The following is a 121,896-nucleotide window of genomic DNA, read 5'->3' as shown; positions in this document are numbered from 1 at the left end:
TCTTCCCTCCAAGCCTGTAGCCCTGTCCTTTGGGCCCAAGGCCCTTCCTACCGATCCCAGTGCCCTTACACTACACTACACATTCCAGGGCCCTTTATCACATGTTCTGCAGTGGGTCCCCATCCTGCCGTCTTGGGGACTCCCATTGTGGCGAAACACCAGTGTTCCACCACTGATGTCAGAATTTTTTTATTTTTGCTATTTTCATTTTTTTACATTTTTTACCATTTGTTTTATTGTAATTTTTTTTTTTTTACAATTTTGTTTTACATTTTTTTTTTTAAGTTAGTTAGGTGCCCCAGGCTTTGGTGAAATATCAGCAGTCTAAACAGACCTCTGATGTTTCACCTTTGAGACAGAGAAAGGAGATTGTGGATGCATCCTTTAATCCCCATCTCTGCAGCCTCAGCTGCACAGAATGAATGGACAGGAATAGCTCTGTACAGAGTTTCCCATCCATTCACAAACTGAAGCATAGTAAACACAATTTACTATGCTTCTGTTATGAATGGACATAGGAGTGATCGGTGCCGATCACTCACTGTGTCCATTCAGAAAAAAGAAGGAGCTGGTAAATTACATATTTACCAATCCATTCCCTGCTCTCCATCCTGATACATCCCCCACAGCAGCCGGTGGGAGAGGGGAGGGGGGAAGCCAGCAGGGCTTGGGGGGGACCAGGGGAGCAAACAGGGGCCCTGGGGCAGCATGATAGGAGGGGCAGCATATAGAGGAACCAATGCTCCCTATCTTCCTCTTGCAGCTGCTAAATGCCTGCGGGAGGGGGAGAAGAAGCAGGCTTTCAGCGGCTGCAGGAGGAAGATAATGGGCATCAGTTCCTCTGTATGCTGTCTCTGCTGCTCCTCCTATCCCGGTGTACAGGGAAGCAATTTCAACCCCTGTGATCCCTGTAGTTACATCCCTGCAAAAAGTAATGTTAGGTGATGAAGTTCCTCTCTAACTATTTTGTTATAAAGGCTTGTTGAGAGCTTAATATACAGAGCAGCCAGAGCAGGGTTCTTTATGCTGTGGATGATTGACATCCCATCGTACAAGTGCCTCAATAATTCCATGTGCAAAGCCACTGTGCAGATCTCTTTAGCTGTCTGTATGGGTAGAATTGTGCAGGAGGGCATTTTTCCCCCTGAACACCAATGTAAATGGCCTTTTTCCCACTGAACACTAATGTAAGGGGCATTTTTCCCACTGAGCACCAATATAAGGAGCATTCTTGCCACTGACTACCAATGTAAGGGGCATTCTTCCCACTGACCATCAATGTAAGGGGCATATTTCTTACAGACCACCAATGTAAGGGTCATTATTCCCACTGAGCACCAATGTAAGGCAAATCCTTGTAGAGGCATTCTTCCCAATTTATTTTAGCTGGGGTTCTCTGAGACCTCAAAATGTTTTCTAGGGTTCTAGGGTTTCTCTGGGGTAAAAAAATTTGAGAAATACTGATCTAGAGTGACTCACCACTGCCACTCTGTAAAAGTAACCAATAAAGGTTTTTTTTTCACTTTCTTGTGTCTTCTTTTCCAAGTCAGATTTCATTATTTGGTCAAAAGTAAAGATTTCACGTGAGGCTTTTGGCAGAAGCATTTTTATCAGACATTAGAAGATATTCAATGCATGCAAAGTAATAAATATAATATTTATTTAGATATATATATATATATATATATATATATATATATATATATATATATATATATACATATATATATATATATATATATATATATATATATATATATATATATATTATACTGTATATATAATAACATGATATTTTGCCACTTTTATAAATATTTTAGGGCTTGTGAAACAAACCAAAGAACACTAATAAGTGATCATTTTAGATTAAGCATAATCACAATAAGGGCCGGTTCACACTGCGGCGCGAGGCGAGGCGACACGGCTCGCCTCGCCTCGCTCCCGCAAGTCGTCCCCATTGAGTACAATGGAACCGTTCTGAGAGGAGCGACTCGAGTCGCTCCGACTCAGAAAAAAGGTTCCTGTACTACTTCGGGGCGACTTCGGGGGCGACTTGCATTGACTTCTATGCAGAAGTCCTCTGCAAGTCGCCGCTGACCCCCCCTGCAAGTCGCGGCGAGGAAGTCGGAGACGCCTCGCCGCGGCTCGCAGTGTGAACCGGCCCTAAGTGTTTAAAGATATTTTGTGTGCTGTACTTTGCTTGTGCAGCAGTTATTATGGTTTCAGGTTACTTTGGCTTATAATGTCCTGTGTTTGCCATAGTGTGGCTGTAACAAATGACGACTGTACGCATACATTCGGTATGCTGAGCTGCTTTGTTTAGGAGTTACTGGTAACCGTCCTACCACTCCCACAAACAAAAGGTACAGCAAGTTAATCAATGGATGTCGTGTGCTGATTTTCTAAGCAGAGGATGTTTTTTATTCGGGAGGGTACTGCAAGTGGCTATGGATGTAATAGTTGCCACACTCACATCAGTACAGTGGACACCAGAGGACACCTCTATAGTCAAAGCTGCTTCCACATCCTGCGGCACCTGTGGAAGATGTTTTACCTTAAAACATAAAGTGAAATCAGAAGGGCATTACTGGAAACGATCTCAAAAATCCACTTATCTAGCACAGTCTTCCATGAAAGATACCTTTAATTGCTTATTAAATGGAGACATCTTAGCAGAGTTAGTAAAGAAAATAAACAAAAATACCAGAAGACCACGGAAGGGTAAAAATGGATCATGGAGTTCTAAAAAGGTGGATCAAGCAGATATTCTAGAATGGATTGGAGGATTGTTATGGAGTGGACTGATTGGATTTTATGAAAGGCCAACAAAGGAGTTCATAAACCTCTCAAGGAAACGGTATCATCAGCTAACCTCAAACGGGCAGCTCCAGGATATGTTCATTATGTTTGATACAGCAACAAACAAAACGATCCCAACTTTTTTTCAGGAAATGAACAAATTACAGAAAAAACTAGTTTTAAATTTTAGGACAATGTTTGAGCCGGGTCAGACTCTTTGCATTGAAAAATATAAAGTAGATTTCGGTACATTAAATCATCCTAGAGACTTGCGGGTGGCCTTGTTGGTGGACAAAGAAACAGGTTTTATCTGTAATTTTTTTATATACTCCATCTTTCAATTATTAAGTGAATCGGAATATATCCCATTGATATACATTATCCGCAAACTCCTCAACCCCTTCTATAACCAAAATTATACAGTGGAGATTGACAGTTCGGCTCATATAGATGAAACCATCATTGGGGAGTGTAAAAAGCTTGGGATACGACTAGAGACTTTTCCTTGGTTTTGGGAAAGCTCTCAATTAGCATATAGAGATCATGGTGCTGAAAACAATATCTATTTTTCTGACTGGGAAGGCTATTCAGTGTTTCCACTTAATGGAAAAGATCATCCTTCATTCCTGTTCTTGGTGTACTTTTGGCTTCTGGTTCACATTTCTGCCATTAATGCTTTCACTCTATACTCACTTAAAAATATAGAGTCCAATGAAGATTTAATACTTGAGGATTTTGTAGAACTTCTTTCTAAAGAGATGATTGGAGTTTTTGTTCGTCCAGGTTCTTCTGAGTGTGGTGAGGATCAAAAACCAATCTATAGTAGAGGCAACCAGCTGTAAGTAATTTTAAAGTATCTGTAAACCCAATCATATAATCTTCACTATGTCAATGTAATTTTAAAATGTGCTTTCAATCTTTTTATGCAGCTCCTTTCAGTGGTGCGACGAAAGGAGCCAGCACTTGGTTACAGATCCTTCATCAGCAATTTATTCACAATTGGCTAAAATCTGGTCATGACAAAACACTGATGTGTTTTGCAGTGTTGATTTCGTAGATGAAATAATTTCATAGACTAAAATACGACTTAAGCCCCATACACACTATCAGATTTTCTGCTGATTTTTGTCTTTAGATTTACCAAAACCATATAATATGAGGTCAAACCTTAGGAGTTTCAATCTGTATGCAATCAGGCAGGCCCTTGCACTACATGGTTTTGGTAAATCTGAAGACAAAAATCAGCAGAAAATCTGATAGTGTGTATGAGGCTTAAAACTAAAAAAATTCAGATGAATAAAATACCACTAAGCCCTTGTACACACGGTTGGAAATTCCGACGGAAAATGTCCGATCGGATCGTGTTGTCGGATAATCCGACCGTGTGTGGGCTCCATCAGACTTTTTCTGTCGGAATGTCCGACCAATAAAGTTTGAGAGCTGGATATATAATTTTCCGACAACATGATCCAATTGGACTTTGTCCAGTCGTTGTAGAGAATTCTGATCGGACAAAGTGCCACGCATGCTCAGATCAAATTACGAGACCAAAGATATTGGCTACTAGCCTGAACGTAGTCCCGTCGTACGCAACGAACGTCACCACATTCCGAACGATCGGATTTTCTGACAACTTTGTCCGACCGTGTGTATGCAACACCAGTTTCGGACAAAAGCCGTCGGAAAAAATCTGATGGATTTTGTGGTCGGAATTTCCGACCGTGTGTACAAGGGCTTAAACTAAAAATGGCATTTTTGTCGAAGAACTTAATATTTAATGTTGGTAATATATGCAGGTAATATGTGCAATAACATTACAACCAATAGAGTTTACAGTTTTTCTGAGCTTTTTATATTTTAAAGTTGGACTTCTGTTTGTCAAAAAGAAATATTTTTGTTTGTTTATGAAGCTTGGTTTTATTTAGACATTATATATATCATGACAGCTAAATCTGTGTCTGTAGTGCATGTTCAAACCTTAATACCATAATAACAAGGAGTATATACCGAGTTTGCAAATTCTAGAGAAATGCTTAAATAATGCATTACAATTTAACCGCTTCAGCCCCGAAAGATTTTACCCCCTTCCTAACCAGAGAACTTTTAAATTCGGTACTGCATTGATTTAAATGACAATTGCGCGATCATGCGACGTTGCACCCAAACAAAATTGACGTCCTTTTTTTCCCACAAATAGAGCTTTCCTTTGGTGGTATTTGATCACCTCTGCGGTTTTATTTTTTTGCGCTATATTGACAACAAAAGAGCGACAGACACTTTTAGGGACCATTGTCATCTATACAGTGATCAGTGATATAAAAATGCACTGATTACTGTGTAAATGACACTGGCAAGGAAGGGGTTAACACTAGGGGGTGATGAAGGGGTTAAGTGTGTCCTAGGGAGTGATTCTAACTGTGGGGGGGATGGGCTTCCACTCACATTACAGCGAACACTGCTCCCGACGACAGTGAGCAGTGATCTCTGTCATGTGACAAGGCAGAATGGGGAAATGCCTTGTTTACATAGGCACTTCCCTGTTCTGCGGCTCCGTGACATCGAGTCTGCAAGTTCTGCGGACATGAATGCACTGTACGTGGCGGGCTCGAGTGCGCCCGCTAGCCCCGCCAATTTAAGGGGCTGTATTAAGGGGACACCCATTTGCCCACCGCTGCCATTGTGCCAACGTATATCGGCATGCAGCGGTCGGCAAGTGGTTAACTAAACCCATTCGATTTTAGTCGACTATAATGTACTGGAGATTTTATTTGACTAAAATACGACTAAAACTTAAACAATTCAGATGACTAAAGTTCAACTAAAACTAAAATGGCATTTTATTCAATGGCCTATGACTAAAACTAAATTGACATTCAACATCAAAATGAACACTGGTACTGGAGCTTTGTCAACCGACAGCAGCCCAAAAACCTCCTTTTGATGGTCAGGGATACCACTGTCACAGGCCACATCCAAAATTGGCACAAAAATAACACTAGACACACCACTGCAACATAGTAACAAACACACTCCCCCACTCCAACGCAGTGGCATGATTTCTTCCCAATTTAAGCCCTTCTCACTGTTAGCACAATTTGGCTACACCCACCATATGCTATGGCTTGCTAAGCGCACCAATATTGGCCATAGCCCCCCCCCCCCGCTCCCCCCCCCATCTCCCCCCCCCATCTCGCAGCCCTGCTAAGGGGTGCAATTTAGGCAAATGAGCTGCCAAGGGGTATCCAAGAGAAAAAAGGTTGGGTTCCACTGTCTTAGTGAATACAGCTGTATATTACATTTCATATCGTCAGTCTGATTTGCAGTAATCTGTAATTCTGTACATTCTTTTCTAGACACAAAAATGGCAAGGCATCCAGTGGATCCACCAATCATTCCCAACCCAAGTCACTGAAAGAAAAAGGAGTGACGGGACTGAGTAATCTGGGGAATACGTGCTATATGAATGCAGTTATACAATGTCTCAACTCTACCTCCCAACTAGTTGAATACTTATTTTCTTGGCAGTTTGAAAACGTAATTGCTAGGTAAAAGGTTTTTGTTTTTTGACTTTTCTAAGTATTCTAGCTGTCCGTAGCTGATGTGGAAAGATTTACTACAGTTCAAAATGTACAATTTCTGTGATTATTCTGAGTGGCATTTACCTATATAGATAGTGTAAGAGAGATATGAAGCCTGTTATTTCCGTTCACCTTATGAAAACAATGTTTGCCTGGTTGTTATGTTGGCCTTCTGGCTTCAATTTTCCTTGTTGGATCCTGCAAAACAGTAATATTACTCATCCCTCCACCCATGTCTCTTATCTTTGCTGCTTATATAGAGCTACAATGGCCAAAGAGTCTTTAGCATCCTACATGATTTCAGGTGTGTTGGATGCCTGTGCTCCACACTGCACAATGCCTGCTAAACAAAATTTAGGAGGCCTGTTCAAGACACCTAGGCTAAGGGGCTGAAGGATGTTGGATGTTATCAAGGCCGGAAGTTCCTCAGAGACCAAGGGCAGGAAGGCACATTTATACTAATCTTTATTGAGCACAGAGGGAATAATCAGTTGTACAACACAATATCCACTTTTATGGGGAATCTAGATTTGAGCTTTAGAGAGACCCATAGGTAAAGATGCAGAAAAAAATAATGTTTTAAACAATTTTTTACGTTTTTTTTCTTTCCATAAATTGTTTTCTGTTCACATGCAATGGGTCTTTGTACTTGCCAGCAAATTTGACTACCACAGAAAGAGTAATTCCTAACACAGATCCCTGCCTTCTAGCTTGTAATAGCCCTCTCCTCTTCTGAAGGTTTCTAACTGATCTTTGTGCTGGTCCAGCTCATCTGCCCCTCTCCTTAATTCCATATACAACTTTTTATGTTTCAGTCAGGGGAGAAGTGAAGAGGAATACTATAGGGCCAGGGTCAGCAGCCGATGGGTAAATCTCAAACATAGCTTTGCCAATCCTTCACTCCAGCCTCCACTGCTCTCATCTTAACAGCTGAGCGGAGAGTGGGAGGCAGCACAGTAGCTTTTCCAGTTGTCCAGCAGGTGATTGGTTTCTAGGATGCCGGGCGGTCCTAGCAACCAATCACTAACTTCCTAATATGAGTAGTTAACTCAGTTACCCACTCTTTCCTCTGTCCAGTACTGTGCTGCCTCTCACTCTCTGCTCTGCTAAACAGAGGTTGTAAGATAGGAGAATGCTACTTACACTCTGCTATGTTAGGAGGATGATGTGAACTGGCAAAGGGCACTACTTGTGGGAGACAGAGGACACTACTGGGGAGGGGGCGGAGGACACTGTTATGGGGGCCTGAGAGGCAAATGGGGGGTGGTCAGAGGAAGCTGCTACAGGGGCCAGAGAACACTGATTTTTTTGGGGGGGGGGACATAGGGCACTACTGTGTGGGGTGGAGTAGATGTCACTGCTATGGGAAGGGGCATAGAACATTACAGTGGAGGGGGGTAATGTGAAGGGGGCAGAGGACACTGCTATGGTGCAGGAGGCAGAGGACACTACTAGGGGGGGCAAAAGATACTACTGTGAGGTGGCAGAGTACATTGCTGTGAGGGGGGGTGGGGTGTGATGTGAAAAGGGGCAGAGGATACTACTGTGACACACCATGTGTTCTTCATGCTGTCTTTCTATTGGGGACTTGATAGTTTTTTGTTTTTTTACAAATTTATAAAATGGCACCCCGGGATCTTTGATTTTCTCCATGTTGTCTGGGTAGATCTCAATCTCTAAAAAGTTGGCTACCCATGCTATAGGATGTCACTTAAGTGACAGTGCAGAGTCAACTGACACCACACCCAGCAGCAGTCTCAGGGCATTTGGATGTCCACACAATAGAGGCTTTTAAATGCACATACGAAGGTGCAGTCTGTACTCCCCACAGCAGGTGATACTCATCTGAAGCGGCAATGCAGAAGGGGAAGGAAGTTGTGAGGCACTTGGTTCCTTTATGATTTCCTACATTTACAGGAACACCACTGTTCGATTGGACATTGGCACCCCATGTGACTTCAGGGCCATCTTGGGTCAAGAAGAGTCTATTTAAGTCTTTGGCTCCCAGATTTGGCATTGTTTATGGAAGTGGCTAGCATAGAGACAGGATCACCGTCTGGCAGGGACAGTGCTTAGAGGTAAGGAAAGGTACCAGAGGAGTAGGGATAGTGCATGGACTACATCTACCACTCTCCTACCCTTTGGGTGTAGACCAGCCAGGCCACATTCCGCTCTTCGTTGCAGATGCTGTCGACATCTTCAAGTCTTCAAACCAATGTCACAGTTCATAAGTGGCTCCGGACAGGTGTGACAAGCCTGAATAAGCTGTGTTGAACCTTTCTACAATATTACTTTGCCGCCTGACTTGAACTCTGTGTGTTTTCTGCCTGCCACACCTTCGCCACACCACACCTGCACCTTACTCTCATGTAAATGACATGCATAAAATGCAATAAATACACATATATTGTATAGTCTTATGAGAAAATTATTGTTGAAATATATGGGGGTTGACTTATTAAAACTGGACAGTGAAAAATCTGTAGCAGCTCTGCATAGAAACCTATCAGCTAGCAGATGTTTTTTTGTCGAAGCTTAATTGAAAAAGCTGAAGTTAGAAGCTGATTGGCTACCATGCACACCAGATTTTGCACTCTCCAGTTTTAGTAAATCAACCTCATGGGTCTGATGATTCTCTTTAGGTGGTCCACTAAACATAAAAATGTTACTAAACATCTGCTTATATGTTTATATAATTTTTTGCAGGAATAAAAAGATATTTGTGAATGCCTTTGCTAAGCTTGTGGCAGACCTATGGTTTGGTGAATCCCAGTCTGTGATACCAGAAGACTTTTGGGATACAATGTGCAAAATTCACCCACCTTTTGGGATGAAAAGTCAACAGGATGCACAGGAACTGCTCATATATACTTTAAATGGATTACATGAGGATCTAACAAATGTAAGAACATTTACTGAGCATTACTAAAAGTGGTTGTTAACCCACTATATGATGATCATGCCATCATCCCTGTTATATAACGCTATGTGCCCCTGTGCCTGTGCTGTATTAAAAAATAAAGATTATACGATATATCAGAGTGACTCCTCAGCTCTCTCCGGCTGACAGCTATAGTGGGCAGGGCCGAGAACTGCTGCTGACGTCAGCCGGGGAGGAGGGAAGGAGAGAGATCTGAGGAGTTACATAAGCACCAGAAGCTGCTCTGATATAGGTATAATCTGGAAAAACAGAAAAAAGAGCTGCGCCAATACCAATAATTATAATGTCCTTTAGCTGAGAAAAATAGTCCATATAAACCAATCTTCCAATGACATCTCATTGACTTCACACAATATGAAAGTGCCCAACCACCGTAACTCAAGTCTGCTTACCAGATGGCAAGCATAAAGGGCGTTTGGCTGTAAGCCAGCCACGGCTTTTGACTTGCACAGTTGACCCCTGGAACTCGCAGACACCGGACCAGTATCAGGAAGGACCACTTAGGTATCTCACAAGATGCCGAGCCATAGTAAGATGACGTATCAAATGGCGCTCAAATGAGAAAAAGTCTGACCATAGAGTGATAACGTTCAAACATTTAATAAAAGGTATAAGTAATGCACTTACATGTAAAAAGAGAAAGTGCCCATAAAAAACAGATGCCAGCTGGCAAACACAGGAGCCCGTCCTCCTCTCAAACAGCGTGGTGACGTCACTGCGTGCCCTCCTAGACACGTTTCGTCATAGGTGGCATTTTCAATGGAGCAACGCAATGAGACACCACCATATACAGAACCAGACCTCCTTCTGAGACACAAGCATCAAGCTGAAAGCGCCATTTTGACTCTGGCCATGGAATACCTATTACTTAATACAGGCAGTGCGGATGGATCGCCCAGCCATGTTAAAAGATATAAATTACCGGATTACTGAATTATACTAACGGGGGCAGCAAAAAAGACCCCAGAACAAAAATAATTATAAGTAGAAAGCCAGTTCATTTGTAAATCTGAAACACTTTGCACTATGTCAATTTTAGGAAAACATATAAATACATATCAAACGCCAAACACGCCATATAGTCATTAGTGGCAGATTGACGTATTGCAGACCCAACCACATAGCTGAACTATCATAGGGTTCCAAACCCAATAGGTGGCCAGCATACTATTCACCATAAAGTAAACCAAAAAAATATATATAATATATGTGTACTAGGAGACATAGAAAAATTTACATCTCTCTCTTTACATCCCATTAATAATTATTATGTAAATTTCATACCTACACAAAAATTATGGAAGTGAATCATTTTTAGATTGTAAGCTCTAGCGAGCAGGGCCCTCTGATTCCTCTTGTACCAAATTGTAATGTAACTGTAATGTCTGCCCTCATGTTGTAAAGCGCTGCGCAAACTGTTGGCGCTATATAAAACCTGTATAATAATAATAATAATAATGTATGAATAAATTCAAAAATCATGCAAAAAATAGAAGTGTAGGAGGAAGGAAAGACAGAAAAAAATAAATTTCTCTCATAGCCTCCCCTACTAAATGGCATATAGCCATAAATTATAAATTACACGTGAAAACCCAGTGACATAAAAATATTGTGAACTCCTAAAATTAATACACCAAAATTGCAGACCATAATGGTCAACTCATCCAGTATGGATAAGTATAATCCTCACTAAATTAAACAAATGGTGATCAGTTAAAAAATCTCTGTAACTAAAATGTGCTATGGTAGTATTCTTGCTAGCATCACCGGAGTCCTGGCTTTTGATACCTGAATCCCGGTTTTGCAAGTGAAGTGATGAAGTAGAAGGTTTTTTAAAGCATCTAACAGCTGGATGTGTCCCACCACTGTACGAACACACATGTTTGTTCCTGCAGTTTGAAATTAACCTACAATGGCCCTCTTTGTAGGCAAAGCAAAAACCTTTGCAAAATGAATTTTGAATAATGCTGGGTTTTTGTGGTAACATCAGGTTCAACCACAACCCCACATCGTTAACTCCCAATGTAAAGAAGACTGACAGCTTTTGTCAAAAATTTTCATCATATGTGTACCAAGCAGTACCACCAAAATGACGAAACGCCTCTGTTACTATATCCAGATGCTGGAATAAGCCTGATCATTTTTCAGGAAAGCATTCACCTAAAACTGCAGCATAAATACAGAAGGCTTGAAGCCAATTCTGAAACGTTTTTGGTGTGGCCCTCCTCCTATCTTCCTCATTTCTTTCTTCCCCTTTTTTATCAGTTTTAACCAGAAATTCTTTAGATGCCTGCAACAAAGACAGCAGATCCACAAAACTGCCCTTTCAAACTTTTTCTTTTATTGTTGTGAGGGCTAAGTTAAAGCCTAGGGGGGATAACTCACATGGGAGAGACTCCTTAAGGCATGTTTCAGCCACAAAAGTGTCAGGGGCAATAGTGTTTGCAATAGACAAGGGAATAGTTAACGGAATTGAAGAAGAGCTGACAGGCAAATATAATGTTTTACAGTCAGGTAAATTAATGCCAGATGAAGGGTTAATTTGCCCTTGCCAAATTGACATTTAACATTTGTTGATTTATAACCCTATATATAAAGGAACCTGTACAATTCTGGGAATCAAATTTTTAAAAGCATTATCACAAGCAGCAGAGAATTGTGTCCCTGAACCTCTGTTCATATCAAAATTAACACCAATAGCAGACTGTGCCCCTAAAACTTTATCATGAAATAGCTCAGGACTGAGCATTTTTAACACCATCTAAAATATTAGAAAGAGCATTAACCACTAAACTTAATTCATTAATATTGGTCATAGACCAATTCTCACCAGTATTCATACCAGCAGAATGCCCACTAGAGGCTTCTGATAGAGCCTACGGGGTGGCAGCCTGAGCCAATAGCAACCTGCAAGAGAGGCAGGAAGGGGGAAAGAGATACCCAGCCCTTTGTGTCATCCCATGGGGGTCCTGCTGAAGGCTAGAGACCCTGTCATTCTGCAGAATGCTGACAGCTTTTCTACAGAAGCTGTAGCTGCTTTCTAAAGAAAACCAACTGAAAGACTTTGCACATCATTTGGGCTTAAGTGTGGAAGGCATGGATGGGTGTGTGTGAAATATTTATCTAGGTCAATTCCCCAACCACTAAGAACCTACCCATAGGGTAGGTATGCATTTACTGACTGCTTATGTTGGGCTGGTTCTAGCTGGCAAAATCATGTTATGCAAAGCTTACCAGTTCAATTGAGGCTTGTAGGAAAGCACAAAGAAAGAAAGGAATGGGGGTATAGCATATTGTCAAAAATGATATACCTTGTCAGCTTGCCTTTAAGCAGTCTCAACCAAAATTCCTTGCTATCAAGCATTGTAGGCTACTGTCATCTTACACCTGGGACCTCTGCTGGACCTCAACAATGTATATCTGTGCAACCTCATGCTCAATGATGTGCCTGCTTTGGAACTAACACTGGTCCTGGGACTAACACTGATCCATGGGTTCAGATTTTTGTTGCCTCCAGAGCTTGATGTAGTGCAAGTGTAGTGGTGACTTCCTACGGTGCCATTTGGAAAAAACTGGGTCCTCTTGCCTTCCCTGTGGCTACCTGCCAAGTGTCTAGACTAAACAGCATGGCAACGATGGAAAAGATCAGGCTCTAGTCTCTAAGGTCTTTTGTATTGCTGAATTCAAATACAGGAAAGAGGTTTTAGGGTTTTCACGATTCCCAAAAACACAGCTACAAGGACAGATATACCAATGTTAATAGATCCTGTGAGGGCAACATCTAAAAGTTAATGGTGATAGATTGAGAACAGTCAGGTAAATCTGTGACCTTTTGACAGCATTCAGTGTTTCCATACATTCTAATGCCCTGTACACACAAGTGGAAATACCTCCAGCAAAAGTCCGATGAGAGCTTTTGGTCCGAAAATGCGACTGTGTGCATGCTCCATCGGACTTTTGCTGGCGGAATTCCAGCCAGCAAAAGATTGAGAGCATGGTCTCTATTTTTCGGTCGGAAAAGGTTTTCCGATCAAAAATTACGATCATCTGTACCAATTCCGACACGCAAAATTCCTACACATGCTCGAAAACAATTTGACGCATGCTCGGAAGCATTGAACTTAATTTTCTCGGCTCGTCGGTGTTGTACATCAGCGAGTTCTTGACGGTTGAGAGTTCAGCAAACTTTTGTGTGACCATGTGTATGCAAGCCAAGCTTGAGCGGAATTCCGTCGTAAAAACCATCCAAGATTTTTCTGACGGAAATTCCGCTCGTGTGTACGCGGCAAAAGATCTGACATCAGTCTTCACACATTACTCCTTCCCAGGAAAAAGATTTGGTAAGGTACTCCCAGACATTTATCATCTCTCCAAGCTAAACCTAGCTGCTCAAGGGTTGGCAGGATCTGATAAATATTCATGAATCAGTAGTTAATCCTTCCCACACTGATTATTGGAACCTCCTTCCAGCAACAGATTGAAGCAGTCAACCCAACAAGCTAAGGGAAAACCTATAGAACCAGAATACATCAGCTTAGGCTAGAGACAGCCTAGTTGTAACACATTATAAATTTAAAAAGATAAGAGATAGTGACATGTTTAAAGAGATCCTGCCAGACTATCTTTAAGTCACATGCACTCTGAATGTTGGAAATAATTAAAGCTGTCATAAATGTTGATATAGCCACTCTAAAAAAAAATTTCTATAAAGGCAATAATCTAAAGTCACCTCTCTTTTTCAGACTACCAACAACAAATCTTCTAACATGGTGAAAGGTATCATTATTAGGCATACCATAAGGAATGCTTCCAATACTCCAATCACGCGCTTGTTCCAAGGGGTTCTTAGCCAGACAACAATTTGTATGGAGTGTGGAAGAAGAAGTTATAAGGAGGATGTTTTTACTGTACTGTCGCTTCCCATACCTTCTGGAAATGGAGCATCTTTGATGGTAATATAAAATATCTACTGTTACATGGCTCAAAATCATTGCAAAAAGCCCACTTATTTTCTGAAAGTATAAGGCTGTTAGTTACCTATTACTAGCCTACAGTATGTTTGATTAAATACCATTACCTGACGTACAGTTGAGGGGTAAAGTACATCCTATGCAAAAATTTAGTCTTAGTGAATTAGTTTGTCTCTAAATAAGATAACAAGCTTAGGACAGTCCTCAAGACAGTCCTCCTGATCTAATGTCGAGATATCAATCATCCATTGCTCCCACAATCTGTCAATTTTGGGCAAGTCAACAAAAAGAAGAGCCATATTGTTATGCTTGATTTGGATATGAATGCATACACAAAAGGGATATTGTTCTCATAAAGCTAAAAAATTACTATTGTCTGCCCAAATCATAAATATATAGTATATACAGCAACAATATACTGCAAATTCATAAAAAGCAAGTAAATAAATATAATTTCATTAATAAAAGTACAAATGTATGGTGCTTCAAATAACAGAACTAATGTCCCCATTAGAATATTTCCCCTTTAGTGCTGTCCTTTGATGGTAATAGTAAACAGGACAAATAGAAAGGGCAAATCTACCTTATGAGGGCAGATGTAGTAATAACACCTAACAGGTGTTCTTATTCAGTTACATTCTATACAAAACTAAAACAAAGTTTTGCCTTTAGTTATACTTTGAAGTGTGTTCTTCTTTACAGCAGTGCCTACAGAGCTTCTTCCAACAAGCCATGTTGACCAGCACAGATAAGGTATTCTGCTGGTACTGTAAAACCAAACAGGATGCTACAGTTGAAGTGAAGATAAGCAAACCACCAAAGATTTTAATTCTACATTTAAAGAGGTATTTTCTAAATTGGGCAGGCTACATAAATTCCATATTAACTTTTTATGCTATGGATTTGAGTTACTGTTTCCGCCTTTTCTTCAAGCCAAACCCGAACACTTTAGCAGCCTGGGATCCCTTTGGGTGCCCCAGGGAGAATAGTATTGCAGTGCACATAGCAAGCTGCAGCAAACAGTGGGTGTGGCCTAATTGCTCTTGCTGGCCCTACCCCCCAGTGATACCAAACCTGCTCCCGGTTGGCAACAAATTTGTGTGTGACTATCTTGGTTACTTGGGGAGCCACAGCCCACTCTGAATAATGTGTCCGGGTTTCACTCTGCCTGAAACCCGGACACATGAATCAAAACCTGGACTGTGGCAACCCTAATTGGAGTGGGTGTGGAATAGGCTAGGCATACATGCACAGATTGTTTTGCAAAGATTGCTGCTGGCTATTGTATTCAAGCATTTGTAAAAACCCCCCAGCTGCTTGAATACCTGAATAGGGACTGCATCTGATAGGATGAAGTCACTGTCAGTCCGACAAGTTTCCACTCGGCTCCTTCAAATCTTCCGGAAACCGAGTTGGTAATATTTTCCGCCCGCTCATGCCCTTGTCCCTGACTTTTATTAATAACTTTTAATAATACAACTATCAGTCCCTCCTTACTCATGCCAGGGTACTAGGTGTAATCTTAGGTTCTGACCTGTCTTTTAACCCTAGATCCATTCAAAGCTTGTCAAGTTCACCTCCTTAACATCTATAAACATTGCCACTTTTTAACTAATAAAACCACCAAGCTACTCATTCACTCACAACTTCCATAGGCCTACCTCTCCATAGGCTATACCCTCTTCAGTCTATCACAAATGCTGCTGCCAAACTCATCTACCTTACCAAACCCTCAGCGTCTGCCACCTCTCTCTGCCATTCCCTCCACACTGGCTTCCGATTACCCAGTGAATTCAATTCAAAGTACTAATAGCAACATACAAAGCCATTCACAACTCAGCTACATCACCAGTCTTGTCTCCAAATATCACCCAAACCACACTCTCTGCTCCTCCCAGGACCTCCTGCTGTCTAGCTCTCTGGTTTTCTCCCCCCATACTCATTTCCAGGACTTTTGTAGAGTCTCTCCCATCTTTTGGAACTCTCTACTTCAATTTGTCTGGCTATCTCCTCTCTGGCCACCTTTAGGCGCTCCCTGATAGTGATAACTCATATGTTTAGGGAAGCCTATCACGTCTCCAACTAAAAACTGAACTTTTAACTCTTCCGGCTCATCCCCTATAGTTATTACATTGTGTACCACTTGCCCCATACTATTAGATTGTAAGCTTTTATGAGCAGGGCTTTCTTGTACTTTACTGTATTGTAACTGTACTGTCTGCCCTCATGTTGTAAAGTGCTGAGCAAACTCTTGACGCTATATGAATCCTGTATAGTAATAATAATAATAATAATAATAAATGTGATGTGTCATCAGCTGCATTCCTGGGGAGGGAGGGCAGGGATGGTTTGAAACAGGTAATGTCACTTGGAGGGTGCCACCAGCAACATGCAGAGGGGCAATGGTGTGTTAGGTGCCGGAACCTTGTGCACACTGAAAAACGCCAGAACTTTCATGCAGTGTAATCTCAACCCAACAGTAAAAGTATAGTCCTGGCCAACAGGGAGAATGGCAACAGTTTGGGAAAGTACCATGTGCAATCATGCAATAATCTGTTTTGCATTCATCTAACAGCTCAGTATCTATTTTTCAGGTTTGAACATCAAGGTCGTGTAAGAAGGAAGCTGAAAACCAATGTAACTTTTCCTTTGACCAATTTAGACACATCTCCATTCGTAACATCGTATAACGTTAAACCCCCAGACTACCACCTATATTCTGTTGTGGTAAGTACAAGTGTTAAAGTTAATTAGTAAGCGTACTGTATACCAAGAGGGCAGAAAAATAGAAACTTGCTTTTAGGCAAGAACTTCCATAAGAGTTTTGTTATAGTTGACCTTACAGATCAGTTTGCCACTTCACTGCCCAAGGTAGAATATGGGATGTTACATTCTATAAATGTATTAGATACCTATTGTGATGGTTGACTCAGATTTTATACTGGTTATTATTCAACCCAAAAAATAACCTGTATTTTTCTGGTTGTTTTCCATGCAGTCCCAACATTTCTTAGATCACTTAAAAGTGTTTACAGATTTATTTTGGATAAAGGTGTAGTGTATTCACCAGGTACATACCATACAACCAAGAATGCATTGTACATTCTGATACTGGTCATAATATATCAGTCAAGTTGTGACTCTGTCTGTACATTTTCATTTGTAAACTGACAATTTTCTATTATGGCACAGGCCACTTGATATCTCCCATGATGTAGTACCAGGGGCATCACCTCCAAATTGCAGCAGATTTTATCATTTCCCCTCATTGTATTTCAGTATTTGCATCTTCAAGATTTTTGCCTTTGGAAAGCCCTAGGTTTGCAGATTTCGTTTACATGGGAGCTGCTGTCAGCACTTGCTCCTGAGGCACATTGCTGAGAGTAGGCATGCCAGGGAAGGTTGCCCTGGAAGTATAAAGGACACCCTAAGTACTAAAATTACGTTTTTTTGTTTTTTTTGTTTACCTTGTAGACCCAAAAGTCTTTAACTGGTTAATATACCAAGATGTGACAGCCATACAGTCTAGATAAGGGTAGAATTATTAACATTCAGAAAAAAATTACATTCCATCATTCCACTAAAGCAAGCACTAGTTGATGCAGGGAGAATCCAATTGCCTTCGGAGAACAGGAAATATTTTATTCCCCTGCTGAATCATGCTTTTTTGGGGTTTTTCCTTCCTCTGGACCAACTATGGGTGTAGGGTTCTGCATATGAGGCTATCTATTTTTTTCTCTGTTGGCTGAACTAAATGGATGTATGTGTATTTTTTTCAAACTGCTAACTATTTAACTATATGTAACTATGGTGCATTGACAAAATATACCTACTGCCAATGTGTAGAAGAAACCAGAAAATTCTGTATTTGCATTATCCCTAGCTTGCCCTATTCACCTTCCTGACTGTTGTCATTAGAGGACACCAATAGTGTACATGGATACGGTTAGTTAAATTTCCATTAGTTGCGGCATTCCTGCAGTGGGAATTATTTGACCTAAGAGGACCACACACATGTTGCAATTAGTGTAGTCCCTAAGTAATAATTTAACATCCCTCTATGTTCCACTGGCATCTCTTCTGTCCCTGTACACCTACATGACCCATGATTTCACATGGTTGTATCTCTTGAATCTGTAGAATTTAAATCCCCACAATACTCCTACCCTGATCTCAATTTTGGTTCTGAAGCACAAAATCCCTCATACCCCATTGTGAAATCCTTGGTTCCTGTAGCACTGCTGGAACCAGTATACCCAACATGCATGTTGGGTATACTGGTCTTCTGTCTTCTGTATGTACAAGTCCTAAGATACTTCCGTGACATTATTTACAGTCTCAGTACTTCTAGTACAAGTTTAGGCAAGGTCTAGTGGTCTCTCAAATTTGAAGAAGTGCAACTCTTGTTCCATATATTGATGGCGATACCACACACCACGCTAAATAGACCAAAAGTCACACACTGAAATCTCAGTATTTATAAAAAAAGATCTAGCAAAGTTTCAGTACTGCAGACATCTCTGCTGTCTTTGTAGAACTACAAGTCCCTGCATGCTGTACTGACTTTGTCATTATCTATGTAAAACTATAGGCCTCAGTATTCTTCCTACCACTTGTACATGTTATCTATCGGTAGAACTGCAAATCTAGCATTCTCACTTCCTGAACTAGGTACAGTCCCAACCTATACCTTGGATTGTCACCCACAAAATTCACAACAATCATCAAGAAATCTGTATCTTATTGCTAACAGATTTATTTGGTTCAGCAACACACATACATTTCATTTTCCATTTTAAACAAAGAAGTCAATCTTAATGTGGTTATTAACTGTGTTGATGTAAATAAATTATATTTTACTATTCAGATTATGGCTAAAGGATTGTAAAAACCCACAGAGATGCTCAGATTGTTATGAAGACAATCCCATAAATACACACATAATGCATCTACCATAGATGTTGATAGACACTGACATCCATCTAAGTAATATCATGAAGGGTATCTTACTAAAAAAAGGATACATTCTACATACCCCAGATACCCAGAACAAGTACACAAGACTAAAAACAAAACAAATCAGTACCTATCTAGTTATACCGATATACCAAAATGGCATAATAAATGGAAGAAATAATCTCTGCTGTAACAACTTTGTTTTCATAGAACCATTCTGGAGAGCTTGAGTCCGGCCATTACACTGCATACTGCAAGCATCCTGGGACTAAAGAGTGGAATGCCTTTGATGATGCCAAGCACTTTAGGATTACAGAAGACAAAGTGCAAAGTCCATTAGCCTACATCTTGTTTTACACTACCCAAGCATTTAACATGCCAAATAAGACATCGTCCTCTACATTCTGATGCTGGACTTTTATTCACACCATTTGGAACTGTACCGAATTTGAAGTCTTTCTCTTTGACTGACGAAATTGAAGGGAAATTTGTGAAGAAAAGCCAATGTAACTATGTAAAGACTGTCATACCTAAAGTTCAGCTTTAAAGGAGAAATATGGCCAAACCTCTAGCCTCTCTAAACATAGTTTGGCACTCATGTGACCCAGATTCAGCCGACAGTGGGCTTTAGCTCACAGAGCGGCTCCAGGCTCTGCAGGGATACAGACAATAATGTCAGGATCTGCTCAGATGCCTGACCGGCTGCTAGCTCAGCCTCTCATCTTACTGCTTAGAGCCTGAGCCAGCTGTTCCCACCCACTCCACAGGCTGGCATTCCAGTGAACGCCGGGGGGGGGGGGCAGAGCATAGAGTGATCACAGTCACCGCTCTCTGCTCAGAGCGGACCTGATAAATAAGCATTCAGTTGTCTTTAATTGCTCAGTTCTCAGCGTAGCGCGTTGGATTTTGCTTTTGTCTTAGACTATATTAGCACAGCTCCCAACTGTCCCTGATTTGGAGGGACTGTCCCTGATTTGGAGAAATGACCCTCTGTCCCTCCTTCCACCTCATTTGTCCCTCATTTTGGTCTGACCTTTATATTTGTATATAAAATGCACTTTTTATCTTTCAAAAAAGTGTTTCCCAAGGCTAAACCTTTCATCCAATTTCTAAATTGCTGCATTTGTACGTTTTAAAAGCCAATATAAAGGGAAAGTAGTGGTAAAAAAAAAAGTCCTTGTGGATTTAATTAACTTTTTTTGTTTAATTCTCCTTTAAGGGGTGTGGCAGGGGACCTGTCCTATGCCTACATACATTTGTTAGAAGGTGTCCCTCATTTCTATCTCAAAATATTGGGAGGTATGTATTAGTCATTACAAAGAGGTGGAGAACAGTATTTAAAGGCAAAGTCCTGTTCTACAAAAGACAGTATTTTGGAAACAATGATACAAAAAAAAAATGAACTATTTACAGAAGCACGCTTAATTTGAGGAACAACCCCCTAGGATGAGGAGTGATCTGATGTTGATCTGGTAGGGTTCTATCCATGCAAGCGATATAAAGCTTGTATATCCACCCAAAGTATAGGTGGAAGAAAAATTAAAGGCTTCAGTTCTAATAACACGAATAGGGAGTGTAGAATTAAAAATTTCCCTTTGTGTAACACCATGCATTTCACATATCTCTTGGAGTGCTCATGTGTCCATCAATGGCCATGGGCTGGATGACCTGCAAGTTAAGTATAAAAATAGGAGAACAGATCCAGAATATAAGAAAAAGGTGCAAATATCAAAGTGTCTTGAAACACTTTTTATATATCATAATAGATATCCTGGACAATTGAAGGTCTGCAGGACTGACACGATTAAGGGACACTGGAGGGGTGTGAACAAGAAAAGGGATATATCCCAGAACTAGACTAGATAGATTTATGAGTTAGACTGCGTGCAACCAAAAGGTTTAAATGTGGAGATAGATCTAAACTGTTTTTTTTTCTAATTTTTGAGGTTAGTTGTATTAGACTGTTTTATAATTTTTAGAATATTTTTAATTTATTGTTAGCATTCAGTTTTGCTTAAGGTACACTGTACATTACTTGAATTTTTGAAGGATGTATGGTTTTAATGAACATGAGATTGACCCTATTCGTTTAGATAGGATTTAGTAATAGCTTTTGACCACTAGATGGGGAGGGTATATTTATATATTTCCAGATCGCTATCAGTTTTTTTTATAAGCTGTTATTGTTTTATGTATGTAGCGCTAGCCCCGCAGGAGCTGCTTAAGTTTGTTGTGTACTCTACCTCTCAACCCCAATAACAGTCTCTGCCCCTCTTTGCACACCTGGTAATAGTGTAAGGTGTCAGAAACCATGAAACAGACTGAGACAGACGTACAATCAAATCACACTTGTTTATTAATAGAAATAAAAAGATAAATAGAAAAAAGCGTAGTCAAGCATAGCCAGAGCCCTGTAGCCAGATCGGGTAGTCAGCCAGTCCAAAGTTCATTAACCAGATCAGTTAATCAGCCAGGCCAGAAGTCAGGGATCCAAGGAGAGCAACTGCAAGCAGGATAAGAAGCCAGGTGGGATGTCAGCAAGCCAGTCTTGAAACAAATAGCAGGAGATGGTTCCCTGTGATGTGACCAACGCAAAGGCAAATGAAAAAGTGAGCAGTAAGGCTTTAAATAGGCAGGTCAGATGAGCATCATTGGGAACAGCTGGTAACTGTGGAAAGAGAAGAGAGCTGGCAATTAGCCGACAGCTGAGCGGCCAGCCAAGAGGAGGAAGGGCTAAGCCAGCCCTGACATAAGGGCAATGACCAATAAGAAACACACACGTTAGAAACACAGAAATGATCTTTACTGCAATATTTCTGTGGAAAAGTAACAGACAGTAACAGTATATATATATCCAAGTAATCAACTGAAGAGCAATAACTGAGATTAAGAGCAATATAGCTCAATGCTATATTCAGACTGCTTTCAGGGGATTCCAAACCTGAAAATAACCCCAAGAGCAGAGGCACACTTAAATGGCAAATAAATCACAATATGACACTTTATATCAGATTGGTTACCTCTACTTAAATGTGGCTCTATGAGTCCAGGTAGGAAGAGAGCATAAGACTGACCCTCTTTATGTCAGATCTCTCTCTTCTGTCTCCTGACACCACAGGCCCAACTACAAACACTGTATTCAAATCAATATTTAATTTGATTAGCTTCCCAGATAAACTGTCCCACACACCCACTGCATATACAGAGCCCTGAGTATGTGTGCGCGAGTCTACATGGCACTAGTAGCTTCAGGCCCTTTGGAGAAAGATGTGGCTTTGTATCTTCAGCTAGCCACTCTCGTTGGTGCACTTAAACTCCTGAATAGCAGGGCCAAACAACACAACTGGCCCAGATGATCAAGTAAAGAATGCACAATCTTCCTCAAGAAGGTGAAAGGACAATGGTGTCTGTATACAATGTAGTGTCTGCGGCGCTACAGGTGTCAGCAAGGTGACTAAGAGCAATGATGTCTGCATGCAGTGTCCATACAACGCTATCTGTCTGCAGTGTCCTGCAAATAGGAAAAAGCCCTCTCACCCAGTCCTGCGGTCAAGGCCCAAAAAAATGTCCTAGAACAGGCAGACTCTTCTAGTGACCAGACTGGTCACCTCACCCCGGAACGCTTCACACCATGGATATGCACCTGAGATCCCCCTCTTTCAGGCTGTATGTCCTGACTGGCTGTGGATGCCTGAAATCACGCAGTGGCCTGACCTGAGAGGCAGACCCTCTCTCTAGGTCTAATCTCTTCCTCTGCCTCGTGTAGTCTGAGAAATCAGCAAGATGGAGTCTCTACTTTTCTCTAGAGCATGCTGGCTCTTGTAGTTCCATACCGGTTAATCTGAATGTGAAACGTGAGTCCTGGAACTACAAATCCCTGTATGCTTTGCTTACTAGTGTTAATCACTAGGCTGACAAGATGTGATGACACAGAGCCTTAGCTGTCACTAGAGGGAAACACTTCAACAATGTTGCAGAGTGCCTTCTGATACTGCAGGTAAGATAGCCAACTTCCTGCTACATGTATTTATTATATTTGTAAGCATTGGCACCATTAGGGGTACGTTATATTATATGAAAAAAGAAAATGGGACTTTAGAAGTGCTGAAACCTCCTCCTAGAGTACATTTTTATATAGAAAACTATTTTATATTATACTTAAAGCATTTGTTAACCCAAAAAATATACAGTGCATTGCTTGTACTGTGTCATCTGGCCCCCTGTAACACCTGAAAAACGTGGCTGATCCTGACAGTTTCTGCCCTCCCCTATGTAAACTGACCATGGTGCATCATGGCTGCTAAGCCCGGACACCGTGGTCAGTTTATGTGCCATCGTCATCCGCAGCCTGCTGTCCTGTGTCCTCCTTTCTCCCCTCTCTGCCTGACAGCTAGTACCAGGACCGTCCCCCCTCCTGCTGTTATTATAACATATATTTGTTGCTACCATCCTACCATATTACAGAGAGGATGGTAAAAATAGCACCAAGTGGGTTAACAACCACTTTAATATTTTCCCATGTAATTTGCTGCTATAAATGGATTGAAGTAAGGGCAGAAGTTGAATAGTATATTTAATATGGGTTCCCCGGTAACTTGAGGAAGTTGAATGACGAAATGTGTCGAGCAAAACTGACGTCATATACAGGCGCACCTGTAGGCGCTGTATCTTTGATTCTAAGGAGGGTTTGTGCGCTGGTTGTGTTTTTGTGAGTACATGTTAAATAAAGTGCTTTCTGATTTTAAATACTTACTACACTGTGGAGATCTCTATGTTTTAAATGGTTGGCTTTAACGGAAGATTAAAAACATAACTAGTGAACTGGTGGAGAGCAGTGGACGGTGGCTCCTGTTTAGCCTGGTAAAGAGGGGGGATAACCTGGATGTCCTGCTGATCCTTGGGATCATATAAGAAACTGGTGAGCCTTTCATTCATTTAAAGTGGTTCTAAAGCATAGGAAATATATTGTATACGTTTATATAATCAATTGGTTTCTGAAATAATTATCCAGAAATTCAATTCATGAGCAAATCCCAAATGTAGGACGTTTTCAGCATTTGCTATTCAATAAAATATTTATTTTCTATATTCATTTTACTCGATGGAATTTTTTAATACTGTTTGCATAGTAAAAACAGAACAGGAGTTCTCATAAGTTGGGACCTATTTAAAATGCCTCTATTTTCTCCCCTACTCAATGGACATCTCAGAAAACATCACAGTTATTCATGGTTGTAATTGTTATCAAGAAAAAAACTACTACTGGGTTTTACCAAAGGAAAGATATCCTAAACATGCAGTTGTTCCAATGGACGCTATAAAAAAGCATGATCCAAGTTTCTCCTATAGGAAAATTGAATAAATTCTGGATCAACTCTCTATGCATTTATGAATTAACTTATTGTAACTTTGCTGTTGTTCAGTATATATGGTGATCCTAATGACAACCAGGGATTCCTTCACTTTAGAGGGATTTCTTCTCACTTCCTGTTTTGGCTTTGAGAGATGAAGTGAAGAGAAATCTCTCCAATGGGACACAGATGGCAAAAAAAAAAAAAAAAAAAACTGTCAAAGGGTATAACCCTTCATTTTCCAAATGAAAAGAAAAAACACTTTTAGTAATACTTTAAATATTTCCTTTAAAAACAGAAGTTCAGGGAAGCAACACTGAGAGAACAGGAGCCAACAGCAATGAAAATTGTAAATCACAAACAGAAAATTTCCCAGCACACTTACCAGCTAGCCTGCAAGAAAACCAAATTGGCCCTGGCTAATGATTCACTTTAAAAAACAGAGGGGGTTTAGTTGCAAACATTTGCAATTATATGTGGAAGCTGCAGTGTCTCGTGAAAGACTCATCTGTATACTGCGGTCCTAACTCTATATTTAGGAGGTTGGAGCATATACAGTTGTGTTGATAAGTTTAGATACCCTGGCAGAATTTATGATTTCTTGGCCATTTTTCAGAGAATATGAATGATAACACAAAAACCTTTCTTTCACTCATGGTTAGTGTTTGGCTGAAGTCATTTATTATCAATCAGCTGTGTTTACTCTTTTTAAATCATAATGGCAACAGAAACTACCCAAATGACCCTGATCAAAAGTTTACATACCCTGGTGATTTTGGCCTGATAACATGCACTAGACATGTGCAGAGTAAAATATTTTGTTTCGGAATTTCGTTTTCGTCCGAAAAATTTATTTATGTAGTTACTCCCGAAATTCGTTTTTATTTATTTCGTTTTTCGTTCAAAAATTGCATTCGTCCGAAAATCCACATGAATTACGGTCGAATCTGTCTTTGAAGGCTTATGGTGTCTGTCGAATGTATAAAGAAGAATCGACGGAGCTGGTATATAGCATACTTCGTGTGAACTTTAGAACCCTATTAAAGTCTATGGGACTCCAACGTTCAAAATCTAAAGTGCTAATTTTAAAGGCTAATATGCAAGTTACTGTCCTAAAAAGTGTTTGGGGACCCGGGTCGTGCCCCAGGGGACATGTATCAATGCAAAAAAAAGTTTTAAAAACGGCCGTTTTTTCGGGAGCAGTGATTTTAATAATGATTAAAGTGAAAACAATAAAAGTGTAATATTCCTTTAAATTTCATAGCTGGGGGGTGTGTATAGTATGCCTGTGAAGGGGCGCATGTTTCTGGTGCTTAGAACTGTCCCTGCACAAAGTGTAATTTATGCAGGAAAAAAAGTCCTTTAACCACTTGGGTACCGCGCTATTGCCGAATGACGGCATTAGCGCGGACCTAGATTTCCAGGACTACGTCTATTGACGTCGTCCTGGTTACGAGCGGCCTGCGCGCCCCCTGAGGGGCGCGCGCGGCGCGCTCTGTGATCGGCGAGTCCGTGAGACTCGCCTGATCACCGATCCGTGTAAGGGGTCGATCCCGACCCCTTATCACGTGATCAGCTGTCAGCCAATGACAGCTGATCATGTGATAGAACGGAGCCGGTAATCGGCTATTATTCCTCCTCGCGCTGACAGCGCGAGGAGAAAAAAAAAAAGCCGATCACCGGCGGCCGTGATCGGGACATCAGTCCCGATCACGGCCAGCAATGAAAGGCACCACATGCCACCTGCCAGTGCCCACCTGCCTCCCGCAGTGCCATCCTGAAATATAACAAAGTAAAAGTAAGTGCCCCCCGTCTGTGCCCATAATGCCCACAGTGCCACCCCACAGTGCCACCCACAGTGCCACCCCACAGTGCCACCCCACAGTGCCACCCACAGTGCCACCCACAGTGCCACCCAATCTGCCTCAAAGGTGCTGCACCCCAGTGCGCCCATCAGTGCCCAGCAGTGCCGCCCATCAGTGCCCAGCAGTGCCGCCCATCAGTGCCCAGCAGTGCCACCTATCAGAGCCACCTATCAGTGCCACCTATCAGTGCCCATCAGTCCCATCTATCTGTGGTACCTATCAGTGCCCATCCGTGCCACCCATCCGTGCCACTTATCAGTGCCACCCATCCGTGCCATCTTATCTGTGCCCATCTTTGCCCATCAGTGCCGCCTTATCTGTGCCCATCGGTGCCGCCTTATCTGTGCCTATTAGTGCCGCCTTAACTATGCCTATCAGTGCCCACAAGTGCAGCCTATCAGTGCCCACCAATGCAGCCTATCAGTGCCCACCAATGCAGCCCATCAGTGCCCACCAATGCAGCCTATCAGTGCCGCCTTATCAGCGCACTTCAATGAAGGAGAAAAATGACCCATTTGCAAAATTTTATAACAAACTATTAAAACATGATTTTTTTTTTTTTTTTTTTTGCATCTTTTTTTGTTTGTTTAGCAAAAAATAAAACTCCGAGCTGTAACTAAATACCACCAAAAGAAAGCTCTATTTGTGGGAAAAAAATGATAGAAATTTCATTTGGGTACAGTGTTGTATGCCCGCGCAATTGTCATTCAAAGTGCATCAGCGCTGAAAGCTGAAAATTGGTCTGGGACTGAGGGGGGTTTAAGTGCCCAGTAAGCAAGTGGTTAAAATCACTCGCAGCTATTATGAATTGTTGGCTCCGTAATACAGAGAACACTCATTGAAAGTCATTGATAAAATAAATAAATAAATAAACAAATTCAATTACCAGGCCCTTCAGGTCTGGTGTGGATATTAAGGGGAACCCCGCATCAAATTTAAAAAAAAATTGACGTGGGGTTCCCCCTAAAAATCCATACCAGACCCTTTATCCGAGCACTTGTAATTAGTGTGTGTGTATAAACACTGTATCCACGCCTAGGCCGACAAGGCCCAGGCCTAGGGCAGCACTTTGCGGGGGGGGGGGGGGCAGCACGGAAAGAGTCCCCACCAGCTTGTGCTACACTGTTATGCGCGTACACACGATCGGAATTCTCGTTGGAAAAAGCTCTGATGGTTTTCCCGATGGAATTCGGCTCAAGCTGTCTTGCCTGCACACGGTCACATCAAATTCCGATCATTTATAATGCGGTGACATACAGCACGTACGACACGACTAGAAAAAGGAAGTTCAATAGTCAGTAGCCAATAGCTTCTGTCTCGTAGTTGAATCTGAGCATGCGTTATTTTTGGCGTGTCAGAATTGCATACACACGATCGGAATTACCGATAGAAAGTTTTTCCTTGGGGAAAATTGAGAACATGCTATACATTTTTGGCTGGCGGAAATTCGGACAGCTAAATTCCGATGGAACATACACACGGTCGCATTTTCCGATGAAAAGCTCTCATCGGTCTTTTTCTGGCCTGGATTCCGATCGTGTGTACGCGCCATTAGTGTAGCGCCAGTCTTATGGGGCAGACTGGGCTGAGAGGCAAATTAGTCTAGCACCACCATAAAGCGGCTGCACTGCTTCCAGTATGTGGGCAGCCAGCATTCCGCAACTGTGTGGGGGGAGGGGGGGCACTTCTAATTTTGACTGTCCTATCATCCTGGACCCCAAACCTTCCTCACTGTGCTATATGTCTTCTGGTGCACCATTGGCATGGTTATATCTTCTTAGTCTTCTCCATAAAATTATCAGAAATTTGTGCTTACCCACTTGTCGGTCGCCATATAGCAGAATGATGCCGGCAAAGTGGTTGTGTTATCCTGATCGGACGTCATATGACGTGATCAGGATAACAGAGCCAGCGTGTTCCGCCTGACACATCTCAACTCCGAAAGTGGTTTGAAGCTTCTGACAGAGGCTGCTTACCACGTGATCAGCTGATCATCGCGTGAACCAAGAAGTGCCGGTAAATGGCTTTCTTCGGTTCACGCTGACAGGGAGAGCCGATCGCCGGCTATCCCTGTCAGTGGGGGGTCTATGCTGATAATGAGCACATTGGTTATCAGCACAGCCCCCATCAAAAGGTGTCCATCAGCTGCCAATAAGTGACCAACACCTGCCAGCCTTTCGCCATAATAAACAGATGTCAGTGGCAATCAGTGCCCACAACAGTGCCCAAAAAAGTGCCAATCAGTGCCCCATCAGTAATTTCATGTCAGTGCCCCATTAAAGAGCCAATCAATGCCACTCAGTAATGCCTGTCAGTAGCTCCTCATCAGTGCTACCTATCCTGTCTCATTGCAGAGATTTCCCTTCACTTCCTGCCCCATAGCCAAACAGGAAGTGAGCGGAAATCTATGGCAAATTAAGGGAATCCATTGCCGCCCCCCCCCCCCCCCCCGGCACTGAGTTTCTGGACTCCTGACAGACCCTTGCATCTTTCATTCAGTGTTGCACTGAAGTTTCTGGATTCTGAGTCATGGGGAAAAGAAAAAAATTGTCAAAGAATTTAAGAATTTGCGGGAAAAGATAGTATAAAACAGGAAAGGGATATAAAAGAGGGAGAATGTACTGGGGTACAAACTGACCTGGGGGGGGGGGGCGGAGGATAATACTGGGAAACAGACTGATTTAAGTAGATGTACTATAGAGTATACTGAATAAAATAAAAAAAATTGTTGCTGTGTGCCGCTAAAGTGTTTGGGTTTGGCTTAATGAAAAGGTAACCCAAAGGAAGAACCGCAATGTCCTAAGTGTGAACTTAGGTTATGTGCTTCCCCTACAGGGGAATTTGAACAACTACAAAATTGTGTTGCAATATCAGGAAGTATATTAATACATAATACCTAAAAAAATGTGAAAAAAAAAATATATAATATAGTGTGAAATTTATGATATATATCACCAACAAAAATACATAACCAATCTATTATAAATGGTGTGAAATAATACCATCTATACCCTTAATTCAATAAGTGCAAGACAATGACATATCTGTATATACAATGTATGTACAATGTATGTAAAATAACACCATCTGCTCCCTTAACTCAATAAGTGCAAAAGAGTGGCATATTCGTATATACAACAACATAAAAAAGGTGAAATGGCACAAAAAATTAACAAAACAGAAAATTAGATAATAAAGTGTTCAATTATTGAATTATTGAAAAAAAGTCCATAAAAACTCTAAAATCACCACGTGTCTAATGTGATATTAAATTCTTAGTCTCCTGTTCGACATCTCAGCATGTATTATAGTGCACCACCACCGGAAGTGAGGATTAGCTCCTTACCAGATGTTCTTAAACAGTACGCTCTGAAAAGTCAAACCAGGCCATATACATCCCTCAAACGTCCATAGGCTCCGCCCATAAGCTAAATCGTAAAACAATCAGGCTCCAATATTTGGCAATGACTGGTCCACCATAAAAGGGAGGAGAAAAATGCTCCAAATAGTGTAAAAACGTTTTATTGAGAATAATAAAAAGAAATAAGAAATGCACTTACAAAGGTACAGCCCAATTAGGCGTATCACAGTAGGCAGCGCCGGCCAGACGCAATTCTCTACATCAATAACCTTTCACCAGCTGGTCTATTCGGAGGCAATGAATAGCGTGTCACACCGCCCGACGCGTTTCGTGAAATGTCACGTCATCTCGGGGCTCGGGTGACACGCCATTTTGCCTCATTTATATACTGTCCTGTGGCCCAAGCCTCCTCCTTCATGGGCGGCTGCGACATCACTGGCAATCCCAGGGCGGAAGTGACGCAAGAGCATCACAACGCGCCAGCCAATCATTATACCACAAAATCTGCTCAGCCTATCACCGTTGGCTCACCGCTAAACACCAGCGGGAGCCAAGCCTCGCTTCCGATGACGTATCGGAAGCCTTATCTTCGCATTCGTGAGGGCGGAAATGACACTCAAAACAGTGTCTCCGCCTTTGCTAGCAGCGTGATCATGTCAGGGCAGCCGACCAATCCCTGGTGGCTACCCGACGTAGACACGTACAAGGTGATAGATGCGGGCAGAGCGAGGACCAAGCCTCACTTTCGATCCTCACTCCGCACGCAACACACACAGAGCGGAAACAAAAAGAAAAAAAGGAAGGAAATTCGCTCTTCAAGTTTAACCCCGGCCATCCGCCGTCCCCATCCCAATGGGTGCAATTCTGTTCAAAAACAGAAGGATGATATTCGATCCACACGAAAACAATAAATATCAGAGGGCATACTTAACGCACCATTAAGGAAGAGGCTAATGAAAAGGTGGCAACCCTAGGTGGAACGGGAGATTCGCATCATGGATGTGCAGCGCACAAATCTGCAGCAACTGCGTAATTCTATCATGTCAGTATGGACCAAAATCTTGGACGAATGTTTCCAACACCTTGTTGAATCTATATCACAAAGAATTAAGGCAGTTCTGAAAACAAAAGGGGGTCCAACTCGGTAATAGCAAGGTGTACCTAATAAAGTGGCTGGTACGTGTATGTGGAAGCCGCAGTGCTTCATGAGGCCTCCTTTGATCTGAAAGCTGTCATTTGTTTTCTACAAGTTATTCCAAAAGTGACCTTGGTTAAGTTGTCTGGAATTGTGCTCTTAGGTCATGTCACAGTGACAATGTTTTCTTTCTGTCTGCAATGACAGTGGTTTGGGTCAGAGTGCAAAAAGGATATGACTTACATCTAAAGGTTATTTGTTATCTCAGCATGTGGCTGACAATAGAAATTGAGCTTTGGCACCCCTGCCCCGCTGCCGGTCTGTTTGTGACCTGTTGTGGAAATGGGCGAGGGGTGGGCGGCGCCACAGCTCAATTTCTAATGTAGCCACTCGGCCAGCTCCGCTTCTATCTTGATTACCTTGGCCTGTTACTAATAATCTACGGTAATGGCAGTGGAAGCTCCACTGCAGGAACACCGGATGTAAGGAGGGGCTCCGCTGGGGACACCAGATGTAAGAAGGGGCTCCGCTGGGGACACCTGATGTATGGAGGAGCTCCTCTGGGGACACCAGATGTATGGAGGAGCTCTGCTGATGACACCAGATGTAAGGTGGAGCTCCGCTGGGGATACCAGATGTAAGGAGGGGCTCCGCTGGGGACACCTGATGTATGAAGGGGCTCTGCTGGGGACACCTGATGTATGGAGGGGCCCGCTGGGGAAATCTGATGTAAGGAGGGGCTCCGCTGGGGACACCTGATGTATGGAGGGGCTCCGCTGGGGACACCTGATGTATAAAGAGGCTCCGCTGGGGACACCTGATGTAAGGAGGGGCTCCACTGGGGACACCTGATGTAAAGTGGGGCTCCGCTGGGGACATTGGATGTATGGAGGAGCTCCGCTGGGGACACCTGATGTAAGGACGGGCTCCGCTGGGGACACCTGATGTAAGGAGGGGCTCCGCTGGGGAAACCTGATGTATGAAGGGGCTCCGCTGGGGACACCTGATGTAAGGAGGGGCTCCACTGGGGATACCTGATGTATGGAGGAGCTCTGCTGGGGGCACTTGATGTAAAGAGGGGCTCCGCTGGGGACATTGGATGTATGGAGGAGCTCCGCTGGGGACACCTGATGTAAGGAGGGGCTCCGCTGGGGACACCTGATGTAAGGAGGGGCTCCGAGGGAACACTTGATGTAAGGAGGGGCTCCGCTGGGGACACCTGATGTAAGGAGGAGCTCTGTTGGGGACACCTGATGTAAGGATAGACTCTACTGGGGGCACCTGATGTAAGGACAAATTCTGCTGGGGGCACCTGATGTAAGGACAGACTCTGTTGGGGGTAACTGATGTAAGGACAGACTCAGCTGGGGGCACCTGATGTAAGGACGGACTCTGCTGCGGGCACCTGATGTAAGGACGGACTCTGCTGGGGCACCTGATGTAAGGACAGACTCTGCTGGGGGCACCTGATGTAAGGACGGACTCTGCTGGGGGCATATGGTGGCAGGCGACACGTTCAGGGTTGAATGATTTCATTCTATATTACAATCTAATAATAGAAATAATACACTTCAATTATCCCTGACACCATAACAACCATGGTCCTGGGATGATTGAAGCGATAACACCAGGTATTTGGAGTATCTTTATGTAGCACCGGCTCGTGAAGAGTACGCGCCCTGTTTTTTGGCATTTAATCTTCCTGGAACCGCAGTTTGGTTTTGGGTTTAATTACTCTAAATTGTGGCCTCAGTACCAGTCTGGCTGGATTGCACTGTGTTCTGCTTGACCATAGGTGGCGCTGTCATCTCTGGCAGGTTCTAGAACGCAGTCCAGTTGGGTGCATTAAGTGTCAGTTCTCTCTCGGAACCAGCCCAGTGGGTGTGTCACTCTTGCTGTGCATTCTGGGAGAGGGTACTTAAGGTGCTGACATCACGTACTTCGGGATTCTGGTCCAGAAGTGCTTTCTGAATGTTTGGTCCTGGTCCTCCTGACCAGCCCCTAGGGCTCTCATGGCCTAGGGTGCGGATCCACCCAACTCCAAGTCTCTGGGCTTGCTGGCCCGAGGCAAAGTAACTGAAAGAAGGATTCAAAGGTGGTTCGGTGCCGTCTTGGTTTGTGGAGAGGCCCAGCAACTGTAGAAGCATCCAGGGGAGGACTCTTCGGGAGAACGCCATGCAAAGGCTGGCTTCTCAGCAGGAGCCTGGAGGCTAAGTTGAAAGACCCCAAGCGAATCTGGTCTCGTATGGTATCGCCGGACCGGCTGTAAGATATTGGTACCGTACGAGAGTTCGCTGAGTTGTCTACATCTTTCAGTTTTATTCAAGTGTTCTACAACAAGTCTGTGGCGGAGACTTTGTTTGATTTAAACACCCTGTTTGCTGCTAGGCCTGGTGAGAGAAGGACTATCAGATAAGGGTGAGGATCCAGCTGTGAATGGCTATTCTCTGGATTTCCTAATGTGAGAGACTCCTTTGTCCATATGATTTAGTTCAAGAGTACCTGGACTTTCTTACCTAAACCCTCTAACCCTCCTTTGAAAAACTGTGTTTGTTTATTCTTTTATACAAATAAAAATCCCTTAAGCGGATCTGGCGTCAATCTCTGCAGTTCTTGGGCCATCTACCTCGGGAAACCCCTAGACATACACGAGGTCAAGAAGGTAACGGTAAGCCCAATTAAATCAGTTGCTCCTTCAGGGGTCAGTGCTACATTTATTTGCTGATTTGTTAAACTCTGGAATACACATTTCTATTGTGGTGTAGGATTTGGGCCTGCTGTCCCTCCATCCCTCTTTCCTTCCTTTTCTCTCCTTCCCTCCTTCTTTCTCTCTCTCTCTCTCCCTCTTTTCCCCTTTCTTTCTCTATCTCTCATTCACCTCAGACTCTACCCACACCCCATTTGAACCACGCCCACTATTTCACGTAAACCATGCGCCTTTTTCTTTTTTTTGCTATGCCACACCTACAAACGCATGCCCCCCCTAATTATAATAAAACTCCACCTACAGCCAAAAAAGTGTCCCTATACATTTTTTTACAATGTTGGCAACTATGATATTCATAGCTCCCAACTGTCCCTTGTTTCGAGGGACTGTCCCTGATTTGGCACAGTCCCTCTTTCCTCCTCATTTGTCCCTCATTTTGGTCTGATCTATATAGTTTTATATAAAATTTACTATTTATCCTTCAAAAAGTGTTTCCCAGTGCTAAACCTTTCATCCAATTCATAAATTCCAGCATCTGTACATTTCAAAAACCAGTAAAAGCCAGTTTAAGTAAAAAAAAGTAGTGGTAAAAAAAAACGTGTGGGTGGTTTCATTTTTTTGTGTATAATTCTCCTTTAAGGGGGCGTGGCAGGGGGTGTGCCCTATACTTACATAGGTGTCCCTCGCTTCTACCCCAAGAAGGGTATGCATATAAAGAGGAGGGCCAGTTAAAAAAAAAAAAAAGTCAGCAGCTGCAAACACTGCAGCTGCTGACTTAATAAACACACTTACCTGTCCAGGGCGCCCGCGATGTCGGCCGCCCGAGGCCGACCCGTACCTCGGCTCTCGGGGCCGCCATTCCCTCTAAGGGAAACAGGCAGCGGAGCCTTACGGCTTCACTGCCCGTTTCCTACTGCGCATGCGCGAGTCCCGCAGCTACTGCGCATGCGCGAGTCCCGCAGCGCTTTCTGAATGGGACGCGCTGTGTTCTGGAACACACAGTTCCCAGAACACAGCGCGACCCATTACCCAGAAGACGCCGCGACGAAGACAGAAGACAGAAGATCTCCGCGGAGGAGGAAGAGGAAGATTAGGATAAAGTGCCTAGCAAGCAGGCATTTCTGGTAAGTAAAAAAAAAATTTTTTTTTCATTTTATTTTTTTTTGATTTTTTTGTCATTTTTAACATTTTTTGGTTTTCAGGGTGGCCCTCCACTTAAGCTTGAATACGTTAAAAATTAACTTTTTTTTTTTTTTTGGCCACATGTTATTCTTGCCGCTCTTGCAGATGTGCCAAAGCGCTCTGCCTGGAGGATAAACTCTTCAACTGGCATGCCAGCATGCACGTGAAATCTGCAGATGTGCCAAAGCGCTCTGCCTGGAGGACAAGCTCTTGAACTGGCATACCAGCATGCACGTGAAATCTGCAGATGTGCCAGGCATAGAGTGTTGCTGAAACTCCAAAGCCCAAAGCTGTGCATGCGTAAAATAAGTATGGGGGAAGGGATCAAACATTCTTTTTGCAGCACAAAAACTCTGTTATATATAAAAAGAAATACTATAATACTTCAATGTGAGAGAGGAAAGGAGGGAGTATACAGAGGAAAATAAACGAAGAATGTCAACTTGTAGCTTGCATGTTCCCTCCATGCCAGGTCTAAACATGGCGCCACTTCACTTCCGCCCATTACAGACGTCAGCTCGGCACACATCCTGGCACGCTGTGCGGTGCAAGCCTCGTTGTGGTGTCTCCGGTTGTGCTGGTAGTGAATGTGATTGATACGGCGGAGGCTGCTCTCTGTACCCCGGGGTTATATGGAGTGTATGTGTATACAGTAGGTGAGTGATGGAGGGTACACTGTGCCCTGTACCGCTTCAAACAGCACAAGCAGTGTCTGCTAGGCGAGCCTTGGTCTTTGCGGCCTAGTGTGCTGTCTCTCCTATCTGACATGCTCGGTTATGTTTTGTAGCTGCCCGCCTGCTTGTTTCTGTTTTCCTTTCTATGAGTTAGAAGACTCTCATTCGGGTCATGTCTTCCCTGGGCTGCTGGTTGTTTGAAGGTACACCACCATGGTGTCAGCTCTGTCTTCTTATTATTATTATTATGGGCCATGCTGGTTGCCTGGCCTACCTTGTAGTGTTTGTACCTAACAATCCCACACAGGGTGCTTTCATTCACATCCAAATAGAAGCATAACTCATCATGCTGCTTTTTCTATTCTGATGCAGTTTGTCACCCCTCATGTAGGGTGACAACGCTGAATGGCCTCCTGTGAAATCAATGCTGTGTTGTTGTCACGCTCAGTGATGTGTCGTCACCATGCTCGCCCACACTGCCTTAATTTCTGATTTAACTATCATGTAGGCCGGGGGTCAGCAACCTGTAGATCGCACCAGGAGATTGGCAGATCCTGGTCTGGGCTTGCTGCTGCCATCCCAGAGCATCGTGTAGTGGGACTTCTTGTCAATAACACCCCATGTGCACAGCCCGTCTGGAAGTCGGCACTGTGCTACGCTAATCATAGGCAGTGAGACACTTCCAGATCTCTGCAGCTGGACAATGTCTCCCTGAGTTGAGTTGCATCTTGATATAGCGGTTATTTACCCCGTAGGGTCCTGACGCACTTACAAACACATACACTAGGGCCAATTTTGTAGACCGGATCTGATTAACTTACCAGCATGTCTTTGGAGTGTGGGAGGAAACTCATGCAGGCACAGGGAGAACATGCAAACTCCAGGCAGATGGTGTCGTGGTCGGGATTTGAACCAGTGACCCTATTGCTACTAGGTGAGAGTGCTACCCACTACACCACTGTTCTGCCCACTGCCTGTGATTAGCGCAGTGCCGTGCCGACTTTCTGGCAGGCTCTGCACATGGGGTGTGCGAACACGCACACCCCATGTGCAGAGCTGTAGTAGGGAGCAAGAGCCACATAAGCTGTCTCCTCTGTAGGTCTGGCTCCTGTGCCATGTGGAGTGACACCAACTGCACTCCATCTCTTATCCCTACTAGCGTTCTCCAGAGTGGTACCAGCAGCAGGGAAGAAGAGATCTTCAGGTCAGGGTGAAGTAATACACTGGATATAACAGTATAGTGCTGCATTCACACTGATGTTCTGCAGTTTACCCACACCGTGGGTGCATTGCGGTGTACCTGCTGCTTTCCTGTGGGTTTGCTGCGCTTAGCCATAGACTTCAATTTTATTCTGTGGGTTTGGTGCTCTTTCTGAATGCAGGAGTTTTGTTGCACTTTGCGAATGTGCACCACACCTGCAGGATATAATAGAAGACTATGGCAAAGCGTAGCTAACCCAGGAAAGTCACAAATGCACTGCACCCAAGGTACAGGTAAACCGCAGCACATCAGTGTGAAAGTAGCCTTATAGGGGGCTCAAAACAGTAAGGGTTCATTTGCAGTTTTGGGGATGGTAAAATAGTGAAGACCTGCTTACCACCCCTGCCACAGCTGCACTCCCTTTAGCTGCAATGACTAGCATGACCCATACAAGTGAATGAGGCCACTCTGAAAATGCCCTGCAACCTTGTGCAGTACAGCAAAGGGGTTAAAGCGGGCATCGTTGCTTTCTCACAACCTGCTTCACCCCCTTGGACCTCGCAGAATCATGCTGTTGCTCAACGCTTGCAGAGTTGCCCAATTTATGAATGGGTCACGTTTGGCAGGCAGTAGCACCCACCAAAAACAAGGGGCTTAATTCCTGCAGCAAGCAGGATTTGATTGACAGCAGCAGGAGCCAATGGCTCCTTTGAGAGAAGGGGAGAGAAGAGCAGCGCTGCTGCAGAAAGGCGCATACCTGAGCCCGATCTCTATCCTGTGAAGAATTTAAGAGAAGGCTGGTGGGACCTGACCTTGACTTTTTTTTTATCTTGATGCAGAGAATGCATTAAGATAAAAAATGTTTTACCTTTATGATCACTTTAAGGTGCTTGTTCACACTGTGTAGTGTCTGATGTGTTTCTGTCCCTGGGCAAGGATGGCAACCTCAAGGGCACATAGGAAACAATTGTTTTCTATGTACCCTGTTCACTAAACATCTCCGCCTTCGGGTGGATTGCACACATGCTACATTTTTTCACAGTGCTTTGAGGGTTAATTCGCCTTTAAAATAAATAAATAAAAGGTGAACTAACACTTTACACCCTTCCCAACCACCCTATCCCTGCTGTACCTACCCCCATGGGTGATGAGCTGTCAGTGCCCACACAGCTGGTTTAGCAGTCTGTGGAGTTTAAATAACTGCTCTTTTATTTTTCTGCAGGGCTTCCAGGATGGATCAGAACAATACTCTGCCTGTGCTGACTAATCAGAATTGCTCTGATCTGTCCTGCAAGCACTGTAGAAGGAAGAGAAAGAAGAGTTGAGATTTCAAATCTCTGGACCGCTACACCAGCTGCGTGGGGCACTTGACTCAGAGGTAAGTATAGTTGATGGGGGAAAAAAAAAGCACACTGCAAAGCACAACCTCCTCAATGCAGTTTTTCCTGGAGTTTGACCTAGTGAAGTGCATAGAATGCATTAAGGTGAAAAAACATTTCACTTTACAACCCCTTTAAAGTTGGCTCTAAATAAGTCCACTCCATAAGAAATCATTAGTGGCCACTCTCATATTTCCATCACGACTCATTCCTTTAAGGCTGGGTTCACACTAGTACGAATCGGATGTATTTCCCCCGCATGACATGAGATTGTGACTCTATAGAGCCTTTTCACACATCTCCCTGGCAATTCAGGAGTCCTGTGTGTCTTTAATTCCTTATCGGGGCCGAATTCAGGCAAAAATTCGGACCGGATTAATACCGGAAATGAAAAACCGGACCCCTACATCAGTGTGAACGCAGCCAAAATGAGAACATTCATACTTGCCTCAGTGCTGCAGCATCGGTCCCACGTTGAGAACTGATCGATCACATGACTGCTGATCATTCAGCTCTTGGTCTTCTCAGAGTGGAGATAGTCAGTCTTTGTTCACTGCAGCCCTGGGCAGAGGAGAGGAAGGGCAAGCCTGGCTTTGGCTCTCAGCCTTGTGCTGAGAGGAGAAGCTGAGTGGATCCCAACAATATTGTAGGGATACTTCCAGAGCCTGGAGCGGGCAATAGTATGGCAATACTTCTCCTTTAAACTTCACCTATTTTGTCTCGCCATCAAGAAATGTATCCTTGTTCATTCCCAGCTGGTGTTCTTCTGCAATAATCATTCTCAGTGCTTCTTTTTTTTTTCTCTCTAGCTTGAAGGTCAGAATCATGTCTTTATATGACGATTTAGCAGTTGAGACTAGTGATTCAAAAACAGAAGGATGGTCAAAAAACTTTAAGCTCTTGCAGTCACAATTGCAAGTCAAAAAGGCAGCTCTAACACAAGCAAAGGTAAGGAACTGTTTGCAGTGGTTTTCCTTCCTCTCTTGCACTTTCTCCTTTATTACTCGGCTGCTAAACCTAATTTCATTTTGTGTTATTTACAAAGGCTGGTAACAGCAGAGCAAACCTTTTACATGCAATTAGTACATTGAACGTATAGGCTTCATGCACACTGCAGCTCAAAGAAGCCATTCCTGCAGCCGTTTGAGTTTTTACTTGTCTCTGCCTGTAAACTCCCATGTATCCATGCCGACTATAGGCATTTTCAGGAGTTCTGTGGCAGGGGAGTTTACAGGCAAAAAAAAAATTCAGACTTCTGATATAAGAATACTTTACTGAGTAGACCTCCATGAATATTTAATTCAATTCCCCACCCTAAAGGAATGATGTGATGCTGACCCATTGCTTAAAGTGGCACTAAAGTATTTTTTAAGGAATTGCAAGCAGGCATGTTGTTTATTGGAGAAGAGACATGCAATAAGGTAAACCTATCTGCCTCCTCGTTCTAATTTCACTCAGTATACATTCCTGCATTGTTCCTGTTTGCCACGATGGCTGAATGCCTGTGCGTAAGTGGGAGTTACATTATCCCATGCCAGCCTATCAAGATGACTGAAGACCAGCCCTGAAAGAAGCCAGGGAGAAGATGCCAGCAAGGGACCTCAATGGCATCAGTCTGTTAGATGAAGTAGAATTCCAGGCTAAACTTAAAAATGCTCCCTTACCCATCTTAACACCTATGCAGACTAACCTGGGTAAGAAAGATGTATATACCTATCTGTTTTCAGCCAGCTCTGATCCAGTCACATGATCAGTAGTTAGGGTGGCTGCAGGGGAGAGGAGGGAGCGCTGACAATGGATGGGCCATAGGAGCCTGTGGGTGATGTCACTCCAGGCTTTACCAGCTGCTGTTGAATGCTCTCTCTTCCATACAGCCACTGCTGACTGACAGATCACACTACTGGATCAAAGTAGGCAGAAAATGGGTAAGAATAGGTGTTAAGAGGAGGAAGGAAGCATTTTTAAGATTAGTTGGGTTTAGTATGGAGTATTGTGGACTTTATTTCCGCTTTTAAGTAGTTTTAAATGCTAACATTTTTACATTAAAGGAGAAGTCCAGTCTGAGCTCATTCGACTGGGCTTCTCCTATGGGTCACAGGAGTGCAATTAGTTTTGCACTCATGTGACCCATTTCCAGCAGAGAGCAGTCTGATGTCCACTCTCTGCTGATGTAATTTAGGTCAGTCCAGGCACCACGTCATCCTGACTTTAGAAGTCTGGGTCCGCCAGGTGCCTGGTCTGATGGCAGTCTCAGCCTCTCAGCGAGCCACTGAGGTGGCCGCTTCCCGCCCCTCCACAGCTCAGCGCTCCAATGAGCGTGAAGGAGCAGAAGAGCTGCTGATTGAGAGTCAGCAGGTCTCTGCTCGGAGAGGAGAGAGAACCGAGCCATCGGCAGTGTTTGGTGGCTCGGTTCTCATTGCAGAGGCGATGGGGGACAACCCAAAAAAAACATTTTATCATACGATTTTACTGACTGTTATTTGTTGCATTACCAACTTTCCTTGCTTTCTGGTATATATGAACTTCCATCCAACAGAGTGTGCTCCCACATCCATGTGGCCCAGCTTTCAGGACTACGTGTCCCATCATGCTTTGTGCTAATCCGCATGGGCTCCTGTTCACTGTTATAACAGCTGACACAAGGGCAAGCAGCCTCCCCACCAGCAGCTGAAGAGATAGGGCTGGTTTAAGGAGCCGGGCTGCCTGTGCGTGCAGACACTGGTGGTATTAGGATGCAATTGTGTAGTTCTAACTCCTCCATCAGATCGGCACTGGGTAGAGGGCACTAAAAAGACGAGATCGTTGGAAGTGGCTTAAATAAAGACAGAAAACGAATGAAAAGGTACAAATCTGAAACTGATTACTCTTATTACTTAAGGTTATAGGTACCTTACCATCTGTTTTTTCCTACTGGCTTGCATGTTATTACATGAACATATGAGCTGGCATTACTGGGTGCATCGAGGTAATAGGTATTCAGTCTATCTAACTGGACAAATATGTGCTGTAGTTGGGACAGAAGTTTATTGTATCTTGTTTTACATGATGGTTGCGTAAAAGTGACCCTGTGGTGACAGGGTTGCTTTGAATGTTGAATATAGCAGGGAAGAAAGTAATTCTTATTCTTGATTTCATATAAGTGTAACTAAATAAGTAAAAAAAAAAAAAAAAAAAAAAAAAAATTGGCAAAAAAATTGCTCTGCCTATAGCTGTATAAACAATGCAAAATTAGGGTAAATAGTTGCTTTTATTTTCTCCCCCCAGACTCAAAGAACAAAACAGAGCACAGTACTAGCACCTGTTATTGATCTTAAAAGAGCCAGCGCTGATGACCGACAAATTGTTGATACTCCACCCCATGTGGCCACTGGACTAAAGGTACCATTATTTGCTGTTATTTTGAAATTGTTACAAATTATGATTACTGTTATGATTACAATTGCATTGTAATTATACTGTCTGCCTTTTATGTTGTAAAGATCTGCGTAAACTTTTATCACTATATAAATCCTATATAATAATCATGACATTAGTAAAAAAAACTTTGAAGCACCAGGTTAAAAATTGATTTAAAAAATTTCCAGAGGCTTGGCAAAAATTCCCATTTGATGTATAACGAGGTTGCAGCACTAAGAGTGAGACCTTTTTCACAGATCTAATCTTGAAAGATGATCCTTCTATTATATATTATCAGTGCCACCACTCACCAGATGTAATTGCCTCAAACAGTAAAGGAGGTCAAAGTATGCAAATGATATATGCAATCCAGTTGTGATTTCACCTCCCCGCATTATTAGAAGTATTACACTTGGTAATCTCAGCAAGTTGAAAGCAGGACCAGTCCTCCACATCCAAAAAAGAAATCCTTTTAGTAGCATGTTGATATAACAAAGAAATACTCTTATAGCACAATAACCTGTGTGTGTGTTGTTTTTTTTTTTTTTTGTCCTCGAATTACAATAAAATAAAAGCTGTCAGATCATAATTCACCTAAAAACACTGTCGCACTGAGCAAGCCAACAGCATGTGATGCTAGTTTCCAAAGCTCTACCCAACGCATTTCTAGATGTTATCCACAGTCCTAGTAGCACCAAAGAATATTTTGCTAAAAGCTTACTGCATACAACATACATTATATGCACAGGAAACAGAATAACCAAGGCACTGGATTAAAGTGATTGTAAACCCTTACAAACCACTTTGACCTACAGGTAAGCCTAGATTAAGGCTTACCTGTAGGTCCAAGAAATATCTCCTAAACCTACATGGTTTAGGAGATATTTGCCAAAACACAGGCACCGCTGTCTACGGCGCATACGCCGTAGACAGTGGCGCGCAGGCGCACTGAGCGCGCAGCTGTCAACGGCGATATGCTGCGAGTGGCGGCTCCCGTGCGCATGCGCGGGAGTAACGTCATTACGGCTTCATCGAATGACAGCGGCGGAGCAGCGAGACCCACGAGAAGATGGATGCTCCGGACTACAGGGGACAGCGGTGGCTTCGCTGGCTCCTGTGTCAGGTAAGTGACACATAATGGACTACTATGCGATGCATAGTAGTCCATTATTCTTTACCTTTGCAGGGAATCAAAGAGGAAGTAAACTCATCAGGGTTTACTTCCTCTTTAAAACAATGTAACCAAATGTATTTAAAAAACACATGCAACGGATGAGCAGCTCTGAGGTAGGGGTTGAAGCTTTCAACAAAGAGATGTCTCCTGCCTCTATCTATAACTGGCTTTTACAGCAAGGAGCACATGGAAGGGCAAACGCATGAAAGACAAAACCAGAGAAAATTCCCAGCTAAACTCGCCAACCAAATCGTTGAAAACAGGGGTTTAGTTAGCACACATTTGCAGACGCATGCATAAGCTGCAAGGCCCCTTCCCAGAACCCTGTATCGCTTGCAGTCCTAACACTTATAAGTTTGAGAGTCTCCACAGTGGGAGCACATGCATTCTAATGGATAGATGAGGGGCAGGTGGGCTTGGAGGTAGCCCAATCCTTTCAACTTTTGATCCACAACAGCTCAGGCCAGCAGATCAGGGAGCTAGGTGATGGGAGAGCTGGACCCGCCCAAAAAGTATGCCACCAGCGGAGTCTGAACTGCCTCTCTCCAAAGCATAGTACACGTGGCCTGAATGTCAAATGGCATCGGCTGGTAAAATAGAAACCGGCCAACATTTGGCCTGTGGGGCTTTTGTCGAAGGGGCATGGCTGAAAAAGGTCTGCCGTTCGGCTCCCAATCAGCGCTCTGAGCAATTGGCTCAGAGTGCTGACCAGAGTGTTCTGGCAGGGGTGTATCAGGGGAGATCACCGTACTAACATGTTGTTAGTACAGTGGCTCCTACCTGAGCTGTCAGTTATAATTTAATCGGCCCTGCTGGGTTGAACGAAAAAAAAAAAATTATAGTGTGTACCATGCTTTACAAACACTGCTACAACCTGATGCTGGGGTGTGGGCAGGAACACCCTGGGTTGTTGTAGATCGGAAGTTTTACCCCCTACCTCAGAGCTGCTCTTCCCTTGCTTATATGTAATTTTGGATATTTGTTTTGTAAATTTATATTTGGTTACATTATTCTAATCCAGCACCTTGGTTACTCTGTTTCCTCTGCATGCAATCCCTCTCAGATCGGATAACTGCCAAGAGCTGCATATTATAGTTTTTTCCTAAATGGCCTGGTTTTGGACTATATTATAATATTTGCATACTGTAGCACCCTTGTCCTAAAGCAGGGCTATAGGTAAATTTTGTTGTGCTGGGTGGTCGCCAGCCTGGCTAATTTGTAGTTTCTATGGATCAAAGGGCTTCCTCCTAATCCTGTTTCAGCAGTGGAGCTGTTGCATTTGGCATTAGTATAATGAGCTACAGTGACTTCAAGTTATGAATAAACATTATTATTATTCAGGATTTATATAGCGCCGACAGTTTACGCAGCGTTTTACAACATCGGGGTAGACGTTACAATACAATTCGAGACAATCAGCCAAACTGGCTACTATGAATGCTGGGAGAAGGTATTTGGAGAAAGTCAGGTTATCTAGTTCTTCTCCCAGGCTGCTGTCTCGGTGGGTGCCTGAGAAACAGCTTCTGGCTGCTAGGCCAGAAGCCTGAGGCCTATCCATTTGCTCTCCTGGCTGCTAGGTCTGTATGAGGCCTATACAGGTGTTCAAGATTTTACAGATGAGTGCCTGCTCAATACCTGGAAACAATGCTGAAAGGGATGGAGTTCTAGAGAAGTACCACAGGTGACTCTTCATGGACCAGGGACCCATGAGGTGGCTGGGAGAGCTTCAAGAGAATTCTGTATGATGCTTTGAGTAAAGTTCAGTCACCACAGGAGACGGCCTATTCTACAAAGTACAGATGTGTTTTGTCTAAGGAGTCTGCCTGTCTGATGATTGTAACGATTTTTGATTAAGGGTATCCTGTGCCCTTTCTCCCTTCTCTGAAAGTGAGAAAATTACAGTGTAAATGAATGTTTGTTTCTGTTTCTGCCTGTAGTCTATGCCAGTGGTCATCGACTCCTATCCTCAGGGCCCACTAACAGGCCAGGTTTGCAAGATAACCGAAATACATCACAGGTGATATCATGTGCTTCTCAGTGTTTGCAGTATTCTAGTCTGCATCTCCCCAAAGTAATACATAAAACCCGGTCTGTTAGTGGGCCCTGAGGACAGGGTTGATGACCATTATGCCATTAAGACTCCCTAGGGATCTCAGACTTATCAGTGAGGACATATGTCCATAGTTTGTATGTACTAGCCAGAATCTAAGCTAACACTAAGGTTTCCAGTTGTCTCATTGCAACCTGACCCTCAACACTGACCAATGCTGCATGATAAACAAACCTGAGGGGTGGATGAGAGCAGATGTCCACAGTGTATCTGTACAGTCATATCTAGGCTAACAACACTGAGATTTCTTGCCATCGCACTATAACTGAACCCCCCACACACTTATCTATTTACAGTATTGCCTGCACTTCTTTATAATTTGCGATTGTGGTCTGCATGTGAACCCGGGTGTGTGCTTTTTACAGCAATGTTGTCCTATGATTTAACTTGTATTGTGCAGTCCACATTACTGTGTCTGTCCAATTTTGATATATAATGCTTATACGTATACTTTGTGTCTTCATTCTCCATCCACTCTCTCCCACATTTTCCTATTTGTGAGCAATAAATGTCTTTGTTCAAGCATAAAAGTGACTGGCATCCATCTTTCTATAATACATATGTGTCTAATAGGCAAGTGTATGGCACACTGCATTTCTACAGATTTGCAGTTATAAAAGCAAATCCAAAGGTATGTGTGCATAGTTGGTTTTTGCTTAAATGCATACATTTTTTATTTATTTTTTGTAGGAACCTGTTCCAAGTGGATTTTCTACTGGCGACGTGTTGGTTCCATTGGCAGATGAGTATGACCCTATGTACCCTAATGAATTTGAAAAAGTGGTCAAACGACAGCGGGAGGAGAGACAGCGACAGCGTGAAATAGAAAGGCAAAAAGAAATTGAGGAACGAGAAAAGTAAGTGCCTTTATACTTCTATATACTAGCAATGCCTGAGCCCTGCCTGACTCTGAAGCTCAGACAGGAAGCCGCTTCTTTTAGGGTTCATTATTTCCAAGTAGGGCAAGTTTTATTTTTTTATTTTTTTGCACCAAGCATCAGTTTCAGGTTTCACATTTGTTGTAGTGCAACTCAATCAGAGGGGCATGTAAACTAATACTATGGTAGCTGTCCACTAGATGGCACTCGCTTAATTAGGAATACACAATGGCATAACAAAACTTCAAATTGCAGGCCTGACCCTTAATTTTTTATTTTCTATTGGATTTGTGTGCTTGTGATGGGGTAGGAATTTGGTGAATACACTAGAAAGTTGTATGACATGACCTGTTTGAGCTACGGGGTGCTTGGGGAAAACTCTGTTACCCTTAGGCTTTGCAGGGTGTGGCAGTCTAAAGATTTTGTATCTATCGTTTGCATTTTGTCCCTTTCCCTGTAATATTAAACACTCCAGCAATCAATGTACTTATTTGTACTTTATGTTTTTTTATTTTAGTGGCTGTTTAGCCTCTTGCCAAGTAGTGCAGAATATGTGGGTGCTTTAAAAATAAAACGGTGATGATGAACAAGTCTAAAGTCAATTTTTATGTTTTTATTACTGTAGAAAAGTGACTTCCTTTCTTCAGCATATACTATAACTATAAATGTCTAGCAAAAGAAGCTGCTGGATTACACAGCTCAGACTGTTTATAGTAAAAGGAAAAAAATAATCTAAGCTGCCTGCTGATGAGAGGGATTCAATTTAATACCAGTAATCTTTGCATGTGCAGTTTGCTTGTGCGTGCTTAAGCCAGCTGATTGAGCAGCAAGGTCATTTTATTTCCTGCTGGTAGCGGTGCCCAGCTCACACTCCATCATCAACCAACTAATTATGGAAGAAGTCATTCTCTGTTATAAGGTTATGTATTTAAAGCAGTATGAATAAAACTACACTGCTTTTCTTAAAGAAACTGTCACTTTGCCTATGAGAACAATCCAAACCTCAGTGCTTCAAGGTTTGGGGGAGCATGTGACCAGGCTACCGTGGCCATGAATGAACAGCCAGTCGCCAGGTCCGTACACCTTTTTATCTAAGGATGTCATTGTCATTAACCCCATGTAAGCTGCATCACAATCAGGCATGAAGCTAATTCAGGGTTAACCACTTAAGGGCCAGGCTTCTTTTTCAGATTTGACGTTTACAAACAACCGTTTTTTTTTTTTTTTTGCTAGAAAATTACTTAGAACCCCCAAACATTACATTTAGGTTTTTTCTAACACCCTAGAGAATAAATTGGCGGTCATTGCAATACTTTTTTTCACACCGTATTTGCGCAGCGGTCTTACAAGTGCACTTTTTTTGGAAAAAATTCACTTTTTTGAATAAAAAAATAAGACCACAGTAAAATTATCCCAATTTTTTTATTTTGTGAAAGATAATGTTACGCCGAGTAAATTGATACCCAACATGTCATGCTTCAAAATTGCGCCCGCTCGTGGAATTGCGTCAAACTTTTACCCTCAAAAATCTCTCTTACAAAATGTAAACATCCCTTGTAATCGAAAAAAGCATGACAGGTCCTCTTAAATATGAGATCTGGGGTCAAAAAGTCCTCAGATCTCATATTTGGACTTAAAGTAAAAAAAAAAATATATCATTTTAAAAAATGACATTGAAAAAATATACCTTTTTTAAGAGGTATGGGCAGAAGTGACGTTTTGACAGTGCTTCCGCCCTCCTATGGTATAGAGACGAGTGGGGGCCATCTTAGCCTCACTCGTCTCCGTACCCAGCAGAAGAAAGGACCCGGTGGCTCCGCTAAGCGGCGGAGGGCGTGGGAGAGCGGTGGGAGGGGGGGTGGCACCTCTCCCACCACCGTTAACGGTGATCTTGCGGCGAACCCGCTGCAGGGACCACCGTTAACATACACAGGACCGCCTCCTGTAAAGAGGGATACCTCAGTTGTGGCAGCAGCTGCTGCCATTAGCGAGCTATCCCTCTTCAAAAAAAAGACACATATTTTACATGAGGCGGTCCTTAAGTGGTTAAACTATTGAACAAAATGATTAGCAGGGAAGGTACAGTGCATTCATAAAGTATTCAGACCACTTCACGATTTTCAATTTTGTTGCAGCCTGATACTATGGTACAGTTGTTTAAATTCATTTTGTTTTCTCATTAACTACACTCATATGACTAAGGCTGCTTTCACACTGGGGCGGTATTCAGGCGTTACAGCGCTAAAAATAGCGCCTGTGTAGCGCCTGAAAAAAACCGGCCCCTCCGGCTTTCACACTGGAGCGGTGCGCTGGCAGGACAGTGAAAAAAGTCCTGCTAGCCGCATCTTTGGAGCGGTGTATTCACCGCTCCTAAACCGCTCCTACCTATTGAAATCAATGTGACAGCGCGGCAATACCGCCGGCAAAGCGCCGCTGCAGCGGCGCTTTGCGGGCGGTTTTAACCCTTTTTCGGCCGCTAGCGGGGGTTAAAACCACCCCGCTAGCACCCGCAGACCGCCGCTAAAACGACGGTAAAGCGCCGCTAAAAATAGCGGCGCTTTACCGCCGACGCCCGCACCGCCCTAGTGTGAAAGGGGCCTTAGTGAAAACAGAATTTTAGAAATGTCTGAAATTTACTAAAAAGGAAAAACTGAAATAACACATTGGCATAAGTATTCAGACTCTTTGCAACACCAATATCCTCAGGTGCCTCTTATTTCTCTTGATCGTTACTGAGCTGTTTCCACGCCTTGTTTGTAGTCCACCTGCGGTAAATTGAAATTGGACGTGATTTGGAAGGGCACACAACTCTGACAATGCATACTGTATCAGAGAAAAAAGCCATGAGGTCACAGGAACTGTCTACAGAGCTCAGAGATGGGATTATTTCTTCTTTTTTAAAGCCCAAAAATAGCAGTTTCTACATCTCTAGTATTTATTTTAGGCCTCTGTTGTCTTTTATGACTTTAGCAGTGTAGGGTGGGTAAGGTAAGAGGATGTTTTGGATAGAATGCCCCTAACTAAAATTTAGTCGAATCAGTTGCCTTCAGAAGTCACCTAATTGGTAAATGGAACCCGCCTGTGTGTAATCGAATCTCAGTATAAGTACAGCTGTTCTGTGAAGCCCTCAGCGGTTTGTTAGAGAACCTTAGCAAGCCGCATCATGAAGGCCAAGGAACACACAAGACAGGTCAGGTATAAAGTTGTGGAGATGTTTAAAGCAGGGTTAGGTTATATAAAAAAAAAATCCCAAGCTTTGAACATCTCACAGAGCGCTGTTCAATCCATCATTCGAAAATGGAAAGAGTATGGCACATGTACAATCCTACCAAGACATGGCCAGCCAGCCATCCACCTAAACTGACAAGCCTGGGCAAGGAGTGCATTAATCAGAGAAGCAGCCAAGAGGCCCATGGTAACTCTAGAGGAGCTGCAGAGATCCACAGCTCTGGTGGGACAATCTGTCCACAGGACAACTATTAGCCATGCACTCCACAAATCTGGCTTTTGTGGAAGAGTGGCAAGAAGAGAGTCATTGTTAAAAGAAAGCCATAAGAAGTTATTATTATTATACAGAATTTATATAGCACCAACAGTTTACGCAACACTTTACAATATAAAAGTGAAACAATACAATAAAATACAAGAGGATTAAGAGGGCCTTTCTCAGAAGAGCTAACAATCTAATGAGGTGGGGCAGGTGGTACAAAGGGTTGTGGCTGTGGGGAATGAGCTGATGTAAGTGGTAAAAGTTTCTGAGAAGTCACGTGGGGGACACAGCAAACATGTGGAAGAAGCTGCTCTAGTTAGATGAGACCAAAATTGAACTTTTTGGCCTAAAAGCAAAATGCTATGTGTGGCGGAAAACAAACACTGCATATCACCTGAACACACCATCCCCGCCCACCATGAAACATGGTGGTGGCAGCATCATGTTGTGGGGATGCTTTTCTTCAGTAGGGACAGGGAAGCTGGTCAGAGTTAATGGAAAGATGGATGTAGCCAAATACAGGGAAATCTTAGAAGAAAACCTGTTAGTCTGCAAAAGACTTACGATTGGAGCGGAGCTTCACTTTCCAGCAGGGCAATGACCCTAAACATACAGCCAGAGCTACAATGGAATGGTTTAGATCAAAGCATATTCTTGTGTTAGAATGGCCTAGTCAAAGTCCAGACATCCAACTGAAAATCTGTGGCAAGACTTGAATTTGCTGTTCAGACGCTCTCCATCCAATCTGACAGAGCTTGTGCTATTTTGCAAAGAAGAATGGGCAACGATGTCACACTTTTAGATGTACAAAACTGGAGACATCCCCAAAAAGACTTGCAGCTGTAATTGCAGCGAAAGGCACTTCTACAAAGTATTGACTACTATTGAATACAAATGTGCACCAGATTTTTCACATATTTGTTTTTCAAAACTTTACAATCATTTTCCTTCCACTTCACAATTATGTGCCACTTTCTGTTGGTCTATTGCATAAAATCCCAATAAAATATATTTACGTTTTTGGTTGTAACATGACAAAATGTGGAAAATTTCAAAGGGTATGAATAGTTTTTCAAGGCACTATATGGAGAAGGTGGTTTTTAATGGCAAGCTAGTGTAATTGACTGAGGCTTAAATATTACCATTACCCTTCTGGAATACTCAAAACCTTTTCATATAATGTTTGTTTTTTATTTTTGTATTATGCATGTTTTCAGTAGTTATACTTTGCCTCCAATGTGTCTATGTTCATTTTTGCGTTTTCTGTATTGACATACTGTGCTCCTATTATTAAGGAGGCGTAAGGATCGTCATGAAGCTAGTGGATTTTCTCGTAAACCTGACCCTGAATCTGATGAGGATGAAGAATATGAAAGAGAAAGACGTAAAAGGAGTAGGTTACTTTTAACCATTGTTTCCACAGAATATGAAAAGGGTTTTTTCCATTTATTTGCTGTTCATTGGCATGCATTTGCTATTTTAATAGATGTGCAGTAACTTGCATAAATCTGTTTGCACTTCACCTCGCTTTAATGCAGAACTTTTTCAGGCAGATATAAAAAGCCCCTTTTTTCATCCAGGTATACACCCATTTAAAATCCCTACATGTACTTTTATGTATTAGTTGAATATGTCTTTATATTGGCTCTCTGTATTCCCCTGTACAGGGGAACACAGGACTCATTTGTAAGCCAATTGGCATTCGCTGAATGGGAGAGAGAGGGAGCAAAGAAATGAGCTCATAAGTGTGGTTCTGCTCAAACACTACCATTTAGAGGCTAAGGCGGGTCCTTGACCAAAGTGTATTGCTTTAACTCTCCTAAAGAAAAATTAGAATACATTTTAATTGCATCACCACAGGGTGGTAATGTGGATGCATGTACTATAAAATTGTGCCACGTTTTAATTAATTGGAATACTGATTAGAAACATTGAAGATGGACTTTACAGGCACAGGGAATTGCCTAAATGATAATGGTCACACCACCAACTGGTTTCTCTGGTCCTGATTATAGCAATTGATAGCGGTGCAGCCATTGGCTCCCGCTGCTGTTAGTCAAATCCAATGACCCGGGGGCTGGTGCCGAGTCCTACTGTGTCTGTGTCAATGGATGCAGCAGCAGGACATGGGAGAGCACCTGCACATGTTCTCCGAGGGAGAACGTCTCCCAAACGGGTCACTCAAAAAGAGGAGGAGCAGTCTGCGCCGCTAAGGGACCCCAGAAGAGGAGGATCGGGGCCAATCTGTGCAAAACCAACTGCACAGAGGAGGGAAGTATAACATGTTTGTTTTTTGTTTGCTTTTTTAAAACAAACCTTTACGTTTTTAGCTAGAAGGAAAATGCATGGGTTTTACAATGATCAGTGCAAAATCTGGAAACTGAGCTTGGTGGCACTGTGTGACAGGGATTGAAAGGGTTAACTTCAGGGGGTGATCTGGGGGTGAAAAGTGTGCCTACGTGTAGTGCTTGGTGTACTCCCTATGGATGTCTTCTTGCACTGGAACCCAAAAGGGCTCCATGAGGAGAGGTTGCATCACTTCCTCTGCCTGTGTTACATTACACAGGCAGAGGAAACATTTAATTCGCCAGAACCGATCAGCAGGTCCAGACCAAAAATCTTTGGCCTGGGCCTGTAGACTGTTTGGTTCTGAAGCAAATCCGATCATCGCGGAGACGGCAGGGGCAGTTGTGCCAACCTGCCGCGGTATAAGGACGGTGGCTGGTCGGCAACCAGTTAAACCGCTCAGTTGGGGTAAACTGAATTGAAAACTTTTTGGCATGTACAGTTGTATTGTACTCAAATTTGCGCTCGTGGCTTGAAGGGGTTAAACCAGGGTGATGCCAGCCAGGCTGAGACGAACGAAGCTGGAAATGGCTTTGATCGAGTCTGCTATGTAAAAAAAAAAAAAATATGGAAATTACACCACTTCCGATTTTTACTCGGCTACCAATCACGCAAATAAAAAAAATAAAAAAGACAGTTTCCAGAATCGCCTTTTTGGCGATCTGAATACTTTTAAATGCAAAGGAGGGACTTGGGGTCTTTTAGACCCCCCCCCCCCCAATCCCCCCCATAAAGAGGACCTGTCACCACCTATTACTGCCGCAAGGGATGTTTACATTCCTCGTGACAGCAATAAAAGTGATCAGAATTTTTTTTTTTTTCATATAGAATCTTTTTCCCCAAAAAATTGTGTTTGAAAGACCACTGCACAAATACCATGTGCCATAAAATATTGAAACAATCGCCATTTCATTCTCTAGGGTCTCTGCTAAAAAAAATATATATAATATAATATTTGGGGGTTCTAAGTAATTTTCTAGCAAAAAAATATGGATTTTAACTTTTAAGCAACAAATGTCAGAAATAAGCTTAGGCATGAAAGGGTTAAACTGATGTCTGCAGTGTTACTCCCTTTTAAACATTCATTAAGGTGCGGGGCTTACACTATTGTGAATTCTCAATATCAGGGAATTTTGACTGGCTCACTATGGAGCCAGTTCATATATCTCCGCTGTGGCTCCATTGCAAACTGCACAGGAGCCCTGTGCATCTTTTGGTCTGTTTTCAGGTTCGAATTCGGCAAATATTTGGGCTGAAATCGGACCGTGAATGGGCCGCATCGGAGTCCTGCCGGAGCCGCATGCCAAGATAGTGCGAACCCAGCCTAAAGTGTTACCCCAGCATTTCATATTCCTGATATGTGCCTGCTGTACCATGTACTTAAATGGAAAGGTATCCTGTTCTATTTGTATTGCTTCCTTTGTGTGAAATCCCTGGTGTTCCTGCTTGTCCCCTTGCTTTCCTATTAGAAACTGACCACACTAAGCTGGAGAGCACATCATGGTCAGTTCTCTAGCTATGCTTGGAGCTCAGCCTGCTCTCCAATGATCAAATTTGTCCTGACACCCCCCGCATAGCCATTCACTGGAGAGTTCAGTGTGCTGTTGCTTCTCTCCCCAGCTCTTAGGCTCGGTTCACACAGGGGCAACACGACTTTTGGACGCAACTTACAACACTACTTTAAGTCACCCCAGGCCAGGCGACTTGCCATGGCCAATCAGAGAATGAGCTCTCAGGGGGGAACTCCTTTTGAGAGCTGATAATTCTCTGAGAGTCGCCTCCGTATATTCGGAGATCCGACTTGGAGGCGACCTCCATTGAAATCAATGGGTACCAGTCGCCTACAAGTCGGATTGAAGTAGTACAGGAACCTTTTCTGAAGTCGGAGCGACTTCAGTAGTGTGCATTAAGACGAATCCATTCACTTACATTGATTTCTACATGTTGTGCGACCTGAGGTGACTTGGGGCGACTTGAAGTCGGATCTGAGTCGCCCCTGTGTGAACCGGCACTCATGCAACTGAGAACAGAGATTGTGATCACTTCTATAAAAAGGAAAAAGGGTATTTATAATGTTGTTTTATTTTATCCTAAATGTTTTTGCCTTTCATTTTAGTTTTAAAGAATAAGTTCACCTTTGGGAGCATGGTACATGTCCCCAGTACTGTTGCCGCCGCCTGCTGCCACGCTACCCCCCCCATTGTGAAAAAGCATACAAGCTGCCGCTTTTTGAAAACAATAGGGCCATGCGGTGCAGGACTCGGTCCACGTGACCGCGTCATTCAGACACACAGCTCTAGGGCTAAAACAATTAATTGATTGATCGACAACTAATCAATTATGAAATTAATCGATTACTATTTTCATAATCGATTAATTGGCCAGTAACATAATGAGGTTAAAAAAAATGAGCCTTTTATAGTACAAAAAGAGCAAATCGCTACTGTAAATATTACCTTCAAAGTTCTACAGTAAAAAAAGGAACCTCTTACAGTAGTGATTATCTGTTTTTTTTTTTTTTTTTTTCTACTATAAAGGGCTAATTTTCATTTTTTTTAACCCCATTATGTTCTAAACGTCTTAGGCCTGGTTCACATCTATGTGTTTATTGGTGCTTTTTGCAGAAATGCACTACAGTTCATTTCCATGGTTTCCTATGAGACACGTTCACATCTGAAAGGGTCGGGGACCTTTAACGCAAAATGGTGCTTGGTTCAATACACTTCAATGGAGAAGCTGCAGAAAAGCATGTAATGCGTTTTTGCAGCAATTTGTGTTTTTTAATCTGCCCAAAGAAAATTCAAAAATGCAAATTTCAGTAAGATCACGTGCGCAAAAATCAAAAAGCACTGCAGAAACAGATCAAAAGCATAGGTGTGTACTGAGCCTTATGCTGGCCACACCGATCAATTTTCACATGAGAATATTCATTCGCTGAATGAATGAAAGAATTTTGTTTGAAATTTTCACTTGTTTTTAACTTTTTTCTGTTTTTAAAATTAATGTAATTTCTGAATGAAAACCACATACACTGTCTGAAAATTACTTTGACTAAGAAGTTTTTTATTTCCAAATTTTCCTGTCGCTGTGGTTGAAAATGAACGTCAATTTGACCCACTTTTTTTTTTAAAGTTATTAACCGATTAATCGACCAACTAATCGATTATAAAAATAATCGTTAGTTGCAGCCCTACACAGCTCCATGTGCGTAAATGAACTACAAGCCCCCCGACACCCTTGTCGATTTGTAGTTCTCAATAAACTACCATGATGCTGTGGTAGTTCATGGAGTCTTCCTGTCGGGAGTATCGACTTACCCGTATGGGATGTACCGCTAAGCAGATACTGACAGTGTGCAGGAGACGTGCATGGCATCAGCGATCTGCTGATCGCTAGTACAATGCTTTCCAAGCTCCTGCCAAAAAAAAACGAATAAATGCAAATTTTTTTACCTGAAAACAAATGTTAAGATATCCTTTTTGTTTGATTATGTAATTGAAGACCACATTGAAAGCAGCCATTTCCTGACCCACAGGGCCACAAGCTTGCTATGGGGCAGTGTAGTTGCGCCTTTTCAGGTGCACTGTGACTGAATATGCTCCTCTGGTGCTATTATGTGATCTGAGAGTCTGGAAATGAATGCTTCCAGCTGAAGCATCTGACATGTATTTTTTGTTTGTGTTTATAAATGGTTCATTATAGAACATTAGATTAGTTATTGTCATGAGAGAAAGTAGTATGCACTTAGCCCAAAGCAACCCCACCTCCCTTGTTGGGATTAAGAGATTTAATGATTGCATGTTGAATTGAGCACAGGCATCAGTCTTTCTTTATCCGTATTACTGGGAGATGACATGAGCTGATTGCTAACACTGGGCCAACTTCTCTCAAACTCAAGGGCATTTGTGATCAAAAAGAGAAAATTTGAATTAAAATTAATTAAAAATGAAATTGTTTTACCACCTTTCTAGAATTTCTTACCTTTTGCAGTGTACAATAGTAAATACGATAATAGTTTTTAGTTTTTTTCCTCCTGTTCGCTTTTCCTCTAGAGTCCCTCCTGCATTTGGTAGGATTGAACACTTTTGTACACACAATCTATACTCGATTAATTTTCTTGCATCTAGCTTCATACTAAATTTTTTTTTTTACGTGTGTATGTATGTATGTGTGTATATGTGTGTGTGTGTATGTATGTATGTATGTATATATGTATAAATGTATATGTGTGTGTGTGTGTGTGTGTGTGTGTGTGTATATGTATATATATATATATATATATATATATATATATATATATATATATATATATATATATATATATATATATATATATATATATATATATATATATATATATATATATATATATATATATATGTGTATATATATATATATATATATATATGTATATATATGTATATATATGTATATATATGTATATATATATATGTATATATATATATATGTGTGTATGTGAATATGTATATATGTATGTGAATATAATATATTATTATATAATGTGTGTGTATGTATGTATGTGTGTGTGTGTGTGTGTGTGTGTGTGTGTGTGTGTGTGTGTGTATATATGTGTGTGTGTGTGTGTGTGTGTATATATATATATATATATATATATATATATATATATATATATATATATATATATATATATATAATATCAGAATGTTTGTTTATAAATGTAATACATTAATAAAGGCAACCTATTTATGTTTTTGTTCTTTCACAGCAATGGGAGGAGCAGCTATCGCACCACCTACATCTCTCGTTGAGAAGGACAGGGAATGTAAGTATTGCTCTGACATACAGTAACTTATTCTGTACTGCCACTAGATGGAGTCTGTGATATCCTTACTGTTTCTGGGTTTTCCTGCAGTATGCATGTTCAAACCTAATATAATTGTGTTGGTGATACAAGTCTTGGCTCCTTGTTGCATGCTTTTACTTCTAATAACAGGCTATTCACAGATATTCATAACCGACACGGACATTCTAACATTTGCAGAACTGATATTGGTATGATGTGGTTTAAGTCCCTGTCATAATACCGCAACTTCAAAGTTACGCATTTTTGACGTGATTTCAGGGTATGCCTGTGTAGCTCGCATCAAAGTCAGACCAAAGTAGTACAGGGACTTCTTTGAAGTCGGTGCAACTTGAAGTCGCACAGATATGAATGGTACTCCTTCATATCGTCATGCGACTTTGCAGTCCCAAGTCACACGTGTGAAAGGGGCCTTAGAAGTGCACCAAATTGAGAATGCAGGATTGACTTTATATATATATATATATATATATATATATATATATATATATATATATATATATATATATATATATATATATATATATATATATATATATATATATATATATAAAAAAAAATTTCCTGCACTTATGTGAAAAGCACATAAAAAGTTCAAGAAAAATGCATCCCTTTAAATTCTATACATGTCTTCACACTGGTCCTTTGCACTTCTGCTGTGGTGTTTAAAAATCTAGCTTGCTGCATTTTTGTTCAGTAAAAAAAAAAAAATTACCTTCCTGTTTAAAATGCATTAAAAACACAGCAAGAACGCACCCGTGTTGCATTTCTGATGCAGTTTGAGTGACGTGACACGAAAAACGCACCATAAGCACAGTAAAATCGCATGCATTTTTGACACCATTATCTGCACCTTTTTCTTTATCGGTAAAATGGCAAAAACACCATTATCAGACGATTATGTTTCGGCTGCTGAAATTTCGGTGCATCTCTAGTGTGGTTGCTTGCTCCTGTTTTAGGAAATTGCATCCTCTTGCAAGAGCAAGGTAAATCTTTAAGGAGACAGAAAACTGATATTTAACTTTTCAAAAAATTTAATGGCATAGTACACTTTTTTTTTTTTTTTTTTTTTAACTATGCATTAGTGTAGTTCTATTTCCTGTGGGGTTGAATTTTGTCATGTCATGGCTGATCATTTCTCCTATCTCCAGGTATTCAGCTAGCTTGTCCTTAGGAACAGGCAACTCCTTGCTCCTTGTCACACAGCGTCCAAAGCATATCCTCCATTTCCTCTGTGTTGCATCACAAATGTGGGAGTGCTAGTGTGATGAAACACTTCATGGCGAGCCCTCTGTTGGGGATTATTTACACTAATGTTGCTTTCTGAAGAGTCATCCATGATGGATTGCTTTTCAGAGTGCATTTAATAAACTGGCTAAAAGCCCAGTTGGCCCACTCCTGCCTAACGTCCTTAGGTTTGAAAAATCAAGGGAACCAGTTTGAAATATCTCGGTTGAACAGCAGCTACATTCAGTCAGACATATAGCCCAGCAGGCGGATTCATCCATCTGTGGTATACTGGGATAGAGCAAACTATTCATGCTTTTTTTGTTCAGCCTCTCGATTGAACACACAAAAACACCCCTAAAAAACTGTAAGGCCGTCCTTAGTCTTGACCTTTGACTCTTTTGATGTGACGTTAATTATAACGTGGGAGTACACATGGTACAGGCCTTGGTAGAACTCATTTACTTTGTGCAGGTTTTTTTTTTTTTCATTGCATCTGTTCTCTTTTATATTAGCTATAGTACCAGCATACGATGAAGAGCCTAGGCCCCGACCACCCGCACCTAAAGCTGCTATTCCTCCCCCTATATATGATGAACCAGAGCGACCGCGGTCTCCAACTGGGCCTAGTAATTCCTTTTTAGCAAACATGGGGTAAGGTTAAAGGCATTACATGATTGGTTCTCTTTTCTGCATTTCTTAAAATGTATTTATTTATTTTAGTGGGTGTATTTTCAGTTTGACGTTTAACTGAAACCATGAGGTTCGTTTTACTTACATGTACAGGTGCTTCTCAAAAAAATTTGAATATCGTCAAAAAGTTTAATTTATTTCAGTAATTCAGTTCAAAAAGTGAAACTCATATATATTTATATAGATTCATTACACACAGAGATTTCAAGCATTTTCATGATTATGGCTTACAGCTAGTGAAAACCCAAAATGATACATCTCAGAAAATTAAACTAAGACCAATAAAAATGATTTTTAATACATAAATTGGCTTACTGAAAAGTGTGTCCGTGTACAGTATAGTATGCACGCAATACTTTATCGGGGCTTCTTTTGCATGAATAACTGCATCAACACAGCGTGGCATGGAGGTGATTAGCCTGTGCCACTTCTGTGGTGTTAAGGAAACCCAGGTTTCTTTGATAGCGGCCTTCAGCTCGTCGGCATTGTTGGGTCTGGTCTCATCTTCCTCTTGACAATACCCCACAGATTCTCTATGGGGTTTAGGTCAGGTGAGTTTGCTGGCCAATCAAGCAGTGATACCATGATCATTAAACCAGGTATTGGTACTTTTGGCAGTGTGCACAGGTGCCAAGTCCTACTAAAAAATAAAATCAGCAACTCCATGAAGCTGGTCAGCAGAGGGAAGCATGAAGTGCTCTAGAATTTCTTGGTAGAGGACTGCGCTGACTTTGGACTTGATAAAACACAGTGGGGCCAACACCAGCAGATGACATGGCTCCCCAAATCACCACTGACTGTGCAACTTGGTTTCTGTGTCTCTACTCTTTCTCCATGCTCTGGGACCTTGATTTCCATATGAAATGCAAAATTTACTTTCATCAGAAAAAGAGAACTTCGGAGCAACAGTCCAGGCGTTTCCTTTCCTTTCCTTTCCTTTCCTTTCCTTTCCTTTCCTTTCCTTTCCTTTCCTTTCCTTTCCTTTCCTTTCCTTTCCTTTCCTTTCCTTTCCTTTCCTTTCCTTTCCTTTCCTTTCCTTTTCTTTTTCTTTTCTTTCTTTCGTGAAAACAAAAATATCGCGCTTGGGGTAAACCTGAAAGCTGCAACTAAAAACCATCTAATATCAAAATATGGATAAAATCAGAAAAAATTATATATAAAGTTGCGCTAAAAATACATGAAAATAAAAGTGAGAAACCTAATACAAATCACTAAGATTACAAATCAAAAAAAAAACATCCTGTGTAAAGTTCAATCGAGAAAAAAGGAGTCTTTGTAACCAGGGACTCTCTATTCCCAAGAGAAACCAATGAATAGGGAAATCGATCCTTTTTACAAATTCAGTGTAATCTTCTTACAAATCCAGAGCTGAAAAAGGTTTGACTCTTGGAGTTTAGCTATAGCTCCCCAGCGAATCGTCCGATGTCAAGGTTTTTCAATACGCAAACCTGCGCTCTAACTTCCCATCATACTTTATGATGGGAAGTTAGAGCGCAGGTTTGCGTACTGAAAAACCTTGACATTGGACGATTCGCTGGGGAGCTATAGCTAAACTCCAGACATACAGGGAGATCGGATAGCCACTCTCTACGGTGATCGAGAGGAGAAGTAGGACGTACGATGGTTTCCGGAATCGTTTTGATCTAGGCTGGTTACCTCCGAATGATCCGCATCTATCCATGCGTCTAGTAGCCCACCGGAACGGATTACACGCAAAAGAACCATGCAGAGGGCTGTCTGCTTGCGCTAACGACTCCGTTGATTTGGAGTCCACCCATTGCGGTAAGAGTCAAACCTTTTTCAGCTCTGGATTTGTAAGAAGATTACACTGAATTCGTAAAAAGGATCGATTTCCCTATTCATTGGTTTCTCTTGGGAATAGAGAGTCCCTGATTACAAACACTCCTTTTTTCTCGATTGAACTTTACACAGGATGTTTTTTTTGATTTGTAATCTTAGTGATTTGTATTAGGTTTCTCACTTTTATTTTCATGTATTTTTAGCGCAACTTTATATATAATTTTTTCTTTCTCCTTAGCCCCAGGTAAGACGCTTCTGATGTTGTCTCTGGTTCAGGAGTGGTTTGCCACAAGGAATGTGACAGTTGTAGCCCATGTCCTGGATACATCTGTGTATGGTGGCTTTTGAAGCACTGACACCAGCCGTAGTCCACTCCTTGTTAATTTCCCCAAAAAATCTTGAATGGCCTTTGCTTCTCAAACCTCTCAAGGCTGTGGTTATCCCTGTTGCTTCTGCACCATTTTTGCCACACTTTCCTTCCACTCAACTTTCCATTAATATGCTTGGATACAGCACTCTGTGAACAACGAGCTTCTTTAGCAATGATCTTTTGTGACTTACCCTCCTTGTGGAGGGTTTTCTTCTGGACAACTATCAAGTTGGCAGTCTTCCCCTTGGTTGTGTAACCTACTGAACCAGACTGAGAGACCATTTAAAGGCTCAGGAAACATTCACAGATGTTTTGCATTAATTAGCTGATTAGAGTGACACCATGAGTCTACAATAGTGAACTTTTTCACAATATTCTAATTTTCTGAGATACTGTAAGCCATAATTGTCAGAATTAAATGAAAAATGCTTGAAATATATCACTGTGTGTAATGAATCTATAAAATGAGTCACTTTTTGAATTTAAATTACTGAAATAAATGAGCTTTTTGATATATTCTAATTTTTTCAGACGTACGTGTGCGTGCGTGCGTGCGTGCGCGCGCGCGTGCGCGCGTGTGTGTGTATCCTTCCAATAATATCTTCTCTTCCAATTGTCTCTGGAACTTATGCAAGAGAACTATAAAACAATTAGTAAGGTTTTATCCACACTCCCACTTTTTTACCATTGTTACACATATACAATTTTTTATATTTGGATAAGGCAATTTTAAATGCACAGTTAAAATATGTATGCGTAAAGTTCTTCCCAACCCCTTCTTTACAACAATTCTTCATCACAACCAAAATTCAGAAAATAAACTAGAGAATTGCTCTGTAGGCTTGAGGTGAAGTAATGAATTTTTCTTGTTTAATTGTTTCTGCTTCTTCCTGATTCACAGTGGAACTGTGGCTCACAAAATCATGCAGAAGTATGGCTTCCGGGAAGGTCAAGGGTTGGGAAAACATGAACAGGGCCTCAGTACTGCATTGTCTGTTGAGAAAACCAGTAAGAGAGGAGGCAAAATTATCATTGGCGATTTAGCAGACAAAGGTATGTTGCTATCTATTTTTTTTTTTTTTATCTTTCCTATACATAAGTTGGGATGTAGGCATTTCTTTTAAATATAAATCCATAATTAATTTGCTAACATTTCTATCAACGTCTGTTAATATAGAAGGTGTGTTTTTTTTTTTTTCGTTTTTTTGTGTAGGGTTTTAAAGCCTTGGTTTACAAATAAGCACAAGGGACATTGCTTACCTTCAGCGAGCCCTTGTCCTGCTGTGTCCTTGTTTAGCAGAAATCTTCCTCCTCTGATGCCCCACTACCCCTTCTGCTGTAATCTTCAAGTTAGACAGGGGTTAATATAACTAAGGGAGCTGTCACATGCACTCATCAAGAGTGTCTGGCTGTGTCTGCCCAGCTCCTCTATGTATAGAAGACGGGCTACAGATTTTATGAATCAAAAATGATCTATGAATGGGGGACAGGCAAATGACTGAAAGGTCTGCCCCCTTCAATCATAGATTAAGTTTCATTCATAGAAGCTGTAGTACGGCTTCTGTGAATGGCTGGGCGGAAAGGACCGGCATAGTCTGGCACTCTTGATGCATGCCTGCGACAACTCCCATAGTGCTATTGACCTCTGCCGCACTGGAAGATTACGGTGGTGGGGGGAGTGACATCAGAGGACCATAAGGGAACCATATCACAGAAAGTAAGTAATGTCCCTTGTGCCCATTCTTCTTTTTGTTTTAAACTAAACTTCGGCTTTAAAGTGATTGTAAAGGTAAAAAATTATAAAATAAACATATCATACTTGCCTCCACTGTGCAGCACGTTTTGCACAGAGTGGCCCCCGAACTTTGTCTTCTGGGGTCCCACAACAGCTCTCGTGGCTCCTTCCCACATCTTATAACCCCCTCAGAGAAGCGCCTCCCCAAGGGGATTACCTTGCGGGCGTGCTCCTGAGTCCAGCATTCGCCGTTCATAGAGGCCGAGTGCAGGACTCGGCCCCCGCCTCCCGGTGCTCGCGTCATTGGATTTGGTTGACAGTAGCGAGAGCCAATGGCTGCTCTGCTAACAGTCTATCCAATCAAGAGTCGAGAACACCGCTGGGTCACTTTCGAGGGTTCAGGTAAGTAAAACGAGGGGGGCTTTGGGGCCTGTCACTGACGGGTGTTTTTTTTTCCCCTTAATGCATAGGATGCATTAAGGGGAAAACCAGGAAGGTTTACAACCCCTTTAATAAGAAGCAATTATTTTAGCTTGACTTCTTGCCAACTGTGTAACACACACAAGTGGATGCAGGTATAATGGGCTTGAACACCCAGCTGCTGCACATATGCACCCAAATCGGCCTGAGGTCACGGCACAATGACAGAGCTCTCACTGGTGGCCCTTGATCACAGCTTCTGATGAGCATCCAGTGGACGGGTTCCTGATCATGTGACTGCTGTGAGAGTCAATCACAGCGATCACGTGATAGAGTAGTTGTGCTGCCTCCCACTTAAAGTAGAACTAAAGGTACATCTTTTTCACTTTGGATGAAGTTAGGGACCCTTGTCATATATTATTTTTTTTCTGTGTTCTATTGGGGGGGATTTCTCTTTACTTCCTTTCCCATAGCTCGATCAGGAAGTGAGAGGAAATAACTCTAACGTGAAAGAATCCCTGGTTGCTACATGAGTCCCCAGAACCATTGTGGTGGAATGTAGGATTTTATTTTGATGATACCTATAAACAGGACAAATAGAGGGTTTTCCCTTTTTAGCTATACCTTTTTAAATGGCCATCAGGTGGTGTCCTGAAGGGGTTGAAAACATGCATAGAGAGTATAGCTCTTTAGATCACAGGAAAGATGATGAAATCATGTTAATGACCAAGTGATCTTCCTGGCACCTCTGCACCTCCTTCTAAATGCTGCTAGTGTAACCTAGATCAGCAGGGATTTTGAAAGTTAAACATTTTTATAAATGAATGTGCTATAGCTTGAAATATTAATACTATGTGTATTTACATGTAAGATTCCAGTGGAAAGCGTAATCATTGCATCTGTCCTACAGCTGAATCTTCAAAGAAAGGAACTGATCCCAACCCTTTAACAGAAATACTGAAGTGTCCCACTAAGGTGGTTTTATTACGGGTGAGAACAAGCATTTACAATCTTTTAGGTTTGATGATGGTTTTGTTGAGCAGCTGGCTTTTGCTAATTACTTTTTGGTTTTTTCCCCCTCTCAGAATATGGTGGGTGCAGGGGAAGTGGATGAAGATCTAGAAGCTGAAACTAAGGAAGAGTGTGAAAAATATGGCAAAGTGGCAAAATGCGTCATCTTCGAGGTCAGTGGAAAAGATATGTGCTTGTATTGTTCATACATTTCCTTTTATATTTCACTTGAGAAATATAATGAACTTCTTATAGCAGATGTACCACTTGCTTGCTATGGATAAACAAATACATTGTTCAACATCATGGCACAACCTAAGCAAAGTTAAAGGGGAGTAATTCGAAGCCTTTATTTAAAGAAAAACAAAACTGCAGGGCCATGGCATAATGTGCTAGAATGTGTCACATACTAGCACATTATGAATTACTTAATTTAGAACAAAGTCCTCCCGTGGCACTCTGTCATCACTGATGGGACTTCCATCTTCACCCGTTCTTCCTTCCGCTTCGCGTGCTTTGGTCATCTGGCTGAGCCGCGATGACTTCACTCCCGCAGGAGACACAGGGATGGGTATGCCGTACAAGTAAAGAAAAAAAAAAAAAACAGTTACTACCACTTTAAAATTCTCTTTGGTTACTTGTGTGTGTTTTAACATTATCCCAAAGAGGGGGGGCAGATTATGTACATAATGACATAAAAAAGCATGCGACCAGAGGAGTGGTGATGAGAAGCGGCTGGGAGGAAGCCTGTGGAAGGAAGAAGGTAGGTATTAAAGCCTATCCTTGACCCCCCAGCCCAGGGTAACTTTTCTGCTGTGTGGAGCTGGGCTTTAACAGAGAGGAATACTTCCCTTCTTCCCCACTCCCCTGGCAAGTGGTTGCTTTCCTCCGCTCCCTCTTCAGCCCTGGAATGTAAGTGCACCCCTAATATCCTCTTGTATGATGCAGGACTACTAATGGGGGTGAGCAGAGAATGAGCTTGGAGAGAGGAATATGGTCAGTAATTCTACCTATTGTATGCTGACCGGGGGGGATTGAGGGTTTATCAGTTAACAAGAGTCAAGCTTTAAGTGGAGCCTCTCTGGAGGGAAATATGGAAGCTACCATAATTCCAGGTTCCGAACTCATTATCTTTAACCTTTACTACTTTAAGGGTCACTGACCATATAAGCATGTGCATGTCAGGTGTTCCAGTACTTTACTGGCTGCTTATTTGTTCACGGTCAATGACTCACCAAATATTGGACTGATTAATAATAAATCAACAATAGCAGCTCAAATTTATTTGTTCTGAAAGGTTCCCTGTAAGCTGGAATTAAAACAGGCATAGCAGTGTAAGGAAGCATTACTGCCTTCTGCATTGCATTCTAGAATATAATTTGTAGTGACCTCATTTTGCCTGTTACTACATATATTTATACATAGTTTGATATCAATATTCATTATAGTTTAGCCTGCTATTGGCTTTAGAATCCGCCCACTGCCTGCTTTCAACTACAAGATGAGAGCGTACCTGATGGGGCACTAGTGTCAGTTTCCCCATGCGCATATATTATATGGGAGTCTCATCATGGCTGCCCAGCCATTACAGCCGTCAGAGATGGACCCCAAAAAGAAGACTGGCTGAAGATGGAAGTGCTGGGTCCAGCAGGAGTGGTGACACTGCACGGCTGAGGGCTTCTTTTGACAGGCCTCTCACAAGTCTGTCATAATGTTAGTATGTGGCGCATAATGGCATAAACCTGCAAAAGGCACTTTTTTTTTTTGGGGGGGGGAGGAGTTTCATACCACTTCAGTAGATTTTAAAAACCATTTGTGTGTACCGCATGCGTCGGTAAAGTTACCAAAACAGGTAGTAGGGTCTTTTGAATCTTGGCCATTTTAAAGGGCCATAGCACCTGAAAACTGTTGGTAGTGCTTTCATGAACTCCCCCAAATGTCTTACTTTACCAGTCTGACCTTGATTTCCTCAGCAAGTAGTATAAACAGTAGAATTCCCTCTGAAATGCTGGAGTCTGGTAGAGTCAGGGTAATTGGTTCTGTTTTACACAACCAGTCAGCCCATTCGCTTTAGTCTTCCCCTTGCTGGTATCCATATTTCAGTAATCACTGTAGAGGGTGGAGTTGTTCTGCATCTCCACTCCCACCCATCCATGCCCACAGACTGATGGGCATTGTATTTTTATTAGCTGACCGTGACCCTTCAATGCTTCGTCTCAGACAGAGCAGCTGTCTACAAGGTGCAATTGAGATGATTTTTACAACTGAACAAGCTGTGATTTTGCTCAATATGAATGTGTGCATGCTACCCAGGATACTCCTTTCTGTACCTGGCCACAGAGTGGATTTCAACTGCCTTTTGCAATGTCACTGGTAATTAAAATCTGTTTTTCAGTTGCCTAAGCAATTATTTGATTGAAAATAGGGTATGGATTGAGCTCGGGGAGCGAGAGGTTTGAGCTTTTATTTTATTTTTTTAAATCCTTAATTACACACTTTTATAAACGCTCACTTCCCATTTGTGAAGTGAGTGTTTCGGCATTAATGTGGTCCTATAGTTTTGCTGGCTTTTCACGTAGACGCACACTCATTTTTGTAGATTATGTATAGTAATTATGTTTTGTCTCTAGATCCCTGGTACTCCAGATGATGAGGCAGTGCGGATATTTTTGGAATTTGAACGAGTAGAATCGGCTATTAAAGGTAAATTGTGTAGCTTGTGGGTAAGCATTGTAATTCGCAAAAGTTGTCTCTTGGGAGGGAGAGAACACTTCTGTTCAAGAGGAGTGCCTAGTAATTATAACCCCAATAATCGGTTAGGTGCTGTTTTACATTGTAAAAGTTTTTTTTTTTTTTTTTGTCTGCGTTATTTCAGTGTTCTTTAATCAAAATCATATTTTCCAATAATAGTGGTTGTAAAGGCTGAAGGTTTTTTACTTTCATGCATTCTATGCATTGCATTGCCAGGAAGTCTAAACATGTTTAGTTATTAAAAAAAAAAAAAAACTATACCCTTTTTAACCACTCCAGCCCCGGAAGGATTTACCCCCTTCCTGACCAGAGCACTTTTTGCTATTCGGCACTGCGTTGCTTTAACTGATAATTGCGCGGTCGTGTGATGTTGTACCGAAACAAACAAAATTGACGTCCTTTTTTTTTTTTCCCCCACAAATGGAGCTTTCTTTTGGTGGTATTTGATCACCTATGGGTGTTTGTTTAGCGGAAAAAAAAAAAAAAAAAGCTGTAAACAAAAAAGCCTCAATTTTGAAGAAAACAAATTTTTTTTGCTATAATAAATATCCCCAAAAAATATATAAATTTTTTTTTTCTCCTCGGTTTAGGCCAATACGTATTCTTCGACATATTTTTGGTAAAAAAAAATTGCAATAAGCATTTATTGATTGGTTTGCGCAAAAGTTATAGCGTCTACAAAATAGGGGATAGATTTATGGCATTTTTATTAATTTTTTTTTTTTTTTTTTTTTTTACTAGTAATAGCGGCGGACACACCGGACAATTTTGACACAATTTTGGGGCCATTGGTATTAATACAGCGATCAATGCTATAAAATTTAATTGATTACTGTAAAATGTCACTGGCAGTGAAGGGGTTAACCACTAGGGGAGGGGGCTAAGCGTATCCTGAGGCATGTTTTTAACTGTCTGGGGGAGGGGCTAGCAGTGACACAACACTGATCGCTGCTCCCGATGACAGGGAGCAGACGATCGGTGTCCTGTCACTAGGCAGAACAAGGAGATGCTGTGTTTACATCGACGTCTACCCGTTCTGCAGCTCCATGACACAATCGTGGGTATTCCCGCGGGCATCGAGTCCGCGGGTTCCCTCGATCACGGAGCTTGCGGCAGACGCGCGCACGGCGGAAATTTCAAAGTAACGTACGTTTACTTTGCCCAGCCTCGCCGTTCTGCCGACGTGTATATATACACAGGCGGCGGTCAGCAAGGCGGTTAATATCACTTTGAAGGAATCCAGGCAGGCTTTCTGTTTAAAGATGCTGGTTTACACATTTGCCAGGAAGGCATTTTATAAAGCGAAGGCATTTTATAAAGCGAAGGCATATGCTTTTTTTTTTTTAACACGTTTTTCTTTTCTCCTTGCATAAAATCTATTTTTCATGTACTGGTACTGGCTTATAAAATGTTTTCGTATTTTATAAACTTACAAAAAACATATCGATGTGCCAGGCCTTGCACAGATCATGGGCCATTAGCCAGCAAAATGATAGTTGAACCCAGAAGTGGAATAATGCATGTCTAGCCAGGAGAGATCAGTGAATTGATATCCGCTGGTCTTCCTCTACCCACCAACACCTGCCATGGGGGTTGCCGGCCTGCAGGTGGGACAGCAGAGCCCAGTAAACATGGCAGGGGGTGGTTTGGCTGTACAGCCACTGGATCGCTTCCACCTGACAGACAACATTTGGCTTGCCAGATTTACATGCACTCAGTTTTTGTAAAACTCCCTGCTCCTGTGGCTAATGTATGACACATGTCTGTGGCAGCAGTTAAATGATGTCAGATCAGTTGTCCAAAAAATTAAGAAATGCCTTAAATTCCTTTCACAGTTTCTCTATAGCTCCTACTGTTGCCTGCAATTTACATGCAATTTAGTAATTCCAAAAGCATCACCAGTCTAACCCAAAATGCCAGGTGCATTAGTAGAACAGCCCAACTGTTTCCTAGGCAAATGCGGTGTGTGTGTGTGTGTGTGTGTGTGTGTGTGTGTGTGTGTGTGTGTGTGTGTGTGTGTGTGTGTGTGTGTGTGTGTGTGTGTGTGTGTATATGTATGTACAGTGCCTTGCGAAAGTATTCGTCCCCCTTGAACTTTTCAACCTTTTGCCACATTTCAGGCTTCAAACATAAAGATATCAAATTTTTATTTTTTGTGAAGAATCACCAACAAGTGGGACACAATTGTGAAGTGGAACGAAATCTATTGGATTTTTGAAACTTTTTTAACGAATAAAAAAATGAAAAGTGGGGCATGCAAAATTATTCGGCCCCCTTGCGTTAATAGCTGGTAGAGCCACCTTTTGCTGCGATTACAGGTGCAAGTCGCTTGAGGTATGTCTCTATCAGTTTTGCACATCGAGAGACTGAAATTCTTGCCCATTCTTCCTTGCAAAACAGCTCGAGCTCAGTGAGGTTGGATGGAGAGTGTTTGTGAACAGCAGTTTTCAGCTCTTTCCACAGATTCTCGATTGGATTCAGGTCTGGACTTTGACTTGGCCGTTCTAACACCTGGATACGTTTATTTGTGAACCATTCCTTTGTAGATTTTGCTGTATGTTTGGGATCATTGTCTTGTTGGAAGATAAATCTCCGTCCCAGTTTCAGGTCTTTTGCAGACTCCAACAGGTTTTCATCCAGAATGGTCCTGTATTTGGCTGCATCCAACTTCCCCTCAATTTTAACCATCTTCCCTGTCCCTGCTGTAGAAAAGCAGGCTCAAACCATGATGCTGCCACCACCATGTTTGACAGTGGGGATGGTGTGTTGAGGGTGATGAGCTGTGTTGCTTTTATGCCAAACATATCATTTTGCATTGTGGGCAAAAAGTTGGATTTTGGTTTCATCTGACCAGAGCACCTTCTTCCACATGTTTGGTGTGTCTCCCAGGTGGCTTGTGGCAAACTTTAGACGAGACTTTTTATGGATATCTTTGAGAAATGGCTTTCTTCTTGCCACTCTTCCAAAAAGGCCAGATTTGTGCAGTGTACGACTGATTGTTGTCCTATGGACAGACTCTCCCACCTCAGCTGTAGTTCTCTGCAGTTCATCCAGAGTGATCATGGGCCTCTTGGCTGCATCTCTGATCAGTCTTCTCCTTGTCTGAGCTGAAAGTTTAGAGGGACGGCCAGGTCTTGGTAGATTTGCAGTGGTCTGATACTCCTTCCATTTCAAAATGATCTCTTGCACAGTGCTCCTTGGGATGTTTAAAGCTTGGGAAATCTTTTTGTATCCAAATCCGGCTTTAAACTATTCCACAACAGTATTATGGACCTGCCTGGTGTGTTCCTTGGTCTTCATGATGCTCTCTGCGCTTTCAACAGAACCCTGAGACTATCACAGAGCAGGTGCATTTATACAGAGACTTGATTACACACAGGTGGATTCTATTTATCACCATCAGTCATTTAGGACAGCATTGGATCATTCAGAGATCCTCGCTGAACTTCTGGAGTGAGTTTGCTGCACTGAAAGTAAAGGGGCCGAATAATTTTGCACGCACCACTTTTCAGTTTTTTATTTGCTAAAAAAGTTTAAAATATCCAATAGATTTCGTTCCACTTCACAATTGTGTTCCACTTGTTGGTGATTCTTCAAGTTTGAAGCCTGAAATGTGGCAAAAGGTTGAAAAGTTCAAGGGGGCCGAATACTTTCGCAAGGCACTGTATGTATGTGTGTGTGTGTATATAAAATCTTTATAGAAATACATCTTGTTTGATGTCCTCACTATATACATTTTCTTATATTTTAGCTGTTGTGGACTTGAATGGGAGATATTTTGGTGGCCGCATTGTCAAGGCATGCTTCTACAACCTGGATAAATTCCGAACACTGGATCTTGGAGAATAACAATGTGGTCTTCTCAGTGCTGGGGACAGTGTCTCTCATCTGCTCTATATGGATAAAGTATCCAAATTTATCACGTTTACTGTGATGAACATTTTTTTTTTTTTTTTCTCTTGTGATATAAAGATTATTTTCTTTTTTTTATATAGGATAATGAAAATTTTTAAATATTGTCCTCTATGGAATGGATTCTGTTCCCTTCATTTAAACAGTGTTTGAGGAAAATAAAAAAGGTTTCCATTTGTCCTAGGACATTTACACAGATTTCTGCCAAGCGGTCTTTTGTGGTCTTGTAGGTTGTTTTTTTTTTTTTTTTACACATCGCCTTTGAAACAATTTCATACTGATGTAATTATACAATATTGGTGAAAATACTGTAAACTTTGGTGTAATTAAAATTCAGTGTTCTTTTCTGCTGTATTGACTCACTGAATGTAGCCCTGTGTGATTGAATATATGTTTCTAAAATAGATTTGTTAATTTTCAGTATTTCATTCTAAGGCTGGTGTCCTGATTGGACCAGCCATTGCTCTCTATGGAGCCGTGAATGTCAGTGGACTTGTCCACTGACACTTGCTAGCATCTGCAAAAAACAGACAGATCAGATCGCATGACAGTTGAATAGAAACAGACAGGCCTTCCATTTTCATCCGACCACCCCATAGGGAGCAGCGGGGCTGTGTCCGCTCTGCATAGCGGAGCAGACACAGACCTGTCATCCACCTGCTCAGCCAGGATCATAAGCTTGCCATAGATCAGGGATATGCAATTAGCGGACCTCCAGCTGTTGCAGAACTACAAGTCCCATGAGGCATAGCAAGACTGACAGCCACAAGCATGACATCCAGAGGCAGAGGCATGATGGGACTTGTAGTTTTGCAGCAGCTGGAGGTCCGCTAATTGCATATTCCTGCCATACATGGTTCAGTGTGTGTTGTTTTTTTTTTTTTTTTTATTTATTATTATTTATTTATTTTTGTTCAGCCAGCAGGCTGAATGGGGAAAAAAAACATACCGATTCACACATTCAAGGTAGGTGTGGGAATCCTCTGCGCTGTGTCAGCTGGACTACTCCGCTATCGGAATACACTGGTCAGTGCCTCTCAATTAAACTAAAGTTTTCCAACAAGCTCATTTATGAGCAGTTGATCAGTGGAGCAACTGCTCTGAAAAGGAACCAGCAATGAATGGATCAAAATGTGTCTGTTCCCTGCTGAACCAACCTAGAATGAAAGAAACCTTAAGGCTGGGTTCACACTAGTGTGAATTGGATGCGGTTTCTCCGCATCCAATTCGCATGTCAGGAGATTGTGACCGGCTCTCTATGGATCCGGTTCACATATCTCTGTTGCGAATTTCACTGGAGTCCTGTGCGTCTTCTGGTCCATTTCAAGTGTGAACTAGGCTAAAAAGTCGGGCTCAAATCGGACCTGAAACGGTGAATGGGGACGCACCACTCCGTGCTTGTGTGAACTCAGCCTTAAGTGGAATTAAAGTCTGAAAGTGTAGATTTGCTATGATATAGGGAATCCCTAGAAATTTTTATTGTACCTAAGCAGTGTCTTTAAAAAAAAAAAAAAATACCCTTTTTTATATCTGGAATTCCTTCTGAAAAAAACGATGCACTTCTTAACCACTTTCAGACCGGACCAATTTGCTGGTCAAAGACCAGACCACTTTTTGCGATTCGGCACTGCGTCGCTTTAACTGACAATTGCGCGGTCGTGCGATGTGGCTCCCAAACAAAATTGACGTCCTTTTTTCCCACAAATAGAGCTTTCTTTTGGTGGTATTTGATCACCCCTGCGGTTTTTATTTTTTGCGCTATAAACAAAAATAGAGCGACAATTTTGAAAAAAACGCATTACTTTTTACTTTTTGTTATAATAAATATCCCCCAAAAATATATAAAAAAACATTTTTTTCCCTCAGTTTAGGCCGATACGTATTCTTCTACATATTTTTGGTAAAAAAAATCGCAATAAGCGATTATTGATTGGTTTGCGCAAAAGTTATAGCGTTTACAAAATAGGGATAGTTTTATAGCATTTTTATTAATAATTTTTTATTATTTTTTTTTTACTAGTAATGGTGGCGATCAGCGATTTTTATTGTGACTGTGACATTGTGGGGGACCCATCGGACATTTTTGACACATTTTTGGGACCATTGTCATTTATACAGTAATCACTGCTATATAAATGCAGTGATTCCTGTGTAAATGACACTGGCAGTGAAAGGGTTAACCAGTGGGTGGCAGTGTAGGGGTTAAGTGTTCCTAGGGGTGTGTGTTACCAACTGTGGGAGGGTTGGGCTTTCATTTAGTGAACACTGATCTCTGCTCCAATCACATGGAGCAGAGATCAGCGTCACTAGTTGCTAGGCAGAATGGAGAAATGTTGTTTACAATGGCACTTCTCCATTCGGCCGCTCCGTGAGACGATCGCGGGGATGCCCGCGGCAATCGAGTCCGCGGGTCCAGCGACCGGACTCACGGGGGTCCCGACCAGCGCGGGAGCGCGCAGCCGGCAGCGCGCTCCCGATGGCAGGGCGGCAAATTTAAAGGGACGTACATGTACGCCCATTTGCCTGCCCGTGCCATTCTGTCGACGTACATCGTCGTGCGCTGGTCGGCAAGTGGTTAAAGTGGTTGTAAACCCTTACAAACCACTTTGACCTACAGGTAAGCCTAGATTAAGGCTTACCTGTAGGTCCAATAAATATCTCCTAAACCTACACGGTTTAGGAGATATTTACTAAGACTGTCACAGCTATCGACGGCGCATGCGCCATACAGTGGCGCGCAGGCGCACTATTGCTGTTAGCAGCATGCCGCTGCTAACCGCGATATGCTGTTAGTGGTGGCTCCCATGCACATGCACGGGAGTGACGTCATTGCTGCTCCGGCGCTGTGAGTGACCGGAGCAGCGATACCCCGGAAGAAGATGGACACTTCTGACTACAGGGGACAGCGGTGACATCGCTGGCTCCTGTGTCAGGTAAGTGACACATAATGGGCTACTATGCGATGCATAGTAGCCCATTATGCTTTACCTTTGCAGGGAGACAAAGAGGAAGTAAACCCACTAGGGTTTACTTCCTCTTTAATATGAGGATGCCTAGGCATTCCTATGCCAATGGCTTCATTTCTGTAGTATGAGATTTAGTGCACTGCTGCCTCTGTTATGCCCCGTACACACGTTCCAATTATCGTAAGACAGATCGTTCACATTTTGTTGAATACAACAGTGCAAAATGTGTGTAAGATTTGTCGTACGATTCTGGAAAAAATCTTCCGTCGTGCGTAGCTACGTATTTTAAATTATGTCAAATACGTGTGACCTGTGTCGCCTTCTGGTTTATTTTCATGTTTCCGATCATGCGTGGTGTTTGACGAATGACTTTTATCGGACGCATACTGTACTGGCTATTGACGATTGTCGTACGATGGGCTGTCATCCGACCAAAGTTTTCCTGTTTGTCCCTTCGGATTTGGTTGGACGGACTGTTGTGATCGGCTGTCAAAAGCTGCGTACTAACGATCAGATTATCGAACGATCTGTCCGAAAGCGACTTTTGTGGTCCGATAATCGGAACGTGTGTACGGGGCATAAGTCTCAGGAGATTTGTAGTAACGGGATATTACTACTGTGCTGCTCACTGTTCTTGCTAGAGCCTCTGACCTGAGGATGCAAAGCTTTTTCTGTACCCATATGGCCACCTTCATAGGAAACATAGACAGAGGATATATATAGGACAAGGCTAATGGTCATATTCATCTAAATCATAAAAAAGTGCCACATCCCAGTTAAGAATTATTTAAAGAAAAGGGGGAATTGAGAAAAGGGACTGGAGGGTAACCAACCCCCGGGACTTTTACAACGGCACCAAATATATTCAATCAATAGATAAAATCAATGAAATTTTTATTTTAGTGTACAGAAAGCATTTTTCAAACAATTACATCCATTTACATATAAAATAAAAGATGCGGGTATACAAAAGTTGGTATATAAGTTACCACATTTATATACGATTTAAACTGCATTGTTTCTTTCCTACATGTTTCGCTCTTCAGAGCTTCCTCGGGACAATTGCAGACTACAGCAATCAGTAGAATACTGAAATTATACAAACAAATCATTTGTTTAGAAATACATGGATAGTTCTGTACACACACAACCCCTAGGGGTACAAGAGGTGTTTTGCCCATATAGGCTGATGCATCTAATTGAATCTGGTGGTAGGGTTCATTCATGTCCAACATATTGGTTGGAGAGGAATGAAGCCCCCACCCTTAGAGTATTGAAACACAGGGGCATAATTTACATATCAATATTAAGTAACCTATTTAGTTCTTCAAAAGGGAACAACCAGACCATTTGTATGGATGGTATCCCAAGATTGAATACATACGGTATGAAATATAATTCTCCCTTGTGGAGATTGCAGATAGGGTCACAATAAAAATAATAAATAAAGATGAAAATAAAAATAAAATGTGTGACAAATAATCCAATGAAAAAAGTGCAAAATAAGGATAAACAAAATATTACAATGAAAATAAAAAAAAGTAAGACAAACAAGAACAAAAGAAACATCTTACCCCATATATCTGGTAAGTTAATATAATTGTCTATCGTAGTTTTCAAATGTTATATGCATCTATTAGTGCTTAAGCGAGAACAAACTTTCTTTTTGATCATCAAGCAGGCGGATCGCGGCGAGAGCACCCTTAAGGATCCCCCAGTTACTCCCCCCAGGGATCTGCAGAAGCACGAGAAACATGTATGTAATATATGTAGGCCACTTCAAAAAAATGTCAAAATGGCACAATCAACACTGTAAGACATACCTGGTAAAACCAGGAAAGTGGCTGAACTAGAACCAGTTAGGCATACCCGGTACCTATGATCCCCATGTGTTGTCAGATAGAGATTAAGCAAGGTATAAATTCTATGGTTGGTTACCCTCCAGTCCCTTTTCTCAATTCCCCCTTCATAGGAAACAGTGCAGGGTTGTGTTGATGGAGTAATCCCTCCTGTGGAGCCATTGTATTCTGGCGGGGGAAGCTGTTTCCACTGGGAGAACCCAGTGATTATTGCTAGTAGCTACGATAGCTGCTAGCAATAATCGCATGTAAAATCAGGAAGGCTGGTTCTACCAAAGTTGATTGATTGATCAACTTGGGTACATTTAGCCTGCCCATACATGGTTCAAATCTCGGCCAGTTCCTGCTGAACCGGTCACAATTCAAACAGTCTATGGTTGGCTTAATGACTAATCTTTTGTCCATTGCCTACAATAAAAGGATTAAAGATCCACAAAGTAGTCTAAATATTTAGACTACTTTGTGGATCTTTAATCCTCTTCTTGTATGTGCTTTTTGAGTCTTGAGGATCACACCCAGCCACTAAGGGTGATTTGGTATACACAGCAGAGGGTGTCTGTTTTTTTATTATGTCTACAAGATGTCTCCAACTTACAAGCCGACCTCAATGCACTGTGTTTTTATTGGGCAACTGTTTGCCTAATGAGGTTTAATGTTGATAAATCTAAAGTTATGCACTTGGAGGGGCTAAGAGTATGCATGCATCATACATATAGGGGGGAGTACAACTGGGGAAATCCATAATGGAAAAGCATCCTGGGTAGATAATGTCAGAATGTTTGTTTATACTGAAATATTAAACAGTTCTAGATTCATGCAAATGAGCAAGGATCTAAAATTAAGGAGCTTCCTACTTATTTCCACAAATCAACATTCAAAAATTGTTTTTTTTTGTGCTAAAAAGGATTACAACGGTGTGCAAAAATATATAGATTACTAAAAATTCAGTGCACAATATCAAAATATAACTGGTGATAAACAAAGCAGATCTGTCAACATTTCAATATGGATAATACCAATGATGAGAATATGACCTCAGGATATTGTTTCAAAAATACCAATGTAGCAATACTTAGCTTTGTAAATAGCTTTTCAGTGGCTCAAGAGAATGTGATGACAACCGGGTGTTGCTTTGACACGTGACCTCTTTCAGACAACAGACTTTACTAAAATGTATTTTAACAATACATGGAACAATTTGTTATACCATGTATTGGTGATTTAACTAAGATTTATATTTAAGGTAAAGATAAATCTCTTAACGACTTGTATGTTTAAGCATAGATCATAACTAAGCCTTTTACTAGAAATTGAAAATGGCGTTGTACAAATGTGTATTTTTCTCCTTAGTTGAAAATAAATAAATAAATAAATCTCATACTGCAGTTAGAAATATCTCCGATGCAATTTAATGCTACCAAGATTAAATGGCCCAACTAAGTATATGTCTAAACAGTCATTACCTACAAGTAAATAGAAAATTATACTTTACTAGAAATCTAAAACTATCTTGTCTGAAAGATGTCAGCTGTTTGTCTCTCCTCAGTATACCTCCTCCCTTCTTCATTTTCTCTCATTCCATTCCTCTACTGCTATTTGTCTACAACTTTTATCCCCAAAGAAAGTAGGCGTGCATTTGCTTTCCATGTCATTACTGACTTCAAACACCCATCGTTGCCAACACTGCCCCCTCAATTACCTAAAGGGGGCAGTGTTGGACCCTTATGCACAATTACCGGAAGGTGGCAGTATTGGATTAACGATGATTTTGGAATGTTACTTTAAAATGTCTATCGTTTCAGATAACCTTTGACCTAAGCCCAGAAGAAAATCATACATATGATAAAGGGACTGTTTCATGACACTATGGTTGTTATTTACTAAAGGCAAATCCACTTTGCACTGCAAGTGCACTTGAAAGGACACTGAAAATGCACTTGGAAGTAAGGTCACTTTAGATCTGAGGGGGATATGCAAGGAAAACAAAAACAGCATTTTAGCTTGGACATGATTGGATGATAAAATCAGCAGAGCTTTCACTCACTTCACATCTACCCCCTTAGATTTAGAGCGACTGCACTTTCAGTGCAAAGTGGATTTATCTTTTGTAAATAACCCCCTATATCTGAGATATATGGCTTTAGTAAGTTTGAACAAGGCCATTAACTCTCCTCTAATTACCTTGAGAGTTAGATAATTTGGCACTCAAAGCACCAAGGATTGTTTAGCATGTATTTTCACTTTTATAATTCCTATACATTGATTTAATCTTATGCATAGTATCACAAACATGCTATTAATAATATATATTAATATATTCCAATGAGTACACTCAACAATATCTAATGAATATTGTAAATATACATAAACAAAATATATGTAAAATGATTAAATTAAGTAGGCATATCGCTCCAATATAATGTAATAATAATATAATAGAAACTATTGCTAATATAATTGCTATGAATAATATTTGTTCATAATGCAACTTTTTAAATAGGCCCCATTTTCTTTTTCTCAGTGATGAAAAGAAAGGGGGGGGGGTCTCTCTTCATTGTTCAGTTTGAGACATGACTTGTCGGTCTCATTATAACACATACACTGGCCCCATGGTCGGTCCTTATCTTGTCTGGGTGTCCGATATTTACAAATTATGACCTGGGAGAATGAGACGAGGCTCTAAATGTTCTGTGTGAGAATCTTTGTCCAAAAGCAATGAACTGCTATTAACCTTCTAATAGAACAAAATGGTTTCCTATATGCTCATGAAACCATATATAAAATATATATATATAGGCCTTAGAAATTTATTATTTTATACTTCAATAGTTCTGACAATGATCAGCTTTAATAAACAGCATGCAATGCCAAACTTCGGTTTCCAAAGCGAGCAATGTCCTTTCTTGTATTTTAATATGAGTATTAAAAGATTGTGCCTAACAGCAGCCTTGTATGTCTATAAATGTAAAAATATTTAGGTAGGCAAAGTAGTATTAATTTTTTTCAGTTAACAGACACCGTGATGCTGTCATATTTGGTCTAAACATCAAGGTGTCCATGACATTTGGTCACCAATGGATTAAGCTATGGTATGGGTGTCCGATATTTACAAATTATGACCTGGGAGAATGAGACAAGGCTCTAAAAGTTCTCTGTAAGAATCTTTGTGCAAAAGCAATGAGCTGGTATTAAACTTCTAACAGAACAAAATGGTTTCCCATATGCTCACAAAACCATATATAAAATATGTCTAGGCCTTAGAAATTAATGTTTTTTTACTTCAATCGTTCTGACAATAATCAGCTTTAATAAACAGCAAGCATTTCCAAGCTTTGGTTTCCAAAGCAAGCAAAGTCCTTTCTTGTATTAGGAGAGGTGAGAGAGAGAGTGAGATATATATATATATATATATACACACACCATATACCCCTGTACAAATCATTAATATGACCTCACCTGGAATATGCAGTTCAGTTTTGGGCACCAGTTCTCCAAAAGGATATCGGGGGAACTGCAGAGAAGGGCAACCAAACTGATAAGAGGCATGGAGGAACTGAATTTATTCTCTAGACGAGAATTGGGGGGGGGGGGGGGATATGACCAACATGTATAAATACAGAAGTGGTCCATATAGTAAACTTGGTGTTGTTATTCACTGTAAGGTCATCACAGAGGACAAGGGGGCACTCTTTATGTCTAGAGGAAAAAGGATTTCATCTCCAAATACGGAAAGGTTTCTTCACCATAAGAGCTGCAAAAATGTGGAATAGACTCCCTCCAGAGGTGGTTCTGGCCAGCTCAGTAGATTGCTTTAAAAAAAAAAAAAAAAAAAAAAGGCTTGGATTCTTTCCTAAATGTACATAATATAACTGGGTACTAACATTTATAGGTAAAGTTGATTCAGGGAAAATCTGATTGCCTCTCGGGGGATCAGTAAGGAATTTTTCCCTCTGCTGTACCAAATTGGATCATGCTTTCCTCTGGATCAACTGTGGGTGAAGGACTGTGTCTAAAGGGATTGTGTGTGTGTGTTTTTTTCTCTTTTGTCCATTGACAGACACAGCTCCATTGATCTTGACCGTAGGGTTATTACGCCGCCTACAGGAGAGGACTAGGCAGAACGTGTAATACATGTGAAAAACTACAGAACTGTACAGTACCGCTTCCTGTAGCTCATACCCTGGGAGGTTGATTAGGGGGTCCCTCTCCTCCCTTTATTCTCTCCCTGTCCCTGTTTCCCCCCCACCCCCCCCCGTGGGGGACGCTGCATGACTAGGCTGTTGAGCGGTGTGTGTACCTGAGCCAGGGGTCCTCTGGGGGGGGGGGGGGGGGGCTCTGATCCTTGATTGGGGGCTGCGCTGGCTGTCTGTGTCCCTGGGCTGTCTTTGGTCTCTGCTGGTGTCTGTGGGCTCTGCATGTGCTGCCACAAAATCGCTGACTGCCGCCATTATTCTATACAGTTGTTCATCGGCCATTTTCTGTTAGTCTCTGTGAGAAGCATGGTCAGCGGTTATTTTCCCTGTGATTTTTATCTTGAAACATTCGTTGCCAGGGTGGAGGCGGTGTGCGGGCACAAAGGCGGTAAAAAATGGCCCCTGACACCCCCCCCCCCCCCGTCCTCTGTTCTGGCACAAACTCAGGCCCCGCAGCGACTGGCAGCCTCTGCTCTGATGTGTCAGAGGACGTTGACCAGGACCGATCGGGCAGTGAGGATGATTCCGCGTCCGGGTTTGCATAAGACAAAGCGCTAGTTGGAGCACTTATCACAGCTGTGCATGATACATTGAAAATACAGGATGCAGCAGGATCCTCTGCTGAGTTAGTGGTCCCTTTTGGGTCCCATAAGCCAGTCCGTACACCTAAGGTGTTTCCGTATCTGACTTATTTCGATAAGTTCATTTACAAGGAATGGGGAAGCCCGCAACTGACCTTTTTGGTCCCAAAAAGAATGGCAGTGCGCTACCCCTTTGAGGAGAGCCTTAAAAATGGCCGGCTCCCCTGGTCGTGGGCCCCCCAGTATCCAGATTAAATAAAGTGACCACAATCCTGGTAGAAGGGATTCCTGCATTTAAGGACCCTACCGACAGAAAGGCAGAGGCAGCGCCCCAGTCCATGTTTACGGTAGTGGGGTCAGCGATGCGACTGGTACTGGCCACAGCATTTGTGTCGCAGACACTTACTGAGTGGGCGAAACTATTGCACCGTGAATTGGAGAAGCAGCAGTCTTCTCCTGTCTGCGTGGAACTAGCAGACCAGTTAGTGTACGGCCTTAAGTATGTCTGTGACGTGGCCCTGGATACGCTTCCCTTGCTCTCCAGAGCATCAGTATCAGCAGTGGTGCTGCGGCACCTGATCTGGCTGAAATGCTGGTCTGCGGACCAGGCATCTAAAAAAGCCTTGACGGATTTGCCCTTCCTTGGTGAGTGGCTATTTGGAGCCTCACTGGATGACATTATTAAGAATATCACAGGTGGGAAGAGCATTTTGCTCCCACAGTCCAGGAAGGGTAAGGAGCCACTCTGCAGGCAAGGGCCCTCATTTTACACTCAAGAGGCTTTTTTGTCTGCCCGGGACTTCAGCAAAACACTCCCAGTCCGACAGGGTGACTACTGAGGGACAGAAGCGTCCCTGGACTTGCAAGCCAGCGAGCAAAAGTGCTACCGCATGAAGGTTTGCCCCCGCCCGTCACATGGGTGGGGGGTCGACTTAGGGAGTTTGCAGCCTGTCAGGCCTCTTGACAGTCCAACCAATGGGTCTGTGAACTGATTTCCTCGGGGCTGCAAGATAGGGTTCTCTTGGCCACCAAACAGATTTTTCCCCTCCAGCATACCCTTACTCCCGACTTGCCGGGAGGCCCTGTTTGGGGCAGTAAGGGACCTGCTCAGCCGTGGAATGATAGTACCTGTTCCAGAACCGGAAAGGTTTCAGGGATTCTACTCCAATCTGTTTGTAGTCCCCAAAAAGGAAGGGGTACATCCAATCCTGGACCTAAAAGCCCTCAATTGCTTTGTAAAAGTACAGAGGTTCAGAATGGAATCAGTTCGCTCTGTAGTCGCTGCACTCCATCGGGGACTCCCTGGCATCTCTGGATATCCACAACGCATACCTGCGCATACCCATATTCCCCAGGCATCAGAGGTTTCTGTGATTTGCAGTAGGGGAAGACCACTACCAGTTTGTGGCTCTCCCCTTTGGCTTGGCTTCAGCACCCGAGTCTTTACCAAGGTATTGGCTCCAATTTTGGCGTTGTTGCGACAACGTGGGATCACAATCATGGGTTACATAAACAATCTCCTTCTGAGAGCAGCTTCTGCCATAGAATTAAGGTAGGATGTGGCGATCACCATGCAAACCCTACAGGAATTTGGGTGGGTGTTGAAACTCAAAGAGTCGGTATTAGTGCGAACCCAGGGCCTGGAGTACCTAGGCCTACTGCTGGACTCGGAGGAAGCGAGAGTGTTTGTTTCTCCCTTCAGACAAACTGCAGACTCTCAGAGCCACGGTGAAACTAATGATGAACTGCAGGTAGTTGTCGCTGTGCTTCTGCATGCGAGTCCTACCTCTTCATTGGACAGTGATCACAACGGACGACAGCCTGACCGGCTGGGGTGGAGTACTCAGAGTACAATCGACCCAGGGCCTCTGGTCGAGGGAGGAATCCCAGTTGCCGATCAATGTGCTTGAACTTCGAGCTATCAGGCTATGCTTCTCCACATGGTCGATGAGACTACGAGGATGTCCAATCAGACAACGCCACAGCGGTGGCATATGTCAACCATCAAGGAGGAACAAGAAGCTTAGCTGCAGCACGGGAGGTCGCTCACATCCTTTGGTGGGCAGAGCGACATGTACCGGCCCTGTCGGCCATATGCATCCCGGGAATAGAAATCTGGCAGGGGGACTATCTAAGTCACCAGATGCTGGAACCAGGAGAGTGGTCACTGCATCAGGAGGTGTTCAGGCTTCTTTGCCTGCAGTGGGGCACACCAGATGTGGATTTCCTGGCCTCTCAGCTCAAAGATGTGGAGGTTCGTGTCCAGGACAAGAGATCCCTGGGCGGATGCGTCAGGTGCGTTGGTGGCTCCATGGGAGCAGTACCGCCTGATTTACGCCTTTCCTCCGCTAAAACTGTTACCACGTCTTCTCCGCAGAGTGGAGGCCGAGGGGATTCCAGTGATAGATTGCCCCAGGTTGGCCTCGGTGTCCTTGGTACGCCAACCTGATATGCCTGGTGGCGGATACTCCTTGGGATTACCGATGCGAGAAGAGCTTCTGTCACAAGGTCCGATACTCCATCCTGCTTTACTGTCGCTGGTCTTAATGGCATGGCTGTTGAAAGCCAGGTGCTAAGGAACCGAAGTCTGTCTGACTTGATTTCCACTATGTTGAGGGCACGAAAATCTTCTTCTCGGAAGATATACCATCGTACGTGAAAGGCTATATCTCCATGTGTGAGGAGATGGGGTGGCGTCCAAGCACCAACTCAGTGTTTAGGGTCCTGCTGTTCTTACAGCATGGGGTAGACCAGAAGTTGGCCTTAAGCACCATCAAGGGACAGATATCAGCCTTGGCTGTCTTTTTCCGACGGCCCCTGGCGTCTCACTCTTTAGTGAGCACCTTTGTACAAGGGGTTCGACATCTTTATCTCCGTGTGATTTGAACCTGGTACTATCGGTGCTTCAGAAACCGCCGTTTGGGAACAACAGGGAAATTCTTTGGTTGACGCTCTCTCTGAAAGTGGTCTTTCTAGTTGCCATTACATCTGCCAGGAGGGTTTATGAACTGACGGCCTGTCTTGCAAGTTGCCCTTTCTAGTTATCCACAAGGATAAGGTGGTGTTGCGTCCGCAACCTTCTTTTCTGCCGAAGGTGGTTTTGGCTTTTCACCTCAATGAAGAAATTGTGTTACCATCTGTGTCCAAAACCGACACACCCTAAGGAGGTGGCCCTCCATTCCCTGGACGTGGTCCGGGCTCTAAGGGTATATCTGTCTGCCACGGCTCCCTTCCGTAAGTCAGACTCTCTGTTCCTTTCTGTACCTGGTCTGAAAAAAGGACTGGCAGTCTCGTCGTCCACCATTTCCAGGTGGATCAGACAGATCGTGGTCCAGACTTACGCATTGAAGGAGCAGGTGCCCCCCTTTCCTGTCACGGCCCATTCCACCAGGGCAATTGGGACCTCTTGGGTCTTCCGACATCAAGCGTCAGTCGCTCAGGTGTGTAAGGTGGCGACTTGGTCATCCGTTCACACTTTTACAAAGTTGATGTAAGTGGATCTTCTGATGCCTGCTTTGGCCGCAAAGTTTTGCAAGCGGACGTGTAATGTTGCAATTTTACACTCTTTCTTCTTCTTAAGATAAAGTTACCTTTTGATTGTCAATGCACTCTGCTGCATATGTTGACCGCAAGTTCTGCTGCAGTTGGTTCAGATGGTAACTCCCCCGTTAGGGAGCACCTCTGGTTGTGGGTGAAGTTATGTTTCTGTTCCCACCCCTTATAACACTGCTTGGGGACGTCCCTACGGTCAAAATTAATGGAGCTGTGTCCGTCAATGAACGAAAGAGAAAATAGGATTTTTGTACTCACCGTAAAATCCTTTTCTCTGAAGTTCATTGACGGACACAGCACCCTTCCCTTCTATTGGTTTACGTTATACTGCTCGTTGACGTACTGAGCTGCAGGAAGCAGGCTGAGGGGTTATTACCAGAGGGACCACCCCCTGGACGGAACTGTACAGTTCTGTTGTTTTTCACATGTATTATTTATTACATGTTCTGCCTAGTCCTCTCCTGAAGGTGGTGTAATAACCCTACGGTCAAGATTAATGGAGCTGTGTCCGTCAATGAACTTCAGAGAAAATGATTTTATGGTGAGTACAAAAATCGAAGTTAAGTACCGGTAACGTTTTTTCCAGGAGTCTTTCAGGACAGCACACTTGAGAGACCTCGGCTCCTCCCTTCTCAGGAAACACCGCCTCCACCAGATCTTTAAAACCATTCCTTCCCTCCAGCTTTTGCACGAGCACCTCCAGCCAGACTAGGGAGACATAAAGATACATCATAAAAAATTACACATACCTGATGCTCTCATGTCCTAATGGTAAGACCTTATTTTGGGTGGGTACCGGTGCTGTCCTGAAACACTCCTGGAAAAAACTTTACCGGTTCGTAACTTCGATTTTCCCTCTTTCGTCTTTCAGGACAGCACACTTGAGAGGATAAGCGAGCACTTACCCTAGGGTGGGACCGCTGCTTGCAGGACCTTACGCCCAAAGGCCTGGTCCTGGGCAGACAATAAGTCCAATCTGTAGTGCTTAACGAAAGTCTTAAAACTTGACCACGTTGCTGCTCTGCAGATATGCTCGGGTGTGCTCGAGTCGGTGTCACTCTGCTTGTGACGTAGCCATAGCCCTAGTGGAATGGGCCCTAATACCTTCCGGGACCTCCACCCCCTTTTGCTATGTATGCCTGACTGATTGCCAACCTAATCCACCTGGCTAAAGTATTTCTAGAGGCTTTAGCCCCCAAAACGAAACAAAAAATTAATCAGACTTCCTGAATTGCTCTGTAACTTCCAGGTATTTTAACACACACCTCCTGACATCTAACGTGTGGAAGACATGTTCCTGTTCCCTCACAGGATTCAAACAGAAAGTGGGCAAACAGATTTCCTGACTTCTATGGAAATTGTAAGCTACCTTTGGCAAAAAGGCCGGATCAGTTTTAAAAATAATCCGATCCGGAAAAACCTGAAGGAACGGTGGCTTCTAGCTCACTGACCCTTCTTGCGGTAGTGATAGCTACCAAAAAAAAACTGTCTTGAGGGTTAAAAATTTTGCAGAGAAGAAAAGAGATCCAAGATCCTTGAGCCAGACCTTTCTCCAGGTGTGCTCCCCAACCCGTGCCTCTTGCGTCTGTTGTGACAACCTTGGACACTGGGAGTACCCATTCTAGACCCTGGGATAGATTCGCTGCTTTTCTCCACCACCAGAGGGACCTCTTTACTTTTATTGTAATGAGAACCGTCCAGAAAATTCTGAATACGATCCCAAACCTCCAAAATGAAAAGCTGCAGGGGACGAAAGTGTGCTCCTGCCCACCTTACCGCTGGAAGGGCCGACATTAGCAGTCCCAAGGCTGACATGGCCTTCCTTATACAAATTTGTTGATTGCTTTGAAGAACTGCCAAAGCCCTGTCTAATTTGCAAATTCTCTCCTCTGGGAGAAAGACTCACTTCTGAGTTGAGTCTAGAACGTACCCTAAGAAAGTCACTCTCTGCGATGGAACCAGGTTGGATTTCTCCAAATTCAAGAGCCATCCCAATTGTTCCAAAATATTTCTTGCTACCTGCAAATCCTGAACCAGCTGCTCCGGTGAAGATGCAAACAGTAGCAGGTCATCCAGATATGCTACCACTGAGATTACCCTGAGTCGTAGCAAAGCCAGAGCCTCCATCATAACTTTGGTGAATATCTGGGGGGAAGAGGTTAGCCCAAAGGGGAGGGCCCGAAACTGAAGATGTACTACTTCTGACCTTGACCTTACTGCCAACCTGAGGAATCTCTGGCTGTCCTCGGCAATTGGAATGTGCAGATGGGCTTCTCTTAGATGTATGGACGCCATGAAGAAATTTGGAGGCAGCAGTGTTTTCACGGAAAAAACGGAATCCATCCGAAACCTTTTGTAACAGATTGACAGATTCAAAGGTTTCAGGTTCAGGATCAGCCTGAATTTCCCTGAAGGTTTTCTGACCACAAAAACGTGGGAATAAAACCCTCTGCCTACCTCCCCAGGCGGAACCCATGACACTACATTCTGCTGCTCCAAATCCTCCAGAGAAGTCAGAAGGGCTACCACCTTCTCTGCACACCTCGGTAGGTCTGTGATTAACAGCTTGTGAGGGGGGGGGACTTGAGAACTGCAGTCTGTACCCCCTCCTTATAATGCCTAGAATAAAAGGATTGGAGGTAACCGACTCTCACTGTGGGAGGAAAGCCCCCAGTCTTCCTCCCACCGGGGTTAACTTGTCATTGGGACTGCTCAGGAGGGCGAAAAATCACTCCTCCATGCCCTCTGCCCTTGTTGGTCCAGACTTTTTTCTGGGACTCTGTCCTCAGAAAGTTAAACTGCCTTTGTGGGCGAGTCTTCTTTTTAGATTTTTCCCCCACTTTTTTAGGGAAAAGCCTTCTTTTTATCTGCTGTCCGATCAAGGACAGCCTCCAGGTCTGGACCGAACAGTAAATCCCCCGTGAAGGGAATACCACAAAGTTTGATCTTTGAAGCATTGTCCCCTTGCCATGTCTTTAACCAAAGTGCCCTTCTGGCTGAATTAGCCAAGGCAGAGGATCTAGCAGACATGTGGACCGACTCTGCTGACGCATCCACTATGTATGCGACTCCTTTTAAAAGCATTGGGAAAGAGGAAAGAATTGTTTCTTTTGCAGTCCCTGCCTCAATATGAGCTTTTATATGAGTCAACCAGTGCTCCATGTTGCGTGCCACCACTGTGACAGCCATGGCAGGCTTAAGATTGCTTAAAGAAGAATCCCAAGACTTCTTGAGGAGAGAGTCCATCCTCTTGTCAATAGGGTCGCTTAACATACCCATATCTTCAAAAGCCAAATCTGTCCTGGATACCTGAGAGAAGGCCGCATCTAGTCTAGGAGATTTGTTCCACACAGCAGATTCATCCTCTGAAAAAGGGAATCTGCGTTTCAATGCTCTAGAAAAGAAAGGCTTCCTCTCTGGGTCTCGCCATTCCTTCCTAATGGTGTCTACCAGAACTTCATGCACTGGGAAGACCCTTTTCTTTGGTTCTCCTAGACCTTCATACATCTGGTCATGCAGAGACTGGGGTTTTTTCTCTTCTTGGATACCCAGTGTAGTGTGAATAGCTCCCAGGAGCTCTTACACTTCCTCCAAGGAGAGCTTGTACTGGGAGGATCTGGAGGACTCGCCATCCACCTTCTCTCCCTCTGACTCAGAAGAGTCTGAGGATTCGCTGTCATGCTCACCCTCTAGTATTGTTCTGCTACCCCCAGGTAACCCATCATTAGCAGAGGGACCTACCAAGGGGCCAGGTGTGACATTCTGTTGTGCTGGCAGAGGAGTATCTGGGGCTGTATAGGCTGAAAATTCTCAAACAAGGTTTTAAAAGACTGAAAAGTGCTGGAGAGCTCTTTAACAGAAGCCGCCAGACTAGAACTTTGTTCATCAGCATGATCCTTGACTAAGCCCTCAATGCAATTCATGCATAATACTTTCCCCCAGGATTCCCCTAACACACTTCTAAATAAGGGGCCCTTCTTCTTGGACCCATGTGAGAGCTTAGTAGACTTTTCCATGGACTTGTCCTGTAACAACAAAAAAACCCCACCAGCATCAGCCCCTGCCAGCAAAAAAATTAACACCAGACCGACACCAGTGCACCCTCCCAGGACCAACCACCACCAGGATCCCAGACGTGCAACTCTTCCCCTCCCACCAAGGAGGGGAGATCACCCATGGAGCTTACCGGGAAGTAGTAAGGGAACACCACCCCAGGGTTCCACTTACCTTAGAGTGGCTGGTGCTGGCATCACCCGAAACCGAACGGGAACCATCAGTCTCAGACATCCCTTCGGTCCGAATGGTCGATTCGCCAAAAAACTACTCTTCTTAGCTGACACTACAGCGTGAATGGGGCAGACACCAGCCTTTGCGCCGTTCGTTTTTGGCGTCCCACGACCGGAACCAGAAGTCGCGGGTGAACCGGAGGTGACCTCTCCCGTCGGAAAAAGACGACACCCGTCATCCGACCCAGCGTTGCGCTCCATGCGGGCCACACTAATGAGGGGGAGACGCGGACACATCCAGCGAACACCTTCCCCAGGCAGAACGTCCCATGCCTCCGCTTTCCCCAAGGAAGGATGAGACGCGCCAGACACTGCAGGTAACGGACTCCCCAGCCCTGCTGCAATGTATGAGACCTTAGTCTCTTCGGACATCCCTTCAGCCAGAGTGAACGTTCTGCCTTCAGGATAAAATGGGACTCAGCCTCCCCAGCTGAATTAAAACCAGGTTCCTAGCGATGTCTCCTCGCCAGAGGAAACACCAAAACTGAAGGGCTGGAGGGAAGGAATGGTTTTAAAGATCTGGTGGAGGCGGTGTTTCCTGAGAAGGGAGGATCTGAGGTCTCTCAAGTGTGCTGTCCTGAAAGACAAAAGAGGGAAAATCCTATTTTTTTGATTGAACTGTAACTATTACCACCCTACATTCTGTATGTAGTGAGGTATATTGCACGGATGTTTTTACTCCTGTGTGTGTTTATTTTGTCCACTGCCTTTATTTTTTGGCACAGTTTTCAGTTAGGTTCCTCTTTTAAACTATCAGTTTGCCTAATTCTTCCGTGTATAAACAACCCTGGGCCTATGATGCCAGATGATTTACTAAAGTCAAATAGACTGCACTTTGCAAGTGCAATTGCACTCATTTTCCCCAGTGCTCAGTGAATGTGGTGAAACTCTGCTGATTTCCATCATCCAATCATGTACAAGCAAAAATGCTGTTATTTTTATTTTTTTCCTTGCACTTTATTGAATATTCTTTACAAAGTAAAGCATGACCACATTGACTTGGCTCTGGGAAAAATGTGTGCAACTGTACTTTGTAAAGCGTTGCGCAAAACTATAAGCCCATTAGGCTGTCTATGACAGTATTGGGGCTGATAATGAGGCTTTTAAAATGGGAAGGGGCTAGTCCAGACATTGGTGGCATTCTAGATCCCAGGGGTGCTAACCAGATACCTGGTGACATTCATGACAAATACGCAGTTGTCCATCTATTCTGACAATTTGTTTTACCTGCGCTACTGACAGACCAATGTCCAACACATGTGATATGTGGATCTTTTCCACCAGACCTGCACTGGAAAACGCAACTCACTCCTAATATGTCTGTGTTTGTGGAGAGCCATACAGTGGTGTCATCTGATTGATATGTGTTCACATGTACAGATCTGGCCATCATTTGTAGAATGTTATCATCCTGAACTACTATTGATATTTATGTTTAATTGATTGCTCAGGGCTGGCAGGGTGCTCCATGATGATATCAGAAGGTTAGTACTGGCACTCGTTTTTAGTTTTTACAGCTACCAATTCAAACCCCTTTGTGTCTCCAATCTCTGGATTAACATTCCCTTCTACAAATGTGCCAAGCTGCGGAAATTTTAATCATCGTTCTTTTTGGGGAACAAGCAGTGTGTACTTGTCCTCTGCTTGGGCAGAATAGCTATCAGGAAACAACCCTCTTGGACCTTGATGATTCAGTAACCATGTTGGCTATTAGATGGTAACCACATGACTTTATTTGTAAACACTGCCAGTAAGAGCTGCTTCTCTTTCTGTATGCCCTGGCTTCGACGGAGCTTTCTCTTCATTTGTCAGCCTTTTATTTTTTTAAGGATATGAGTATTAAAATATTGTGCCTAACCGCAGCCTTGTATGTCTATAAATGTAAAAATATTTAGATAGGCAATTCATTTCTTCAGTTAACAGACACAGTGATGCTGCCATATTTGGTCTAAACATCAAGGTGTCCATGACATCTGGTCACCAATGGGTTAAGCTAAGCACAGTTTTGTTGTAACCCTAAGCCAAACATCCTGACCTTTTGTGTTTGACCAGTTTTATAGTGCTTTTTTTATCCCCAGTAATTTATCCTTTTCCTAGAAATATTTACCTTTTTTAGGTACTTGTGCCAATACGCCTGCTGGTATTTGATTTCCGTTATTTATTAACCTTGTGCCCATTTATGTTTGTTTAGGTAAAGCAATAAAATTAATTGTGGTCATGTATAATATAAGAGATCTAAGCATTTGTTGTGACAGTTTGGCCATGTAAAGATAAGAAAGCAATACCACACACATGAAAATTTACAGATTTCACATAGGCTGCTTTCAGTAAATAAAAAAAACAAAAAAACATTTTCACTTTACTTAAAGCAAGTTGGTTAGTTTAGAAAAGTGTTGGAGCTTGCCTGTTTCCCTAAGGGGACAGGCAAGCTTTGGCACTACCAGAAGTGCCGATGCTTGGCCTGATCAATATATGGATCAGCATTCAGGGAGAACAGGACCAGGTGTTACTGCAGGTAATGTGCAGGGACTTTTTAATTGTGGATATAACAGAATCCCTGTTGTAGGGAAAGTTTTTATCTTGACTCCTGAAACAGGAGCTTTGCAACTATAGGCTTAAACTTAAAGTGGTGTTGCCACCAAAAAAAAAAAAAAAATAGCTTAAAATTCATAAAATAATAAATAAATAAAAACTAATTGGAATTTCTTTTTTTTTTTTACTCACCTCTAAATGCCTGTTGCTAGGGGGTCCCTCGTAGTCTACCTCCTTCAGTGCCCGGTCGAATCTGATAGCCTAGCGCCTAAACTTCTAGGAATGTATGAGGATGCCTATAACAAGGGCATACTCCCCGAATCTATGAGAGAAGCATTGATAGTGTTAATCCCAAAGCCGCACAAGGACCTTGACTTATGTGAGTCATATAGACCAATATCTCTTATTAATGTTGGTGCAAGAATCCTGGCCAAACTCTTAGCCAGACGTTTGACCATCCTGATCAGACAGGCTTCATACCTGAGAGGTCAACTGCCATAAATCTGAGGCGCCTCTTCACTATACTACAATCAAAAGGCCCCACCCCAGACACCCGAGTGGTAGTGTCACTCAAAACGCACAAAGCGTTTGATTCTATCAAATGGCCATACCTGATGGCGGTCCTTGGGTGGCTGGGCTTAGGCCCTAGATTCATAACCTGGGTCAAACTTCTATACACTGAATCAAGCCAGATTAAGAGTCAACAACACTATTACAGAACCATTCAGCATAACGAGGGGCACACGGCAGGGGTGCCCTTTGTTGCCCCTGCTGTTAGCCCTGGCAATAGAGCCACTGGCGGCTCGGTTGAGAGCTGATGGAGGTATCAAGGGTTGCAAAGTTAATGATATGGAGGAGAAGACACCTTTAAATGCAGATGACATGCTCTTGTACTTAGAAGAGGCAGGGGAATCATTATCCATGGCCCTAGATAGAATTTTGGATTTCGGGATATATTCTGGATTCAATGTGAATTGGAGTAAATCCATACTATTCCCATTTCAAGTTGATTATCTCCCGGGGCTCCCCCCGGAAGATCCACTGGAAATAGTTTCTAAATGTAGATACTTGGGGGACGAGGTCCAGCTCCCACTGAGTTCCTATATGTCCAATAACTTGTCTCCCCTTTGGAGGCAGTTGAGGGACAGTGTGCAAACATGGGCTAAGCTGCCCCTTGGCCTCCTTGGGAAAATCAATATATTTAAAATGATATACCTTCCTAGGTTCTTATATCTGTTCTGGCATGCTCTGATATATATTCTTAAGAAATGATTCACTGAGGTAAACAAGACAATCTCCACCTTTTTATGGGGCCCCAGGCCGCCCAGAGTATCACTAGAGACACTTCACTTACCTATAAGATCAGGGGGATTGGCATTGCCAAATCTACAGTGTTACTATCTTGCTGCACAATTAACGCACGTGCACTGGTGGGGCTTCCCTCAAATCAACATAGCTTCAGTAGCAACGGAATCTCCTAATGCATCTCTATGGTATAACTCTCAACTAAAAGAAATAGCTAAGGTACCAGACAGGGCATGTTGGGCTGCCCATGGAGTTAAATATGCCCGTCAGCTGTTAGGGAAGGAGTATTTAGATCATTTTGGACCTTTTTCTTTAGATATCTACAGTTGCGTCACACAGCGAGAGCCCAATATGGCGGGGGAGGAGTAGTTCTCTCCCCTTCAAAAGCTTAAAATATTATTGCTGATGAGGATCACTCGAAACTGATTGTCAAATATTATTTAGCTCGGCTAACATCCTCTTCTCCTAGAATGGAGAGGGTGGCGGCACAGTGGAAAGCTGATATTCCATCTCTCACGGAAGAATCCTGGTCTGAAATAATGGACCCGTTGTTACCCTCTGTGATCTTAGCAAGGGATAAAATGCTTCAGTTCAACTATCTACACAGAATTTATTATACCCCCAAGCGGTTGCCTAAGATGGATCGGAGGGAGTCTCCAGAGTGTCATCACTGCAATGCTGAAGTGGGAGATTTTTTCCACATGATATGGCAATGCCCACAGATAATGACATACTGGAGGTCGATCCTTGCGTATCTCGAGGACACACTGGGGCTTCCAAATATATACTCTCCGACCAGATGTCTCCTAGGAGACCTGGAGGAAGAAGAACTACCCACATCACAGAAAACTCTCTTAAGAATAGTATTCTGCTACGCCAAAAAGGCATTGGCCCTTAAATGGAAAAGTCAGACTCCCCCCTCAGTGGGAGTCTGGCTGAAGTTAGTTAATAACGCCCTACCATTATACAAACTCACATATCAGATGAGAAGGAGCATGAAAAAGTTTGATAAAGTGTGGGGAAGTTGGAATTAAAAGGTAGCAGGAGAAACTGCAGTGTGATCAATGGAATATATACCATGAGAAGTGTCATATTACTATGTGTACTAAATGAATAATGGGATATACTATAGACACAGAATTGGAACACGGAAAGAAAATGCAAAAGACGTAGCAATATGATGAACGGTTTATTACTTATATCCCAGAAATAGAATGCTTGTATTCAACAGTTTTATGGTTAAAAAACAAGATAAAGTTTAAAATGTAATGTACGTGAGATATATTGTATGAAAAAGTAAGTATGTTGTAATACTGTACATTCCTGTGCAATGTACCCTTTAAAAAAAAAAAAGATCCAACAGATAAAGTTGGAACTTCTGTTAAAATCCTCCTTTTACTTGGCAGGAGGAGCCGTTTCTCAGCCTGCAGTCACTGCAATAGGCGCCCTTAAGGAGGTCTCTGCACAACAGGCCCGTGGGTTGGCCGAACTACCAAAGGCGCTAAGTTTTGCCATAGACGCCATGAAAGACTCTATTCACTAGGTGGCCCACCTTGCACTTGTGCTAATACACATGCAGAGGAACCTGTGGTTAAAAAGATTGGTCAGCTGAAGCACCTTGCAAAAAGCTTGACTAGTTTCCCTTTTCACGAGGAGCAACTATTTGGGGATGACTTGGATAAATATATCCAAACAATTTCTAGTGGGAAGAGTACTCTTTTACCAATCAAAAGAAAGTATAAACATCCTTAATTTAAAATGACTTTTTTCTCCTGCGCCTGGGGCATCCGCCTATAGGCAGTGGCAATGGCCTCCACCATCAGACTCTAGAAGAAAGCCTTAGGGTCAGGCCCAGGCACAGAAAACATCTCAGCCACTAAATACCTGATTGAAAATGAGTTTTTCCTCCGCCCTGCAGGGCCTAGAAGGAAAATTGGTGACTTTAATCGCATCCGCTATCCAAAAGGATAGGAAGCATGTTAGATTCCCCTCCCCCACCTTAGACCCCTTATCAAGGGAACAGTGGGCAGAGGATGAGGGGTTACCCTCAGGTGATCAGGAGAAAGGCAAACCGATTACTCCTCTGAGGAGAAAACAACTGGAATTGAACCTTTTTCAGCCTTGCAATCTGAGAGATTGCTGGTACAAATCTCTTACAGAGATGATTCGTGCCTCTTTCAAGCTACCTCTAGCAGAGTCAGCTGATAGTTCTGTTTCTTCTTAGGTTCCTTAAAACCTTCACAGCCTTTTCATGCGTTTCTTGTACATGCACAGATCCATGCAGAAATTCAACAGATCCATTCTAGATCTAAAGAATCAAAATCAGTTCCTGACGATTCGCTTTTTTATATGGAGTCGATCAGGTCAGTAGTTTCTTTCCTACAAGGAGGAGAACTTCTGGCGTCTGTCGGCATCAGGGATGCATATCTACATGTCCCTATATCTCCCAGTCACCAAAGGTTTTTGCCTTGTCCTTGATGACGCCCTGGAGGCAAAACGCGTTGACGCATTTCTGGTTTTACGTACCAGTGACGCTACTTCTGGTATCTGTGGAATGCACACAGAGTGCATGCTGCGGTTGCGAACCCAGAACACACTGATACCTGTTTGTTAAGCTGTCTCATGAGTGGCGTTTTTACTAATGCGCAGGTAGCCAGTGGTGGCAGTACTTCACTATATGCCCTTTCTCTCTCTTTTTTAAATATATACTGTCTGCCCTGGTCTGCATACCAATTATCTATGGGAGCTCCTCTGTCCTTGGATTTACCATCATGACTCCATTAAGTGTTTTCTGTCCCCTGGACTGCAAAGCTGAGGGTCCACTCTGGTGAGTGGGGTCACAAGAGGGAATTTTGAACATTTTTTTTCAACCTTGACATTTGAGTTGCCGTTGAAAACCACTTGGCACATTATATACATATTTTCACATTATTGTTACTTACCATTGAGCATTTGTTTATTGCACTTTATTGTATACTCACATTTAATACTTTTCCCATGAGAGCTGTTAAGACTTATACATTCAAGATATTGTCCTCCCATCATTTTTTCCAAAACCATGTTCCAGGGAAGAAAAGTCACTACATTGTCTTGATGTGGTGAGAATCTATTTAAAGACAACTGCTCAGATTCTTAAGACTGAAGTCTTATTTATTCTGCCAGAGGGTCCTAAGAAAAGACAGGCAGCATCAAACTCCACTGTTGCTAAGTGAATTCGGCAAGTCATAATTCAAACTTATAATTAAGGGGTAAGATCCCGCCCGTTTCAAGTTAAGGCGCACTCTACCAGGGCGGTTAGTGCTTCTTGGGCAGTGCTTCACCAGACCTCCATGGCTCGGATCTGTAAGGCCGCAACTTGGTCTTCAGTGCATACATTCACAAACATTTTATCAGGTGGATGTAAGGAGGTATGTGGATATCGCCTTTGGGTGCAGTGTGCTGCATAAGTCCTCAAGTCTGGGGGTACCCTGTGGGCTGTCTCTCCCTCCCCTCAAGTAGCATTGCTATGGGACGTCCCATTAAGTAATTACTTAGGCTCTGTGTCCCATGATGTATGATAAAGAAAATTGGATTTTTATTACAGCTTACCTGTAAAATCCTTTTCTTGGAGTACATCATGGGACACAGAGGTCCCTCCCCTCCTTTGGGATTTAAGTATATTGCTTTGCTACAAAAACTGATGTTCTCCAGGAAGGAGGAGGGGTATATAGGGATTGAACTTCCTTTATTAGGTATACCAGTGTCAACACCTGAAGGTGGCCCATAACCCATTAAGTAATTAATGTGTAATTAATGCTCTGTGTCCCATGATGTACTCCAAGAAAAGGATTTCACAGGTAAGCTGTAATAAAAATCCTATTTTTTAATTTAAAAAAGTGTACTTTTTTCCCCAAAAAGTGTGCTTGTAAGACCGCTGCGCAAATACGGTGTGACAGAAAGTATTGTAACGACCGCCATTTTATTGCATAAATGTTTGGGGGTTCTACGTAATTTTCTAGCAAAAAAAAATGTTTTTAACTTGTAAATAATACATCTAAAAAAGAGGCTTGGCCCTTAAGTGGTTAAATACCACCAAAAGAAAGCTCTATTTGTATGGAAAAAAAATGCTAAAAATGTTATTTGGGTACAGTGTTGCATGACTGCGCAATTTTCATTTAAAGTGTGAGAGCACTGATAATTGGCCTTGGCCGGAAGGGCCCAGTAAGCAAGTTGGTAATATTACTAAGGGATTTCAATGCTTTATTTATTTATGGACACTCCATAACAGAAAATATTATCAAAACATATCCTTGCCCCCTCCACTGCAAGGGTTAAGTGCTTTTTTGTGTCTGGGAAGAGCATAAATAGCAGTTATACAGGTGTGGGAAGACCCCTGGTGTCCTCATAATGGAGGACTTTGAAACGAAGGGCTTTCAGGGGGACCAGTCATGCAGTTAGGAGCAAGCTTGTAGGAGCAAGTGATAGAGTTAGTCCCCTTTCACACTGGGGCGGTGGATGCATCAGCGGTAAAGCGCCGATATTTTTAGCGGCGCGTTAACGTCAATTTCATGGCGCTATTCGGCCACTAGCGGGCCACTTTTGCCCCCTGCTAGTGGCAGAGAAAGGGTTAAAAGCAGCGCCATCCCAGCGGCATAGTGACGTGTGCATGACCCCGCCCCCTCTGATGTAACGCAGGTTTCCGTTACATCAGAGGGGGCGGGGTCACCCACACGTCACTGGGGAACCCCTGGCTTCCCTCTCCAGCGTCAGAGGGGCGGGGTCAGGTGACGGGTGGCCCCGCCCTCCTAATATAAGAAACGTCAGCGCTGGGATCTCTGCAGTGTCTCCGGAGTGGAGACAGAAGAAGGATGTATGGACAGCGCTGGACTGAGAGATCCCCCGTCGCTGGATATGATCATCCATCGCTGGACCCCGGAGACCTGTCGCTGGATAGCAAGAGTGGATTAGCACCGCTGGAATCTTTTTTTTATTTTTTTTATTTTTAATAAAGGAATTTTTCAAAAGTGTGTTTGTCTTATTTAACAATTTTGACACTTTCTTTGTGAAATGGTAGGGGTACTTTTGTACCCCCTTACCATTTCAAACAGGGGGGGGCCGGGATCTGGGGGTCCCCTTGTTAAAGGGGGCTTCCAGATTCTGATAAGCCCCCCGCCCGCAGACCCTCACAACCAACGGCCAGGGTTGTGAGGATGAGGCCCTTGTCCTCATCAACATGGGGACAAGGTGCTTTGAGGGGTCACAGACCCCCAAAGTATCCTCCCAATGTTAAGGGTATGTGGCCTGGTACGGTTCAGGAGGGAGGGGGGGCCGCTCTCTCGTCCCTCCCTCTTTTCCTGCGGCCTGCCAGGTTGCGTGCTCGGATAAAGGGTCTGATATGGATTTTTAGGGGGACCCCCACATCAATTTTTTTTTAAATTTGATGCGGGGTTCCCCTTAATATCCATATCAGACCTGAAGGGTCTGGTTATGGATATTTAGGGGGACCCCCACATCAATTTTTTTTTTAATTTGACACGGGGTTCCCCTTAATATCCATGTCAGACCTGAAGGGCCTGGTAATTAAATTTAGGGGAACCCCCACGCTTTTTTTTTTATCAATGAATGAATGAATTGTCGGCTAATGCAGAGAACAGTCATTGAGTGTTCTCTGTATTACGGGACCCGACAATAGTCGCAAGTGATTTTAAAAGACTTTTTTTCCTGCACAAATGACACTTTGTGCAGGGACAGTTCTAAGCAGCAGAAACATGCGCCCCTTCACAGGCATACTATAGATACCCCCCAGCTACGAAATTTAAAGGAATATTACACTTTTATTGTTTCACTTTGATCATTATTAAAATCACTGCTCCTGAAAAAACGGCCGTTTTTAAAACTTTTTTTTGCATTGATCCATGTCCCCTGGGGCAGGACCCAGGTCCCCAAACACTTTTTAGGACAGTAACCTGCATATTACCCTTTAAAATTAGCACTTTAGATTTCTCCCATAGACTTGTATAGGGTGTTCCGGCTTTTCGAATTTGCTGCGAACAGCCCAAATTGTTCACTGTTCGCTGAACAGGCGAACAGGCAATGTTCGAGTAGAACATGAGTTCGACTCGAACTCGAAGCTCATCCCTAGTGATAATTATTGCTTTAGGCTGGGTTCACATCTCTGTGCAGAGCGGCTCACAGCAGAGGGACCGGTGTGTCCCTGTTCACCGTTTTAGGTCTGAATTTTTGGTGGAATTCGGACCTGAACCAGACCAGAAGATGCACAGGACTCCTGTGCAATTCACTCCGCAGCAGTACAAGAGCTGTGTGAACCGGCTCCATTGAGAGCTGGTCACAGGCTCCTGACATGCGAATTGGATGCGGAGAAACCCGCATCAAATTCACAATAGTGTGAACCCATCTTTAGAGAGGCCTGATCCTCACCACAGACATTGTGTTGGGATGCAGGACTGAAGAGTTCATGGCTCAGGTCCTTGTACGTAGACCAATAAACGCAAATCATGGTTATTGGGTTCAAGCATTGGTTGTGATTAAATATTTTGATTATTTCAAGTACAAATAAAGCGCTGACAATTTGCACAGCGCCTTACATATACTGTATATTGTACATTCAGATCAGTCCCTGCCCTAAAGAAGCTTACAATCTAAGGTCCCTAACTCGCGTTCATACATACTAGGGCCAATTTAGACAGGATCCAATTAACCTACCAACATGTCTTTGGAGTGTGGGATGAAACCAGAGTACCCGGAGGAAACCCACACAGGGAGATCATGCAAACTCCAGGCAGGAGTGCCCATCAGACTACTTCTGATAATGAGCCCCTCAGACATTTGGGGGTACCAGACACTGCAGAGGATAACAGCAGAGACTGGCGCTCAGAACGCTTAGCCTGCATATTCAATAAGCAAATATCTCTGCCCCATGTACAAAAGCTATATAGCTATAAGTGTATGAATTTTACATGTGTATAAAAGAAAAGACTACTTCTCGTATGGTGCCAACGAGAGAGACAGCACCATTAATCTTGATGACATCACTGACACTGAGAGTGATTGTGCCATCGCTGTAAAATGTGATAAACCAAACAAATTTGTAAGTACAATCTATTCTGTGCTAAAGTGGGGAATTTAATTTAATTTTACTGCGTCTTATTCCCCGTGGATACACTTTCCAGTAGAGGTGTTTCTTCAACTATAAAAAGTGATAGAACATTATGTTCAAGTCTCCGCTGTTCACTTTATCATGGCCATGCCTTGTTACTGTTCCAGAACCTGGAAACACTATGTACCTGGCTAATCCACTATTAAAGATGCATCTTTCGTGAAAGTGACACTAACCCCTGGTCTGGTTTTAAAAAAAAAAAAATCTATTTAAGTATGCATTTAAACTAACAAAAAAAAAAAAAAAACTTCTATTGCTCTGTCTCCTCCAAATGTATTTTTTCTGCTGCTGTGATCTCACTTCCTGTTAGAGGGTGGCTACCTTTTATTGTCAATGGTTCTACTGTCTGGAGGACCCTCGCCCACCATCCCTTGCTTGCTCCGGGGATGAACTATGGGATTTGTAGTCTGCATAGAGCAGTGCACATGACCGCAAGTGCTGATGACCTCAATGACTGCACTGCTTATTACAAACAGAAGTGAGCGAGAAAATTTGAGGTTTGGGGGCTCACAAAGTCAATGTTTGTGAAAATCTTGTTCAGGGAAAAGATCTTTTGGGGTTTAACCTCTTCCCGCGGCATGCATCGGCAGGGATCTGTAATCGCTGTGTCTTAAGGACACAGCTGATCACAGATTGGGGTAAAGAGTCAATCACAGCGGCTCTTTACCATGTGACCAGTTGTGTCCAATCACAGTGTAAACAAGATAGCGCCCATCAGTGATGCCTGTCAATGCCACCTATCAGTGCCTCCTCATCAGTGCAGTCTCATCAGCACACATTAGTGAAGAAGAAAAATTACTTATTTAGAACATTTTATAACAGAATCTGCATTTAATTTTTTTTACATTTCCGTTTATTTTTTGTTTGTTTAGCAAAAAATTAAACACATAGTGGTGATTAAATACCACCAAAAGAAAGCTCTATCTGTCTCAAAAAAATGATAAAAATTTTGTTTGTGTATAGAGTTGCATGACCGTACAATTGTAATTCAAAGTGCGACAGTGCTGAAAGCTGAAAATTGGCCTGGGCAGGAAGGGGGTGAAAGTGCCTGGTAGGCAAGTGGTTAAAAAAGATTGCAAACCGCTGACTTTCATCTTGAAAATCTGTTGGAGGCTTTACTTTGCCCTTTCATTAAATGAGATTACTTTTTTTTTTCAGCATGTTATACATAGTTACATTGGTCCAGCTTGGACCAATGTAACTACTGTATGAACAGTATATAGAATTTGGTGCCTTCTTTTTCTGAAGGACTCTTCCCTCTACCATACTTGACCCCCGCCCCTGGAAGCTGGAAATCACTGAAGTATACACCACTACTAGTGACTTGCTTCTGTGCCCTGCACCGAGCAACTACCCTGCTGCATTGTGAACACCAAGTTGACCTTTCGGCACTGGTGCCATTCAGAGCATGCTTTGCATTTTCTGAATGAATGCATGGTCTTCTGTGATTGGACAAGGTGGAGAGGCACAGCATTGACATCACACTCTCCACCTTGATCAATCTGATAACGCTGTGAATTCAGACCTGGAAATAAGTGGAGATCACTGATGTCGGCTTCAGTGATATCCAGCTTCCAGAGGCATCAACCAGGTATGAAGTGTACTGTACATAGTGACATTGGTCTGAGCTAGACCATTGTGCCTATGCTTAGCATGCCAATGCCTGGAATTATTTTATTTTTTTATCTCAAAGAATTTTTATTGTAGAGAAAAAGAAATAACAGAGCAAACAATGCAGGTTCCAGTTAAAACATACACAAGCGTACTTACAAAACAATTCCTTTCCACCATGGGAATCATACACAATATACTCAGAAGAGGCTCTCCACGGTACAGCAAAGTGAAGCCAGTTTAACAAAATACAGTGCCTTGAAAAAGTATTCATGCCCCTTGAAATTTTCCACATTTTGTCATGTTACAACAAAAAATATACATTATTGGGATTTTATGTGACAGACCAACACAAAGTGGCACATAATTGTGAAGTAGAAGGAAAATGATAAAAGGTTTTCAAAATAATTTACTAATAAATATCTGAAAAGTGTGGCGTACATTTGTATTCAGCCCTCCTGAGTCAATACTTTGTAGAACCACCTTTGGCTGCAATTACAGCTGCAAGATTTCTCTACCAGCTTTGTACATCTAGAGCAGCCTTTCTCAATCTTTTCAACACAGAGGAACCCTTGAAATAGTTCTCTGGTCTCGGGGAACCCCTGCTAAAAATTAGAAACCTACAACTCATGATACATTAGTGTGATGGTCAGTGGGAAGAATGGTCCTTACACTTGTGGTCATTGGGAAGAATTACTTCCTTACAGATAGCTAAAAAGATCAATGGTGTCAGTGGGAACTTATTTGAGAGGCAGAAATTGCCCAATGCTGAAGGAATCCCTAGCAACCTCTGGAGGAACCCTGGTTGAGAATCACTGATCTAGAGAGTGGCATTTGTGCCCATTCTTCTTTGCAAAATAGCTCAAGCTTTGTCAGATTGGATGGAGAGCATCTGTGAATTTTCAAGTCTTGCCACAGATTCTCAATTGGATTTAGGTCTGGACTTTGGGCCATTCTAACACATGAATATGCTTTGATCTACAGTAAACCATTCCATTGTAGCTCTGGTTGTATGTTTAGGGCTGTTGTCCTGCTGGAAGGTTACCCTCCGCCCCAGTCTCAAGTCTTTTGCACTCTAATGCCCTGTACACATGGTCAGACATTCCGACGACAAAATCCGTCTGATTTTTTCAGATGGATTTTGGCCCAAACTTGTGTTGCATACACACGGTCATACAAAAATCTGATCGTTCAGAACTAGGTGGTGTAAAACACGCCAAAAAGTCCGACCGTGTGAACAGGACATAACAGGTTTTCTTCTGAGATTGCCCTGTATTTGTCTCCAACCATCATTCCATTAGGGGTGGGTGAACGGTTCGGCCCGAGCATAAGTTCAGGCTGAACTTTCATTGTTCGGTTGTTCGGCGAACAGCCGAATAAAAACGGGTCGTTTGTCCGTTTGTTCAGCCACCCGAACCGTCCAGAATGCATTGCGGCGCTGAACAGTTCATTGCAAGCCCTGATTGGCTGAAGCAGTGAAAGTTTCAGCCAATCAGGGCACAGAACACTGTCAGAGTCATGATTGGACACTGTCATCATGACTTTATCCTATCATCGCTCATTCCCGCCCCACAGTATAAAAATATTCTTTCAATGTCAGCCATTTTCAGTGTGATTTTGGCGTGGAGAGAGATAGAACAGGGCTCTGTTCAGTGCTATTAGTTTGTTAGTGTGCTATACTGTGCTATTTTGCTTCAATTGTCAGTGTCAGTGTAGAATATTAGTTTAGTGTCAGTCTAGGGATATTGTAAGTGTAGTGAGGAGGACCATCATTCAGCTTTGCATAGTGTGCAGCTAGAGTAGGGACAGCTCAGATAGTTTCACTGTAGTGTAGTGTAGTGTAGTGAGACCGCGTCAGTAATCTCGACATTAGTATATAGCTAGAGTAGGGACAGTTCAGATAGCTTCAGTGTAGTAACGGTTGAACACCATCTATTTGATTGCATTACTGCCAGTTTAACACCATATCGTATTGCGTGCGTTACTGGCAGTTTAACGCCATATAGTTTTGCGTGTGTTACTGCCAGTTTAACGCCATATAGTTTTGCGCGCGTTACGGCCTGTTTAACGTCATATCGTTTTGCGTGCGTTACTGCCTGTTTAATGCCATATCCTTTTGCGTGCGTTACTGCCAGTTTAACGCCATATAGTTTTGCGCGCGTTACTGCCAGTTTAACACTCTATCGTTGTGCGTGTATTTTAATGCCATATAGTTTTGCGTGCATTTTAACGCCATATAGTTTTGCATGCGTTACTGCCAGTTTTGCATGCGTTACTGCCAGTTTAACGCCTTTTTTTATCTCATATATACTTTTATATTTTTTTGGGGGATATTTATTAAAGCAAAAAGATAAAAAACGCAGAGGTGATCAAATACCACCAGAAGAAAGCTCTATTTGTGGGGACAAAAAGTCGTCAATTTTGTTTGGGGGCCACATCGCAAAAAGTGCTCTGATCTTTGGCCAGCCAAATGGTCCGGGGCTTAAGTGGATATTGTATTGTATATTGTATTACAGCTCTTTACATTGATTAAAGTGTATCTACGTACAGATTTCAACTTCTCCTTTACATTTTCTTATAAGCACCGCCCCCTCCCTCCCTCCCAATAATGTCTGGCAGGACAACAAGGAGAGCAGACGTTCCCTTGGCACTGTAAGGGGGCCAGCAACAAATGTGTCCACAGGCAAAGCTGGACGTGGTGGCCAGTCCTCAGGCAGGGCATCATTTCCTCTGTTTATTGAGTTTGCCCATGCTATCCAGCCACAGCATGTAGAGGAGGTGGTGGACTGGCTTACTAAACCTTCCTCTTCCTCCTCATCCTCTGTCACACAAGCAGAAACAAGCGTGCAGTCCCCTACAGTTGCCAGAGTGGATAAACTTGCCTCCTTGTCCACATCTATTCCTGCCATAGCCCTAACATCAGCCGATGCGGAGTCAGCTGAGTTATTTGACCACATCATCAGCCACTTGCTCCTTGATGGTGCCCAGCCATTACTGGATTCAGATGCTGGCTCTGAGGTCGAAGATGACAGGAACATGAGCCTAGAGAGGGGAAGGAACACTGGTAGACAAATTGGCATTCATGTTCCCCAAGCTGCAGCGTATTGCCAAGTTGTCTCCAGTGGTAATTATGAAGATGGAGGAGATGGAGATGATGATGATGATGATGAGGTCACTAATGCAATTTGGGTGTCAGATAGAGCAGAGGAGGAAAATGAAGGTGAGGCGGCACAATCCCAAGGAGGTCAACATCAAGAAAGAGTAGAGAGCAGCCACCTAATTCCATCACATTCTGTAGCTGTTATGTTCCGCACCACTCCCCACAGCTCAGCTGTCTGGGCCTTTTTCAGCACATCTGCAGCAGATTGCACTGTTGCTATCTGCAAACTGTGTCACAGGCACATAAAACGTGGCAAAAACACCAACCATTTGGGTACCACATGCCTAACAAGGTATTTAATGTCCAACCACTCAGCCGTTGGCAAGAGCACCTAAAAGCCACACAAAAGGGGCACAAATCTGTCCCTCCTCCTCCTTACTCACTTCAGTCTGCCCCTGCGATACTGAGTCATTACCTTTCAGCAGACTGCACTGACAGGGATAATGGTATAGCACAGGGTGTCCAAGGTCCTAGCAGCTCATCTACCAGCAGCACACCACCAGATATAGACTGTGGTCGGAAAATTTCTCTGCCCCATCTTCTGCAGCGGAAAAAAAAACAGTCCCTGCCACCCACATGCCCAGTGCCTGAATACAAGCTTGTCAAAGCGTTTGGCACTCCAACTTCTGCCTTTCAGCCTGGTGGATTCTGTCCCCTTCCGTGAATTCGCACAATGTGCTGTACCACAATGGCAGGTTTCCAGTCTATACTACTTTTCACGTAAGGCTGTTCTATCTCTCTACCATCACGTGGAAGGGATTGTTCTGGCATCGTTGAGCAAGGCAGTCAGCCGTAAAATACCCCATTCTGCTGACATGTGGTCCAACAAGCATGGGCAGGGAATATATATTTCGTTCACAGCACACTGGTTAAAGCGGCTTGCAACTCAAAAGTATGCAGGACAGGGCTCAGTGCTGCAGCTTGTTGTGCCCCCATGTCTCCATAAAGCTGGTGGTGATGATGCCAGACCTGTGAGCTCTACCCCCTCCTCCTCCTCCGCCACCTCCATGCGCTCCTCTGCAGAATTGTCCTATGAACATCAGATACCCCCTAAGCATTCAAAAGGCTTTTCCCAGAGTCAGACTAAAAGGTGCCATGCAGTGTGTTTAGGGGACAGGAACCACCCCGGAGCAGAAATTCTTGCAGCTCTGCAAGGACAGGCCCATAGGTGGTTCGCACCACGCCAGCAGGAGCCAGGAATAGTGGTGTCCATGTCCGATAATGGCTCAAACCTCCTGTCTGCCCTTAGACAGGGAAAGTGGCACATGTCCTCAATTTGGTGGTGCAGCGTTTTCTAAGTATGTACCCAGACTTGCAAGATGTACTAAAGCAGGCCAGAAGAGTCTGTAGACATTTCAGACGGTCATACACAGCCAGTGCTCGGTTGGCTGAAATTCACAAAGAAATTCCGCCTTCTCGTAAACCACCTGATTTGTGACATGCCCATCAGGTGGAACTCAACTTTGGGAATGTTGCAATGGCTATACATGCAGCAGGGGGCCGTCAATGAGTACTTGTGTCAGTATGGCATGACGACAGGTTTAGGCCGCCTCAGTTATTTTTCCACCACGCCAATGGATTATTATTAAGGATGCATGCACTGTATTGTCACCATTTCAGGAGGCCACAAGAATGGTGAGCAGTGACAATGCATGCATCAGTGACACAATCCGTTTCCAACCCCAGGACCCTTGGGAGCAGTATGTGGCTGGGAGGAGGAAGTTCCAGATGCTGTCATCCTGAGTAACCCCGAGGAGTCTGCTTCTCAAGCCTCTGCAAATTTAAGGAGCATAGGCAACCTCATTCTTCAAAGCCTGCGAAAGGACCCAAGAATACGTGGCATAAGGGAGAAGGATGATTACTGATTGGCAACCCTCCTGATCACCGTTATAATGGGAAGGTCTCAGAACTTATCCCGTCCCCACAGAGAGTGCAGAGGATAAAATCTCTTGAGGACACATTAAAGAGGATTTTATTGAACGTTTTTCCTGACTCTAGTAGGTTACAATGTGGTGGAAAACATAATTTTGAGTCTTCCGTTGGTCAAGAAAGGAGCGTTGGAGAAGGCATCCACCTAAGTGAGGCTTTTTGGAATTTATTTAGTCCTCGCCGCCCAGGGCTGTCAGCTTTCACATCCCATCGACAACGTCTGCATCACATGGTGAACGATTACCTCAGGGTCAAAAAAGAGATGGAAAGCTTTCCGGCTGATGATCTACTGGCTTACTGGGTCATGAGAATAGACCACTGGCCAGAACTTTATTAGTATGCTATTGAGTTGTTGGGCTGCCCTGCATCCAGTGTGCTTTCAGAACGGGCATTCAGTGCTGCAGGAGGTTTTGTTACTGATAGAACACGTCTATCCACAGACTCCGTGGACCGTTTGACTTTTATAAATCGGTCCTGGATTACCAGTTATGAAGCCCCTGATGCCGATGTCACTGATCAAGTTTTTTGGGATGTGGAATCTCTGCAGGACTTCAAGGCTGCCTAGCGTTGAGTGTGTTCAATCACTTCATCTGGAAGAATGTTTTGGGTATAGGTTTCATGGGCACAATTAACACCCAAAGACCAATTTTTCTGCACCTGTCATTGCAATTTTTTACAGGAAGGCAAATTCTTGCTTAAATAGAGAGTACCTCTATAGGGTTACGGTGGGAAGGTGCCACCGACACACAAAGATCAATTTTTCAGCACCTATTCGACAGGTGCATATCATTGCAATTTTTTACAGCACGGCAAATTGTTGCTTTCATCAAGATTATCTCTATAGGGTTACGGTGGGAAGGTGCCACCGACACCCAAAGACCAATTTTTCAGCACCTGTCTGACAGGTGCATATCATTGCAATTTTTTACAGCAAGGCAAATTCTTGTTTTCATCAAGATTATCTCTATAGGGTTACGGTGGGAATGCACCATGACACCCAAAGACCAATTTTATTGCACCTGTTACTTCTATCCAAAGTCATAGTGACACCAGAATGTATCCAAAAAATCTCTAATCTTGTTACCAGTGCAGTACATTGTAGCCTCATCATACACAATGGCTCCCCAGCTGTTGCTGAGCAAAAATAAAGGCAGCTTGCAGGAAAAATGTCATTTTTAGGCTTTCACTTTAAAAATAAAAAAATCACTGCTCATTTAACCACTTGCCTACTGGGCACTTAAACACCCCTCCTGCCTAGACCAATTTTCAGCTTTCGGTGCTCTCACACTTTGAATTTTTTTTAGAAAATTTTTGTCCTTTTTTTCCCACAAATAGAGCTTTCTTTTGGTGGTATTTAATCACCTCTGTGTTTTTTATTTTTTGCGCTATAAATGAAAAAAGACCGATAATTTTGAAAAAGAAACACATTTTTCTTTATTTCTGTGATAAAAATTTTCAAATTATAAATTTTTCTTCATAAATTTTGGCCACAATTTATACTGCTACATATCTTTGGTAAAAATAACCCAAATAAGTGGATATTATTTGGTCTTTGTGAAAGTTAGAGAGTCCACAAACTGTGGTGCGAATCGCACAAAATTGATCACATTTGATGTACTGGTGGTCTATCTCATTTCTTGTGACCCGAACAAGCCAGGAAAGTAAAAATACCCCCCAAATGACCCCTTTTTTTGAAAGTAGACATTCCAAGGTATTTAGTAAGAGGCATAGTGAGCTTTTTGAAGTTGTCATTTTTTCCCACAATTCTTTGCAAAATGAATTTTTTTTATTTTATTTTAATTTTTTCCACAAAATTGTCATTGTAATAGGTTATTTCTCTCACGTGGCATATGTATACCACAAATAATGCCCCAAAATAAATTCTGCTACTCCTCCTGAGTATTACGATACCACATGTGTGGGATTTTTCCACAGCCTGACCACATAGAGAGGCCCAACATGCAGGGAGCACCGTCACGTGTTCTAGGAGCATAAATTACACATCTAACTTGTTGACTACCTATTACACTTTTGAAGGCCCTGGAGCACCAGGACAATGACACGTGACACCGACGTGGCACTGATACGTGGCACTGATACATGGCACTGATGACAGATGCCACTAATACGTGGCACTGATGACATGTGACACTGACAGATGGCACCAATATGTGGCACTGATGACAGATGGCACTTATACGTGGCACTGACACGTGGCACTGATGACAGATGGCACTAATATGTGGCACTGATGACACGTGACACTGATGACAGATGGCACTGATACCTGGCATTGATGACACGTGACACTGATAACAGATGGCACATGACACTGACAGGTGGCACTGATGACAGATGCCACTGATATGTGGCACTGATGACAGATGGCACTAATATGTTGCACTGATGACACATGACACTGATATGGCACTGATGACAGATGGCACTATGTGGCACTGATGACACGTGGCACTGATGACAGATGGCACTATGTGGCACTGATGGCACGGATGACATGTGGCACTGATGACAGGTGGTACTGATGACAGATGGCACTTATACGTGGCACTGGGGACAGATGGCACTGGGGACAGGTGGCACTGGGGACAGATGGCACTGATGACAGGTGGCACTGGGGACAGGTGGCACTGATGACAGATGGAACTGATGACAGATGGAACTGATGACAGGTGGCAGTGGGGGCAGATGGCACTGACAGGTGGCAGTGGGGGCAGATGACAGTGGGGACAGGTGGCAGTGGGGACAGATGGGCACTTTATTTTCCTTTATTTATTTATTTATTTATTTACACTAACCGCTGTGAGATCTCACAGCGGTTCATCTATCCCTCCTCACACGCTGTCTGTGTGAGGAGGGAGAACGGCGAAGAGAGATGATCTCATATGTTTACATATGAGATCATCTCTCATTGGACATGCCGATCACGCTGTAAACGGCCGCTGTGATTGGCCATTTACAGCGATCTGTGACTGGCTGTGTCCGGGGGACACGGCCAGCACAGAACTTCCCTGATGCGCGCCTGCGGTGGCGCGCAGAGGGGAAGTAAACAGGAGGACGTCCAGGGACGGCCTCCCGGCAGTTAGCGTCCGCTCTGTAGCCGTCTTTCGGCTATAGGGCGGGCGCAAAGTGGTTAAAAATGAAATTTTTTACAAACTTTTTTTTTATTGATACATGTCTCCCAGGGCAGGACCCGGGCCCCTATAACAATTGTATGCCTAATTACTTGAATTTAAGCCTTCAAAATGGGCACTTTTGATATTTGACGTTTGGGTCCCATTGACTTGAATGGGGTTCGTTATTCGGGTCTAAACTTTCGCGATGTTCGAAAATTCTGGTCCGAACCGAACAGGGGTCCGTTCAGCCCATCCCTACTTCCCATCAACTCTGACCAGCTTCCCTGTCCCTGCTGAAGAAAAGCATCCCCACAACATGATGCTGCGTTTGCCTCACCATGTTTCAAGGTGGGGGGGTGGTGTGTTCAGGGCGATGTGCTGTGTTTGTTTTCCGCCACACATAGCATTTTGCTTTTACGCCAAAAAGTAAAAATTTGGTCTCATCTGACCAGTGCACCTTCTTCCACGTGTTTGCTGTGTCCCCCACATGGCTTCTCGCAAACTGAAAACTGAACTTCTTATGACTTTCTTTCAACAATGGTTTTCTTCTTGCCACTCTTCCATAAAGGTCAGATTTGTGGAGTGCGCGACTAATAGTTGTCCTGTGGATAGATTCTCCCACCTGAGCTGTGGATCTCTGCAGCTCCTCCAGAGTTACCATGGGCCTCTTGGTGGCTTCTCTCATTAATGCTCTCCTTGCCCAGCCTGTCAGTTCAGATGGACGGCCATGTCTTGGTAGGTTTGCAGTTGTGCCATACTCTTTCCATTTTTGGATGATGGATTGAACAGTGCTTTGTGAGATGCTCAAAGCTTGAGATATTTTTTTTTATAACCTAACCCTGCTTTAAACTTCTCCACAACTTTATTCCTGACCTGTCTGGTGTGTTCATTTGGCCTTCGTGATGAGGTTTGTTCACAAAGGTTCTCTAACAAATCTATGAGGTCTTCACAGAACAGCTGTATTTATATTGAGATTAAATGACACACAGGTGGACTCTATTTACTAATTAGGTAAATTCTGAAGGCAATTGGTTCCACTAGATTTTAGTTAGGGGTATCAGAGTAAAGGGAGCTGAATACAAATGCTCACCACACCTTTCAGATACTTATTTGTAAAAAAATTCTAAAACCATTTATCATTTTCCTTCCACTTCACAATTATGTGCCACTTTGTGTTGGTCTATCACATAAAACCCCAATAAAATACATTTACATTTTTGGTTGTTACATGACACAATGTGAACATTTTCAAGGGGTATGAATACTTTTTCAAAGCATTGTATACTTAGGTATTTATGTGCTCCCAAGCATTTCAGCCTACTGTATTACATAAGTAGTCTGTCCATGGGGACCATAAGTTATTAAACTTGCCAGGACACCCTAGAGTTGGTATGTATACTTTTCCAGCCGCAGAGTATCACCCATTTGGGTAATCCATTCTTTCAGAAAAGGAGGCTCCATCGCCTTCCAGTGTCAGAGGATAATCTTGCGAGCCTGGAAGAGCGTTCTTGCTGTAGTCTGTTTGGGATTACCGTATATACTCGAGTATAGGCCGACCCGAATATAAGCCGAGGCCCCCAATTTACCCCCAAAAAACTGGGAAACGTATTGACTCGTGTATAAGCCGAGGGTGAGACATGCCTGTCCATCCCTGTGTGTCCGTCCATCCCTGTGTGTGTGTCCGTCCATCCCTGTGTGTGTGTCCGTCCATCCCTGTGTGTGTGTCCGTCCATCCCTGTGTGTGTGTACGTCCATGCCTGTGTGTGTGTCCATCCATGCCTGTGTGTGTGTCCATCCATGCCTGTGTGTGTGTCCATCCATGCCTGTGTGTGTGTCCGTGCAGCCGTGTGTGTCCGTGCAGCCTTGTGTGTCCGTGCAGCCTTGTGTGTCCGTGCAGCCTTGTGTGTCCGTGCAGCCTTGTGTGTCCGTGCAGCCTTGTGTGTCCAGCCTACCTGTGTCCCGAGCCTCCGTCCCGTCCCGAGCTTCCGTCCCGAGCCGAGCCTCCAATCCGTCCCGTCCCGAGCCTCCGTCCTTCTGCCATGCCAGGATCGCCGCTCTTCGTCGGCGCCTCGACGGCCATTCCACTGTTCAAAAAGCCCCGCCTCCGTCTGTGATAGGCGGAACACTCAATTTCCCAGCAGTCTGTGTTCCGCCTATCACGGACATCCTCTCATCCTCGTCCGTAGTATGAGGATGAGCGGATGTCCGTGATAGGAGGACCACTGACTGCTGGGAAATTGAGTGTTCCGCCTATCACAGACGGAGGCTCGGCTTTTGAATAGTAGAATGGCCGCCGTCTGTCTGCTCGACACGCTGATCGAGCAGGCAGACGGCGATGACTCGAGTATAAGCCGAGGGGGGCACTTTCAGCCTCAAAAAAGAGGCTGAAAATCTCGGCTTATACTCGAGTATATACGGTATCCTCAATTGTAAGGTCATCCAGAATGTCCAATATACGTGGTTTAGGGTCTGTCTGGACATTGGCCTGAAACATTCTATTAATAGTGCTAATGTCACCCTTCCAATACAGATCTAGTTTAGGACAGTGCCACAAAAGGGGGATAAGGTCACTATGTTCCCTAGCAGATCTGGTACACTCAGAGCCCTCCTTTAATCCCATTCTGTACAATCTGGCCAGGTGTATGGTGTACCCGCAGGACAATATACAGTTGAGAGAGTTGTTGTGCAGCATTAAGGGAACACATCTGTACTGCCTGAAGAACCTCCTCCCACTGTTCCTCCTCAAGTGTGCCCACATCGCTCTCCCACCTGCTCGCCACCCTAGATGGGAATCCCTTCAGAAAATTAGATAGCAACATTGAGTAGCACCTGGATATGAATCCTTTGTAATAGGATACCTCTAATGCCGCGTACACACGAGCGGACTGTATGGCCTACTTAGTCCGTCATACAATCCGACGGACAGTCCGTCATACTTTCGACTGAACGGACTTGACCACACACGGATGCACAAACAGTCCGTCGAAAGCTTGCGCGATGACGTGTACAGCACGTATGATGGGACTAGAAATAGGAAGTCCAATACACAGCAAAGCACCCTTCTGCCGTGTAAATCCTTTCTGAGCATGCGCCATTCTTAGTCCGTCGAACTAGCCTACTGACGAGCGGATTGTCCGCTGAAACCAAAGTACGACGGACAGAATTTCGAAAAATCCGAAATACTTAGTACGCCAGACTGCAAGCTGAAAAAGTCAGCTGAAGCCCACACACGAGCGGACTGTCCGCTGAAATGTGTTTCGACGGACTAAGTACGCCATACAGTCCGCCCGTGTGTATGCGGCCTAACATGTAGTGGAAAATTGGAGCCAGGGATTGCCATCATAAAGCTCCACCGGATTGTGCCTTAACTGCGGAATCTGAAACTTAGTTTGTAATTCCGTAAAGGATCACAATTTACCCTTGGAGAAAATGTGCAGTAGATGCGTGATTCTGGAATTATTCTTTAACTTGGACTGAGAAGCAGGCTCTGAGATGACACAGTAATGTAAAACCTAGTTTCCGTGAAGTTCTTTGTTGTGTTCACAAATGTCTGGCACAGATCAGCCTCTGCTGACTAGCTACAAAGTTAGGGCTCTAGCACACAGACATTTGCAGGTGCAAATCACTCTAGCATAAAAATCCTAGGGGAGTTGCAGGTGGCACATACAGCTGGCTATAGAAGTGAATGGATGTGCACTCAGGTAAATGCTTATGTGTTTACCAGCACTTTCATTTCTATGGCTGGCTGTACACGCCACCTGCTCCCTGGACAATGAAAATGCTGGGATTTTCCTGCTAGAGCAAATCTGTGCCTGCAAACATCTGTGTGCACAATCCCTTACAGTGTTGTGGTATGATCATTGGGTTGGAGGAAATGGAGTGTTCCTTATTTATAGGGATGGGCCGAACACCCCCTGGTTCAGTTCGTACTAGAACACCTCGAACAGGCAAAAAGTTCTAGTGAACATGCAAACATTATTAAAGACTATGGGACACAAACATGAAAAAATCAAAAGTCCTCATTTTAAAGGCTTATATGCAAGTTATTGCCATAAAATGTGTATGGGGACCCAGGTACTACCCAAGAGGACATGTATCAAGTTTTTAAAACAATTGTTTTTAAAGAAGCAGTGATTTTAATGATGCTTAAAGTGAAACAATAAAAAATAAATATTCCTTTAAATATCGTGCCTAGGGGTCACCTTAGTCTGCCTGTAAATTGGCACATCTGTGCAATGTGTAGAACATGCTGCAGCAATGAAATTTCTAAAGGAAAAAATGTCATTTAAACTTTCTAGCGTACGTAATGTAAAAAAATGGCCTGGGGCTCCCCCCCAGTCCGTACCAGCCCCCCCCCCCAAATTCATACTAGACCCTTATCCGAGCATGCAGCGTGGCAGGTGAATAAAAGGGGGGGACAAGCGAGAACCGTATTCCTCCCCACCCCTGATCCGTACCAGGCCACATGTCCTCAACATAGGGTGGTGGGTGCTTTGGGGCAGGTGGGCCCCCCAGATCCTGCCCCCCCCCCCCCCTCCTATGTGAATGGGTAGCGGGTACCCATTCACCAAAAAAGTGTCAAAAAGTAAAAACCACAAAAGACAGTTTTTGACAAGTCCTTTATTTAAAAAGAAAAAAAAAGTGTCCCATGATGTAAATCCATCGTTAATCACGACGGAACCGTAAAATAGCAAACATGCAAAACACTCCGCCTTCATGGGAGGCTTCCCGCCGACTGCTTTCTCTTCACTTTGACAGCTCTTATATAGGTAAGGGCGGAGCCACCCCGTAACGTAACCGATTGCCGATGTCAAAAACTGTCTCTTGTGGTTTTTACTTTTTGACACTTTTTTGGTGAATGGGTGGGGGTACAATGTACCTGATACCCATTCACCTGGGGGGGGGGGGGCAGGATCTGGCGGCCCCCTTTTTAAAGAGTGCTTCCAGATTCCGATAATCCCCCTTCCCGCAAACCCCAGACAGGATTGTCGGGAAGAGGCCCTTGTCCCCATTAACATGGGGACAAGGTGCTTTGGGGGGCACCCTTCCTATGTTGAAGGCAAGCGGCCTGGTATGGTTCAGGAGGGGGGGAACCCCACATAATTTTTTTTTTCCATTTTGGCTTGGAATTCCCCTTAAAATCTATGCCAGACCCAAAGGGCCTGGTATGGATTTTGGAGTTACCCCACACCGTTTTTAAAAACAAATTCTGTCATAAGGTTCCCCGTAACCCCTGAATACACTGTAATATATAGTCTGAACTGCACTATATACTCTGCACTGCCTTATATACACTACACCGACTGCACTATATACTCTGCACTGCATTATATATACTACATTGACTGCACTATATACCCTTCACTGTATTATATCTACTACACTGACTGCACTATATACCCTGCACTGTATTATATATACACTACACTGACTGCATGCTCAATCCACTAAATATCCTGCCTAATCTCTCTCTTAATTCACACTATACACAGCCGCCATGTAAGCAGCCTTATATAGTGTGGGCGTGGACTTAGTCCCTGAGCCATGATTGGCCAAAGGCACCCTGCCTTTGGCCAATCTACTGTATTTTGACAGCTGGCCACGCCAGCTGTCAAAATACCCAAACAGTGGCTGCATCTGTTTTATTTCAGGTGCTGTTCGGCTGCCAATTTTTCTGCCCAGCTGCTTCAATTTTTCTATGGAGGGATGTCGGGCAGGAGATTTTATCAGAAACTAGCAGAAATCAAACAGTGTATGGGCAGCTCTACTCCAAACAATTTGAGAGCAGAACCTGGTGCATATACTGTATATAGCAAAGAATATAAAGAGTAATGTTGAAAGAAATTTTTTTTTTTTTTTCCCCCGACTAGCTGGATCGAGTGCTGCAGGGTTTTTGTATTGATCAGTGTATTTCCCTATGGCCATGTGCAAAATTCATGTGCTAGCTTTAAATTGATTTGCGTGATTGCCATTTTTTTGTCATTGTCATTTAGGACACCTTGGGGTTGATTAAAGGGTTCTTTGACACTTCCGTTAAAGTTTAAAGTAGCCTAAAATCTCATTAACACACCTATAGTATTAATTAGCATTTAGGATGTGTTGTACAGGTATTCATGTTGGGTCAGGCAACACTTCTCAAATGCCCTGTGTGTTTATTTTTTTTACAAGGCTAAAATTTAAAATAATCACTTTTATTGGGAACAGCTCCCTATTGTCACAATTTAGAGTGACATTAATAGGTGCTCGGAATTTGTTCAAAACATGACTCAACTACCTATTTTCATACTGAAGGCTGGTTTGAAATCATGCAAGTTCAGCGGGAACTCACACAATTTCAAACCTGCATTTCAGTCCAATTTCAGGAGTGATTTCAGAGACATCTGTGCGGGTCCATGCACAGATGTCTATTGAAATCGCCCCCAAAGTTGCCAAAAGTAGTGCAGGAACTACTTTTGGGAAACGATGCGGCACCGCAAAGTCAATCAGCTCCTAACTTCAACTTGTTCATTTAGGCTTAAAAAAAAAAAAAAAAACGGAAGCTCATGGGATAGCATGCACAGCAGCACCAGATTTTGCACTCTCCAAGTTTTAGTAAATCCACCCCCTTGAGTCTTAATTTTGCTACAACCTAGAAAAGTAGATAGCTCAAAGTAGGACTAAAGGCAAAACTTTTTTTTTTTTTTCATTTTTGATAGAGTCAAAGCTTGTACACACAACAAACAGGTTGGGCGAAAAAAAAAGACAGCTCAGGTCGAAGCCTCTGTACTAACTATGCAATGTTAGTTCAGCAATCTTCCCATGCTGAGCTAATCCCCCTGCCAGAAAACTCTGGTTAGCATTCTGAGCCATTGGCTGAGATCGCGGATTGGGAGCTGGTCGGCAGATCAGCCATGAGCCTTCTACAGCCGGCTTCCATACACTGAATGTCAGACGATTTTTATTGAACCATCCCATGCCGCCTGACATTCAGCCTGTGTGTACTAGGATTAATGAAGGGTTATAACCCTTGTAAGGTTTATTTTTACCCCTTTTTTTCACAGTGGGACTTCCTTTCCCATATCCAAATTAGGAAGTGAGAGGAAATCCCTGCAAATTAAGGGAATCTCTGTGGGACCCCCAGGTCAAAGAATTAGTGTTCCCATTGAAAGATTTTCCCTCTATTACTTTTCTGGGGACAACCTACAATTTGGAATTTTTTTTGTAAACATTCACCTTCAATGAGAACAATACAGGACAAATAGAGAGGGTGAATCTCTCTAATGGGGACACAGCAATAAAAACTGACAGATGTCCTAATACCTCTCTACTCTAATCTAAAATAAAATAAAATAAATAAATAAAAAGTTTTGACTTAAAGAGATTGTAAAGTAAATTTTAAATTTTTTTAAAAATAACAAACATGTTATACTTACCTCCACTGTGCAGCTCGTTTTGCACAGAGTGGCCCCGAACCTGCTCTTCTGGGGTCCCTCAGTGGCTGTCTCGGCTTCCTCCCACAGGTACTTCTCACGTTCATGCAAGCTCCTTCGCATGGTGAGAAGCACCTGCGGGCGCGCTCCCGTGATACAGCCGGCGGCTATAGCCGCTCGCTGTATCACACGGCCCCGCCCCCCCCGGCACGCCACGTCATTGGATGTGATTGACAGCAGCGCGAGCCAATGGCTGCGCTGCCTTCAATCCATCCACTCCCGCCAATCAGCGGCCAGGCTGAGCAGCAAAGAGGACGGCGGGGGCGAGCACGGGACTTTCGAGGGGTGAGGCAAGTAAAACGGGGGGACTGAGGGCGCCGGCACTGTGAGATGTTTTTTCACCTTAATGCATAGAATGCATTAAGGTGAAAAAACATTTACCTTTACAGCCCCTTTAAGTTATACTTTAATATATATATATATATATATATATATATATATATATATATATATATACACATATATATATATATATATGAGTTTTATATTTCTTATACTAGTTCTTTATAACAAAACCTCTGTTCTGCCTGGAGAGTGAAAGCTGTAACTGTGTAAATGTGTAAACTACAGATAGAGTCTAACTTCCTTGTCTTCTTTTCATTAAGAGCCCTTCCTAGAAGTGACGTGACCAAGGCTTCTATTACCATATATGACAGTTTCCTGCCTTCTCCGAGAATCCCACTGACCAGACTGCAGCAGCATTCCTGGCCCTCTGCTCTTCAACCAAGCTTACCAAAGCCCTGACCTTAGCCATGACCTGCAGAAGAGGTAAGGTCACAAACAGCATGCCCTACCTTTCATATATATATATATATATAGAAAGGGATGCAGCAGCAACATCAACTGTCGTGTTTACTTCTAAAATGGGTGCGCAGCTAACCAGAGAAGACATGCTATTTCTGGCAGAGCTTTGAGGAAGGTTATTTTTCACCTACAGGAGGTTTCTTTTAAACGCGCTCTCATGATGATTTTGCTTACATTGGAAAAGAAATGCATTTGTATTTACTTGGTTAATTAGATAATTGTGAAAAATGCACAATTGGCTGTAAACAAAAAGCGTCTTTTCATGCATGCAATTGATCTTCGTGTCTTTACAAATCGTCGTTGTGTTCTAAACAGCTCTGCGGTCCCTATGATTAAAGGTCAGTTTTATAAGTGACTATATAAAAATTAAAGCATTACTCATAGGAATTATGTCTGGACATAGCAAAAGATTGAAAAAGACAATGTCTATGCAGCTGTACACTGAGGATCAATTTATAAAAAGGTTCACCATCCTGCAGAGGGGGGCTAATAAAGTATTGACAACTCTGCTGCAATACAGGCACCTTGTGATTCTTATTAGTACAGCTGGTCATAAACTGTAGGTTTAAATTTCTTTTACTCAGCCCTGTGGGCTGAACTAGGGGAATCCCTCCCTTAACCCATCTACACTAAACAGCGTGGATGGACAAAACTGCAGTGCCAGCCAGGGGTGGACTGACAACTCATGGGGCCCCCGGGCAATAGGAGATTATGGGGCCTCCGGGCAATAGGAGATTATGGGACCCCACAGTATACACAAACACACACACACAGTATACAATCACACAGTATACACAAACATGTTTCTATTGGCTGAGAAGGTACTGGAGAGGTGGGGCAGCTATAATCTTGGGATTTTTAGACCGAAAGGATGTCGGTAAGGGACATTTCAGAGACAGATGTAAAAAAAAAAAAAAAACACAGATTTTTACATACTGTCCCTGGTTTTACTGAGGCTGGCAACCCTGATGGGGCCCCCTAGTGGCTCGGGGCCCTCGGGCAGTGGCCCAATGGTCAGTCCGCCCCTGTTGCCAGCTATTGTATTCTGACAGCTGGCGCCCACAGCTGTCAAATTGCATGAACATCTGATTGGATGCTTATCAGTAAAGGTGGCCATACAAGGTAACATTTCTCTCATTCAGTCCCTCTGGATAGAGAAAGCACTCCATTGCCCCATCAAGGCAAGCCAGGTAGTGCCGACAGCTTCACCTACTAAATTTAGGCCTGATTCACACCTATGCATTTTTAGTGCACTAAAAATGCATAGGTGTGAAACAGGCCTTATTCCAGCAGATTCAGCAGAAAACTTCTGAAATTCAATCTGTGTTAGACCCCATACACACTATACAACTTTTGTTGTCAGATTTCCTTTAGATTTACCAAAACCATGTAGTGCAAGGGCCTGCCTGAAACTCTTAATCCTCGTACACACTATTGGACTCTCCGACAACAAAACCGTGGAATTTTGTTCGAAGGTGTTGGCTCCAACTTGTCTTGCATACACACGGCCACACAAATGTTGGTAAACAATTGCGAACATAGACGTACATGATATCTCCATTACGAACGCTGGTTTTACAAGACCGAGCGCTTCCGGCTCCTTCTTGATTCCGAGCATGTGTGTTTGTACTTTGGACTTTTGTCCGACGGACTTGTGTGCACACGATCGGAAAGTCTGACAACACACATTTGTTGGCGGAAAGTTTGAGAACCTGCTAGCCAACATTAATTGGCGGAAAGTCTGACAACAATTGTCCGATGGAACATACACACACTCGGGCTTCAGACAAGCTCACATCCAACATTTCCCGTCGGAAAGCCCGATCGTGTGTACGGGGCTTAATGGTTTGACCTCTTATTATATGGTTTTGGTAAATCTAAAGGATTTTTGCATCATTGTGAAGGCCCTAGGCCCAGTCTAAGTAATGGTTCACACCAGCACGTCTTCGAAGCCGACAATCCTGCGCAACTTCATCGCAGCTTGCATATGACTTCTTTAACAGAAGTCAATGCAAGTTGTGTTGAAGTCACCTCAAAGTAGTGCAGGAACCGTTTTCTAAGTCGAAGCGGTTACAATGCCGTTAATGGGACACGGGGGAGTTGAACACGAAAGGTTTTTTTACCTTCGTGCAGAGAAAGCATTAAAGTGGAAGTGAAGTCCACTTTTTAACTTGTACCCACAGGTAAGCCTTATTATAGGCATCCAGTGGATGCCTCCTAAACTTGCACTGTTTAGGAGATATTCACATGGAATGCAGCTGGTGAAGTCACCAAAACTTGCGCTCTGATGGGACGGCATACCCATGCCATCCCATCAGAGCTCTGTGCTAGATGCTACTTGCAGGACTTTTTTTACCGTCCTGCAAGCGCACCGCTCCAGTGTAAAAGCCCTCAGGCTTTCACACTGGAGAGGCAGGAGAGGTTCTTTACAGGCGCTATTTTTACTGCTGTAGCACCTGTAAAGCACCTCAGTGTGAAAGTATCCCTATTCTCCAAAAATAATCCAAACACATCCACTACTTAATGGCTCTGTAATCTATATTTCATGAAATTGTTTTTTATTGTGTTTTGTTACCTCCTTGTTACATCCTCTGTGAGCTACTGAATTTATTCTAAACAAAAAAAAAAGGAATTAGAATATTTGTAGGCAGCTGAGAGCCATAGCAGGTACATTTGAGTTAGGAATATACACTCACCGGTCATTTTATGAAGTACACCTGTTCATATTACTAATCAGCCAATCACATGGCAGCAACTCAATGCATTTAGGCATCTAGACGTGGTGAAGACGATTTGTTGAAGTTAAAATCAAGCATCAGATTGGTGGAAGAAAGGGGATTTAAGTGACTTTGAACATGGCATGGTTGTTTGTGCCAGACGGCTGATCTAAGTATTTCAAAAACTTCTGATCTACTGGGATTTTCCCGCACAGCCATCTCTAAAGCCCCATACACACTATCAGATTTTCTGCTGATTTTTGTCTTCAGATTTACCAAAACCATATAATATGAGGTCAAACCTTTGGAGTTTCAATTTGTATGCAATCAGGCAGGCCCTTGCACTACATGGTTTTGGTAAATCTGAAGACAAAAATCTGCAGAAAACCTGATAGTGTGTATAGGGCTTTAGGTTTACAGAGAATGGTCTGAAAAAGAGAAAATATTCAGTAAGCTGGAATTGTGTGCAGGAAAATGCCTTGTTGATGTCAGAGACCAGAGGAGAATGGGCAAAGATGATAGAAAGGCAACAGCAACTCAAATAACCACTCACTGCAACCAATGTATGGAAAATACCATCTCTGAATGCACAACACATCAAACCTTGAAGCAGATGGGCTGCAGCAGCAGAAGACCACACCGAGTGCCATTCCTTTCAGCTAAGAACAGGAAACTGAAGCTACAATTCACACAGGCTCACCAAAATTGGTCAATAGAAGATTGGAGAAATGTTGCCTGGTATTGATTTCTGCTATAACATAAAGATGGAAGGGTCAGAGTTTGGTGTAAACAACATGAAAGCATGGATCCATCCTGCCTCCTATTAATGGTTCAGACTGGTGGTGGTGGTGTAATGGTGTGGGGTACACATTGGGCCCCTTAGTACTAATTGAGCATCATTGAAATGCCACAACCTACCTGAGTATTGTTGCTGACCGTGTCCATCCCTTTATGACTACAGTGTACCCATCTTCTGATGGCTACTTCTAGCAGGATAATGCACCATGGCACAGCTCAAATCATCTCATCACTGGTTTCTTGTACATGACAATGAGGTCCCTGTACTACAATGTCCTCCACAGTCACCAGATCTCAATCCAATAGAGCATCTTTGAGATGTGGTGGAACAGAAGATTTGCATCATGGATGTGCAGCTGACAAATCTGCAGCAACTGCATAATGCTATCATGTCAATATGGACCAAAATCTCTGAGGGATGTTTCCAATGCCTTGTTGAATCTATGCTAGGAATAATTAAGGCAGTTCTGAAGGCATAAGGGGGTCCAACCCAGCATTAGCAAGGTTTAGCAAATAAAGTGGTCGATGAGTGTATGCTTGAGTGTCACTTTAAATATTTATCTCCTTGGGTTATGTGTGGTCCTACAATGGATGGGGGGGCTGCCAACCATGCTATCTTGGGAAAAGGACCACCTAGGAAGAAGGGACAAGAGTATCATGTGCTTTTTCACCTAGGGGGAAGTGGGATAGTACAATTGAGCAATAATGCCATAACTAATAAAGAGACACACACTCCAAAAAGTTTCAATGGTCAAAAAATTGGCCATGGTGTTTAGGAGATAACCTCAAAATGTAATAAACATTAAATAACCACCTTATATCACAGGTAGGGATGAGCTTCGTGTTCGAGTCGAACGCATGTTCGACTCGAACATCGGTCGTTCGTGCGTTCGCCGAATTCCGAACGTTTGGGCCGTTCACGGCAAAATTCGTGTGGCCCACAATGCACTGCGATGGCGCAATGCATTGCTGTCTCACGATTGGCCAAGCATGCACTGTGACCCCGCATGCTTGGCCAATCGCAGCGCCAGTAGCGAGGAGAGCAATGGTTGGCCACAGGCATCCTGCCTGTGGCCAATCATAGCTCAGACTGTGTAGTGCACGCCCCACACTATATAAAGCCGCCTTTCAGGCGGCCTCGTGTAGTGTTTGTTAGCATCTGAAGCAGTGGGTGTTCTGTGTACCTTCAACACAGTTACACACCAATCGTTTTTGGCTGATTTACTATTTTGCTCTTGTGTAGTGGTTACTGTCTGTGCCCTGACCGCAGTATACACCACTATATTCACCTCACCTATATAGCTAGTGATCTAGCTTTAATAATAGAGCTTGCAGTCAGTAGTGTTAGTGCGTGCTGTCTGCGTGCTCTGTACCCAGTACATACCACTATATACACCTACATAGCTGTTCTCTATTTGAGCCCGATTGTCATTTGCTGGAGTTATTGGAAGTTGTGTGTGCCTCCAGCACAGCACAGTATACATCTGTATATACCCCTTTAACTCTGCTGTTTTCTGGTTATTATCTGCGTGCCCTGACCGCAGTATACACCGTGATATTCACCTCACCTATATAGCTAGTGGTCCATC

At 43.0% G+C, this 121,896-nt stretch overlaps 3 protein-coding genes across 3 annotated transcripts in view; all 3 read left to right on the top strand.

The window, feature by feature from the left end:
* The first annotated feature begins 2,361 nt into the window (after window positions 1-2,361).
* LOC143964282 (uncharacterized) lies at window positions 2,362-24,330 on the top strand. Its single transcript, XM_077473986.1, has 7 exons — window positions 2,362-3,637; window positions 6,153-6,344; window positions 9,084-9,279; window positions 14,061-14,270; window positions 14,991-15,133; window positions 16,883-17,015; window positions 19,455-24,330. The coding sequence occupies exons 1-7, from the start codon at window positions 2,385-2,387 to the stop codon at window positions 19,650-19,652; spliced, it is 2,325 nt and encodes a 774-aa protein (XP_077330112.1). The 5' UTR covers window positions 2,362-2,384; the 3' UTR covers window positions 19,653-24,330.
* An 11,030-nt stretch (window positions 24,331-35,360) lies between these two features.
* On the top strand, window positions 35,361-70,618 carry RBM17 (RNA binding motif protein 17). Its single transcript, XM_077473210.1, has 12 exons — window positions 35,361-35,501; window positions 38,909-39,047; window positions 41,364-41,477; window positions 45,470-45,636; window positions 50,443-50,540; window positions 56,241-56,297; window positions 58,079-58,217; window positions 61,328-61,479; window positions 63,492-63,571; window positions 63,667-63,765; window positions 66,223-66,295; window positions 70,095-70,618. Exons 2-12 carry the CDS (start codon window positions 38,925-38,927, stop codon window positions 70,190-70,192), a joined length of 1,200 nt encoding a protein of 399 aa, XP_077329336.1. The 5' UTR covers window positions 35,361-35,501; window positions 38,909-38,924; the 3' UTR covers window positions 70,193-70,618.
* A 46,009-nt stretch (window positions 70,619-116,627) lies between these two features.
* PFKFB3 (6-phosphofructo-2-kinase/fructose-2,6-biphosphatase 3) overlaps window positions 116,628-121,896 on the top strand; it is a gene marked incomplete at its 3' end in the record, with an annotated part of 147,150 nt that continues 141,881 nt past the window's right edge. Inside the window, 1 exon segment of the mRNA XM_077473570.1 lies at window positions 116,628-116,756. Coding sequence (XP_077329696.1) covers window positions 116,741-116,756 — 16 coding nt within the window.

The sequence above is a fragment of the Lithobates pipiens genome, unplaced genomic scaffold (genome assembly GCF_037356315.1).
Source record: "Lithobates pipiens isolate NorthernLeopardFrog02 unplaced genomic scaffold, aLitPip1_a1.2 Scaffold_8, whole genome shotgun sequence".
In the NCBI taxonomy this organism is placed as follows: domain Eukaryota; kingdom Metazoa; phylum Chordata; class Amphibia; order Anura; family Ranidae; genus Lithobates; species Lithobates pipiens.
Note: the sequence above shows the minus strand (reverse complement) of the source record. Positions and strands in the feature narration are given on the sequence as shown.

Excerpts from the sequence above, each read along its gene's own strand:
- LOC143964282 (XM_077473986.1), top strand. The coding sequence starts at position 2,385 with ATGTCGTGTGCTGATTTTCTAAGCAGAGGATGTTTTTTATTCGGGAGG. Across the intron at positions 3,638-6,152 it reads TATAGTAGAGGCAACCAGCT|ACACAAAAATGGCAAGGCAT; the intron begins GTAAGTAATTTT and ends ATTCTTTTCTAG. Across the intron at positions 15,134-16,882 it reads TTAATTCTACATTTAAAGAG|GTTTGAACATCAAGGTCGTG; the intron begins GTATTTTCTAAA and ends TCTATTTTTCAG.
- RBM17 (XM_077473210.1), top strand. The coding sequence starts at position 38,925 with ATGTCTTTATATGACGATTTAGCAGTTGAGACTAGTGATTCAAAAACA. Across the intron at positions 58,218-61,327 it reads TCCTTTTTAGCAAACATGGG|TGGAACTGTGGCTCACAAAA; the intron begins GTAAGGTTAAAG and ends CCTGATTCACAG. Across the intron at positions 63,766-66,222 it reads CAAAATGCGTCATCTTCGAG|ATCCCTGGTACTCCAGATGA; the intron begins GTCAGTGGAAAA and ends TTTTGTCTCTAG.